Source organism: Pistacia vera, unplaced genomic scaffold (genome assembly GCF_008641045.1).
Source record: "Pistacia vera cultivar Batoury unplaced genomic scaffold, PisVer_v2 Contig213, whole genome shotgun sequence".
NCBI classification, from domain to species: domain Eukaryota; kingdom Viridiplantae; phylum Streptophyta; class Magnoliopsida; order Sapindales; family Anacardiaceae; genus Pistacia; species Pistacia vera.
The window spans coordinates 254,698-398,876 of record NW_022196017.1 but is presented as its reverse complement, the minus strand read 5'-3'; the positions used below and the strand labels follow the sequence as shown (position 1 = coordinate 398,876).

Below are 144,179 nucleotides of genomic sequence, written 5' to 3'. Positions count from 1 at the left end.
AGTACGGGTTGTTTGGTTGCCCTAATTTCCTGCCAAGTAGTTCACTTGCTCTGATGATGAAGATGAGGAAGCAAATGTGTTCCTCACTTGACACTCGCTGCTCACATGGTTTCCTGCACAAAAATCACAAGTTAGTTGAGGTGCTTGAATATAGTTTACCTGCATACTTCCTAACTGTTTCTGAAGTGCCGTGAGTTGGGCTGAGATGGCTGTGAAGGCATCAACTTCATGAAGACCCGTAGATTTCTTTGATATCACTCTCTCATTTGGTCTTTGATAGTTGTTGCTTGCCAAAACCTCAAGCAACTCATAAGCCTCCTCTGGTGTCTTATTCTGCAAGGCTCCTCCCGATGCTGTATCCACCATGGTTTGCAAGTTACCCATCAGTCCATTGTAGAATGTTTGGACTTGAAACCAAACTGGCAACCCATGGTGTGGACATTTCCTCATCAATTCCTTGTACTTCTCCCAAGCCTCATACAATGACTCGGATTCATCTTGTAGAAATGATGTGATATCATTTCTCAGTTTTGCTGATTTTGCTGGAGGGAAGAACTTGGTCGGGAACTTCTGTGCTAGATCATTCCATGTTGTGATAGTTCCCGATGGTAGTGCCATTAACCACCCCTTTGCTTTATCCCCTAATGAGAATGGGAATAACCTCAACCTAATGGCGTCATCTGACACTCCGTTCGACTTGAAGGTGTCACAAATTTCCAAGAAGTTAGCAATATGTTGATTCGAATCTTCCTTCAAATCACCATTAATCCTTACCGACTGCTAGATCATCTGGATGATTTTCGGCTTTATCTCAAATGTACGGCTTTATCTCAAATGTATTGGCTTGGACTGCTGGTCTCGTAATGCTTGAACCACTGCCATTAACCGTGGGAACTGAAAATTCCCTTAGTGTCCTGTTTTCTAGTTCTGCCATTTCAACAGCTATTTCTTCTGTTTCAACCACTATATCCTCTCTTTCTCTTCTCTCTCTGTTAAGTCGTCTGGCAGTTCTCTCAATCTCAAGATCAACAAGAACCACTGGGTGACGTCTTACTCTTCGCATAAACTGCACAAAATAAACGAAAGAAAGTGACATCACAAACCAACTGAAAATTGAAACCTAAAATTAAAACTTCAATCTAGCTAACTATAGAAAAACTCAATGTTAACTTAAAACTCAATTCCCGGCAAAGGTGCCAAAAACTTGATGCGTGTTTCCTACAACATGTAAATGTAGCAAGTATACTAGTCACACAAGTAATAGAGTGATGAGTGAGTATCGTTCCCACGAGGATTGTTGCTAAGCACTAAGTTTTCTACCGTTTTCAAGTTGAAGCAATCGAATTCTTTTGGATTAAAGGGAGCAATTTAAACTATAACTAAAATAAAATTAAACTATGAAAGCAAGATTTGAAAATATGGATAAAATCAATTCAAACAAACGGGGAGGGTTTTGACTTCATTTGGACTCTATGGGTTAAACCTAAAGAATTAAACTAAATTCATATTCACATGCATTGATTGTAAATCGAACTCTCTAAGGTGTCCAACATACCTTCTCAGGCTATGTTCTCCTATTCTTCCCTATTAACCTTCCGCACCCAACAAATTGAAAGTTAATAAATCTAAGCTCATTAAGCACAAGAATCCTAGATTGATTTATTTGGTTCTTGAATCTATCTCTAGCATCCAATAATACAATGGTGATTACCCAAGAAGCTTAACATGAATTATCTCTCAATCTCATCATGTTCATCATATAAAAACAATAAATACAGAATAATCACACAATCAAAGCAAAATCATATGAAATTAATAATCATCAACTCTCTAACCCATTAGAATCCGAACTACATCAAAACCCTAACCCTAAAAAGGTTAGTTCATGGCTAAATCAATGAAACAATTAAAAGAAACGAAAAATTCCAAGTTCAACATCATGGTCACAAGAGAAAAGGAAAAGAATCTCCCCATTTGACGAATCCACTGGTTTCACCTTGAATCTTCACACTTTGTTCAATCCAAAATCACTCAAAAATAAATCTAAGAAAATGTAAAAACTGCTGTCTATCTCTCCACGAACGCCCTCAACAAAAAGACTAAGTATTTCTTTTATACCTTGCCCAAAATCCTAAAACTTAGCCTAAAAACGAAACTGTGCGTTTTACAAAAACTGGAAAATGCAGACTTCGCCGCGGTGAAGAAGGAATCTCGCCGCAGCAACAAGGGAACTGAATCTGGTGCGTGACTGGCTTATTTCACCGTGGCGAAGAACAACCTTCGCCGCGGCGAAGCTTCCTGAAGAATTCTAAAATTACGTAATTGCCCTCCGCTTGCTTCTAAGTCCAGAAACTCCAAATCTGTCTTTATTCGCTCAAAATGTCCATTTTAACCTGAAACACGAAATGTAAGGAATTAAGTAGCAATTCAGGCAAAAATAAACTAAGAAGTATCTAAAATCTGACCTAAAAGCTTAAATAAACTAGTATAATCCTCGGATTATCACATGCTTGAGCATCCTGAAAACTGTGTTTAAAACGAGCAGTAAAGCCGCATAGTTCCTGTACCTATTTTTACTAAGTTTTTTTCAGCCCCTATTGTTTATCGATTATGGGTGAATTGAGGAGTCTTTCAGAATCTTTTTTTTTTTTTTGTCGTCTAATCAATACTGAGGTTTAGTGTACATCATACTCGAGCGTCCCGACAACTATGTTTAAAACGAGTAGAAAAGCTACATAGTCCCAGTACCTCTTTTCACTCAGTTTTTTCCTAGCATATAGTGGATCTTGATTACGGGTGAATCGAGGAGTCTTTTTGAATCTTTTTTTTGGCCGCCTAATCATTACTGAGGTTTGGTAAAAAGCATGCTTGAGCATTCTGAAAACTATGTTTAAGACAAGCAATAAATCCGCATAGTTCCAATATCTATTTTTACTCAGTTTTTTTCGGCTCCTATTGTTTATCGATTATGGGTGAATTCAAGAGTCTTTTTGAATCTTCTTTTTCATCATCTAATCAATACTGAGGTTTGGTAAACAACATGCTTGAGTGTCCTGAAAACTTTGTTTAAAACGAGCAGAAAAGCTTTATAGTCCAAGTACCTCTTTTCACTCAGTTTTTTCCTAGCATGTGATGGATCTTGATTATGGGTGACTCGAGGAGTCTTTTTGAATCTTTTTTTTCGCTGCCTAATCGATATTGAGGTTTGGTAAATAGCATGCTTGAGCATCCAGAAAATTGTGTTTAAAACGAGTAGCAAATCTGCATAGTTCCAGTACCTATTTTTACTTAGTTTTTTTCAACCCATATTGTTTATCGATTATGGGTGAATTGAGAGGTCTTTTTGAATCTATTTTTTGCCGTCTAATTAATATTGAGGTTTTGTAAATAGCATGCTCGAGCATCCTGAAAACAGTGTTTAAAACGAGCAGAAAAGCTACATAGTCCCAGTACCTTTTTTCACTCAGTTTTTTCCTTGCTTGTAGTGGATCTAAATAATGGGTGAATCGAGGAGTCTTTTTGAATCCTTTTTTTCCATCTAATCAATATCGTGGTTTGGTAAATAGCTTGCTCAAGTGTCTCGAAAACTGTATTTAAAATGAGAAGAAAAGCTACACAGTCCCAATACCTCTTTTCACTCAGTTTTTTCCTAGCATGTAGTGGATCTCGATTATGGGTGAATCGAGGAGGCTTATTAATCTTTTTTTTGCTGCCTAATCGATATTGAGGTTTGGTAAACAACATGCTTCAGAATCCCAAAAACTGTGTTTAAAATGAGTAGTAAATCCTCATAGTTCTAGTACCTTTCTTTACTCAATTTTTGCAACCCATATTGTTTATCGATTATGGGTGAATTGAGAAGTCTTTTTTTTTTTGGCCCTCTTATCAATATTGAGGTTTGGTAAACAACATGCTCGAGCATCCAAAAAAACTGTGTTTAAAACGAGCAGAAATGCAGCATAGTACTAGTACATTTTTTCACTCAATTTTTTTCTAGATAGTAGTGGATCTTGATTATGGGTGAATTGAGGAGTCTTTTTGAATCTTTATTTCACCATCTAATCAATACTGAGGTTTGGTAAAGAGCATACTCGAGTGTCCCGAAAACTGTGTTTAAAACGAGCAGAAAAGCTACATAGTCCTAGTACCTTTTTTCACATAGTTTTTTCCTAGCATGTAGTGGATCTCGATTATGGGTGAATCGAGGAGTCTTTTTGTATCTTTTTTTTCACCGTCTAATCGATACCGAGGTTTGGTAAACAGCATGCTTAAGCATCTTGAAAACTATGTTTAAAGCGACCAGCAAAGCTGCACAGTTCCACTACCTATTTTTACTCAGATTTTTTCAGCCCATATTGTTTATCGATTATGGGTGAATTGAAGAGTCTTTTTGAATCTTTTTTTTCACCATCTAATCAATGCTGAGGTTTGGTAAACAACATGCTCAAGTGTCCCAAAAATTGTGCTTAAAACAAGCAAAAAAGCTGCATAGTCCCAGTACCTCTTTTCACTCAGTTTTTTCCTAGCATCTAGTGGATCTCGATTATGGGTGAATCGAGGAGTCTTTTTAAATATTTTTTTTCACTGTCTAACCGATACTGAGGTTTGGTAAACAACATGTTTGAGCATCCTGAAAATTGTGTTTAAAACGAGCAGTAAAGCCTCATAGTTCCAGTACCTATTTTTACTTAGTTTTTTTCAGCCCATATTGTTCATCGTTTATGGGTGAATTGAGGAGTCTTCTTAAATATTTTTTTTTCGTCGTCTAACCAGGACCAAAGTTTGTCAACAGCATGCTCGAGCATCCCAATAACTGTGTTTAAAACAACCAGAATAGCTGCATAGTCCTAGTACCTTTTTTCACTCCATTTTTTTCTCGTTTGTAGTGGACCTCGATTATGGGTGAATCGAGGAGTCTTTTTGAATCTTTTTTTTCACCGTCTAATAAATATTGAGGTTTGGTAAAGAGCATACTCGAGTGTCCCAAAAATTGTGTTTAAAACGAGCAGAAAAGCTTTATAGTCCAAGTACCTCTTTTCACCCAGTTTTTTCCTAGCATGTAGTGGATCTTGATTATGAGTGAATCGAGGAGTCTTTTTGAATCTTTTTTTTCGCCGGCTAATCGATACTGAGGTTTGGTAAACAACATGCTTGAGCATCTTGAAAACTGTGTTTAAAACGAGTAGTAAATCTGCATAGTTCCAGTACCTATTTTTACTCAGTTTTTTTCAACCCATATTGTTTATCGATTATGGGTGAATTAAGGAGTCTTTTTTGAATCTTTTTTTTTTTTATCCGTCAAATCAATACTGAGGTTTTGTAAACAACATTCTCGAGCATCCTGAAAACTGTGTTTAAAACGAGCAGAAAAGCTACATAGTCCCAATACCTTTTTTCACTTAGTTTTTTCCTTGCTTGTAGTGGATCTCAATTATGGGTGAATCGAGGAGTTTTTTTGAATCCTTTTTCGCAGTCTAATAAATATTGTGGTTTGGTAAATAGCTTGCTCGAGTGTCCCGAAAACTGTGTTTAAAACGAGCAGAAAAGCTACATAGTCCCAGTACCTCTTTTCACTTAGTTTTTTCCTAGCATGCTGTGGATCTCGATTATGGGTGAATCGATGAGTCTTTTTGAATCTTTTTTTTCGCCGTCAAATAAATACTAAGGTTTGGTATAGAGCATACTCGATTGTCCCAAAAATTGTGTTTAAATGAGCAGAAAAGTTTCATAGTCCTAGTACCTCTTTTCACTCAGTTTTTTTCCTAGCATGTAGTGGATCTCGATTATTGGTGAATTGAGGAGTCTTTTTGAATCTTTTTTTTTGCCGCCTAATTGATATTGAGGTTTGGTAAACAGCATGCTTGAGTAACACGAAAACTGTAATTAAAACGAGTAGAAAATCCATATAGTTCCAATACCAAATTTTACTCAGTTTTTTTCAGCCCATATTGTTTATTGATTATGGGTGAATTGAGGAGTCTTTTTGAACCTTCTTTTTACCGTCTAATCAATACTGAGGTTTGGTAAACAGTATGCTCAAGTGTCCAGAAAACTATTCTTAAAACGAGCAGAAAAGCTGCATAGTCCCAGAACCTCTTTTCACTCAGTATTTTCCTAGCATGTAATGGATCTGGATTATGGGTGAATCGAGGACTATTTTTGAATCTTTTTTTTTGCTGCCTAATCGATACTGAGGTTTGGTAAAAAGCATGCTTAAGCATCATGAAAACTGTGTTTAAAACGAGCAGAAAATCTGCATAGTTCCAGTACCTATTTTGACCCAGTTTTTTTCAGCCCATATTGTTTATCGATTATAGGTAAATTGAGGAGTCTTTTTAAATCTTTTTTTTTTTTTTTTTTTTTTTACTAAGGTTTGGTAAACGGCATGCTCGAGCGTCCCAAAAACTGTGTTTAAAACGAGCAAAAAAGTTGCATAATCCCAGTACCTTTTTTCACACAATTGTTTCCTTGATTGTAGTGGATCTCGATTATGGGTAAATCGATGAGTGTTTTTGAATCTTTTTTTTTTGCCGTCTAATCAATACTAAGGTTTGGTAAATAGCATGCTTAAGCATCCCAAAAACCGTGTTTAAAACAAGCAGTAAAGCTGTATAGTTCCAGTACCTATTTTTACTCAGTTTTTTTCTAGCATGTAGTGGATCTCGATTTTGGGTGACTCGAGGAGTCTTTTTGAATCTTTTTTTTGCAGTCTAATCAATACAGAGGTTTGGTAAACAACAAGCTCGAGCATCCCGAAAAATATGTTTAAAACGAGCAAAAACGTTGCATAGTCCCAATACCTTTTTTCACTCAGTTTTTTCCTTAATTGTAGTGGATCTCGATTATGGGTTAATCGAGAAGTATTTTTGAATCTTTTTTTCACCGTCTAATCAATACTGAGGTTTGGTAAAGAGGATACTTGAGTGTCCTGAAAACCGTGTTTAAAACGAGCAGAAAAGCTGCATAGTCCCAATACCTTTTTTCGCTCAGTTTTTTTCTAGCATGTAGTGGATCTCGATTATGGGTGAATCGAGGAGTCTTTTTGAATCTTTTTTTTTCGCCATCTAATAAATACTGAGGTTTGGTAAAGAGCATACTCGAGTTTCCTGAAAACTGTGTTTAAAACGAGCAGAAAAGCTGCATAGTCCAAGTACCTCTTTTCACTCAGTTTTTCCTAGCATATAGTGGATCTTGATTATGGGTGAATCGAGGAGTCTTTTTGAATCTTTTCTTTCGTTGCCTAATCGATATTGAGGTTTGGTAAACATCATACTTGAGCATCCCGAAAACTATGTTTAAAACGAGCGGTAAATTCGCATAGTTCCAATACCTATTTTTACTCAGTTTTTTTCGGCCCCTATTGTTTATCGATTATGGGTGAATTGAGGAGTCTTTTTGAATCTTTTTTTTTGCCGTCTAATCAATACAGAGGTTTGGTAAACATCAGGCTTGAGTGTCCCAAAAACTGTGTTTAAAACGGGTAGAAAAGCTGCCTAGTCCTAGTACCTCTTTTCAATCAGTTTTTTCTTAGCATGTAGTGGATCTCGATTATGAGTGGATCTCGATTATGGGTGAATCGAGAAGCCTTTTTTAATCTTTTTTTTTGGTCGACTAATAAATACTGAGGTTTGGTAAGTAGCATGCTTGAGTGTCCTGAAAACTGTGTTTAAAACAAGCAGGAAAGCTACATAGTCCCAGTACCTCTTTTCACTCAGTTTTTTCCTAGCATGTAGTAGATCTCGATTATGGGTGAATCATGGAGTCTTTTTGAATCGTTATTTTTTCCGTGTAATCGATACCGAGGTTTGGTAAACAGAATGCTTGAGCAACCCGAAAACTGTGTTTAAAACGAGCAGTAAATCCGCATAGTTCCAATACCTATTTTTACTCAGTTTTTTTCAGCCCATGTTGTTTATCGATTATGAGTGAATTGAGGAGTCTTTTTGAATATTTTTTTGCCATCTAATTAATACTGCGGTCTAGTAAACAACATGTTCGAGCGTCCCAAAAACTGTGTTTAAAACAAGCAGAAAAGCTACAAAGTCCTAGTACCTTTTTCATTTAATTTTTTCCTAGCTTGTAGTGGATCTCGGTTATGGGTGAATCGATGAGTCTTTTTGAATCTTTTTTTTTTCGTCGTCTAGTCAATATTGAGGTTTGGTAAAAAACATGCTCGAGTGTCTAAAAAATTGTGTTTAAAATGAGCAAAAAGTTGCATAGTCTTAGTACCTTTTTTCATTTAGTTTATTCCTCGCATGTAGTGGATCTCAATCATCGATGAATCGAGGAGTCTTTTTGAATCTTTTTCTCATCATCTAATTGATACTAAGGTTTGGTAAACAACATGCTTGAGCATCCCGAAAACTATGTTTAAAACGAGCAGTAAATCCGCATAGTTCTAGTGCCTGTTTTTACTTAGTTTTTTTCAGCCCATATTGTTTATCGATTATGGGCGAATTGAGGAGTCTTTGTGAATCTTTTTTTTTGCCGTCTAATCAGTACTGAGGTTTTGTAAACTGTATGCTTGAGCGTCCCAAAAACTGTGTTTAAAACGAGCAGAAAAGCTACATAGTCCCTGTACCTTTTTTCACTCAATTTTTTCCTAGCTTGTAGTGGATCTCGATTATGGGTGAATCGAGGAGTCTTTTTGAATATTTTTTTCTCCGTCTAATCAATATTGAGGTTTTATAAGCAGAATGCTTGAGCATCCCGAAAACATGTTTAAAACGAGCAGAAAAGCTACATAGTCCCAGTTCCATTTTTCACTCAGTTTTTCCCTAGCTTGTAGTGTATCTCGATTATGGGTGAATCGAGGACTATTTTTGAATCTTTTTTTTTGCCGCCTAATCAATACTGAGGTTTGGTAAAAAGCATGCTTAAGCATCCTGAAAACTGTGTTTAAAACGAGCAGAAAATCTGCATAGTTGTAGTACCTATTTTTACTCAATTTTTTTCAGCCCATATTGTTTATCAATTATGGGTGAATTGAGGAGTCTTTTTAAATCTTTTCTTTTTGTCGTCTTAGCAATACTGAGGTTTGGTAAACGGTATGCTCGAGCGTCCCAAAAACTGTGTTTAAAACTAGCAAAAAAGTTGCATAGTTCTAGTACCTTTTTTCACACAATTGTTTCCTTGATTGTAGTGGATCTCGATTATGGGTGAATTGATGAGTGTTTTTGAATCTTTTTTTTTTGCCGTCTAATCAATACTAAGGTTTGGTAAACAGCATGCTTAAGCGTCCCAAAAACTATGTTTAAAACAAGGAGTAAAGCTGTATAGTTCCAGTACCTATTTTTACTCAGTTTTTTTCTAGCATGTAATGGATCTCAATTATGGGTGACTCGAGGATTCTTTTTGAATCTTTTTTTTGCCGTCTCATCAATACTGAGGTTTGATAAACAGCATGCTTGAGTGTCCTAAAAACTGTGTTTAAAACGAGCAGAAAAGCTGCATAGTCCCAATACCTTTTTTCACTTAGTTTTTTCCTAGCATGTAGTGGATCTCGATTATGGGTGACTCGAGGAGTCTTTTTGAATCTTTTTTGTCACCATCTAATCAATACTGAAGTTTGGTAAACAGCATGCTTGAGCATCCCGAAAACTGTGTTTAAAACGAGTAGTAAATCTGCATAGTTCTAGTACCTATTTTTACTCAAATTTTTCCTAGCATGTACTGGATCTTGATTATAGGTGAATCAAGGAGTCTTTTTGAATCTTTTTTTTCGTCGTCTAATCGATATTGAGGTTTGGTAAATAGCATGCTTGAGCATCCCGAAAACTGTGTTTAAAACGAGTAGTAAATCTGCATAGTTCTAGTACCTATTTTTACTCAAATTTTTCCTAGCATGTACTGGATCTTGATTATAGGTGAATCAAGGAGTCTTTTTGAATCTTTTTTTTCGTCGTCTAATCGATATTGAGGTTTGGTAAATAGCATGCTTGAGCATCCCGAAAACTGTGTTTAAAATGAGCAATAAATCCACATAGTTCTAGTACCTATTTTTACTCAGTTTTTTTTCAGCCCATATTTTTTATCGATTATGGGTGAATTGAGGAGTCTTTTTGAATCTTTTTTTTTTTTTGCCATCTAATCAATACTGAGGTTTGGTAACTAGCATGCTCGAGTGTCCTTAAAACTATTTTTAAAACGAGCAGAAAAACTACATAGTCTTAGTACCTCTTTTCACTTAGTTTTTTCCTAGCATGTAGTGGATCTCGATTATGGGTGAATCGAGGAGTCTTTTTTAATCTTTTTTTTTTTTTTCGTCTAATCAATATTGAGGTTTGGTAACTAGCATGCTCTAGTGTTTCGAAAACTATGTTTAAAACGAGCAGAAAAGCTGCATAGTCCCAATACCTCTTTTCACTCAATTTTTTCCTAGTATGTAGTAGATCTCGATTATGGGTGAATCGAGGAGTCTTTTTGAATATTTTTTTTCACCGTCTAATCGATACTGAGGTTTGGTAAATAGCATTCTTGAGCATCACAAAAACTTTGTTTAAAACGAGTAGTAATTCTGCATACTTGCTGTACCTATTTTTACTCAGTTTTTTCCTAGCATGTAGTGGATCTCGATTATGGGTGAATCAAGGAGTCTTTTTGAATCTTTTTTTTTGGCCGTCTAATCAATATTGAGGTTTGGTAACTAGCATGCTCGAGTGTCTCGAAAACTGTATTTAAAACGAGCAGAAAAACTGCATAGTCCTAGTACCTTTTTTCACTCAGTTTTTTCCTAGCGTGTAGTGGATCTCGATTATGGGTGAATCGAGGAGTCTTTTTGGATCTTTTATTCTCCGTCTAATCAATACTGAAGTTTTATAAATAGCATGCTCAAGCATCCTGAAAACTGTGTTTAAAACGAGCAGAAAAAACTACATAGTCCCAATTCCTTGTTTCACTTAATTTTTTCCTAGCTTGTAGTGGATCTCGATTATGGGTGAATCGAGGAGTCTTTTTTAATATATTTTTTGGCCATCTAATCAGTATTGAGGTTTGGTAAATAGCATGCTCGAGTGTCCCGAAAACTGTGTTTAAAACCAGTAGAAAAGTTGCATAATCCTAGTACCTTTTTTCACTCAGTTTTTTCCTAGTATGTAGTGGATCTTGATTATGGGTGAATCAAGGAGTCTTTTTGAAACTTTTTTTTTTTTTTTTTCCATCTAATCAGTACTGAGGTTTGGTAAACATCATGCTCGAGTGTCCTAAAAACTGTGTTTAAAACAAGCAGAAAAGCTGCATAGTCCCATTACTTTTTCACTCAGTTTTTTCCTAACTTGTAGTGGATCTTGATTATAGGTGAATCGAGGAGTCTTTTTGAATCAATTATTTTTTCTGTTTAGTCAATATTGAGGTTTGGTAAACAGCATGCTCAAGTGTCCCGAAAACTGTGTTTAAAACGAGCAAAAAGTTGCATAGTCCTAATACCTTTTTTCACTCAATTTTTTCCTTGCATGTAGTGAATCTCGATTATCGGTGAATTGAGGAGTCTTTTTGAATCTTTTTTTTTTTTTGTTGTCTAATCGATACTGAGGTTTAGTAAACAACATGCTTGAGCATCCCGAAAACTGTGTTTAAAACGAGTAGTAAATCTGCATAGTTCTAGTACCTAGCGCCACACAACCGTCCTTCGTCGAATTTCGGCTGAATCCGTCGCAATAATTCCTACCACCACCACTTGACTCACTTGAACCTCCTCTTCAAAATCCCTATACTCCCTTACCCTAATTGACCACCAATCCTCTCCAGCATGCATCTAGGGTTCTTTGTAGGTTTCTTTGATTTTGATTGAGATTTTTGGTTGATTGATGAAATTGAAGTTTGGGTTTTGATTGGTTGATATTGTGGAGTGTTTTTGTGTTTGATTTTGGCCAGAAATCCTTCACCGATTTTCCCCCCTTTGTGCCTGCCAACCAACTGTTTGGTTTTTCCCTAAACGAAACTCCCCTAGCTCAACCAAAACACTAATCTTGTAAAGGGCATTTTAGTAAAATAATATTGAAGTATTTTGTAATTACTGTCAACCAAACACATTAATTATTTATACAGTCCACATGAACCAAACATAATAATAATTTATACATATTAATAGTTAAGGTTATCTATCTCAATGGCAATCATATACTTTTTGTAATAAAACATTATCGACATATTCAAATCCTTTCCAATTCAATACAAAAGATTCAGTTTAGTTCAAGGCAATGTGCCAAACACACTCTAATTGAATGGTTAGTAACTTCTTTTCGTCCACTGCAAACTGTTAAAAGTTTGTACCCTAAGGGGCCGTTTAGATCGGGTTGATATTATATAACAGGGGTAATATATTTTAAATTGGGTAGATAACCATGTTTGGTTGTTTTGTAAAAAAACATTCCCCCCAAAAAAATGTCAAACATTGCCAAATTGGGGGTAAATCGCCGGGAATAATATTACTTGGGCAGAGGGTGTTATTAAAATATTACTCCGGTAATCCAAATTTTTTGTCCAATTTTGCCCCAAAATAGTGGACAATGTGGACAAAAATATCATTGGCTTTGTTAGTAATTACAAAACACTCAATTTGCACAAGAAGACAGATTTGTCCTCAGTTTTTTAATTTTTTCGGACAAAACTACCCTGCTTATTATTAATATTTTCATAAATGCCACGAAATATTGGTGTGCCATATTATCCTCACATATTTGCATATTCTGACCAATATGCCCTTTTATTTCCCTAAAACTACAATATAAAAAGAAAAAAATTCTCAGCCCTAAACCTCCATCGCCATCGTTGGTCTTCTTCTTCTCGATCTCTTTCGCGACTTCATCATTCCGATCGCCATTTCCCGGTAAGTCAAATGCCCTATTTCCATTGTATTTTTCATTTTGGGTTTGTTTTGCGTTCGTTAGTCTAAGATCTCGCTCTTGCCTCTACCATTGGTCGACCATCTTCGCCACAGTGCCTCGGGTCTTCGTCTCCATCTGTTTGATCCGGACAGCACCCCATTCACCATTTTCGATAAGTCCCTCGCCCTTTTTCCATTGTATTTTTCGTTTTCTGTTTTGTTTGCGTTCGTTGGTCTAACTTCTCCCTCTTCCCTCTGCCGTTGGTCGACCATCTCCGCCACAACAACCTCGGGTCTTCGTCTCCATCTTTTTGCTCCCGACAATGACTTAACAATAAAATACTTGGCTAAAATATAAGAAAAACAATTTTGTTAATTGATTATTTCTTTTATTAACCAAACACATTAATTATTTATACCCAATAATCATCTAAAGGGCATTTTAGTAAAATGTAATCAAGACATCTGCTCTTACAACAAACCAAACAGATTAATTAGTAATAAAAATAATCATCCCAAGGGAATTCTAGTAAAAGGGTATTTCAGGACATTTGTTATTACTATCAACCAAACGCATTAATTATTAATACATCCCAATTAAACCAAGCACAATAATAATTTAAACCCGATAATCTACAATGTAATCTTTCTTTCCGGTAATATTATTACTAAGATAAAAAAAATTATATGATCCCAACGCCCCCTAATTAATAATATCCCAGTTCACAATCATACATTAGGAGAGCAACATTAGGTGGAATGTTGATAATTTACCAACCAGGGGTAGGAAATCTTTCACAAAAGATAGGGTGCGAAAATGTAATTTGGATTTTTTGTTTTTTTATTTTTTTAAAAATTAAAATAAAAAAAAAAAAAGGAAATCAACGGTGATGCGTTAGCGAGCGTCCATCAGGCTGCCGTGGGTCCCCACTATATAAACTCTCCTCCATCATAACACCACTTCACAAAAAAACATCACCAGATCTCCCCAAATTTTCACAAAATCAGGGTTTTCCCGTAAACTAAAAATCGAAAAATGTCTTCGTTGAAGAGAGTGTTCAACGAGATTAAGGGGATGAAAGTGAAGGATTTGCCGGAGTACGTGAAGCCAATGCTATCACGGAACTACGTGAAGTCGGCCTTTCAACGAGGTTTGGACAACTACCATGCCAAGTACATTCAGACAAGCTCCATTGATCCTCTCTACCATGTCTGTTTCGGCGGAATGATCTTATCGTATCTCCTGGCTCTCCCCGAGGAGCGCCGCCATCTTGAGCACAAGCAACATGCCAAGGAGCACGGTCACTGATGAGGTCAAGTTTATTTTTTATATTATTTTGTTTTGTTTTGCTTGAATTTCTGGGTTTTTTTTTTTTTTTTTTTATGGGTCTATTGGTTTGAGGTTTGATTGAAATGGGTAGTTGTTGGTTTTTGATTTTAGTGGTGGGCTTTTGTTTTTGCTTGTTGATTGGTTGGAAATGTTTGTTGATTAGGGTTTAATTGAATTTGCAGATTTTGTTTGGGTGATTTGAATTGTAACCTAATTTAACTGCTAAGGTTTTAACTTTGGCTCCCGTTTGTTTGGCGAGAAAGAACGAAGGGGACGTTTGGTTCGTTATCTGAACAAAGATTATATAAAATTAGGAGCTGTAGGTGCAGTCAATTTCTCTTAGAACAACTAAAATTAACCTTGTATTAATTTTCTTTTGGAAGACATTTTAATAAAAATCACTCTATTTTGAAAGTTGAGCGTTGTTGAAGAAATTTTCCTACTTGCCTGTGAATGAATGGTAGCAAAATGCCACTTTTTATTGAGTTTATTACCTCATTTTCTCGATGACCAAACAATATGACTAGAGTAATATTTCAAGACTTTTACATCCTTATTATGTCATGTCAGGCCGAACTCTTTTCTTGTGCTGTTTGTCTACAATGTGGTTGCTTAAGAATGAATGACAAAAGCAGCATGTTGATGCTCATAACATTGTGTTCTTTGGTTATTGGAGCACCAATTCTATTAGAAAATACTTTACTCTTGTTTGGATTGTATAAGAGGGAGACTTGAGTCTGGAAAGATAGACTGATAAATATAAAAGAACTAAGGCTATTGTTTTAGTGGTTTTGGTAGTTGATGGACTATCTTTATAGCACTGGAACTAAGTGGAGTAAGAATGAACTTAATGTGGTGGGAGTGTATGAGGGAAGGTGAGGATCAAAGGTCGCCTCATCGCTAGTTTTAGGAGAGGCCATAATGGTTACCAGGGCTTCGTGTGACGAGGTTGACAGCAGTGTAACACAATTGGAGATATTCTTAAAAGGCTTAGTACATGCATAGCCAACATTTCCTTATTTTTCATATTTTGAGTAGCTTGTATCAGATTTTTAAGAGACCATCCTTACCTTTGTATATGGCATTTTGTACCTTTGCTTCTATGTTATTTCATTTTGGCTTGTCTAATCAAAGCTAGTTCTCAAAAATATGAATTACATTTCAGCTGAAGGAACTGGCAACTTCACTATTTAGCAATAATTAAGGATGTGTAGAGTGCATTTCTATTTTTTTTTTTTTTTTTTTTAATTTGAAGATGAACTCGACTTAATACTGCATCTCAGATTTGTTTGACCTATAGGCTTTATTTGTGTGTTGTGAATTTCATATCCATCACCCACCCCATTTCTCTTTTATTATTTAGTCTTTTAATTTACCACCACCCGTTTAATTTGATGTCAATACTCAAAGCTATTTTTTATTTTTGACATTCCTTTTTTGAGGAATAATGGTAAGTTCATCACCTCACCTGAATTTTGGCCTCATTCTTTTGGACATCGGGTCTGGAAAATAGGTGGAGAACCTTCTTAGAAGGAAAGTTTTTGATAAATTTTGTGTTTTGAAAAGGTCTCTAACGATTTTAGTGGAGGTTTATGACAATCTTTAAAATCACCAGGGAGGTTTATGGCGAATATGGATACTAATACAGTGTGCCCGGTTTTTAGTAATACCTTACAAGAGGTTACTTAGATAAATTTACCAAAAACTGGCTGTACTTGGGTGACTGTTACAAATATTACTGAGAAATGTATTTGATTGGACTTATGAGCACTATAACTAAAATATAATAGCTTGCTGCTTGTTCAAAATAATAATACTATACCTAGGCACTATTACAAATTTGATTGCACTTGAAGGACTATGACTATAGTGTACATTTGTACTCAGCTTGCTGCTTCCTTTCTTTGAATAATAATATCTTCTTATTTGGTTATTGTGATCAAATAATTAGCCTTACTTATGGTTTTTTTCACTGTGTAATTTGGTGCTATTACGAATTTTCTTTTTCCACAGTTGTTCCCTTACTAATTTACAATAATTTTGTATAATTGATCTTAAGAATAAACATTTATGTCTTCTTGCTTATTGCAGGTTGTAATGTGCCTCCTGTGGGTTGATTTGGAGATTGTTGATTGTTTTGCAGTTTTTTCTTTCTGGACATTTTATTTGTGGCCATGAAGATACTTTCCTCTTAAATGCATACTGCTTTAAATGATGAAATAAGATACAGTTTATAATGAGTATTGAACTCAATTTCTTCCATGATTGACTGCTGTATTAATGACCATATTTTTGTGATTTTGCTTGTTTTCAGTTATGTGCTGTCCCTATGTTTACTGTTTGCCTAAACCTAGTTTTGATACAATCCCTCATTCTTTAATGCAGTTCATAATCTAGCAAATTGGCATCCCGTGTGCATTTATAGCATCACAAATTTTAACTTGTATGTGTACTCTCTAGGTACTGAACTAGAAAATCCCTGGCATCCAATATTCTTCCACACTCGAAGATGGTACCCAATCATCTTTTGCATCCTTCTCATCATCTGAACAGAATTATATGTAGTTCCCTTATTTTTTTTAATCATCAATAAGTTACAAATGCCTACCGATTCTTTCAGGTCTCGCAACAACCATCAATCATTGTCGACCTACCACGGCCTCTGGGCGGTAACTCCATTTATTCAAACAAAAATCTTGTCTAGTTGACAAAGAGCATTAATAACCACATTATACGCGTAAGCATCATCAGGTTTACAATGATAAAAGGTAGTTAACCCTTCTTCACCTAGGACTCTACATCTCCTCTTCTGCACATTTGTTTTAGAAAATCCCAGAGACCCTTTGTATTATTTCCTCTAGCTAAAGCAATGGCCATCTCTCTACAAGTCGAGACTTTCAGAGTGGCAAAACCCAATTAACTTTTCAACCCAGTAATAGAATTCGAGGGCTTTATTGGGTCCCAGAGTGACTTTTTGTGGGTCTCTATATATAAATAAATCGTAAACTTATTTTGTTTAAATGTTCTCATTTTTTCACTCTCATATTCTCGCTTGAAACTGAAAGTCGTCATCATCATAATCTGGCAAGTGAGTTATGTATAATTTTATTTGGGATGTCACCATGAGAAAATTTGCATTGGAGTGGTTTTAGTGATCATGTTTATTATTATTATTTTGGTATAATAAATATTTCTATCATGTTTATTATTATTATTTTGGTATAATAAATATTTCTTCTTTCATTTTATTTTCTTTTAATAATTATCAATTACAGTCATGTGGGAAATCTCCATCAAATTAGCGTTCAAAGGCCACAACTACTATTCCCGCCACATACCTATTCACTAAACTCCGTTCCAAAAAGCCACAAGCCTATCCAGTCCCAAGAACATTTGTGATTTTAGGCAATAATTACTTTGAGACCCTTCTATAATATAAGCATATATTAAAAAATTATTTCAAATTTATTTTTCTTGTCTTTTGAGATGCAAAATCACTAATTAAATTTTTATATTCAAATTTAGAAACTAAATATTTTTTAATTGATAATATAGTCAAATTACCTAATCTTCCTTGTGACATGGTTGAATGCAAATAAAATTTTATTAACTTTAATTTGGAAAAATTCTTTCTGTTGAAGCTATAGTAACATGAATAGTTAACAGTATTCTATAAACTATCCATATATTTAAAAAAGAATTCACTTTTTTTTTTTTTTTTAATAAAATCTAGTATCTCAAGTGGTGTTTTAATTTCCACGTTTATAATTTCTTCTAAAACTTTTAATTCTGAATATAAATCTAAATCATCAATATCAGAGAACATGTCATGCTGTAAAAAGTTTTCAAGATTTAAACAATTTTTCTTCAAATTATCATCATCAAGCAATTTTAACTTTTCTATATTATAAAAGAAATCAAAATTATCAGTATATATTTCAAATTGTTCAAACATACTTGGAAGGGAGGAAATGACATGATCAACTAAATATATGAAATAATTTATTCTAAAAGATTCTTCAGTAGATAATTTCATCTCTTCGTTTTCTTTCTTATCAAATTGTTTTTTTTTTTTTCTCTTTATCGTACGTTTTTCATGAAATTTTGGTTCTATATTTATTTGCTCTACAATCTCTTTAGTAGAAATCATAGAAGATATAAACCCAATTTCTCTATATTTTTCAAAAATGAAATAAGACATTTCAATGGATTTGCTGTAACAACAATGTCCATATATTTAGATTGTAAATATTTACTAATCGTATTAACGACAAATAACATTTCACACCAAATAATCATGCATAATAGAAATTCAAAATTTTCAATTTCATATGTTACTAAAAAAATAGCTTCACTTTTTGTTTTAGGATTTTCACTAGTTTCTGCTAATTAATATAAAACATCTCTTATTTGTGGAGCTTGAAATTTTATTACTTTAACACTTTCAACAAGACTTTCCAAACGTGTTTGTGATAATGGCTTAAGTGTCAAATTAGAAACATGATATTGCAAAATTTTCCATCGTTTTGTAGAAGAAGAAAATAATGAGTATATGCATTGTGTCACTCCAAAAAATGTAATAGCATTAGCACAAGAATTAGCCATATCACAAATAACTAAATTAAGACCGTGACAACCACATGATGTATAAAATGCTCTAGAATTTATATCTAATAATCTTTTTTCCACACCTTGTTGTTTACCTTTCATATTGGACTCATTATCATATCCTTGTCCTCTCACATTATTTGCACCAAGTTCAAGATTTTTTTAGTATACTTGTGAGTACATTAAAAAGACCTTGACCAGAAGTATCATTCACTTTTATAAAATCTATAAAGTACTTTTCTATTTTTATTAGACTTATTGAAATATCTATACATCTTAATATAAGTGACATTTGTTCTTGATGACTTGTATATGGGGTACAATCAAGTTTAATTGAAAAATATTTTGATTCTTTGATTTTTTTTAATAATCGTATTTCTTATTTCTAATGCTAAAATATTTATCAACTCATTTTGTATATTATGACCAAGATAATAAGTATGAATTTCTCTATTTTGAATACGTCTAAGGTGTTCTTGCATTATTGGATCAAATTTAGCAGTCATTTCAATTAAATGCAAAAAATTTCCATTATTTTCTTGATAAATCTCCTCATTTGTACCACGAAATGCTAAATTATTTTTTGAAAGATTTTTTACAACCGCTATAATTTTTAATAGTACATTCTTCCAATGTTTTTTCTCTTGTAAAAATTTATCAATTGTTTTGTTTTTAAGCAATCTCATCTTAATATCAACCCAAATGTTCATATATATGGCATATTCATTGCTTGTTTCGTGACTTTTAAGCTTGACACTAAGATTTTTCCAATCTCCACACCCTTCATTTGCTAATCGAATTGCATTTGATTTTAAACTAAATAATTTACAAAAAAAATAAAATACTTTATCTAATTCTTTTGAATATACTAGCCATTTTCTATCATGTTTTTCTCCATTTGGTAATTTTCGAATGTAATGAATTATAGAAAAACGTCTAGAATTTTCATCTCTTGAAAAAACTAAAACTTGTCTAATTGGACATTTCTCAACTAATAAATCACATAAGCTTGTGTCTAAATTATTCCAGTGTGCTGGATTATAAATATTTTTAATAGTTGTTTCATCTTTATCATTAATATTTTCATTTTTGTCGAATGAAATTTCTTCTTCTAAATTTTCATGATATTCTTCACTAGTATTTGATGAATTTGAATTGTTATCTTTAAAAAATTCTCTACAATTTTCAATTGATTTTTCATTTAAATCTTCATTTGGTTTTTCTACCATTTGGTGTTTCGTATTAATAACAAATCTATCAAGTGCATCTTTTTGGGATTAAATTAGTTCTTCTATCCTTTTTTTTTTTTTTTCCCTACGTTTTTCAAATCCAAATTCATACTTCTTAATAGACATTTCTATTCAAAGAATAAATAATTTAGAGCCTTAATATTATTTTGCTAAAATAAAAATAATTATAAAAATTAAGAAGGAACTTTAGCACCTGATTTTGCTTTCTACTGTGCTGAAACTATAAAATCTTATATTATTACCCTGCATAAAAATAATAATGTAAATCACACATTCACTTGATCAAATATAAAGTAAAATGAGTTGAGAATGCTAAGAGTAAAATGATTTAGAGCCCTTAATATTACCTTGGATAAAAACAATAATGTAAACCACACATTCACTTGAGAAATTTTCGTCTATAGAGATGAGAAAACTGAGAGAAAAGAGATGAGAAAGCTGAGACTTGAGAGTAAAATAAGTTGAGAATGCTAAAAGTAAAAAATGAGAACACTATATTTTTGGAGTAAAATAAGAGATAACCGGATAAGGGAATTGATATAAGAGATTGTCATTTGGATTTGGGAGAGAGAGGAGATTGTGATTTGACATTTGAGACTTGAGAGATTGCAGCAAGCAAGGTGTCTCAATGGAAAAATTGAGCCGGCAATGTGTTTCAAGCTTATAGAGATAGGTGGTAGAAGGTAGGATTGATGGGAATTGGGAAATTATAAAGTAAACGACATATACCCACCCAAGGTTTATTGAAATCACAATTGGTACCCCTCGCTTCCTAATTGCAGATTCACACCCTTTATGGCTAAATTCTAAATCACCCCATTCCAATTTCCAAACCACCAGCTGACCTTTCTTCTTTCCCAACACCAGCCGGCCAAACCACCACCGGTCCACCACAGCCGAAACCCAAACACACCAAAAATAGTCAATCAACTCCAAAAATCATCCCAAACAAACAATTTCAATCAACCAATTACCAAAGAGATCACCATTACCATAAAACACAAAACCAAAAATCATCAACAAACCCAACATAAAAAAATTCGAGACTGGTTAGGAGAGGTGGACAGCGATCGGTGGGCTAATGTGGCCAGGTAAGTGAGGGGTTTTGGACAGAGGCCTGGGGTAAGGAAGATGGTGGTGTCAAGGAAGGTCAACGACAGTGGATACATGCCAAAAATGGTTGTCGCATGCGGTGGAAAATGGAGATGGGTTGCGAAAATTAGCAAAAATCGGCCAAATTAGGGGTTATCAAGGCTGGGAAAATGCTTCGAAAATGATAAAGTGATGGTTCCGATTGATTTTGGTGAGAAAATCGACTAAAATCATCACTTTAACACCGATGGCGGCACTATGGTTGTGTAGACGGGTGGAGATGCAATGTTTTCATCATTTTAGGGATTGAATGGGTGTTTTGAAATTTTAGACATATAAATTACTATTTTAGCCTTTGTTAATTTAGGGGTGTGAATGGAAAATATGAAACATGGGTTTTTTGTAAAGTTATGTAAAAAAATTATAATGAATTTGGGCTTTTTTAGCTTTTTTTGGGTCCTTTGGACCGGTTTGGATAAAAAATTATAAATTTTTTTGGTCCAATGATATTTTTGTAAATTTATTTTAAAAAAAAAACTTAAAATAATTTTGGACCTCTTTTTACCCCTTTTTTTTTTAGGAGCCCTAGGCAGATGCCTCACCTGCCTACTCCTTTGGTCAGCCCTCATGGGTAGAGGCAATGACTTAAACGATGAGAAATATTAGGCCGGTCACGTAGTGAACAGTGAAAATGAGCTACGTCCTAAAACCAATTTGACGAAGACAGCCAGGCAGTGAACAGTGAAAGTCACGAACAACTTCAAAGTTCCAACCAAGTACCGGACCAAAGTTTCAAGGTCCAAAAATAACTAGATTCAAGTGCGGGTCTAGGTACACGAACCTTCATAAACACCCAGGTAAAATGCAAATGGGTCGGACATGAGTAGGCTGATTGAACTACCAATGGGCAGCGTGGGGTGGAACGAAAGGAGAGGCATTGGAGCTCTGATGGAGGATGAAACTGGGAGCTAGCTGGTGATGATGATGATAATGAAACTGTTAGGCACAGGTCGGATTACATGACTTGTCACATTTAATAGCATCAACGACGACTACCTCAAAGAACTGAAAGAAACATCATATGAATAATAGATATATATCTTCAAATTGAGCAGAGTGATGACTCTTAAAGCAGGAACTTGGGAAAGAAACAGAGAGACCGGATACCCCACTGCAATAATGATACAAACCTCACACTATTTATTGTGTTTGATAGGATCATAGAGCCCCTTGCTTCAAGATGTCAGAAACATAGTTTTAATATTCGAAGGAATAATTTAAAACCCTTTAATTGTTTCCATATCCTTTTGGATAATCACTAATGTTGATGCGTGATTTTGACACCAACTAAACGCACGTGAGAAATGCTGAGCTGACTCAGAAGACACACGTGTATGGGGATATTGAACTGAATAAAAGATGGAGAACAATGATTAAAGTGGTTCAGATGCTTAAGTAAGCAAATCCTATGTCCACTGATATTGTATTAATATATGAGATTAGGTCGCGTTCAGCGAGCTGACTTACAAGTGATTACAAGAGAGAGAGAGAAAGAGAAAGAGAGAGAGAGAGAGTATATATATGCTATTCCAGAAAGAAATTAGCTAATCCCACAAACGGGAGAGGAATCCTCTATTTATAGTGGGATGAGTTAAGGTAATGATTACTAAATCTGTGAGTAGGTCAGATTGCCGTGCAAATCCTTCCTTGCGTCCCGTTGTTCACCTGCTCTATGATTTACTTGACGTGTGTAGGGATTGGACACGTGGATCGTCTCCAACCTTCCACCAGTCTGGTACATACCCACTGCACTAGCAGAAGCATGCCGCTCACGTCAACACGCGACGTGGCAGCGTCTTGATGGCTACAGGACTTACCTAAGCTCTGACCGCTTACGCTGACAGGGCTCTGCGTCAGCCCTACTTTTTCAGGTATAACAAAAGTCCCCTAGTTTTTAAGGTTTGAGAATCGAACCTTGGAAACTACATATTATGCCTTGATTTGATGTGTTTGAAGAGATACTGGTCGATCCGACCTGGTTGCAAAGAGGTCGAGGAAACATTTCCATGCAGCCGGCTTGAAATGACTTACTCTAAGGGTCAGCGACCTATTCTTAGACCATATCCAGTGCCATAACGATGACTCTAGTCTTTATCCAAGGTTCACGACCTTATTGCACTTAGCGGAATTTTTGTCGAAGGCAAAGGATCACGTCGCTTCGCAACTGATATACATCGAGGTTTGAAGGGTCACGTTGCCTTGCAACTGACATGAGACAAGATCAAAGAGTCACATCGCTTCGCGACTGACATAAGACGAAGAGTGTTTTATATAACAACCTCTTCAGATGTTATCCGTTGCACTTTTGTAGCTGATACATTTAATGAAATACCTTTTGCTCTGACAAGCGTGTCCTGTACGCAATAAGTGCCAGCCATGCACACTAAATGCAAGCCATGCTGAAATGACATTCCCTATCAGAGCATTAAATGCGGACGTGGGCGCATTTAATGTGGAGGAGGGAAACGTGCCGTCGCTTGAGTGTTTCAACGGAAAAGAACGACGATTTGGTTTCTCGAAGTGTGACAGTCACTCTTCTTCGCTGATCTGCGACATGTGGTCGCGATCAACGGTGAGATGCGTTTTTCGCCCAAACGTCATTTGACTTCGGGAAACCAAAGCGCCACTTCCTTCACTATAAAACCTCAGGTTCACTTCAGGTATGTCACAATACTCACTTCCTCAGAGAGAACGAGAAACTTTCGTGAGCCTTGGTTCTTTGTCTATTAGACTGGTGTGCGTTTGGAATTCGGAGCAAGAGGATTAATCTTTTCATTTCAAGAGGTAAAGATTGTCCCTCTGCCACTTTTATTATTATTTCTTGCTTTTGATAGTTGCCATACGATGATAATCTGCTGGTAGTTGATCGGAGATGAAATCTTCTCCTTGGGTTTGAGCCATTGATGGTGGCTCTAAAACATTTTTTTTGGGCTTTTCTAGGGTTTAAGGGAGGAAGCTTTTACTTTTTCCTCCACATCATCGTACGAAACAGTGTACGAGGACTGAGTGATTCCCTGCATGTCGCTTTTCTTTTCAGACCACAGAAGAATGGACTCCCCAATGACCAAAACAGATAAGGGAACCAGCTCGCTGGTGCATAATGCTCATGCGGGCCCCTCTCAGGAGATTCTATCGATGATTACTGCCGAGGAGATCCAGAAGGTGGTAGACTAATACGCTCTCAGCGTGGAGGCCTTCCATAATAGGTCATACACAGCTCGAAATCCGTCAAAAGGGATGGCTGCGATCTCCGAGAACATCTTTAAGAGTGGGGGGGCTGATCCCTTTCCACCCTTTTGTCAGGTCGGTCCTCGATCACTTCGGGATCGCACCGCTACAGCTCACGTCAAATGCGTATATGATAGCCGTGACTATGTATATCGCATCTGGCAAAAACAAATTGGGTGAGCTAACAGCGCTAGAGCTCGGTTGCTCGTACGTTCTGAAAAAGAGTAAAGGTGGTGGCAGCTTCTCAATCACATCCGTCTTTGCTCGATCCATTTCTATTCCGTTTTTAGAGATTCTATGACCAAGCACTATCCCTTCCTAAACCATGAAGTGGCACTTCTTCCAATTGAGCACCAAGTTCGTCTCCTGACATCGCTGCAAAACAAACGAAAGATTAGATAAACAATGATCAAAGGACGAACCAAAAACAGAGAAGTCATCCATGAAGACTTCTATAAACCTCTCTATCATATCACCAAAAATCGACATCATGCATCTCTAAAATGTGGTTGGTGCATTGCATAACCCAAAGGGCATGCAAAGGTGCCATATGGACAAGTGAAGGTCGTCTTCGCTTGATCCTCAGGAGCGATGGCAATCTGATTAGATAATGACTCCTTCTACCTCTCGAAGTAACCTACCATGAAAGCGAGAATACATAGTTACCCCAGCAATGTAAGGGTGTACGAGACAAAGTTTTTTTTCTTTCGATATGATGGCATTTGCCACTTTCAAGAGCCAAGTAGGTTCTTCTTTCTTTTGAGGTCGCGAATTTCCTTTTTGATCTTTGCTAATGGGCTCTTTGTTTCTTCGCAGTTAATAAGAGGACCAGGTTATCGCTCCTCGAGGATCCGAACAGGATCACTACCTTCAGCTTTTTGCCCGAAGAAAGTCGCGACGCAAGACAGCTTTACGAAAGTACGGTTTTTTCAACTCCGAAGCGACCCTAGAGAGCACACCGAGTAAGCTTCTTAACTTTAGCCTATCTTTTGATTCTTCATGCAGCGAACCATTTTGCTAACGATGTTCGCATGTAGTGACCATGCCTCCTAAGGTGCCCAGATCGCTGCGACCAAGGCAATTTTCCTTCCCCCAGTTGGGTGTCACTGGACCAGCTGGAGCGGTTCTTAACGGTCCCCCCGTCGGAAGGACACTGTCAGGCGCTCTGGCCCGACTTGAAGGCGCTCCCCAGCCTTCGACTGGTCACCCGAAGCAGAAGACAATGGCTTAGAAGTCCAAGAAGCGGAAGCAACTTTGGGCCGAAGAGTCGGAGTCCGAGACTGATGGTTTGGGTGTCCAGCCTGAGAGGTCGCAGCCTTACCAAGCGTTCCGCTCAAAAGGGGTCATCCAGGGGCACGACCGGCATCTCCATTGCCCCAGAGGGTCCGCGGACGAGGCAAATGAAGGTCGCAGGTCCCGGGAGGAGGTCAGGCAAGGAGCCCGAGGAGGAGACTCTGCCTGTTGCGGGCACAGGCACACCCGTGCTAAACTCGATGGGCCAACCTCTGGACCATCTGCAGCCAATGGTTTTCACTCTGCTGGAGTGCGGGCTTGCGGAGGTGTTCGAACAGTTCGTGGCCTCTAACCCCATGGACCTGATGTTCACGTCCTTCCAGCACCTGAGCTAGGTAAACGAGTTGTCCTCGGCGAGGACTTATATTTCCTTTTTTAGTAGAAAGGAAACTGACTCTTTATTCTCTTCGTTACGCAGGCATTGCTCTCTATGCACCTGTCCCTCCAGAAAATTCAGTTGGGGGCTACTGAGGGGCTGGTCAAGCTAAGGGAAGAGAATGTGTGGCTTACGCGAGAATTAGAGGCCGCACAAGCAGAGAGAGATTCATCCTCCGTTCAGGCGAACCAATACTTGTCCAAAAAGAATGTTGCTCTTCGCACAGTGGACTTTCAAAAGGCCGAGCTGGAGAAGCACGGAGAGGAGGTGAAGGAGCTCTAGAGGACAGTGGCCAGACTCACTAGGGAGGCTGGCGAGAAAGAGCAAGAGCTACAAATGAACTCTGAGCGGGCCTCACGAGCAGAGTGGGAAAGCTGAGCTGTGGGAGACCACCGAAAAGCAGCGGTGGGCACTTGAAGCCGAGCTCCCATTTACTCAAGGTCACGTCACCTCGCTAACTGCAAAGATGCAACATCAAGAGTTGGAGCTCGATAGGAGGGCTGCAGAATGGACGATTCGGTCTATCTTTGCCCTTCGGTCGAAGAACCCAATGATCAATCTGTCCAACCTCCTCGATGAGTATCGGGATGCCCTTGCCTCCATGGCGCGGGCCGAAGATGAGGAAGCGGCTCGGGAACCTGACCTGGAAGAGGAGCATCCGGAGTATGTCCCTGAGGAACCTGCACCCGAGCAGGTAATCGGCTACCAGCCTGAGGATGTTGAGGTCGCCCCTCCGGGACTTGGGGATGAGGACCAGTGATCCGCTTTTGTAGTATTTTTCCTGCTTGCTTATGTACTTTCCCTTTTTTATTAATAAATAAAGACATAGCTTTCTTAATCTGTTATGAATACTTACAATTTTCGTACCCTATACATGTGACACATGAGATCGCATTATAATTGTTTACAATAACATTGATACAAGTTTATGCGAACGAAATTATACACATGGAAAAATGGTTACAAAGGAACTTGTCATATTTACAAGGGTTAGGAAAAGTAAAATCTTTACAAGGAAAAATTGAGTTCGGAATTACTTAAAATATGGTCGGAGATGTTCAGCATTCCAAGCTTGCAGTACTTCGGAACCATTCAGCCTTTTGAGATGGTAAGTGATGCGTTGTAACTACAACATGCAAATATAGCAAGTGCACTAGTCGCACAAAGTAATAAAGTGATGAGTGAGTATCATTCCCACGAGGATTGGTTGCTAAGCATTGAATTTCCTATTTGTTTTCAAGTTGGAGAAACCGAAAATTGTTTGGATTTATGGGAGAATATAAAACTTAACTGAAAGCAAAATTTACTAAATGTAAAAACAACTATATTATAAAAGTAAGATTTAACACAAGAGTAATATCAATTAAAACAAAAGGTTAGGGTTTGACTTCATTTGGACTCTATGGATTAATTATGTGGATTATGCTACTTTTACAATCACATGCACGGATTGTAAATCGAATTCCCTAAGTTGTAAAACATACCTTCTCAGGCTATGAATTCCTACTTTTCCCTATTAATCTTTCGCACCCAATAAATTGAAGATTAACAAATCCAAGTTCATTAAGCTAATGGAATCCTAGATTGATTTCATTGTTTCTCAAATCTATCTCTAGCATTCAAAATAACAATGGTAATTATCCAAGAAGCTCAACATGATTCATTTCTCAATCTCATCATGTTCAACAAGTAAAATCAATAAAAATCGGAATAATCACACAATCTACGCAATAGAATATAAAAGCAACAATCATCAATTGATTAATCCATAGAAATCCGAATTACATCAAAACTCTAACCCAAAATGGGTTAGTTCATAACTAAATTAACACAAACAGCAAGAAAAATAGTAAACACAATATTCAACATATTGAAATACAGAGAAAAGAGTAGAGATCTCCCCTAGTTGAAGAATCCACAAGATTAAAGCTCAATCTTCTCTCCAAATGTAAAAGCTACTAAAAACCCAACGAAAATCAGACTAACCTCTCTTAAAATGGCAAGGTTTTTCTTATATAGCTTGCCCAAAGACCTAAAACTTTCCTAAAATAAAACTGTGCGTTTTGGAGAAAACAAAATTTCGCAGACTTTGCCGCGGCGACGAACTAAACTGGAATCCCGTGCTTAGCTTCTTTCGCTGCGGCGAAGAATAGACTGAAAAGTTCTGAATTTACAGAATTGCCCTCTGCTTGCTTTCTCCTTGAATTTTCGATCTTCGATGCTTTCTCATGGAAACAACCTTCATAGTGCTTCACTCCACTTCGGAACTTTCCCCAATTCTAAGATTCGCTTACTTCTGAGTCCAGAAACTCCAATTCACTCATTATTTGCTAAAAATGCATGTTTAGGCCTGAAACATAAAATATATAGAATTAAGTAGCAATTCAGGCATAAACGTACTAAGAAGTATCTAAAATCCGGCCAAAAAGCCTAAATAAGATAGTATAATCCTCGGATTATCAGTAAGTCCCCGGTCTTATCACTTTGGCGATACGGTATAGGCCCTCCCAGTTCAGTCTCAAAACTCCCACACTCGGTTCTCTAGTACCGAGGACTTCCTTCAAAACGAGGTCCCCGACCATCAAGTCTCTTCTTCTGACCTTAAAGTCGAAAAACCTTTTCGCGCGTTGCTGATAGGCTGCTATTCTTAGCTGAGCCTTGCTGCCACGTTCTTCAACTAAATCTAGACTAGCCTTGTTGTCTGTTTCGTTGTACAGGTCTCTCCGAAGTGAACCGATCCCTACCTCCACAGGGATCATCGCTTCGTAGCCATATGCTAGCGAAAAAGGAGTTTTTGAGGTAGAGATTCTCGGAGTTGTCCTCTATGCCTACATAACTTCAAGAAGGTCGTCGGCCCAATTTCCCTTGGCTGCGCCAAGTTTGGCCTTCAGAATGTGCTTGATGGTTTTGTTGACAGCTTCAACTTAACCATTTGCTTGCGGTCTTGCGACTGAGGCAAATTTCTTATGGATACCCAGCTCGTCGCAAACCTGCTTGAACTCCTCGTTATCGAACTGTTTCCCGTTATCAAATATAAGGGTATGAGGAATCCCATAGCGGCACACAATATTTTTGAAAATGAATTCCTTGAGCTTTTTGGTGGTGATCGCGGCCAATAGCTCTGTTTCGACCCACTTGGTGAAGTAGTCTACCGTGACCACCACATACTTGACTCCCCCTTTACTAACTGACATGGGTCCGATGAGATCGATTCCCCACATGGAGAATGGCCAGGGGCTGGACATGGTTATCAGTTGGTGGGAAGGAGCTCGTGGTATGTTCGTGAATCACTAGCACTTGTCACATGTTTTAACAAAGTTGTAGATGTCTTCTTGAATCAGGGGCCAATAATACCCTTGACGAACAATCTTGTTGGCGAGGGATCGTGCGACCGTGTGATTACCACATATTTTTTCATGTATCTCCCTCATGATATAGTCTGCTTCTTCATCGGTTACACATCGGAGAAGAGGGACGCTAAACCCTCGCTTGTACAGCTAATCTCCTATGAGTGTGTAACGAGCAGCCCTTGTTCGCAAGGTTCTTGCCTTGACCTTGTCGTTGGGCAAGATCCCATCTCGGAGATACTGAATGATAGGGGTCATCTAGGAGATTGACTCGGTCACATTCACGACCTGTTTGGGCAAACTGATACTGGGGGCCACTATGAATCGAACAGGAATGCTCTCTGGCACGTCCGAGTCCAACGATGAGGCTATGTTTGCCAAGACATCCACGACAAAATTGTTGTCCCTAGGGATCTGCGTGATCGTGAAGTGCTTAAACGGCTTGAGTGCGACCTTAGCTTTCTTCAAATAGCCGATCATGTTTTCTTCTTTGGCCTGATATTCCCCCAAAATCTGGTTGACAACCAACATGGAGTCGCTGTGGTTGCTGATCATGGTTGATCCCATTTCTCTTGCCGACCGCAATCTAGTGAGCAGAGCTTCATACTCGGCCTCATTGTTGGTCGCTTTGAACCCGAAACAGAGATTGCCATGAATGCGAGTCCCTTCGGGACTTAAGAGGAGAAGGCCTGCCCCGACCCTTTTCCTATTCGATGACCCATCGACATAAAGGCTCCAGTTCATAGGTTCTACAGTTTCCTGGGTGGCTTCACTGGCCTATTGCTCGGATTCCTTCATCAGATGATATGAGAATTCTGAGATGAAATCGGCAATAGCCTGCCCTTTGATGGTTGCTTTCAGTCTATACTGTAGATTGAACTGACTTAGTTCCATGGCCCACTTGAGTAATTTACTTGATGCCTTCGGCTTCTAGAGGACTTGCTTGAGTGGGTAACTGGTCATTACATGGATTGTGCGGGCGTGGAAGTAAGGTCGCAACGTTCTGGAGGCAATCAGCAGGGCATAAGCCAATCACTCTATTTCCAGATACCACACCTCGAAAAACCACCTCTTCTGTCCGAGCCTCTCCCGTAGGAAATTCTCCTCCTATATGTCTGTCTCTCAATACGCGGTTAGTGCAGCTTTAGTTCGGGAAGAGAACAGGGTTCAATGGCCAATACACGTGTGTCTTCTGAGTCAGCTCAACATTTCCCACGTGCGTTTAGTTTGTGTCAAAATCACGCATCAACAATTTGGCGCTAGAAGGAGGGCCTGATTTAGTACATATTCTTCATCAGGAGAATCTCTGACTAATCGGTCATATTACAGCAAATGGCTCGCCGATTTGAATTTGAGAGAACCAATCATGGTGAGGAAGAGATCCCCTAGGTACAGGAGGACACTTCTCCCGAAGTGCCCTTAATCCCGCAAAATCTCGTGGGAGATATCCCTTCGAGCTCACGGCTTGATCCAGCCATCATGAGCTACCTGGAGAGGTTTAACAATACTCTCCAAACGGTCAGCCAAAGGCTGAACCGCTTAGATCGGGTCGTGCCACGCGAATCAAAAGAGGCGGTGCCACCGCAAAAAACGCCTACAGGTCACATGAACGAGCGGAAAAGGGCAATAGCCTGTGCCGAGCGCACTGCAACGCGTCAAAGAAAGGGAAAGTAGGTGGCGAACAATGGGCCTAGAGACTCCAAGGGACTAGCGAACACCGACCGCACCCCCGGTAGAATACCCGTGGTGCAAAGACTCGGTGACATGTTACGGCCTGAGCTGTCCTGTGCCACGTCACGCAAGCACTCCCATAAAAGTGCAAGGCGGGAAGATTCCCATTATCATCAGAATGATGACTTCGATCGTCGTCGCGCGGGAAGTTCCCAACGTCCGCGGGTCGGTTCACACCACCGCGGAGGTCGGGAAGGTTCCCTGGACCATTCAGTGCCATCACACAACTCTAACCAGCGTGTGTTAAGAGCGGCCGGGACTATCAGCCGAGGAGAGGAGGAATCCAACCTACGGTCTTTCCTTAACCGCAACCACGAGGGTCGAACCCACGTTTGGGAAAGCAATCCCCAGATGGCCCCGCTGTCTCAAATTGAGGAACTATAGCGAGTCTTGGATTAGTTAAAGGCTCAGCGAAATGAGCAAGGGCAGGTCGCAGAGGCGTCTCCCTTTTCTCTGGTTGTGTTAGCTGCCCCACTTTGATCAAGATTCAGAATGCCCGATATACGAGCGTTCAATTGGAATTCTGATCCGCAAGATCATTTATACGAATTCAACGACCTGGTGGAACTTCACCAAGTTTTTGACTTGGAAAAATGTCGTTGCTTGGCAGTAACTCTAACTTCACATGCCAAGTGATGATTTAGGCTGCTCTCGACGGGATCGATCAGCTCGTGAAATCATATGAGCTCGACATTTCTGAGACACTTCCAAGCGAACAGGAAGTTCTTAATGCCTTTGAGCTACCTTAGCAACATAAGGCAAGAGAGGGATGAATTCTTCAAATCTTACATTGACAGATTCCACAGGGAGCTCCATAAAGTAGCTCACACTCCCGAAGAGTCTGTTCGAACTCTCATCATTACGGGAGTTCGTCCACAAATAGATTTGTGGAAAGAGCTGCAATCAGAGGATGATGTTTCCCTCACCCGCTTCTACAGCCTTACGGAGAAATACCTCCGTATTGAGAACTCCGTGGCGGCGCTCCACCGCCATAACCCCGGCACTTCAAGCAGTACACCTGGTCGGGGGGAAAATAGGAGGGCTGATTGCAAATGGACTAATGACGATCAGCAGAAAGGAAAGAAACCACGGTTTGAACCCAAGAAGTCTTATGCTCCAGTTCCTCATCGCGATCGCGACAGGAGTCAATATACCCCTTTGAATGCATCTGTCTCGGCCATTCTTGACAAGTCAAAAGAGGCCGGCCTGCTCGGAGAATCTGAGCCCATGAAAAATCCCCCTTCAGCCAAAAATGGTAAAAAGTACTGTAGTTATCATCAGGACAATGGGCATCACACCGATAAGTGCTGAGCTCTCAAGCAGGCAATTGAAGATCTCATCAAGCAAGGCATTTCAAAGAGTATATTGATGACTCTGCTCTCGTGCGGCAGAAAAATCAGGAGGAACCGGGTAAGAAACGTTGTGCTCGCAAGGGTATCTGCAGCGTGGGGATAATCTTTGGGGGTCCACACCTCGGAGGGAATTCGCGAGGTGCCCAAGAAAGATATGCTCGCGCAACCCGTTACGACCCTATCTGTGTGATAAACACGACACAGCGACCATCAAAGGTTCGCAGAGAGGAGGAAATCACCTTCTCCGAAAAAGACGCAGTCTGATTGCAACATCCCCATACACGTGTGTCTTCTGAGTCAGCTCAGCATTTCCCATGTGCGTTTAGTTAGTGTCAAAATCACGCATCAACAACTAATATCAATGCAGAAGTGTTTTTAAACCAAATAAAAGTGCATTTCATCAAAAAGAACCATAGGATCACAAAATAAATGACACAAAAAATAATGTGCAAACTATGTCTTACTTGCAAGTACGTAATACCCCGTCAAAGATCACCTTGTGAGATAGAACTTAAAGTTGATAGAGCCTGCAATAACGTATTTCATTTCATATAAGGATCAATCTGAAAAACTGAAACTGATACAAGAAAACACTGACAAGCTATAAGTGTTTTGATCCACACCTCTGCATCCAATTGAGTCCGTCCTTAAGATAAACAATATTAGGTTTGTCATAATCTCCTTGAAGCAAGGGGCTCTATGATCCTATCAAACACAAAACTGTGAGAAATGGTTAAAAAACACGATATTCTCCAGAATATTATGAAAAATACATGTATGTTGTTACTTTATATTAGATTAGAAAGTTGTATGAATACATATGCATGGCTGTTGTTTCCAAGAAAAATGATTTTGGTAATTAAGATGTATATAGGAAATGTTTATCTTGAAACACCTTTCACATTATTTTTCGTGGCATTTTCCATAAGATGACATTATGGTTCAGATATGGTGGTCTTTGATTGTTAGGTTTGTTACGTAAATTTCTTATTCTTACCATAACTGCTAATCAAAATATTAAATGTAGCCACATCAGGCTTAACCTTATTCTTCAACATCCTGTCATAAAACTCCAGAGCTCTATTATACTCCCCATATTTTACAAAACCATTTATTAAAGCATTATACGTACTCACACTGGATATGATATCCCATCAATCAACTTCCTCATAGTTTCAAAGGCCATAACCCCATCATCCAATCTCTTAGCTTTACAAAACGCATTGATAGCAACAAGAAATATAGATTCAATTTGAAGACAAGAGAAACTACCATCATCAGAACAGGGGCAAGGATTAGTGGAGATAAATGCGAGAAGGGATTGAACTTCAGAGAAGCTATAAGAAGAGGCAAGGGAGCAGACCATGAAAAAAAAGGTGGCATGATCATGGCGGAAGGAATCAAATGTTAAAGTCATGATGGGTGAAGCGAGGTTGGTGGTGCAGCTTGGAGTGAGGCAGGAGTTATGTGGTTGTTATGAGGGGTTAAAAAATGGCTTTTGATGAAGGAAGTGGAGTTAATTGTTGATTTGGCAGTGGATTGGAAGCAATAGTGTTGGCCTCAGAATTGGTGGCACTTTCTTCCACAAAACAATTTTGAAAGAGAAAGCCAATGGACCAGGGGATAAGTTTCAATCAGCGTCAAAGGATTGCATTAGTCATCAAAAACCATCCCCTGCAATTATTAAGTTGTTAAGAAAACACATTTCCAAATATCATATGTGGATGTATGATACACAATAGGGCATAGGAAAATCAATTAGACTAAGTAGAATAGAAGAAGAACAAGCTGAAGATTGTTGACCATAGTTAAAACCTTTAATTCAGACAGCCTTAATCTCAAGCTGATGTTATTGGAGAAAATAGAAATCTGATAGTGTTTGTTTTTCATTTGCTAGTGATCAAGGACAACATTTTCAATATTAGTAAAAGGGTCCTCAAAGCTAACAGGTATTAGATAACCCTAAACAGACAATACTCCAAACACATCAAACAAACTTTTTTTTTTTTGTTCAATCGTTCATTAACTATGAACTTAGAATTCCACATATCAAATTCATTCAACAATTTTGATATTCAATTCAACATTTAATTAACAATCTAAAACATACTATGTTTAGTTACTAATTAAGTATATATGAATTTGTCCAATTAATTAAGATATAAGCAATCAAACACATTATCCACAATGCACACGTAGGAAGAAACATCATAGAGAAATATATGGTGATACTATTTGAAATGTGTAAAATTATTCTTATTTAACAAATGTTGCATCACAAGGCTAAGATGGTGTGGCTTTAGAATGAGAATAGGCATAGGAAGATGTTTTTGTATGTAACAAAGGTTGGTTAATTAGGTTTTCAATTATGTATAGCTTTATTAGAATCTTATACCAAAGGAAAGTGTTTCTTACAATTATTGACTTTCAAAAGATGAGTAACCCTTGTCTCATTGCAATTATAAAGTTCTCTTTTGGTCTTAAGTTTAATGTTTTGAGTTTTCAATAAGCCTAGGTATTTATTTTACTTAAAACATTAATTAAACATAAACATAAATAATAATCATACATAATTTCTAAAAACAAAAATTGAAAATAATGATTTCTTTTGGTGCTACTTTTAATAATTTCTAAATTTATGTAAAACATTTAGATTAATGTATTATTAACAATATTCAACTTAATGATAACAAAAAAAGCTTATAATAATCTCAAAGGAAATAAGGTAAAATTAATAATCACATAATTTGAGTGCAAAATTGGGGAGCTCTAAGACTGTTAATCAAATTTTACAAGAAGAAGAAGAGAGCTGACCGTTGTGTGGCGCTTCGGAAAAAATACCCAATTCACTCTTCCTTCATTTTCAATTCCCATTTCCTTCAATTTTTTCAAATTCTCTTTGGAGCATTTAATCAAACACCTTCATCCTTTTCTATTTAATTTCAATTTCTATATATATGCACCTCTAATTCAAGCTGCTTTAACACCTCTTGGACTCCCAAGATCTTCTTCTTCTTCAATCCTTCTTTACTTCGTCTGGTGCGTTCTCAGCATTTCTCTGTTACTTCTTTTTTTTCTTTTTGGGGGGGCATATTTTCATGTTCTTTTTACATGTAAATTTATAGTCTTGTTTTCTTTTCTTGCTTTTTGGGCTTGTTTCTCATCTGGGTATGTTTCAAAATTTTATCTTTATGATTTATATTTATATATATAAAATTTGTGTTCTGCATATTGATCCTAATGATTTTATAAGATAGTAGTCGTGATTTGTAGATCATACTACTGTAGTTTCCGGAAATTTTTTCACTTTGCTTGATGTTAATTTGAAACTTTTTTTTTCAAATTTGTTTTCCGGAATCAATTTCTTTTGATGATGATATGTGCAGATTATGCTCCGTCATTCTGTGGTTTGTGCAAATTCGGGATATGCTGTGTTTACAGTTTTTGTAGAACAATGTACTTAAATTTAGTTTCAGCGTTTGGGTTTATGCAACTAGTGTATCTTCCTCAAATATAGATTTGTTTTTAGATTGAACTTGTTTGTACGTCTATTTGGTGAGTTGAGGTCCTGGCTTGATTGTTGTGTTTTGTGTAGTTCAGCGTCAGGGCTATTTCACCTTATGAACAGTATGCGAGATGAGAAAGAGGAAAATATGCGTCAAACTGGGAAGAAAGTTGCAATCCGTGCAGAATCTAGCAAATCCTGTTTTTCCAAGAGAGATACAGAATCTAGCAAATCCTGTTTTTCCAAGAGAGATACAGAATCAGAACTCATTGCATCATGGAAGCTAAAGAAAGGCAGCAAAATATCGAAGGTTGAAAAGCACAAATCTAAATCTCATGTAAAGACAACCAAGTCAACCCTGATAAAAAAGAAATTTCCTGAGTCTCCAAGCAAGGGAACAGGGAATGACTCTGGAAGCAAAAAATCCATTAGTAGAAAACTTCTGCATAAAAAGCTCGATAAAATCTCTTCCAAGAAGCTTGCATCTTTGAAGCTTCAAGGTAAAAGTTCCTCACTTGTTAATTCTAAGGGGCATGGAAAAGTAATTAATGGTGATGCTGAAACAAAGAATCAAACGAAGAAGAAGAAGAGGCAAAAGGAGAAGGTGGAGCAAGATGAAGCCTCACGCTTGCAGAGGAGAACAAGGTACCTATTGATTAAAATGAAGCTGGAGCAGAACCTCATTGATGCTTATTCTGGTGAAGGTTGGAAAGGTCAGAGGTATGCTTAGTTTTTCCCATACATTTGTGAAGAAAGAAGTTATAGATTGCTGTTGTTTTCATTATTATTTATTTTAAAGATGACTGGTTTAGGTGAGTTGAACTTGGTAGTAGTTTTTTGCTTAATAGATGATTCAGATGGGAAAAAGCTTAGTTTATTCTTCTTCATATTTGAATTTCATCCACAGCCGAGAAAAGATAAAGCCAGAGAAGGAACTGCTGCGTGCAAAGAAGCAGATACTCAAGTGTAAACTTGGAATTCGTGAAGCTATTCGGCAGCTTGATTCTCTTAGTTCAGTCGGATGTATTGAAGGTTCTGTCATTGCTCCAGATGGATCTGTTCACCATGAACATGTAAGATCACTTAACTGCATTTGTTATTCTAATATAAAGGGATATAAATATCTTAACATTAGATTGCTTAGAGACAGGCCATTGCAACCTTTTAGAACTCCCAAGTTTCTGGTTGCTGGATAGTGTGAATTTGTTTGTTCTCTAATTTCACTTTGGAGTAAATACTGGGCCTCAAAATTGATTGGAATTAGGGGATGATATAATAAAGAAACCAATTTTTCCGAGGCAAATAGTAACTCTTTATCTATTTTTGTTTCAAAGCATTATAGAACTTCTATTATTCTGGGTCAAATTCTAGTTTTTCAGAGTATCCTTAAATATCAAACCACTAATATAAGCTGACAACTTGTAATGCAGCTAGGAAGACCCTGAATTGATTGATCATTTTTATACTTTGAATTTCATATTTGTGCTTAGCTTAGTTGCTTTTCTACATCTAGATTATCTGCGCCAAGTGCAAGTTGCGAGAAGCCTTCCCAGATAATGACATTGTACTCTGTGATGGAACATGTAATTGTGCTTTCCACCAAAAATGCCTTGATCCTCCATTGGACACTGAGTGCAGTAAGTTCAATCATTTTTATTTGAATTGGTGTACCAAATTATGAATAAGGGGTGTCTTCATTTTTTAATTGATAATCTACAGTACCTCCAGGAGATCAGGGCTGGTTTTGCAGATTTTGTGAATGTAAGATGGAAATAATAGAGGCTATGAATGCTCATATCGGGACCTGCTTCTCTGTTAACAGCAATTGGCAGGTTATTAGAATTTTCTTGAGTTATATAATTTGAATTTCCTGCTGTAATAATGAATTCATTCCATTTTATAGGATATTTTCAAAGAAGAAGCTGCTTTTCCTGATGGTGGGAGTGCATTGTTAAATCAAGAAGAAGATTGGCCTTCAGATGATTCTGAAGATCATGATTATAATCCAGAAAGGAGGGAGAACAGCTGCAGCATCAGTGGGGCGGAAACTGATGATGATGCAAGCAGTTCTACCAGCTTGAGCTGGTCTTCAGATGGTGAAGCTTTTTCCAAATCTATGAGGTGGGAGATGGAGGGCAATGACAATAAGCAGTATTCAGGTGATAGTAGTATAGGTTCTGATGAAAACAGTGATGGGGAAATTATCTGTGGCCGTCGACAGCGAAGGACAGTCGATTATAAGAAGTTATATGCTGTGAGTATATGATACTTATTTAAAATTAAGGATTAAATCACTTCTTTTTTTTCTTTTTTTTATCATTTTATTTTCTTCCCCGGAGCATTAAGTAATTTCATGTGCTCATTAAAGACAGTTATCTAGAAACAAGTGGAATTGTGTTACATCTATGCTAGGAGTTCAAATATTGTTATTTTTTTATATCTCGAAAATGAATTCAAATAAAAGTTATATGGGGAGAAAAGGAAAATAAAATAAGAAATGACGAGGGAAACCAATAATAGTACAATTGAATATGAAAGGAAAAAGAAACAGAACGAAGATTCTGTTGGCACCTCCTCTCTTTTGATTTTAAAACTTAAGTTTCTTGATGTTATTAGGATCAGAGAGCTCTAATTTAGAGTCATTTTTCCTTAAAGATGCTTGGAAACACACCCTTTTGTCATTCATGATTAAATGGCTATAGAACTAATGCCAAAAGACAAGGATGTAGCAAATAAGTATGCCATATTAATCTAAATCTTAAATAGTATCTCATTTGAAATTAGTAGTTGGCTTACTATTTCTCGTGCAGCTCTTTTATTTCAATGGATGCCTAATATTTTGCTGTATAGTAAAATATGAGTTTTTCTTGTTTCTTTGTGATAGGAAATGTTTGGAAAGGATGCTTTGGCATATGAGCAGGTTAGTGAAGATGAAGATTGGGGTCCTGCAAAGAGAAGACGGAGAGAAAAGGAGTCAGATGCGGTGAACACCCTTATGACTTTGTATGGAAGTGAGGAAAAATGCCCAAATGTTAAAGCCATAGAAGTGAAGGAGAAACTTTCTTCTGATGCAAAAATTAGGAGGCCATTCTTCAGAATTCCTCCCAATGCAGTTGAGGTAATATACAATTTGATTCTTCACACAAACTGAGCACTTTTCAGTCCTAATTATTTTGAGGTAATGTTTTCAGCACTATGCTTAATCATCCTTTCCCTTGTCTGCTTCTCCAGAAGCTTCGCCAAGTGTTTGCTGAGAATGAACTTCCCTCTAGAACTGTCAAGGACAACCTTTCCAAAGAGTTGGGTCTTGAACGTGAGAAGGTAATAACCTAAGCTATCAGGAAGAAAGTACTAAAAAGTAGTTCTGTAACAGTCGTTCTTAGATCAAATACTTCTTAAGCAAGTTTTTTTGAATATTTGACATGGTAAATTGACTTATTTTGTATTCCTTAAAAGCAGGCAATACTGTTTCTTTTTCATGCATGTGTTGCATTGGTTGCATGAGTTCAATATTGGTAGTTTTTCTGTTCTAACAAAACCATTTTCATCCAACATCTTGGAGTACATGGAGCTTAGTTGCCTGATCCAATTATATTCAGTGCAATTAAACTATTATATTTAGTATGGACTGTCATGAATTGGGTGAGCATCACATGATTGGAGAGAATTATTAATTAAGATGGCAAGTGGTTGTAGGAAGTGGCAAAATTGCAAAGGAAAATCGATCAATGGTGGATAGCATCATATTCTGGATTAGCTCACCAGAAACTGTCTTGTATTCTGATAGCCCTTTATTTGTTGCAATATTTATTTATTTTTAATCTTAGTTGCAATTTGCAGGTTAACAAATGGTTTAAAAATGCAAGATACATTGCGCTAAAAACAAGAAAGGTGAGATGATATTTCATGTTCTTCAATTGCTAATGTTTCTCTTGTTCTTTGTAGCATCAGCTCATCTCCTTATTCATAGTAATTAACTTTTCATATAATACCATCCCTTTTGCAAAAAGAATGAAATATGATGCACTTTATTTTGCAAATAATCTTCAGAACTGATGAAAAAGATGATACTTTCCACTTTCTTCTTGATATTTATTAATTACTTTTGTTCTTTTTTGTGTAATTTGCACCGTAGGCAGGACTTTTTTATTTTTGATTCGATAAATCATAGGGAGATTGAACTGGTAGCTTTAGGATTTTTCCTATGGGTAGAATTTTAGGTTTGGGAGTTTTTCTTTTTTTCTTTTTTTAACTATGAGTTCTCTTGCACAATAGGTAGAGGAAGGAAACCAACTTCATAATGCTCCTAAAATCTCCAATGAACCGAGATTGAAAGATGCCTTAAAAGAAAATGTGTTATGCACACCAAAGAATGTGAAGAGGATCAAACAGAGAAAGGATTCAAAATCGCTGAGCAGTGGCTTGAAGAAAAATCAACACAAAAGACCTTTAGAATCACCTGCAAATAGCAATCAGGTATGCTTCAGCTAAATTCCTGGTTCTTTCTCTATTTCCTGCTCTTTCTTTCTTTCATTTTACCTCTTTCTGCAAATTGGAAGTAGCTTTAGGTGGTTGGTATTATGTAGGATCACTCGAGTTAGGGTTGACTAAGTAGACTGAGTAAAAGTTTGCATCATAAACTGATTGAAATTATTCGGTGGTGTCCAAAGTAAAAGTTCAAAAGATACTCCTGGTACTGGGTGAAGTATGTCTCTCAAATTAGACATTCACCCATGGTGCAGATCTTTTTTTCCCCACCTCAATATTTGATATTATATTGTGAAGCTGTCAGATATCATTTTCTACACGCAACACCTGATCTTAAGATGAAAAAAAAAAAATTCTTTAAATGCCATGCAACTGAAATGGGGATGCAATTGATACTGTGCAACATTTTCCATATAGAAGATTTAAAACATAAGAACGGGTTGTTCGTGATTAATCAAGATTCTAGTAATGATGCTGATTTGGTTGGTTTTATATGTAACTTGGGCTTGTATTGGTTTAGGGTTTCTAGTCATACAGAACCATTGAAGTGCAGTTATGAAACTTTATTGCTTCTGTTTTTTAATAAATTCGGTTCATATCAGGTAAGTGTTGAGTTGAGCGACGATGTGAGCTTAAAGAAGCTTCTTAAAGCAAAAACAAAGAAGGACAAGAGAAAGGTCAATTTTATGACTGGCATCGGATTACAAGCAGCTGAAGCAGAGATGGAAAGACTTTGTAAGGTTAAGGATAGACTAGAATTTTTGAAAGAGACATTATCCAGAGTTCAAAATAGAAATGGTAGGAAGTCAAGTAAAAGCCATGTACATGATGAGTCTGTGATTTATGTTCCACTAGCAGAACTAAGGGAAAAAATTTGACATTGTTGAAGTTATCTATTAATTGCAAGCATTTTTTCTACAGTTTTGCAGGTGGTAATTTCAATGTAGCTTCTTTTCTTTTGGTTCTCTTTGTTATTTTCTTATTTTAGTTGGTTCAATCTGCACTTGTTTTTCTATAGCTTGATAGCAGTAGAGCTTCTGTTAGGCCTAGAGAGTCCCTCAACTGTTATCCCTGTCGTTTCACTGATTTTCCAAAATCAGCATTTTCTTCCAAGATTTTAATACTGTTTTTAACTGGAACCCCCTGCAGGTTTAATAAAATGACAAAATTTCTCTTGAGATTTCAGAAGTTATATATACCTCCCTGTTGCTAGAGAATCGTTAGTGTACTGTTTAGAATTTATAATATGATGGGTTAATGAATATTTACTTAATTGCTCATTTGCCATTTATTTTAACATAAAAAGTTGATGGTGAGAGGTTTTCTGTCATTATTATAACTATGAGGGGATTTTGGTTATTATGTTATTAACCCATTTTATGATGTACGTAAATGGTATTCTTTTTCCTTATCAACTGGGATTAAAGCGGAATAAAAATATCTTATTTTATAATCTTAGATATTTTTTAAAAATATTTTAGGTTAATTATTTGTAATTTGCTTTCAAAAAGTGAGATTTTAAATTAACTTGTGTCGATGAGATTTTACATTCAACTTAGATGGCATCCAAACTCTTAATTCTTTTCTTTTTTCCTGTCCCCCCTCATTCTTTCCTTCCCTCTTTTCTCCCCACCTTTTCCTTTTTTCCCCCACCAAACTCCAATTCCAAATTTCTTCAAATGCTCTCATGGCTGCCTCATAACCTAACAAAACCCTCTTTCTTTCCTTTTTGCTTCCTCACTAACCATTGGATGGACTCTTCAAAGAAGATGGTTAAAGTCAATGTTGATGCGAAGTTGGTTGCTTTGCGGGTGGCAACCAGCTCGTGGTGGTCTTTGATTGTTAGGTTTGTGGGTGGCAGCCGGTTTGTGGTGGTGTGGGTTGTTGGGTCCACAGGGTGGTTACGTGAGAATGGAGTTGTTGGGTTCGCCAATTTGGTGGCCAACGGTGGTGTGGGGTTGAATGAGTTTGATGGCTTTTGCGTCGGTTAGTGAAGAAAGGAAGGGGAGAATGAAAACAAAAAGAAAGAAGGGGAGGAATAGGATAAAGCAAAAAAGGTAAGAAGGGGGGAGAAGAAACAATGTTTGATTTAATAAAATAAACTAAAGGGAAGAATTAAAAATTAGGAGTATGAGAGGAAGAGTATTTACATGAATCACAATGGTGGATTGGGAAGAAGAAGAATTAACATGTAAGTATGTAACTATATTTGAAATCTAATCTTTGGCAGCACATCACAAAAAGAAAAAAAAATTGAACAGTGTTATTTAAGCTTCTCAATTTTCTTGTAAGCCTATGTAAACTGTTATTATAAAATCAATTGTCTTATTTAATAATTTTATATAATCATTAATAATTTTAATTCCCAAAATAACAATAACAAAAATATAAAGAATACACTAGACTACTAAATCTAGCATGGTTAAATTAGATTGTAAAATTATATTATTTTACGACTAAATTTGTTCTCTTAAATAAAACTTTTACATTTAAAACTTGGGAGAAAATGAGTGATACTACACATGGCAAATTCATATTCCTATCTTAAGGCAAAGATCTCCGTTTTGCAACAAACCATGGCAAAGTTCAAGGTTGATGTCAACAAGAAGGTAACAACAATAATGAAAGATGTTACTACCTTGACAGAAACGTTTTAAGGCCAAGTTCTGGAGCGAAAGCCTTTTGACGGCCGAAAGAGTTCCCACAGCAAGTTCTTCAAGCCAAGGCTGCTCAGCTGCCATGACCGGCGTGATTAGAAGCCTGCATCTCTACTTGCTCTATAATAGAGAGTAATAGTTAGTTGCCAATAGTNGGCAAATTCATATTCCTATCTTAAGGCAAAGATCTCCGTTTTGCAACAAACCATGGCAAAGTTCAAGGTTGATGTCAACAAGAAGGTAACAACAATAATGAAAGATGTTACTACCTTGACAGAAACGTTTTACGGCCAATTTCGGGAGTTGACATACCAACAGCCTCTGAAACGTTTGCCTCCAAGATCAAAGTTCTGGTTCTGGCGCCAAAGCCTTTTGACGGCCGAAAGAGTTCCAACAGCAAGTTCTTCAAGCCAAGGCTGCTCAGGTGCCATGACCGGCGTGATTAGAAGCCTGCATCTCTACTTGCTCTATAATAGAGAGTAATAGTTAGTTGCCAATAGTCATCCTGCTTAGATTTGAATTAATCAATTTTCCATTTTCCCACTTTCCAAATTTAATTTGCCATCACTTTTACTTGGCAAACAGTTGGATTACTTGTATATCTTCAACAGATGAAAATCCTAACAGCTATTAACTTTTTCTTTTTCTTTTACACAACTGTTACCAGGAGCTTGAATAATACTATTAAGTAGAAAAGAAAATGGAAGAAAAGGTGAGGACATGACGCCTACCGCAGAAAAGCCAGCAGCCTCATTTATATGTGATACTTTAATACCTTCCATTCCATCTAATAACAATTAGAATACAACTCTGAAATTCATACTCTTGGATTTTTCCGACAGATAATGAACAAAATACATCCAAGGCAAGTTGTGTGGATACTTCCGGCAAAATTATCGAGCATTTTGAGTGTCTCCATTTGTTACTTTCTCTGTAAGGTCTTGAGAGCCACCACTCTTTGTGCGCTCCAGTTTTCGTCGTTTGGCAGCTAGCCGAGGCCTCAGCTACAGACAGTATGAAATGTTAATGGCCAAAGATAACAAGAAACTAACAGATGTACAAAAAGCCGTCAACATCCCCAATTAAAAAGCACCATTAGACTGACATAAATAAATTAGTAAGATTTTTTCATTGCAAAGAAAAGACAAACCATCTAATATTAGCTCTATTGCAAATAACGACATTAAATTAAACTTGTTCTTTATCCTAGTACACTATCGACATTCTGGTATAGTAATCCTTCTTAAATGTTCCAATCAATGAAAAAAGAGGAATGGGAAAACTCTAAACAGGCAATGGACTAAGGCAGTTTCCAATTGGATATTTCTCTAATAGATTGAATTGGTTGCTTAGGACACTTTTACAAGTGTGACCAATGAAGAATAAACAGGACAGAATAAGGGGAGAAGAAAGAGGAGAGCATCAAACAGAAAGAAATATGGGTATATAGAGGAATATAAAATGGAGGAAATAACAAAGAAATCAACGTTCAATTTTCCATGTCATCATCATGTCTCCAATTAAAAAACATAAAGATCCTATCTAGAATAGTGGCCAAGAGTAACACAAAAAAGTCTTAAATACCATTTGACATATCAAACCCTAACCAGGTGCTAAACTGTGACCATGACACTTCATAATACAATTGTAAAGGAATTCACTTGCATGCTTCTTTACATATAATAAACTACATCATTGGGTCTAGATTTTTAGGAGTGTCAGGTTCAACATCTCATGTCCAGTTCCATGTTTTTTAAAGACTGTAATTATGTAAATAAGTCCAAAATACGATATTCCTTATTTTCTTATGCCTCTTCTAGCAGTCTCAAGATAATGAAGGACTAACCTTGAAGAAAAAAAATATCATTCTGTAAAGAGGAAATGAAGAGTATAGGCAATCTTTGCAACACAGAAGGTTAAATGATATGTAATCCAAGTTCTAACTTCTAATATTTATAATGCTTCCCTTCAGTTCAGCAAAAAGATATGGGAAGTGCTTTTGTACGCTGTTCTATTAATAGGCATTCTCATTAACAAGGATACTGTTTCTTTTCAATTGCTCTAGTCAAACATCATTAGTCATTGTTTGAAAAATTAGTTTGTTTCAAGCTATCTGGTATATCTTACAATACTTAACATCCATTCACATATAGGCCTGAGAGTAAGACGGACAGCAGTGAATATGGCTAAAGGAGAGGCAGAGGAATCAACAAACTCAATGACTACAAGTATTCTACTTGTAGATACATTCGTCCAACAAAAAATATTTATGAAAAAAATTCATCCCACATACATTAAACACATGAATAGAAGGCCCAACAGCACCTATGGCACCTTTTACCTAATATTTACTAGATATCATAAATGAGAAAGGTGAAACATACCATCTCAACATATTTTAGTTGCTTTAAGACTTCTTCTGTTTCTAGCTCCTGTGGAGAAAAACATAAAACAAAGTCATTTAATTAGAAACACAATATGAAACATATAAATGATAAATTAAGAAAAAATAATAAGATACAACAGACACCCCAAAAGAAATGACAGAATGACAGTAAAGGAAGCCACTCCACACTAATACCACACAAGAAGAAAAATTGTGGAACAGTAATTTAATGAAAGTTCTCAGGCTCAGAACTGATTTTATAATATTTTGCAACTTTATGTAGGAAAGTAGTATTTTGTTCAGAGTAAAAATTTCAATTTTCTCCAGGAAAATGATGAGAAATCCTTAATAAAATATAAAAGCAGACAAAAATAATTCTATAATCAGATTATAGGCCCATTTAAAAATCCATACAAGTCAGCAGGATGCACCGGGTCAATAAAACACAAATGGGTCTATTATGTTGACCCAAAATTGTCAGTTAATAAATGGACTGGTTCCCAGGTATTTATCACCAATGAACTGGTTCAACAAGCCCCTCTAGTTTGAATCTGATAAATGTGTTAAAACTTTTGACAAATGATTTCTCAATCTTGCAAGGTCAAAAGACATGTCAGGTTGTAAATAATCACTTGAGATATATTCAGTGTTATGCACAGCTCCCAACATAACATGATTAAGATTATGTGTCGATGCATACAACTTTACTTTCATTTCCATATGTTAAGGAATTCAAGACTTTCTCGGTCTTAGATATCCAATAAAATTCAGCTAGCACTACTCTTAATGTAAGTCGTTAGGCCAAAGGCAATTCAAAACTGTAAAGATACCTGAGGTGCAGCACAATCAGCAAGAGCTGGATTCCAAAGGACAGAGCAAAAGCACTCCCAGTCATCTGTTTGGACTTCAAAAAGTGGAGCCCTATGGTATCACAAAAGTACTAGATATTAAGCAACTTAAGCATAAATGGAAATTTTACATCTGACACATCAATTTCAGCAAATAAATGAACCAATGTGAAGAGCGACAACAAAAGTAAAAGAAAAAGAACAATACTCTGGCAAGCTTATAATATTCATTGCATACCGCTCCACAAATAAATAAAAGAAAATATGCTGGAAGAAAAACCTGAAGATGAGTTTCTTTAATGGTTTATCATTAATTAAACCAGTAGATGAACATTTATGAAAGGGTCCAAGGTCGCAACTGATCAAAGACTCCTGGAAAGGAAAACGAGCTCAGTTTCTTACCATAGGAAACCCAGAATGTTCATCTACTGGTTAATTGTAATTATTATTCCTACCACTGGGCAGTCAAACATTAATATCTTTAAAAATTCAGGATCTCTGGAAAAATAGTAATTTACACTCTTACTAATAAAATGGAAGTTGCATTGCTTTTGACTTTAGGTTGGCCGTCAGATGCACAAAAGCGTGTACTTTGCATATACATCTGAATCCAGTTTGAACCAAATATAGCTTAATCATGCAAGTGTTTTGTATTATCCGTATAGAAGAAAAGTATAATGGTACACCTGTGACAAGTATAGTATGTATGCAGAAGACAATTCCATTCACATTGCCATATTAGTGCAAGAACAGTAGGTTATGGGGGTCAAGCAGGGAACTTGTAGCGAACCAGAAAGTATATAACTCCCCTCTCTTCTGGGACCCACTTCTAGGTTATATAAATAAATATCTCATACCAATATGAATATCATGTTCTCCAGAGCAGGTCCTTTAAAACACATAAAAGTATCCATTTCAAATAGTATTGATAACAGCTTCTTATCCATAAAATTTAAACCAAGAATAAATCAGATTTAATCAATTATAAGATTATTCAACTATTATCCAGATAACCTCATAACCAAATCAAAACCCTTCAAAAAATTTCCATTCAAATATGTCCATCAAGCAATATAAACCCAAAAGCAAAAGCATAATCACCTATGTAACTGTTTGGTTTACCTGCGCCACTTTCCACAGACAGTTGAGTCGACACTTTCCCCTATACCGTCTATAACCTGTCTACATTGAAGCCAATTCCCTATAGGACTGAGTTCTGAAGGCTTGGCGGAATTTAACATCTATAAAGAGACAGAAAAAGGAAGGAAAAAAATAGAAGTCAAGAGATGTTACCACTGCAACAGGTAGCAAAAGGAAATACTAGTAAGACAAATTGAGACATTACTTGCAAATTAAGACACACTGATTGATTAAACACCAATGGTTCACCAACAGCATCAACATCACTGCATCCAACCAAACGGCAAGAACATGTTATAAGCAACAAGGACAAGAAACATAGATCAAAGAATGCATATACTAGACATTACGCTTCTTACATTAAGTTTTCCAATATATAGATATTTACTTGAAGGAAATTATGTATAAAGGAAAGTAATACCAAGAAAGAAAGAAAACATCATACTGCCAAGCAAACAAACAATGTAAGGGGCAAAAGAAGAAGAGAAAAACATTAAGTATACTATCATCGGCGATATCTTTATCCCCCTCAATATTGATAAAGTGATAGCTTCAAAGAACATATTCAAGTCTTTAAGTATCAACAGCAATAGTCCAGACTTCTGATAAGGAAACCGCAAAAGAGAGAATGGTCTGAAAATATAACATCTCATAGTGCTTGAAATACCAGTACCGGGGGGAAGGGGGGAGAGTGGTGTTATGATGAAAATCAATATGAAGATATGAATAAAATAACTAAAAAGAAAGATTATGGGGCCACACAATTTATGGCCGATTTTCGGGTCATATGGATAGAAAAAAAAAAAAGCGAAAAGAATTTTATAACTAAAAAGAAAAGGATGAGACCTATCACTTATGGGATAAAGCCAAGCTGTGGGCTTCTGTGTCATCTAAATTTCAAGACATGCCCTTTTTTCTTTATTCTTCACAACAGGTAGGCACAGTGAATTGACTAAGGATGTTTAGTCTTAGCTGTTTCTTTTTGGCTGATTTAAGGACAATTACAATGTCCTGAGCTGTATATTCTGAATTTTGATTAGTTTAGTTTTCCTAATCCATGCATGTACTGTTTACTACAGACAGCTTGTTCATTGTTTTGAAAATCATTTTGCAATTAATAAAGCTTTCGATTTTTATTTTTTTTTAACAAAAAAAGGGTCCTATAATAATAGTACCTATTGCTGAAAATGAAAATTGACAATAAAAGGCATTTTGAAAGTCTCATCAGANGACCTATCACTTATGGGATAAAGCCAAGCTGTGGGCTTCTGTGTCATCTAAATTTCAAGACATGCCTTTTTTTCTTTATTCTTCACAACAGGTAGGCACAGTGAATTGACTAAGGATGTTTAGTCTTAGCTGTTTCTTTTTGGCTGATTTAAGGACAATTACAATGTCCTGAGCTGTATATTCTGAATTTTGATTAGTTTAGTTTTCCTAATCCATGTATGTAGTGTTTACTACAGACAACTTGTTCATTGTTTTGAAAATCATTTTGCAATTAATAAAGCTTTCGATTTTTATTTTTTTTTAACAAAAAAAGGGTCCTATAATAATAGTACCTATTGCTGAAAATGAAAATTGACAATAAAAGGCATTTTGAAAGTCTCATCAGAATTAGCACAGATGCTATGACCTATTTCTTCCGCCACTCTCTAACACATGGGTCAAAGATTTTTCAAGCAAAGTCCAATTGGCCTCCAACCCTGCACTGTTGAATCATGTTAAGTAAACCTTTGCACAAACTCTTACCACAGCATTTTCTACATTGAAACAATTTAACTTACCTCCCAATAAAATATAACTCTCCTGGAGAAGGATATACTTATTAAATATTTTTTGAGGAAAAAAAAAAAAAAGGAATACTGTTGCCTTGTCTTACAAATTGATTTTACTTTCCAAAACAAGTTTTATAAGGGAAAGGGACAAATCATTAAAAACCAACTGCATTTCTTCACTCTATGAGTAGCTGCCCACAAAAAGTTTCATGTGTGACATTATGCATGATGATGAAATTGTATATCACATGATGTATCTACTTGCAAAATTCAAGAACATAACGATTAAAGAAGATGCATACTCATTAATTGGGCCCGACCAATCTGGGACTTCTGCTTGAAAACCTTTCCCGACTCGAACACTTGAGGAATACGGCTCAGAATCCCTCAACAGTGATTCTATAAGATTGAAGTCACTTTTGAATGATGCTTTTCGGCATCTTCCCAACTCGCTGATAATATTCGGTAATTTTCTGATGTTCATCTCCTTTAGAATTTTATCTTTCTTTTTCAAGCATGAATTGCAGAACCATTCATCAATTGGAATGTCCTTCATACGAGGATTACAGCAAGATACATGATATGCCTCTTCACAGTTATCACATATTAGCAATTTTAGAGTACTTTCTGAAAGACCACAAACTTTGCATGACCGGGAACAGCTACCACTACCACTCTTCTCCTCCATGCCTTTTGCAGATGTACATGTCTGGCTAGGCCGAAATCTTTCAAGCAGTCCCTTGCTTTTCAGTATGGAGATGCAAAGATCCTTTGCTGATAAATCTTTGCCCATGACCTCTAAAACTGCTACACTAGAGGAGGAACACTCACCAGTGTCATCAACTTCAGTCTTCATGGAAGCAGAAACAAGATCCATATTTGACTTTGATGACGAGCAACTGTCATTTATACTGTGAACCTCCACCATTTTCTGCTTGCTACTTTTGGGTGCTCCATCAGAAACATGCTCTCCCTGAACAGAACCAGATCTTAAAAGATATGGCTCGCTATTGGGAGGCATGACAAGAGATTTAATGGCTTCAGTTTCAACCACAGCCTGAGGATCTATATGTTGTTCTTGCGTTGCCACTGAAAGAGCATTAGAGCTCAGAACTGAAAGACAATCATCAGTTCTCTTTTTGTTTAAGGAGTCACGTGTAGAAAAAATGGCAACAGAATTCCCACGTAGCTTCCTTCGCCGGTATACAAAGTTTGGTGCAGTACTTTCAGACATTGTGCAGACAGTTGAGTGCTGGGAATTTCTAGTAAAACTTAAGGGGCATGACATATCAGCATTTTGTTTTTCCTCTGTGACTGAAAGAGCTTTTCTGCAGCAACTGCAACAATGTTCATCGCATTTGGGACACATCTGCCATGTTTCAGTCGTAGGCAACCAATCACATACAGAATGTTGTTTTCCATGGTCAGATACATGAAAAAGGCAGCTTCAATTGAACAAGGAAAAGAACTCTGTAACAGCATTTTCACCTGAAACAACTCTATGTCTCTGAGGATGAAGCTTATGATCTCCCAAATGATGCAACTGAAATTCCCTTCACATTCAAATATATATTTCAAATTCAACACAAAGGATATGCCACGCATACACGGACTTTAATCCTGATCATTGTACAAAACAAAAGAAGCCAAGGGGTCAGTATGATTGGGAAAATCTAGAGATCCAATAACTCTCCCACTTTTCTATATAGTTCTGCTCCCATAAACTAGTTCAGGAATCTAGAAAAAACTCAAGCCAAATGTGGTCATGCATCCCACAAAGATATGCAACCATTACAAAAGTACTCCAATCAGCTAATCATATTACCAAAGCTGACTAGGAAATCTTTCACAAGTAGCATGACAAAACCAAACTAATATGAACAACTTTTTTCAACAACATAATGGCGCGTCTTGCAGTCAAGCTCCCTTCTGCCTACACCAAGAGTACCTAGTATTTTATTTTATTTTACTTTCTATGATTATAACAATGATATTCTATGATAGCCTGTCTCCTTATCATGTTTATACAGCCAACAAAATTAAAACCCATGAAACCTAGATATCAGGCATCCTTAGAACTAGATCAAAATCCATGTCAAGAAATAAGGAGAAAAACTGATGTAAATATGAATTACAAGCAAGTAATTACATCTGGAAGAAAAATGAAGAGAATCACATAACCAAGAACCCTACTTACTCTTCTTGGTATTTCAAAAGATTGGCAAGCACCAGAAACATGGAATTACAATCTAAAGTTTCATCATTCTGTGACATGGGCAAAACAAAAGGCTGAATTTTAAGGTTACCAGTAATATTGGTTTACTGATGGCAATTTATGGGCTGTGGGTTTCAGGTTTACGTACCCCAACCCACATTCATACTAATTCATTGTAATGTCTACTGTAATTATGTATTTGAAGTTTTGTCATCATAATATATTTTTAAAGAATGGTTTTTGGCATAATGGCAATAAAGTTTATTACAAATAATTAAATAGATAAATTTTTATTATTTATCTAATTTATTTAAAATACATAATGTGAAAGAATCACTTTATTTAGAGTACTTTCTAATCTTCCATAGCTGTCAACTTTTATAATCAATTATGAGCCTCCCAATTTTTAGGTGTTGCATGCCTTAAAGATAAAATTCTCAGATATAGTTAGAAAAAAGGGTATCATTTACAAAATTGCATTACAAGGCAACAATGGTGCATATAACAACCAATTTGTAAAATCTAATGGAGATCTTGGATGAAGAAATGAATTTTAATTTCACAGGAGAGCATCACGAAACAAAAAGCATTACATGCTGACAGCAGTTCATATAACACAATCAATTCTGTAATAGAAAGGGAAATCTTAGATGAAAAAAAAATATGACTTGAACTAACTTATCGCATCCTCAGAGTATATAGAAAACCTTCAACTATGCCTTCATATTCACTAAGAACCAATACACTGTTAAACTAAACCAAACCAAACCAATCTTCATAATTTAATTCCATTCAATTAGTTGAAGTATAGGTTCTGTTTCAATTTTATCCTGATATCAAAATTTAAACAACAAACAACAGCAATCAAATCCTATTATAATAATCCTGTCAATGGATAGTCACATTTCCTAATCAATTAGTCAGAATAGTGGTATTTATGCACCATTCTAGCTCTAATTCTAGCCTCCATACATAAACACAATTTATTTCAAATATTTTCTCTCATAACAAACAAATTAGCATTGGACACCCATATTATATTTCTTCTTATATTTTCTATAGTTGATACCCCAAAAGTCCCTTAATATCACTTCAAGTTTGAACAATGGATTACTGACAAACCAACAAACTATAATAGTTAAGAAACTAATTTAATATATTATTGCATATAGTTGGGCGAAAGTGTATGAACCTCCAACATCTTGCTGAGAAACGAAGTACCAATTGTTCAACCCCGGCCCCTTTCACCCTTGTGCTCTCTCTTTCATAGTGAATCTTAGCTTTTGCCAATCAACCTCATCACACCACAACCACCTCCATGCCACCATACCACACCACCCATACCACACCACCACCAATAGGACACTATTGCTACACATTCTCTCCCATACCTCTGTATCTCTCTACTTTGCCTAAACAGTTTTTTAGCATAAACTAAGAAATCAGCAATCATATGTCTGTATCTCACTTCCTTTTTTTTCAGAGTTTGGCATTATAAGATTCCTAGATTTAAGTGGTGAAAAAAAAATCACAAAATTTATTGGAACTTCCACAATTATTTTAATTTCTTTGTCCAGATCAAAGTCTTTCGAATCATGAACTAAAAACCTGACTAACCCTATTAAACTTAAGTGGTCTCAAGGCTTTGGTTTCAATCAAGAAGTCAGGATTCTTGTAAAACAGAATGTGATTGATAACGTTACTGGGTAATGAGACAAGTAACACACAACTTCCTGTGTTATATTTCGCGTTCTTTGCTGCAACTCATATTTTGTCTCAAGTTCACATTCAATATTTCAATTGTAACTTTCCGCCCTATATATCTCACATTTCAGTTATACATGCCCAAGTCTAGTAACGTTACCAAGCCAGTACCATAGTCAAATCCCAAATTCTTTCCTCCATCTTTTTCAAGATGAAAGTAGAACCCTAACTCTCCATCTTCAGCTTGAAAAGTAAGAACAAAAACGAAGGGTTAATTTTGCTAACAAAAATCTGGGAAATCTTTATTAATCCCAATAAACACTCATCAAATCTATTTCTTCCTATTAATGTGAACTTATTCATATCTTTCTATCTTAATTCCGGTCAAATTATTCATCCAAAACGCTATTTAATCAATGCCTGAACTTGAACAAAATCAGAAACAAACGAATTCGATATCAATGCAGAAATAAATTAAAGAGAGCAAAAAGGCAATATAATAATAAGAAGTAAAATAGATTAAAAAAAAAAAATTACCCAGATAAATTAAGCAAAGGGCTTCATTCTTTGAATGAGATCTCTGTCTTTAATGCCCACAAGAAAGCAGCGCCGTTTCAAAAGGTTGTGTTTGTTGAGCTAATGAATCCCCGCAAATGCACTACTTTCTCTTTATGTCTTTTAGTTTTTTGTTGTTTTGTTTTCCTGCACTGTCCTTCAAAAAGGAAAGGGAATTTACTTGTTTCAAAGTCTATTTCATTTTTCTCTCATTTTATTTGTAATCAGTCAATAGTCATTCATGATGGATGGCCTCATTTCCAAGAGTTAGATTATTTTTATTAAATGAGATAAAAAAGAATTGCTAATTTGGGATTTGTAAAAATATCCCAACGCCAAACTTGAACCAAAACCAAATTAAATTATCAATTTCAGTTAAGGTATATAGAATGATGCTATAGGTACAAACTAAGTTTTATAAATTCTTCTATATAAACTAAGTAAGATTATGAGCATCTCAATTAATCATCAAGATTTATTGAAAACACTACAAACTAAAAAGATTATGATAGATAACCACAATGTTTGAACCCATAAACTCAAGAAAAGGAATATACTTCCTTAACCATCAAGGCGACCCCTTGAGGTTGTGGCACATCTATCTTGTTGCCGCATCATTCATTATATTTATTAAGTATTTAAGGAGTTGATTTTTTTATACAAATTCATCGGTTAACATTGTATCACATCTGTTTGTATAAAAAAGTTTATACATATAATATTACTCGTAGTGTTATACGGGAAATCCGAAGCAGATAAATCCCCAATTAACATCCAAATATGTTGTGATACAAGCTCCATATCCATAACCAAGGCCGATGATCGCACAACTTTCCTTCCTATTTTATTGAATTTGAGTTTATCTCAAACTCAACCTTGTAACTAACATTATATAAATCCCATTATAATTTGTTTTGGGGAGAGCGAATTAGATAACTTATCATATAACTTTTTGTAAATCAAATCGCTGAAATTATATAATCAACAACATAACAATGAACGTAGATATTACATGATAAACAGTCGAACAACTTTAAAAAGTATATTTTGTTCTTAGTTATGTTCATCATTGCACATTCATCGTCATATTAGTCCATCTCTGATCCATCAAGATTACGCAAACATCTTACATGGTTCTAGCATTTTCAATCACGTAACTCTGATTGTTGTAGATTTCTAGGTCAACACATAATAGAGACATATATGAGCTGAAACGGAAAAGATAGTGCAGTAGGATGGGTATTGAGTCCTTTTTTTTTTTATTTTTTTTTTTATTCTGACTGAATAGCTTAAGCATTGATAACTTTGAAGTTTGATAAATGTGATTGAATTGAATTCTTTCTATACATGTATAACAATATGAACTAATTAAAAAAAAAAAAATGCAATTATCACTCTTCATATTCATTCTTAATTCAACAAAAGCCCATGGATGCTTTGTTACGTAAAGACTGAATTATGGTAGATCACTTTTTTGATACCAAGGTCAGTGTTCAAAATTATTTTTATTTATTTTTAATATTATATATATTTAAAAAAAAATTATATTAGATAACCCCCTTTTGGGTTTGAATTGAAAACTAGTATATTCCAAGAAGTGTCACAAGAAATAGCTGTCTCAATTCAAAGACATTTGTACGGTTACATATAAAAAGCCAATTTCTAACTCCCATCTCTCCTCTTTTCTTCCTATGTTTTCTCTAGGGGTGAGCACAGGTAGCAGGTAGAACCGGAACCTACGGGTAGGACTAAAACTAGAACCGAAACCTACCCAGAATCAGCACTGTGCAGGGTTTCGGATTCATTTTATTGGAACCGACACTGTTCGGTTCCGGTTCTTATGTGTAGAGGAACCGGAACCGAAACCTAGAAAAAGAACCTGAAACGGGTACCCAGTTTGGAACCTGCTTGGAACCTGTAGCGGGTACCCGGTTTAGAAGCTGTTTGGAACCGATTTTTGAACCTGTTTTGGAACCTATTTTGGAACCTGGGTTGCAATGAAATATTTGTGAATAATGGGGGGTTTCTATTATTTTACATATAAAAAATTTAAAATAGAAAAAGTTAAATTTTTAGAACAACCTAATTAAATAAATATACAATTATACTTATTACATATAAACTACACTATATTAAAAACTTTAATATATTAATATTAAAGTTTTGATTAATTAAGTATATAATTGGAATTAGGGTCTAATAAAAAATATTTTAATGTTATTAAAAGAATTATTTTTGAATAAAATAGTATATTTGATTGAATAATAATATATTTAGTTATTTACTTCAATTATCAAGGTCTAAGTATATCTATAGTAAATTAACAATTAATTAATTATATATGATAAATTGATAAACATTAATAAATGTATTTACTAGTTAAATATCATATTTAATCAATTATAACATTACATTATAGTTAAATGATTACTTAATTAATTATAATTTTATAACATTACTTAATTGATTTATAGTATAATTAATTATAGCATTACATTAATTGATTACTACTTAATTAATTGACTTATAACATTTAGTATATTACTTAATTAAATAATTAGAAATTTAATTAATTATAGCATTACATTATAGATTTATAGTATAATTACTTAATCAATTATAACAATTCATTATAAATATTAGTACAATACTTAATTAAATGATTAAAAATGTAATTAATTATAATATTACATTAAGGATTTATAATATGATTACTTAATTCACTATAACATTACATTATATCACATAATTAATTATAACATTACATAATTAAATGATTACTTAATTGATTATGACATTATATTATAAACATTAGTAATTTACTACATAAACATTAGCACAATACTTAATTAAATTATTAGAAATTTAATTAATTATAACATATTAACATTACTATTACATTATAAATTTGTAGTAATGTTACTTAATTAATTGTAACATTATATTATAAACAAATGATTACTTAATTAAATTATTACGTAATTAATTATAATATTATTACATTACATTATATTATCATCACTTAATTAATTATAGTATTACATAGTTAAATGATTACTTAATTAGTTATAAATTTATAACATTACATTATAAACATTAGCAATTTACTACATTATTACATTACTTAATTAAATGATTAAAAATTTAATTGATTATAACATTACATTTTAGATTTATAGTATGATTACTTAATCAATTATATCATTCTATTATAAACATTAGTATATTAATTAAATGATTAAAAATTTAATTAATTATAATATTACATTATAGTTAAATAGTATATTACTTAATTAATTATAACATTACAATTTACATTGTAGTATGATCAGTTAATTAATTATAACATTACATAATTAAATGATTACTTAATTAATTATGACATTATATTATAAACATTAAACATTAGTAATTAATTAAATGATTAGAAATTTAATTGATTATAACATTACATTATTGGTAAATAATTACTTAATTAATTATAACATTACATTATAGTATGATCACTTAATTATGTATAACATTACATAGTTAAATGATTACTTAATTAATTATAAATTTATAACATTACATTATAAACATTATTAATTTACTACATTAGTCATTACTACATTACTTAATTAAATGGTTAAAAAATCTAATTAATAGTAACATTACATTATAAATTTATAATATGATTACTTAATTAATTATAATATTACATTATAAACATTAGTAAAATATTTAATTAAATAATTAGAAATTTAATTAATTATAACATTACATTATAATTAAATAATTAATTAATTAATTACAACTAGAGATGGAACAAATTCAACCCTAACCCAGCCCGCATTAAAGAGGGCTCAACCCGAACCACCAATAAGGCGGGCCGGGTTGATATATGGCAACCCAGCGACCCGCGGGTTGCTATTTTGTCCTTTTTTAAGAAAGGACCGCCAACCCGTCGGGCTGGCCGAAAAAAAATAAAAATAAAAAAACAAAATTAATTTGTTTTTTCGAATTCCCTTTTTACTCTTGAAATATAGTCATTTTATAGCAGTTGGAGGGGTCTTTTTCGTCATTTTCTTTTCCCATTTTTTTTTCTATAAATTGGCCCTAAACTCTCATATTTTCTCACAACTCAAATTCTCTCATTCTCTCATTTTCTCTTATCTCTAATCTCTATTGAAATCTCTCAATTATTCTCTTAATCTCTTTGTTATCAATTTGCACTTATTTTAATCTTTATTAGTTTTTGCAATTTTCAATTCATATTTCCAATTTTCCATATTCCAACTCTCCTTCTTTAATTTTTTATTTCTTCCACATCAATTTTTTTTTCAACTACAATGGATAGATATTTCTCTCCCATCAATTTCAATGATGAAGGAAACTACTATCATAGTCCTAGTCCCGCTGAATTTACTAACATGAATGTAGGAGGAGATTTAAATAATCCTGTTTTCCCAGTCTCAGAATCTGATACACCTCAAAATATGCCCCTGATTCCTCCCTATGCTGCTACACCTATAGCTCCCGGTGGTTTTAAAAGTCGTCCTCATAATCGTCATCCTCGTCCAACTTCATCTCAAGCTGAAGCGGGTTCATCAACTGCTGTTGAAAGCGACGACAGACACACATCAGATGTTTGGGCGTATTTCGATAAATTTTACGAGGCAGAAAATGGAGTTCAAGTGAAGAAAGCAAGATGCAAGTATTGTGGAAATGTTTATAAAGCTGATTTAGATAATGGTACTAGTACTTTAAAAAGGCATGCTAATAAACATATTACTCAACATAGAAATAAAGAAACCAATTAAACTCAAATAACTAATATGGGTACTACTTGGCGTTATAATTCTTATGCATATAAGGAATAATTAACTTTATATATTGCTGCAACTGATCAACCTATTAATATGGTTGAAGATAAATATTTTGAAAGATTTATTAAAAATTCATTTTTTCCAGGATTTAAAAGTTATTCTAAAACTGCAACTAGAAATGATTTAATAAAATTATTTAGGAAAATAAAATTAAAATTAAAAAATAAAATACAAACTTGTCATGTTAGTGTGACTCTAACTGCCGATATTTGGAGTGGTAGAGCTAAACAAGATTATATTTGTGTGACTAGTCATTATTTTGATAACGAATGTAAATTAAATAAATCTTTATTAGGATTTAGATTAATGGATGTGGATCATAATGGTTAACAAATTTATAATAAAATTGACGAAGTTTTAGAAGATTATGATATTGTTACTAAAGTGATTAGTTTAGCTTTAGATAATGCAAGTGCTAATACTACAGCTATAGATTTTTTTCAAAGTAATTATCCTTTTTATAACAATTTGAAATTTTTTCACCAACGTTGTGCATGTCACATTATTAATTTAATTGTGAAAAGTTGTATGAAAACGATTAAAGAAAATATTGATAGAATTAGGGATTGTTTAGCTTGGATTACAGGTAGTAATAAAAGAAATGCTAAATTTCAAAATGCTTGTATAAAATCAAATATGTCTCCTAGAACTTTTGCATTAGACATGCCTGTTAGATGGAATTGTATTTATTTAATGCTTGATTAATGTTTACCTTATCAAATTTAATTAGTTATTTTGTAACAAATAATATAGGTCTTCATTATTTGGTAAAAAGTGATTGGCATATAGCTAAAATATTTTATTCTTTTCTTAAAATTTTTTACCGATCCACTTTACAACTTTCTGGTGTGTATTATCCTACTAGTCTATTGGTAATACATACAATTATAAAAATTTCAGAGTTATTTACAAAAAACAAAAACAATGAAATTTTAAAGGAACCAATAAAGGCAATGGAATTTTTTTTTTTTTTTAAATATTGGGAATCCATTCCTTTTCTTTATTGTTTAGGTACTATATTTGATTCTAGAATTAAATTAGCAGGTTTAGAAAATTGTTTAGACAATTTAAGTGAAAATTTACAAACTGAAGCATATGCCAATCAAATAGGAGAGGTAAAAAATTGTCTTGCAGAAGTATATTTCTAATATGAAAATAGGTATAGGAACTCGTAAAGAGGCGAAATATCCAAGGAAGTTGCATCAGAAGAAACAAATGAAGACTTCTACTCTTGGAGTGCACTGAATAGGCCGAAGAAGACCCGAATCCGAAGCACAACCTCCTCTTTAGAAGCACCAGCACCAACAACAACAACTAATTTATTGTCCTCCATACAGTCACAGAGTAATGAGCTTCAACAATATTTGGCAACCCCCGAAATGTTAACAGCAGATCCACAACAGAGAGCCAACTTTGATGTCTTAGAATATTGGAAAGCCAAAAAATGTATTTTTCTGGTATTATCAAGACTTGCTGTTAGAGTCATGCAAGTGACTCTATTTCGTTGATAAAAAGACCCTATGTGTAATTAAATTGAAGTTATATTGAGACAATTAAGAGAAATTATGAATTTATGTTTAAAAATCATATTTTGAGTTTTTCTTACTAATTTGGCATGTTTGGATTGAAATTTGAGATTGTGTAAGTTGATATTAGGATGTGATTTATTTTCTAAGGTTGATGTTGTCTCATTTATGCCATTTAGGGGTCAAATTGTCATAATCTTGGGGTTGATTTTGTCACTTTCAAACATGCAGGGACCAAAGTGATATTCTACATTTTGTTCTATAAAAAGAAGATGAAAAGTCGCATACAGTGGAGGCTGTTCACCCAGTTTTCTGGCGAGCTTCGACGACCGTTCATCTCCCTCCGGCGACGATTCATCTCCCCATACACCGATCTTCATCAGCCACTGCAAGCCACCACCGCGAATCACGGAAACGTCGCGACGTTTCATCTTCCCGCCGCCGCGACGTTTCATCTTCCAAGTGAGATTTCGCCATTTTCTGGCGACCATTCGGCTCCCCAGGACTTGATCTCACTTCCCCATGGTCAGATCTACACTTCCCTAGCTTCAGCCGCCGCGAAAACCGCCGGAATCCGCGATTTTGTCATCGCGCCTCTTCATCTTCCAGCCCAAATCCTGCTCATTTATGGTGACTTCTCACCTCCCCAGACCTGATCTGAATTCCCTATCACCAGAGCTTTCCATCGGTACCTTCGGATCATATTTCCGCCACCGTTTTCCTGTGAGTGCGACTGTTCGTGTTCCAGGCTGTCCGTGGGTCATTTTCGCCCCTTCTTTGCATCATATTGCTGTCAGTTACCTCCTCTCCACCATGATCAGCTCCGTTTCCACTGTTTCAGCCTCCGTCATCACCACCATGAGCGGCTGAGTTCCCGGTTGTCTGTTACGGTGTAGGCGAGATCGAGATTGACTCCATTGATCTCCTCATCAGCTCTCGACTAGTTGGATGAGCCCGAATGTTGGATATTTGGTTAAGTTTCTTGTATTCAGATTGTATTTGTTTTCGTTTCAGTTTGTTTGCGATGCTTTAATATTATTCTGATGCTCGACGTGTTGAATTGATAATGTTCATTGAGAACGTTTATTGATACATAACTTTTCGCATAGTTGAATGTCGGTTTGAGATTATTGAATGTTGATTATGACTTTAAATTGCTTCGGTATTGATTGCAATCAAGTTGTAGTAGCGTTTAATATCATTTCTACTAGGAATGCATTTATTGTGTAATTAGTTGATTGGATGATACAGGTTGATAGGTTGTACTTGTTAACGTTGTACCAACTAGTGGTGTTTAAGGGTTTAGCATTTTTCGGTTAGTCAATGATAGTCTTTAACCAATCGATCTGTAACTAAGACGACGGGGAGACAGGATAGATTATGCCTAGATTGCCGGGAGATATTTCTATGGATTTGCCTAGCCTTGTAGGATTAGGAAATTGAAGAGCGAGGAGAGGAATTGTGAGAGTTGGTCTTGAGTCAAACCGAACCCGTAGCGACAACGCTTTTAATATTGTGTTTTAGTTAGCAATTTATTTAATGCTTTTAATTTCCTGCAAGTAATTAGTTTCCTTAGTTTTAATCAATCATTTTGCCAATTTCTCTTTCGTTAACTCAAATATACATTAGGTCGTTAGTCTTGCTCTCTATGGATTCGACCCTGCTTACAACTAACTACGGTATTTAGGTTTAATTTTGTGACCATGACGACCGGTCTAACACTTGCCTTGGATGTTTTCGCTGTTCCTGTCTCAACCGTCTTATCCGAACAAACATTTAGTGCAAGTGGAAGAATTTTAAATGAAAGGAGGACTAAACATTCTCCAAAATGATTTAAGTCCTCACATGTCTTCGAGATTGGGAACGATCGCGCCATCAAGATCAATACAAGGTTGTCGACGATACTTTAATAGAATCATTTCAATTTTGTAATCTAGATGATACGGATGAGGGAGGTCCTAGTCAACCATCCCCAAATTAGTTGTTTTGTAAATTAATTGTCAATTATTGCACTCTTTTTTCTTTACCAAGTTTTTGTCCCATTGGGTTTTTCTTGGTGAGGTTTTTAACGAGGCAATAATTGTTGCAATTTCTTATTTTATTTTTTGATAAATGAATAAATCTATTTTTTCTTATATTATAATTTTATTGTATTAAAATTGAATTAATATTTGAAATGTTAACCAAAAAAAAAATTTAATTTAATTGAATTATTGATATTTGAAAAGTTAACTAAAAATAATTACATTTATTCATTTATAAATTGTTAATTATTCATTTGGAAAGTTAACTAAACAAAACAAAATAAAATAAAAAAATTAAAAAAGGGGGTTAACTTGGCCCGGCCCGCAGCCTAACCTTGCGGTTAGAGTTGGCGGGCCCGGCTGGGCCAGCCAATCCCCAAAAAATGGCAGGCCTAACCCAGCCTGCCTTTGTTGGCGGGCGGGTTAGGACTGACCGACCAAAATCAGTAACCCGCGGCGGGCCGAGCGGGTTACTTTTCCAACATTAATTACAACATTACTATATTACATTATAAACATTAATAATTTATAACATTAAATTTACTACATTAGTATTTAGTAGTGGGAGAATCAAAGAAGTTGGTGACAGTTTCTAACTTTCTATATTGTTGTTTGTTTGAATGATTTTGGTAAAGTTATTTGATGTGAATTGTGATGAATAATTATTTGTGTTTTGGTTTTGATTGAGGAATTTTGTTTGAATTGTGATGAATTGATTGAATTCAAGTATTGCCTACAGATTAGAGAATTTATGAGTTACAATGGACACAAATGAATGAGTAATCAAAATTTGTTAGGGGTGTATTTGTAAACTTTTAAGGTATTTTTTCATTTTTTTTAAACTAATATAGGGGTAATTTACTTTTTACAGGGTACCCGGAAAAGGAACCAGAACCTGCATTTTAGGTTCCGGTTCCTTTTTTTGGGAACCTACACTGTGCAGTTCCGGTTCCTCTGAAAAATGCAAGGTACCCAGAACCGCTCACCCCTAATTTTTTCTATCACTCTAGTCTATTATTTTTTTACCCTTAGGGTGTATTTGGTTGGAGATAATAGGGGATTACTTAGGTAATGTCATCTTATATTACTTGATTATCACGTTTGGTTGTTAAGTAATATAAGATTCTGATAATCTTTCAAAACCAATAACAGTTATTGTTGGTAATATAAGAGGTAATCTGATTACCTCTATTTTCTTAGGTATTTTAAGATTACTTGGTAATCTTATTTTTGTTACAATTTTACCCCTTATTAATAAATATTAGGACAATAATGCCCTTGTTTTAAAAACAATTTACAAAAATACTAATAAACTATTTCATCCTTATATACAAAATTTTTAGAACATAAATACCCCTAGAATTTAAAAAAATTACTCAAGGTGGTGGCAAGATCTGGCCACCACTGTTGGTGGTGACGGAATGGCGCACGACAAATCGGATTTGGCTAGTCGTGCGCCGCTAAGGCTGTTTTCAGCCATGTGATCCATGGCTGGAAACAGCCAGATTTGGCCATTTCACAGCCAAAGATGTAGATGTGAAACGGCTATAGATATGACCGTGAAACAGCTGTCGTTTTACAACCAAATACCTGGCCTTTTCAAGACCAGATCTCCACTGTCGCCACCGTTGGTGGTGGTGGCAGGCCGCCGACAGGGGGTTGGGGTGGGTGGGGGTGTTTTTGTTAAGTTTTAAACTTTTTTTTTGTTGCTAAGGTGTTTTAGCTAAATATGAAATATATGGGGTTAAAAGAAATTATTAAAAAAATAATAATAATAAAATATTATATTAATATTTAAAAAGGAGGGCAATTTAGTAATTTATATAACATACCCACCAATTTATTCCAGTTAACTAAACACATTTCTCTAAACATTTACAATAATCTTTAAGATAATCTGTCTTTTCATTGATATAACATTCTCAATAATACAATATTCTATGAACCAAACACACCCTTAAAAACAATTTTTGTTGATAGACTCCTTGATAGTTGAGAGATTCCATGTTATGAGCAAAAATCAAGACCTCCATAAAAAGTTTGACATCTAAGCATATATAGAGGACTCCTCATTATTTGTAACAAGTTTTTACAATTAACGGATTGAAACAGGTAAGAGAGTTCCAAAGTTTCACTTATACGTAGATTCCTAAGACTCCTTGTTGTTTGTAACTAAGTTTTTATAATTAATTACTAGAATCCAATAAGAGGCTATAAATTGGTATTGAACAATTGATGATATTAATCGATTAACCCTTATCGTTCCTTTAGTCATATATGGACCGATAACCCATTTGCCTATCGGGCAATGCCCAATATGACCAACAAGTGCCAATATCAATTCATCATTTTGGGCCTTTTTTTATACTCTACCACCATTGCCAAACAAACCAACAAAACGGAAGGTTTTCATCTAATGACAACTTACAAAACCAAACCCTCTATCAAATTAAACTAAATCGTCAAAGTTTCAACCCTAAATTATCTTCATACCCAAATCTCCATATCATAACTAATTAAAAGTAATCTTCAAATAGCACAACCGTGTTAGCATTTACATGCACCGATTATCCGAAGTTCAGTCACATTCCCAACATTAACTTAAATTTAAAAAGGTTTGTGTTTTGCTTTCAATCTTAATCTAAATTGGTTTAGGTTTTTGGTTTCTCTTACATTGTGGAGTTTGTGAAAGGAACACGGAGAGATTTCTTTGAAAGAAAGAGTTAAGAAAATGTATATGAGAAGTTGGTTTACATTCAAAGGGTATTTGTGACTTGGAATTGTTATAAGGACTGTTTTTTGTAATTAATTTTTAGAAAAGGCTGATTCTCAATTTATACCTAAAAAAAAGGTTATTTAATATAATTTCCTCGAAAAAATTATTGTGTTTCTCTTACTTGGCATAATACGTTTTTGTCAGTCCATATTAGTAAATGCCTATATAGGCATCTACATGCTAATACTATTGAACTTAAGCTGGTTTCAATCCAAATTATCTAATTTTTTAAGATTGCGCTTAGGTCCAACTTTATTTATCCTAATTGAACTAACCCAATTTAAGTTGGTATAAAGTTTTCATTAGATCATATGCATACTAACATGAATTCAACACCCATGGAAGAAGTCATTTGTGATTCTAGTAACAATTCGACCCAAGCAAACTTAAAAGAAGAAGTTAATGCCAAGCCTATCCTCAAGTCGACCCAAGAAGGAGATAAGAACAGTTTATCCAAGGTAGCCCAATACACACAAGTATGTCATGCTTTGATCCAATATGCCGAATTAATGTATTTGGGTGCAATCTAATAACTCGGAGTCATTCCCTTCAAAATTGACCAAGAAATTCATAAACTAGTCAATGTGAGCCATTAATGCAAGGAGATAAAGAAACACATGGGTGGCTACAAACCTTTCCCGTTTTGGCAAAGACAAGAATAAGAGCATTGGGCGACTCCATGTCTCTTTCCACTTTGGTAAAGTCCTAGGTTAGTTGTGAAAGTGAATTTGAATAATTTTAGGAGACAATTTTACTTCTTGTTTGCAAAGTCCCATTAGGTTATTGCTACCTTGTATTTTCATCTTTTCTCTTTCTATTTTGGCACTCAAGTGTAGATCATATATAAATGAAAGAGGGTTGTCAAATATTCATGAATTGAAACTCTTTAAGAGTGTTTATCCATCTTCCTTTATCCAATCTTTTGCCTAGGATTGTTGGTGGTTTCCATTGGCTGGTGGCATAGCGTTTAAGTCATGGATTGTTATGCTTACAGCCTTTACTTTGTCTTGTGTATTTTGTGTGTTTGTTTGTGTTATTTGAAGTGTTGTTGGTCTGCCGATTGGAGCTAGTTGTGTTATCATTTGTTATTGTCGTTTGGAAGCAATTATGGACTGTTGTGTTGTGTAAAGTTATGGTAATTGTTGTTTACCGATCTGAATCATTTGGGGGAGTAGTTGGTGTCGAGTTGAATATTGTTATTGTTCAAAACTAATTTAACTCACTCTAAATTATTGAATATGGATCAAGTGGTATCAGAGTTTAGGTTTATAGAGTGAGTCTCTTTCGTCTTAGTTTCACCTTTTTCCTTGCCAATTTTTGCACTATTGGCCGAAAATTCATCAATTTGCCAGTTTTGCATTTCTAAGCCTATTTCAAGCCTTTTACACCTTCCTGGACACATATTCACTCAACTCCAACCCATATACACTGAAACCAGACAATAAAATCGACCTCTTTCACCTAATTACACCGTCATGTAATCAATGGAGTATCCTAGAAATCTTCCTAGTGGTGTCACCATCTTGAGAATGGGTAACTTGTGCCTCAATTCTTACTCACTTGCCCCACACTCTAACTCTAATGTCACTCTTGTGTGTTGTGACTTAGTCATTAATTGGGGCTAAAAATTACATTTATATAATCGTTAGGATGTTTCCATCTTGCTCTTGATGTTAGGCCTTGAAAAAACCTTAACAGTGACCTTTTGTTGTCACTTTACAAAGTTTTGTTTACTACAGTGAACTGGATTCGGTACAACAATTTTGCTTATGGAATTTGGTAGCGAAAACCTTCGCTCAACAAGGGGAATAGAATAGCGAGAATTGAATTTTTTCGCTATAGCGACCACTTTCCAAAATCTACAGCCAACTAATTCCTCCAAATTCCCAATTGCTATCAAGTGGCATGTGAGAGAGAGCATTTCTCTGAGGGATCGAGTGTGCGAGCTAATTAAGAGTGGGGGCTTGGGTTATTCGGTTTAAACTTATGTCATCTATTTTTTCTTTGGTGAACCACATAAAATTAGTGTGTGATCGTGTTATAGTTTTCTCTCTTATATTAACTCCGAGTAAGTGGTGAGATAGACTAATTTTACAACAGGTATTTTATTAAAAAAAATAAAATTCACACGTTATTAGGAGAATGATGCAAGACAAAACAACACATGTACAAATGTTTCACATTTTACAAATATGAACACTAAAGCAAGCATTCTAAATTCTAATAAAGAAGTGAAACTCATAAATTCGTTTAAAAAAAAAAAAAAAAGAATTTTCAATGGATATGAAACATTTGAGTTAAGATTTATGCGAACATCTAATTAATAGAAGAAAAAGAACAAAAGATAAAGGAGGTTTGTTCTGCACTTAAAACCTATATCATCCTTTATAGTAAATTTAATTAAGGTTAAACTTGAAAAAAAAATTAGAAAATAGAGGATACTCAGATTATGCATCACTTCGCTACTAAGTAGCTAACTGTTAAATGTTACCCATATCAAAACTACTAAACTTAGAGAACAAATTGGTATATGTACGGTTCGAAAAATATAACATTTATATGGTATTATAGCATCCACTGAAAGTGAAACCGAAAACAGTAACAGTAACAAAATCAACTGCATAGTAGATTTGGTTAACTATTTATATGCACTAAAAACTCCAAGAATTAAATCCAACTTGCAAACGTACCTCTTTTCTTTGAATCAGCTTTTCAATTACGAGTTTATTATTTAGTAGGAACCATGGCATCTCTACCATCTTCATCAACTCTACTCCAAATCTTTGCTACTTGCGCTTTATTTGCATGCTTGCATGCACAGGTTGTTCAAGGTTTGTTGCATCTTTAAACCTAAATCATGAGCTGTGTCACTTATTTCTTCTATTTTCCATATTGTAACTTTAATCTTCCATTATTTGTCGAAAGAGGTGGGATTAGTATCGAATTTGGATGGAATAAGTGGCTTCGATCCCAATGCAACCAATCTTAAGAGATCTGACTTTGCGACTGATTTCGCATTTGGTGTTGCAACTGCTGCTGCCCAGGTAGGACGATGTTTGTATCTACAAAATTCACCAATTTGAATATGCTTATATGAATATATTTTGAAAAATATTAATCTTTTGAATTTCGTCGCCCCTCACTTGAAATCTTGGCTCCGTCATTGCTTATATGAATATATTCTGTTTACATTGGTGCAGATAGAAGGATCAGCAAAAATTGGAGGCAGAGGACCAAGCGTTTGGGATCACCTCGTTGAGAAACACCCAGGTTTACGCATACCACTTTTCTCCAGTATTATTAATTTCTCATACTCATATAATGCTTTCGTTCTTCTTTAATTATTACTTTGTTTGCAGAAAAAATTCCAGATGGTAGTACCTTAGATGCCATTGATTCATATAGACGCTACAAGGTATATATTCGAGGAAACACATTAATTTCTTTCTCTTCAAGCTGCCTTGTTAATAATGGTTTTAATTTGATTGCAGGAAGATGTGAAGATGATAGAGGAGCTTGGAGTAAATAATTATAGATTTTCCATTTCTTGGACCAGGATTCTACCTAGTAAATATTTTTTCATCAAACTTCAATTTTGGTAATATGCGTAAACGTAACGCACTAGAATAATACAAAAATTATCTAACATTTTTTCTCTACGTAGATGGATCGTTGAGTGGTGGAGTAAATCAAGAGGGGATCAATCACTACAACAGTCTCATTGACGAATTAATTAAAAATGGTAAGAGAGCTAATAAAGCATCAATTTATTTCTAATATTTCTTCTTTTGTTTATTGACAGAAAATAACTCATATATATATATATATTTCCTATTTTAAATAAAAACAATTCTAGGCATCACACCTTTTGTGACTATGTTCCACTTTGATTCACCGCAAAGCTTACAAGAAAAATATGGTGGCCCCTTAAGTCGCACCTTTGTGTAAGCATCTTTAACATTGATTAAAATTAATTGTTCAAAGGTATATATAAAAGCTTAATATAATTTAGATTTTTCTTTCAGTGATGATTTCAGGGACTATTCTGAAATATGCTTTAAGACATTTGGAGATAGAGTTAAAAATTGGATTACAATCAATGAGCCACTGGTTATAGCAAAATTTGGTCATGACTTGGGGATAACTCCACCATGTAGATGCTCAGATAGAAAATTATGTTCAGAAGGTAATTCAGCCACAGAACCTTATATTGTAACCCACAACCTTCTACTCGCCCATGCAACGGCTGTCAAACTGTACAGAAACAAGTACCAAACAAAACAATTAGGAAAAATTGGACTCTCCCTTGTGGGACAATATTATGAACCTTATTCAGACTCGGAGGATGATAAATTGGCAGCAAAAAGAGCAATGGACTTTGATTTAGGATGGTTAGTAAATTTAATTTCTTACCATGCACTAATCTGCAGATTAATTTTTTTTTTTTTTTTTTTGTCTTAATATATCAAATACCCATCTAGGTATATGGAGCCACTCGTATTTGGAGAATATCCTCAAATCATGAAGCAAATAGTGAAGCAAAGGCTACCCAGTTTCAGCATTGAAGAGAAAAAGTTGGTGAAGGGATCTTTTGACTTCATTGGTGTCAATTATTATACCACAAGGTATGCCAAGAACATCCCCATTGATTTCCAAGCTCCACCAATCAGCGCTATTGCCGACCGATTCACAACTGAATCAACGTCAAAAAATGGATCTTTTATTGGCCCAAAGGTATGTTATATGACCACTAAAAATCCTTCTTTTCACTTTATATATATAGAACTCTTTAATCTTCTTGTTTATGAGCTAATTACTAGTTAACATTTTCAGGCTGAAGGAAGCATTTTCATTTACATTTATCCAGTTGGGCTAGAGAAAATTTTAGTATTTATGCATGAAAATTACCAAAAGCCAATAATTTACATTACTGAGAATGGTAATTGGAGCTATTATTGTTTTCATTTCGTTAATTTCTAAAGTCATTTTATGGTATTAAATTTATTTTAACAGATTTAAAAACCTTGGTTACTTTTTCTGTGCAGGGGTTGCTGAGAAACGGAATGATAGCCTCCCACTTACTGTTTCACTAAACGATCCATTTCGGATTAGCTTCATTCGTCAACATTTATATCGAATCAATAAAGCAATTCAGTGAGTTATTAGAGCTTTGAAGATGGTTTTTAGAGATGCTTTGATCTAATACTTAAACATGTTTTAATGATGCAGGAGAGGAGTAAACGTGAAAGGGTATTTTCACTGGACTGCAGCTGATGATATTGAGTGGTTAGAGGGGTCGATTCCAAGGTTCGGACTTTATTTTGTTGATTACAAGAGTAATCTCACCCGTATCCCCAAACTCTCTGCTAAATGGTTCCAAGGTTTTCTCCAAGGAAATTAAAGCATACAGGTTGTTCATATATTGCGGTATCACTTGGACTCCCCCAAGCAACTCTCACCTCTTTTGTTAAAATTTTCTAAGTTTATATATACAATATGTATTCAATCGTTCGTACCACTAAAGTATCAAATATATAATAGCATTGTTATGTCATGCTCATAGTCTTCCATTTAAGTTTATATTGAATTTGGATCATCTTATTCACAAAGGATTTATATGATTTTTTCCATGAGAGTTCGTAAAGTAATGAGTTTCTTTGTCTTCTCTGAATCGAAAGCACTTTTTATTTTATTTATTTTTTCTTGGGGATTGGATACCAATTCAATGCATGAGATCTTCTCAACTCCTTTCGTTTAAATCCCTACTATCTATTGACAATTAATGCATTTTTTCTTTTAAATAATGTTAGAACTAGCATTCTTAAGGGGGGAGATTGCTTTTACAAGTTTGTACTTGACTTATCTCATAAAATAAAACATGTTAAGTGATCTACAAAAAACATCTTTAGTTTATTTAGGTCACTTGTTGAGATATTATGACTTATTTTCCTATTTATTTCCATGTAATATTGCATTTCTTTAGGAAAACTATTTAAAGAAAAATACGATTGTAAATATGAATAGAATTATGAGAGTCTTATCAGGAATATAATAAGATTCTTATTAGGAGCAGAATATCACATGTATCACTTATAAATATAGAGGTAAGAATCAATTCAATATTACGAGAGAATATGAGAACACAATGTATTTAATATATAGGGTTATTAGACACCATGGGTAGAATATCATTAGAAACTAAGATATTTTCTACTCTTAAGTATTTGGTTGAGAATTATTAGAAACTAGGTTTGTTTTCACTAATTAATCATGTACCGAGTTTATAGTGTTGTATATCGTGTTAATGAATTTATAGTTGATTTCTCTCTCATTCATATATGTAGACGAGTTATGCTGAATCACGTAAATATCGTCTTTTTATGATGTGTTTTATTCGTATATTATTAATCTCAATGTATGTTTTTCCGTTACGTGATCTCTTAATATCACTAATTAATGTGTTTAGCTATATCCAATAAAGTACGTCGTTCTAAATTGATTTAGACTTTTCTAACTTAAAATTTATGTTAGATGCGTATACACATGGTTTTATAACTTTACATAATCTTAGGGTTGGTTATAATACCCATATTTTGGCTAAGTATTGAGGTTCAAAAATTATTTTTTTGGTTGTAGCCAAAATAACCCATATTTCAAAACAGAAGCAAATTCACCGTAACGATTAAAGTTTCATTGCTTAATCGGTTGTCCAACACGGCTCTGCCGCCGTTCATGGATTAGTCTCGGAATGCTTCACATGGATCCTGCCATATGTAATGCTTAGATTAACATGAAAATGGTGTGCTGTAGTAATTTGCTTGATATTGAACAGTAGTTGTGATTTTTGCTGTAGTGATCTGCTTGATATTTAAATAAGAGTTCTTTTTTTTTTTTCTTTTTTTTTTGATACATATCAATAACGTTATAATGTTTGGTTTGATGTATAACCAAAGTATTGTAGTTACAATTGATATATAATGGTTTCTGTGCCAATTTGATCCCGAGTTTTTGGCCCGCTGTTATGATTAAGCGCATCCCCCCTATAGGGTTGACGATCGATACAGTAATTATTAGAGCATCTTCAATTGTGCTCTTTATTTTAAATAACATCTTTCATATAAATAAAAAACATATTTATTAAATTTAAAACCAATGAATTCTTTAAATTTAATGAAAATATTTTTAATTTTCAAGAAAATGACTTAATATGAGAGATAATTAATAAATAAAATACATAGAAACTTGTAATTTATTAATTAAAATTAAAATAAAAAATAAAATTTGACTTTTTAGATGTAAAGAATCAAACTCACTCTTTAATTTATATTTAAAAGATAAAAAATCTATTGAACTCTTATTTTTATAGATAAACTCTTTATAGTAAAGAGTTTCAATTATATAAAAAATCATTTAGAAATACTCATATGCTTTAGTCTTCACTACTTCTCTCCGATTATGCCTCTTACTCTTCACTACTTGTTTACTGATGCGTATCAAGCCTCACTAAAACTCCCCTGTTTATGTATGGCTTACTCACTACTTCTCACCATGCTTATATTAAATTAAATATTGCTTCTCACTGTTTATGTATTGCTTCTTACTACTCCACACCATGATCAATATGATCCCTGTCATTATTCCTCTCTGTTGTATAACTTTTATGGGACAGATGATGACAATTCTTAGCTTTACTTCCCCTGATTGTTATCTTACTTGAGAGTTTTTTACATGCAACTTCAAACAAAAGTTAACTTCCTTCATGCAGTTTGAAATTGTTTTCTATCCTATCTTTTTTTTTTTCAAAGAAGCTTTTAGTTGTGTATATATATATATATATATATAATGTCTTAATAATACAGCCAAAAACTTCTGTAATAAACCAGTAAACAAGACATTACAATACCCATAGCTGGGACTTATCTTTATACTTATTTCTACTAATCAGCCATCAACAAGTGCCAAGGTTTCTCCAATCATATTTATCCCAAATTAAGTTTCAATAATACTCGAAGGAATTGCTATTGGATCTTTCTAAAACTTCAAATGAAATGAGGAATTCTGAACCACCTATTTCAAATTCTTTTCCTAGTCCCTCACTTCAACTAGACTAATTTTTTTCTTGTAGATATCTCTCTATTCCCTCAACTCCATCACATGCCTGAGTTCAAATGGTAATAAACGGAATTCAGAAAATAAAATAAAAATAGCAAATACTTTACAAAAACAAACTGAAAATAAAATATTAAGTTTTTTGCTACTTTCCTGAAATTTCCCAAACAATGGTCAGTTAATTACTGTATATAGTCAAAATCTAGTGCTTTTCCAAGCCTTTATCTACATTCCTTTTGTAAATTATCCCAGTTATTTTAATATATTATCTCAAATCATGGACTTCATGATAACAAGCAAACGAACTAGAAACTACAAAACCATACTAAAACAAATTATTAGTGGAAATAACTAACCTCACCAATATATTCATTGCATTGCCTGGTGAACAAGAGGTCTGTGTGGCTTTGGAGCTAAATTACACCAAACATCAAAAATAAGCCAGAGTCATATAAAGAAAGGATTAAATGAAAGCAATATTAGTTTTTTCCTTTTAAGTCAGAATAGATTTCATTGTTTTTGTTTTAAAAGTATTTCTAAGTGAACTTCTTCTATTAATGTTCTCTGAATCTCTCTCTCTCTCTCTCTCTCTTCCATATGCGAAGAGGGAGAAAAATAGCATCTCTCTTGATGCTGTCATACAAAGAGCTTGGATTAGGAAGATAAAACTACCTACCGTTTGGATTCCCTTGTTCATAGAAATTTCTGAAAAGGGAGACTGCTTCTGATGCCATTATACCTCCAGTACATTTGAAACCTTTCCGTCGCGGGACTTCACCACTACCAAAGTAATTATATTAATGAAAAAAAAAAAGTCATCTCATTATGTGTTGCATGTTGAATTGAAGATGCATCTAATTAAAAATAATAAAAGGAACCAGGAAAAAGGACAGACTATAAATTTAATATGCACAAGCAATTCTTGATTTCCATCTTATAACACTCTAAAATACACGAGTATACAACTTCGTGGCTGCAAACATAACTAGTAATTTTACAAAAAAATAGCTTGTCTAAGCAAAGAACAAACCGTAATTTTTGAGTTAGAATACTCCACCAACCACAAGAAAAATGAAATAACTCAACTGTGACAAATTTGTACCAACAAATTTAAGGCGGCAATTCAGCAAAGTTCTAACAATATGTACTACCACAACCAAAATTTGGAGGAGATGGAGACTTGGCAATTGGAGAGGAAAAACGGAAAAACATAATTTATCATTCAAAGTATCATTTTTCAGTACTGACATTTCTAGTTCATATAATCTCTTGTTATGTTTTCCACTGGAAACAGATGATGTCAGCTAACAACGATTGTTTTTCAATTATCCAAATCAAATTAAAACCTACGTTAGAGCCCCACCAAACTTGTCTTTATGATATTAACATGGACAAGAATGTGTTGAGAAAATATAGACAAAAAGAAAGCAGAGAATTGGATTAGCTTGGATTCCTTGGCTGCTTCCACTTGGCAGCTCTTCTCAGTTCTCACTTGAGTATAACTAATATTTAATTGGCTATTACAACAGACAACCTTAAAACAACGTTGCCAAAAAGTAAGCTATACGACATAGGGAAATCAGAAATCCTAACTGTGTATTTTCCAGTGACCTTTTTCAGCGAAGCTCAAACTACCCTCTTTCTAGTGACAGATCAAAAATCCAACAACACTAGCCTAAACTTCTCTTTCTCGTCGGCAAAACCTCAAAAGTGCATAACCGTTCACCGCCACATGCACCTCCATGTGCCACTCGATTTTCTGGCAACTTCCTTCACCGATCTCCATCTCCAACGAGCGCAACACCTCACTATTGACACAAGTGAACTCAAACGATGCCCGCGAACAAAACCCTAGAGTTCCGTTGCCGTCCGATGCTAGACACCCCGTCACTGTCACCGATTTTTCCTTCCAGTTCAGACCTGTTTAATTTATCTTGTGATGGTATCTTCTGAAGGATCCAACTCTAAATCAGGTTCTTTTTCTTTTTTATCTCTCCCTCCAATCACAACTGATAAATTAATAGAGAGTGCTAATTATTCCTCATGAACGGCCTCTGTCGAATTGTGGTGTACGAGACAAGGTCTGGAGGATCACTTGACCACTAAGGTTGAAGATGTAAAAACTGATGATCCTAGCTCGTTAAAACTGATAATTTGTTATGTAGTCTATTATGGCAAACAATTGACTCTCAACTTCATCCTATTAATAAAACTTACAAAACCTGTGTTAAGGTATACAGTCAGGCCAAATTGCTTTATAATAATGATATCCAACGACTGTATTCTGTTGTATCAAACATAGTTAATCTAAAACAGCAAGATATGAGCATGTCAGAATTCCTTGGCAAGATGGCCTCTCTTAAAACATAATTTAACTTATTACTGCCCACGAGTAAGTCTGCAGCAAAAGATCTGGCACAACTAGACAAGTTTTTCATGGTTCTAACTCTAGCAGCTATTAGCCCTAATCTTACTCCAGTACGAGATCAGACTCTGGCTAGTGCTACTGTGCCTTCTCTCGATGAAGTGCTCGCTCGATTACTTCATATTTCCTCTCCTAGTGTTGTGACAGGATCTCTCTTTGTTGACTCTGCCGTTTTGGCTTCTCAGTCTCAAAATACTACTAAAGGAGAACAGGGAGATCATGGTGGCAAGGGAGGTCGACCAAAGTGTAGTTACTGTAATCAGTGAGGACATACCAAGGAGAAATGCTACAAATTGCACGGACAACCTACTCGGGCCACCAATGTTGTTCATGCTAATCACTCTGATCTTGTGTATTGCTGATCAAATTGCATGTTCAATCAAGGGAACTAGAGAGGATTCTTGTGTATTGCTTATCATATATTGGTGAACAAAATACATCTATATATACTATTACAATAAACTATAATTGGGAACACAATAAACTAATTTCCTATTTTACAGATTCTCATCCTAATATATCTTTGTACAACTCAACACATAATAACAAAATAAAATCAAAGCTAAATGAATCTACAAAATTGGTAACACATGTTTAACAAGCTGAGCTCAATGAATTAAAAAAAATGTTACTTTCGACTTTGAAAAGACATGTAAAATGTTACTCAAACTTCAAAAGACAAGGCAATTTAACATGTTGACATGGTACGATTGTTTTCCCTTTTTTATTTTTATCTAAAAAGCAAGAATGTGGAAATTTATATGATCATAACACATTTCTGTCATCATTTAATTTTCCAAAAAGCATTAGTGACCTAGTTGGCTAATTTTCTTCGTTGCCCAAGAACAAGACAAGACAATTGATTTCAAATTCACAGTAGCTTAGCGGCTGTACTAGTAATTATTGATTGATCCAAAGCTTAAGATTATAGCTAAGGACTCGTCAATATTATATAAACTCTAACATGCTCCTTCACGTGCAAGGCACATGGACTGAATACAACCACAACACCAACCCAATTTATTATAACTTAAATAATCAATGGAGAGATTCAGACACAAGATCATTTAGTCAACTTGCTCTGGTAAGATGCTAAATTATTGCTTGACCTAAAGCTTAATCTTATAGTTCAAGACCTAGAAATAAAATTTAAGCTTTGAAAAAAACAGTTGAGTAGCTATTACCCCATATTTAAGATGATACTAGTTTTGTAATTTTAAATATTAAGAGCTCCTCAGTAAACATTGTAAAAAACACTTTAGATTGTTTTGTATTGCTAACCAAAAAACAAATAAAAGAAAGAAAGACAACTTTCAAATGTATTTTATAAGGCCATAATAGGGAAAAAAAGAAAAAACAGCAAAGGAGAAAAGTAATTCTAAGGAGCATCCATGGCCATCCTTTTTTAAATCGCAGATATCCAACTTGCCTATTTATAGGTGCAAATGAAAACTTTGCATCCTCCCGTTCATAAGCAGCAGACATCAACCAAACCTGAATCTAAGACTGTATCATAAACTTACAAGATTTTCAAACTACAAGAGTAAAGATCCTAGTAACCCGCACCCAAAACCAAACTTTTATTAACATTAACATTATTTATTGAATCTAAAATGAAAGAGTTCTTGCAATGTTATTTTCCTGTGAAAAGTATAAAAAAATAAATTCCACTCCCAAAATGCACTCCTAATAAAATTGTCCACTGCTTGAGTATGATGAAATGATTCCCAGTAGAAGATAAGAAATAAATTGCATGAGAACCCACAGAAAAAATTTCAAAAGCAGTTGCACATATCTATCTGTAACAAATTATGTCATGAGCAGATGTTTGAAGGAAACAAAATTAGTAAGAAAAATTTTTAAAGTCTTTGGTTGAGAAATAAACCTAATATTCGGCTGAGAGCAACTCAAATGCAGTGATAGTATTGACCCACACCCTCCAAATTTCTCATTTGCGCAACCATAATATACTTCCTTTATACCTGAAAAGATGGGGTGTATAACATCTAGTCATCATATAAAAAAAAAAAAAAAAAAGGAAATTAGCTTTCAACAGACTATTATGATGAAAAGAGCATAAATATACCAAGAATTGATAGAGCTGAAGCACACATAATGCAAGGTTCACATGTTACATAAAGACAGCATTTTGAGAATTTTTTGGCAACCTCCAACTGTGAAAGTCCCTGTTTCTGCCACTGGTCAAGAAGAATATCAATAGCTTCCATCTCTGCATGTCTACTAGCCTGCAACAAAATATAGTGGCAACTCATAAGAAGTAAAAAGGCTTGCAAATCAAAAGCAATATTCAGATGAAATCCTCATTTGTTCTTTCAAAGTAACTATTTAAAACATGTCTTTCTTGACCATGGCACAATGAGAAAGAGAAAGTTTATAAGTGCACAAGTTTATTTCTTTTTTCCTATAAACAAGAAATAAACCAAGAAAGCTACATCAGTCATTAACTGCCCAACCACGTAGCAAATAGGCCAGAAAGTCTAGTTACAGCAAACAACTTTAAGTAAAAACCCATTTAGTTAGCTCACAAACATTGTGTAACGTGGAGACCTCTCCAGTGGTACAAATGGCCTGTGGAAACGCTTAAACTAGGATTAAAATAAAGGCTCACTAAAACCAAAATTTACACATAAAGAAAAATCTGCAACTTTTTTCATCAATATACAATTTGAAATGCTGAGCATGTGCAAGTCCAACATGCTAGAAAGAAAACGAAGAGCTGCCAACTAGAAAAACCAATCAAAGAATACAGATACAAGAAAATAGGAAAGTTTAATGAAACAACATATTGATGAACTCACATTTCTTTTCTCAGTAGTTCGATTTCGACCTGTAGCAATGACGTTTCCATCATCCAGAATCACACATCTAGTCAATGAAAATAGTCTGAATGAGGAAAAACAGCACCCAATGATCATAATCTGACATTAAGCAAAACAATCTTTTTTATTTTCCTTTTCCTCTACATTTATAAGGAAAAAGAGAAAGGTTAGGCTTTGTGTCAACACCCACTTGGGTTGATACAATAGTGATAATTGCTTGAAATAATCTTTATAAACATGTTTTTATTCAAGCATGTCCTAGAATTCAATCATCGCATCAAAAGCCGGACACTGAACTTCAAAATAGAATTCATGCAACGCTCACCACAAGCCCCAGGGTAAAAGCCAACTGAAAATCGGATCAATACAAACACTGTTAAAGCTGTATAAAAGACATCACAAGCACTAACAGGTTGAAGTAACTCCACTCAGGCTTGCAGTTTGGCTTTAGGGTTGGACAGTTAACTCAACACAAGCAGTGAACTGCAAAGACAGTTCCAACCTCTGCAAAGTTAAAATTAGTTTTATCTGGACTAGGCTTGGTCAGCTCCATTTAATCTTTTCTGGTGGAAAAAATACAGTAATAACATAGAATGAACATTTTCAAGGCCTATTAACCAAATAATTCAAATAAGAAATAGTAATTCTTGTACTATTGCAGTATTGAGGAACAAAAATATATATATAGCTTGCATGAAAAACTCAGTACATGGTATATCCCAGTTCAATCTACAAGACTAAGATTTTAGGATCCTATAGAATAAAACTTCATCTGTCAGTTAAACTTCAATCACATCATGCACTGTATTGACATAGAAATCTAGAAAAGATTAAAATCTACCTTAACTATAGGCATATAATTTGTGGAATATATTTTCGGCAAACATATCCTTGAAGCAGTGCAAGTTTACAAAAATATGAACTTGCAATAGTCAAGCTTCTTGTAGAATGTTGATGCATATTTTCATACCAACGAGACGTACATAAGCCTTCAAAGAAGTTTACGCAAAAGGTCTATGGAAGACCAAGAAATGACAAATATGATGCTGAACCCATAGGTTAAAAAGAAGTATTAAAAAAAATGAAATGAGAAACAATAATTAACGAAATAAGCAAGACCAGTTTTTAAAGTGGTTCGGATGCAATAAGCAATTCCTACGTTTACTGTTATCTTATTGATGTGTTTACAACAAAAAGGTATGGAAAATAATATAGTTACCGAAAGATGTGCACCGAATGACGTGACGAAATCCTGACTATTGATTAATTATGAATTAATATTAATCAACGGTCAGGATTGCGCCACGTCAGTCGGTGCGCATCCTTGGGTAATTGTAGCATTACTCAAAAGGTATTTGACTCTAAAGAGAGAAAGTGTTTTGTAGCTCTTGAGAAAATGAAAGTTTGGATCCTTGATATGGGGTGGGAACCCCCCATTTATAGTGTTCCGAGGGTCAGGGGCATTCAAAAAAATGCAAAAAGCGAACAAACTAGTAACCGAACCGATTTTCCGGAACCGGTTCGGTTTCGATTCAAGAAAATACATAAACCGAATTTTTGCTTTGATTATCGGTTTAAATAATTCATAAAACCGGTTAACTGGAACCGGTTTTCACTTTAAAATTAAAAAACCTTAAATCCCCAAATCTATTTCTCTTTGCTCTTCACCCTTTACGCATTTCTCCACTTTTTTTTTGTTTACACACAAACACAGATTTTAAAATTTAGTGTGAGATTCAGACCAAGTAAGGTGGGGAACATATTCATATGGAAGTTGAAAACAAAATTAAACAAAATCAAAAATAAGTTAAAGGGAAAATCAGTTCAAAACCGATCAACTGGTTTTCCTCTTAACCGGTTCGATTTCGGTTCAAGAAAATTCCTTAACTGAAAAACCAGCTCGGTTTAAAAATGCGGTTAACCAAGGTTATGAACACCCCTACCGTGGATAATCTTTGGTGTGAAGTAATCCACATGCAATTGGACATGTGACGCTATGCTGATTGGTTTATCGGTGAAGTAATCCACATGTGAGTTGACATGTGGCTTGGAGGACAACTCGTACTTTTAAAGGTGAAGTACTTCACATGCAGATTGACATGTGGTCTTGGAGAGGTGACTGGTTTTCTTTCCTTTGAAGCTTCACATGACTTCTAAAAGAAGTGTCTTCCCAAGGAGCTGACACGCGTCCTGATGACAAGACACTTTGGGGGACACGTGGTGATGATTCAGTTTGCATGCTTTTACCACCCAACAATTACCCCCAATTTTTGGAGTTCGTATTCGAGCTTCAAAAACTCAAGGCCTTATGGGATTGCGAACCCAAATACACGTGCAAAAAAAGGGGATAATATATTTTTGCAGCTCGCAAAGACAATTTGCAACAACCAACAACACCAGCTCGCAAAGACAGTTCGCGACAACCAACAACACCAGCTCACGAAGACAAGTCACGACTACCAACAACACCAACTCGAGAAGACAGTTTGCAATCCCAAAAAGTGTTGAGATTTTGAAGCTCGAATTCGAACTCCAAAAACTGAGGGGTAATTATTAGGTGGTAAAAGCATGCAAGTTGAATCCTCACCACGTGTCATCAAAGATGCCTTGTCACCAGAACACGTGTCAGCTCCCTGGGAAGACACTTCTTTTAGAAGTCATGTGAAGCTTCAAAGGAAAGAAAACCAGTTACCTCTCCAAGACCACATGTCAATCTGCATGTGAAGTACTTCACCTTTAAGACTGCAAGTTGTCCTCCAAGCCACATGTCAACTCACATGTGGATTACTTCATCTATAAACCAATCAGCACAACGTCACATGTCCAATTGCATGTGGATTACTTCACACCAAAGATTACCCTCGGAACACTATAAATAGGGGGTTCCCACCCCATATCAAGGATCCAGACTTTTGTTTTCTCAAGAGCTACAAAGCACTTTCTCCCTTTAGAATCAAACGTCTTTTATTGTAAACACATCAATAAGATAACAGTGGACGTAAAAATTGCTTATTGCATCCGAACCACTTTAAAAACTGCTCTTATTTATTTCGTTAATTACTTTTTCGCATTTTATTTTCTTTAATACTTTTTTTTAACCTATGTTTCTCAGTCTTCCATAGATCATTTGCGTAAACTTCCTTAAAGGCTTACGTACATCTCGTTGGTGTGAAAATATGCATTAACACAGCAAAATGAGTCCTAGGTAAAAGATGCAATGAAATAGGGGAAAAGGATAATTTCAAATCCTAGGAATACACATGCCAGTTATAAACTATCATGATTCCGAAAAGCTATATATAAGTCAAGTTATTCAATAGAAGCAGTAGATGTGGGAACTTGCACTTCAACAATAATATAAAGATCCTCAAAGTAGAGCATGATAGGAGAATAATTGAAAAGAAATTTATCATTTTACCCAACTGGCACTTCAAGGCAGTCCAAGGCAAGCTTTGCCTGCCATATGAGAAAGCGGCCATCAGTTAAATAGAAACAAGTTAAATACCAAGCGAAAAAAGAAATTTCAAGGAAAGACCAAAATAACAACTAAGCTAAATATGCAAAGTAATATGAACATGATATTTAAGTTACTTTCAGCAGAAAAAGAATTCATTTAACTAAACTTCAGCAGCATACAGCAACCATTGAATGGACACTAATTAGTAACAGCCACAAATAATGCATCCACACACAGTTTGGCACTATACATGGATTTCTAGTCAACTGCAACTATTATAGTTTTCCAATTGGCAGTGCACACACATCTAAATATAAACCTAGCTTCGACCTTCCCAAGCTGTAATAAGTTATCCTCATCACTGTTTACAAACTTTCAAGTTACTATTCCACCCAAAATTAAGTTGAAAGGAAAAAGCCAACAAGCTTTGACATGCTCCCTCATGTGAACGGCAAGTAAATTGAAGACAACCAAAGGCACAAGTATAACCACACAAAAAGCACAAATAACGACTAATTACAATTTAATTGTGCAATGGGCTAGAAAATTTAAACAAAAGACACTTGACCATTTGACCAATTTTCTCAAAAAGAATCAGTAAAACCCACCCAAAGGAATTTGCAAAAGATCTCATAGCACCCTAGAACTTCTATAGGTATACCAAACATCTATACACTATGCAAATTACATGACAAGTTCTATATCTATTTTCTAGTTCAATCCAATCAAATAACTGCAATGTCTCCAGCTAAATCATCAAAGGTCCATAGAAGCATAATGTTCAACATACAATATATAGCATATGTAACAACACGAAAGAAAAATCAGTAGAAAGATGTTGAGCTCCAAATTTCCTTGGTCTAACTTTATATTCTTGGAAGCTCTAGGCATTACCTGTTGTATCGCAAGCTCCATAAATGCAAAATTATTTTGAGACAATTCTTCCCCGGCTGAGACCATCTATAGAGAACCAAACAGGGAGAAAATCACAAAACAGAATTGTCTATACCAATTTCTTCACTCCAGCAGCAATGCGTAAAATAGGATAAGGCCTTTTTACTTATTAAGGCCTGGTAGTGGATCTTGAAGAATTTCTTCACTGGAAATTTTAAAAATTGTTTACATATATTGATAAAACAAAGGGTTTGCTATTCTATCCAGATGTAAAATCCCAATTACAATACTGGAATAACAGTTTTTACAAGATGGAACATCACATCTGAATCGTGAAAAACTAAGAAATAAAAGTAGTTATACACAAGGAAATATATTATTAACTGGAAATGGAAGAACATAAGGAGGCTAATCAAGGTTGTAGCCAGGCCCGCCAGGGTTAGCCTCCTTGAAAAAACAAATTAAGCTTAGTTTTGTTTAGGTAAAAAAAAAAATGATATTACATGTAAAATGCAGAATTCCCTCGACATTTTCAGGAAAAAGAAAAAGAGCAAAATAATTTTCAAACAAATTTATTTTATCTCTTAAATTTGTTTCTTTAAATCGAGAGAACTTTAATTTGTCAGATATATATACGTATATTTTCAAGTTTTAAATCAAATCATAGCTCATGCTAAACTTCAGACATTTGTATAGATGAACCTTCAAATTGGCTTTAAGTTCTATTTCTTAAATATATTTATTAATGACATAAAATTGTTGAGTTTATATTTTATATGTGTCTAAGTTTTTCTTCACATATGCAAGCGTTTTAAAAATAAAAATAATTTTAAAAAAAAAAGGCCCAAAAATTTATGTATAGAATGACTCCTAAAATGTGAGGAACAAAATTGGGGACAATCAAAACCACACAACTGAATCACACTTCTATAAAAGAAACAGCAAGTGTTTCATTTCGTCATTTAATCGAACAATTAGAATACACTACCCAAACTACAAAAAGAGCATTTATGAAAACATGGTTGAGTTGAACTCCAGAGAATTAAAAATTATAAAATTTATATATTTTTTTTAAAAGGCATTGTATCAAACACTTGGGACCAAACTCAAACTCTTTAAGAAAAAATAGATATGTGTCTGTCACTTACAATTTGAAAAAAAGGATAAAAGAATTAGAAAACCGAAATTAAATTCATACCAGAAATTCAGATAATGCCGACTAAGAAATAATTGAGCAGCGTGTTTTCGGTCAATGACACCAGCTGTAAAGAAGAAGGCGCGGGGATGGGGTATGCGGCTGTCGCGCGGGGTGAGGGAGGGGGATGCGGCGGTGGTCTCGCAGGACAAGGTGGGCTGCCCTGCGCAGCGCGACAGAGTGGAATGGGTAGGGGGCGTTGGGAGGCGGGTGATGGGCGTCTGCCTGCGTGCGTTGGAGAGGGTTTTATGGTCTTTTAATTTTTTTCTTTTTTAGTTTTTGTTAATTTTAAGGATTATTAATTTATTATTGCACACCTCCCGTGACGTGTCAGTTTTAAATTTAATTACTCACACCAAGCTCACACTTCCGTTTATATTTGAACTTAACTAATAGATTGTTTTTATTTGATCTATTTCATTTACCCATGTAAGATCGATTAATATTACATTTACTCATTTCGTTTTAAGAGTATTAAAAACACATTTGTGGTAAATGATATGTTATGACTTCAATTTTAAAATTAAAAGGTTATTTTACTTTCATTATTTACTATCTTAACAAATTTCTTAAATCCTTCACGCAATAAATATTTAAATCTATAAAATCAACATTGAACTTATAATTATATTCCTCTAGGAAGAATTACACACCTATATAACACATTTAAGCAGACATTTAAGTAAACACAAAAAAAACAATTAAATTAAAAATGAATTTTGGTAAATTTAAGTCTTTTCCTTTAAAAATAATTAAAATAAAATTCATAAATAAATAATAAATTAGGTGGAAACTATTCTCCTATTTTAATGTTTTATACAAAAATAAAGGTATAATTTTTTAACTTGGTAAGTGATGGGAACGGATAAAATAGACTTTCAATTTTAAAAGTGAATGAAACTCTAATAAAATTGATACTTTTGGAATAAAATGGTGGTTTAATATTTAATCAATCTAAACTTGGCAAAACAGGCGGACTTGATGAGTATGAGACAAGCGCAACGTGTACAACTCAAAACAGATCTGTTTTAAACAGGTCTAAGATTTTGGACCTATATCCTACCTTATGCGGGTACAGGTGGACCCGCAGATACCTGTATCCGCAAATATCCATATTGTTCACTCTAGTTTTCAATTTTTACAATTACAACCCATGATTTGTAGTTTTCATTTTTTACAGTTACACCCCCACAATTTAACTCAATCTGTTGCTTACAGAAATTAATAGATGCTTCACTCTTACTTAAAGTTATCTCATTACTCATTAGTTTATCAAATAACCAAGGTAATAACAAGATCTTTATCAAAAATTTATATTACAATAAAAATTAACTCAAAACACAATCTTACAAACTTTCTCTAATAACCTCGACATGACAACTCGCAATTAGACAGATAGGACCCATAGCAAGCTGACCAATTGGAAATCATCTCGGGGTTGTAAGAGACAGTTTGTAAGATTGGATTATAAGTCTCAATCAAATATGACAAAGTCCATTCAAGGAATGGTGAATGGGGAATACCTTTAGACGAGGCAACTGTTTGTTTTATAATTTCTCTTTTCTCTGGAGCACAAGCTGCCCATATGCATCTCAGTCCAATCTCCATCATCAATTTAACTGGTTTTTTAAACATAAACAGAAGGGTTGATATTCATAACAGCAGCAGTTTCACTCAACTTTCATAAAATAGACTATTACACTAGCCTGATAGAAAAGTAAAGATAATAAAGAATCGAGGATTGCATGTTACTTGTTCCTGCATTTTTATACATATATCTGACTTCTTGGATTTAAGCAAAACTTAGACATATGTGCTGAAAGGCATTTGCACATGATACTAAATGATAATTATCTTCTCATGACCATCAATTAACTGGGGCTTTTTTTTTTTTTTTTTTTTTTTTTTTTTAATGATGATTGACATGAATTGATATTATTTCATTCCAGTTCCTCTCCAATACCTCGCAAGGAAAATCTCAAATTGGATCCCAAATTGACCCCCCTTTTTTTTTTTTTTTTAATAACAGAGGTTTTTGGACTAGTTTACGTGCACTTCAACTAATCATTGAGGCTCATTAAACACCCTACAAGTACAATATTCCAAATAAACCACAAATATGGTAAGTGCTTAAGGTGGTTTGAACCCAAGAGAACAAACCTTCTTGACCACCAAGCTAACCCCTTAGAGTTAAAACCATAATTTTTCAGGCCAACAATCAATGTAAAAACCAAAACTATTACTCCAGCATCAAATAAAAACAAATTACCTCAAACAAACCATTAGGTAACGTTTCTTCTAAGATTGAATAAGGTCCAATTGATCTGGATATTCGCTCTAACTTTAAAGCTACAGTGCATTAGTTTTTTCAAATTATATAAGTTATGCAAAAAATCCCAATTAAAAACCATCCAAATCGAATCACCCATCAATGCAACATCCAAATCCAATTAACAAATTATCATACACATACAAACCACAATTAGACAATTGCAAGTTTCTTCACAAAGATAACCAAATCTAAGATCAAAACAATAAACAAATTAGATCTAACAATCCAATAAAAATCCGATCCAATTAAATGAGATCGCATCTGAAAACAATTCATAGAAGATTCAAAATTGAAATTTTAAAACCAACCATTAACACTTTTAGCAATGAAAATTAAAATAAAAAAATCCAAATCATGAATACTTGTTACGTACTGAGGCCAAATTTTGGATCCAAGTGTATAAATTTTTAAATGGTATTAGCGATAGCTTGAATTCACAATGTTGATGCTTGATTTTGACACCAACAACCTCGCACGTGCAAAATTCTAAGCAGATTATAGAAGTTACGCGTGATTAATTTAAGAGTTAGGATAAGGTTACAGTAGTATGCAAATACGTAATAATAAATGAGACAATGAGAATTTTATAGTGGTTCGGATGCTTAAAGCGATTCCTACATCCACTGTTTTCTTTTTATATAAGCGTTGTTGGTTACAAGCCAAGTTACAAGAGGTCGCGAACAGCGAACAGAACTACAAATGCTTGGTATTCAGAGAGAGTATTAAGCCAGTCTCTTTCTCGTGGGTTGTCTTTGTAATTTGTTTTTATGAAAATCAGAGATCCCGATTTTATGAAGGGGAGTCCTCTATTTATAGCCGTTGAGTTCAAAGTAATGATTACAAATCTGCAAGTGGATAGGTGTCGTGCAAGTCCTTCCTTGCGTCGCATTGGCTGATAACTTAGGAAATATCCTTAAATTATATGGGGCTTGGACAGGTGTGGGGACCTCTTTCATTCATAGACAAAACTTGAGCATGCTGAGTTGGTGATAGCCATATTCTCCCTATCTTAGGGCAACGCGGTAGATCCTAGGCAGCGCAAAGTCTTCCTGAACTCTGATTGGTGCTTGCTGATATAAGCTTACATCAGCCCTAATTTTTTAGGCATAACAAAAGGTTCCCAGTTCTTCATATTCAAGGAATTGGATTTCGAGAACTTCATGATTATGTCGGGACTTGACTTGTCTCCAAAAATGCTTGCTCGAGTTGAGAGCTGAGTGTAATCATATCGTTGTAGACGACTTGAAGTTGTCTGTTCAATTTGACCTCTGAAGTATTGTCTTGATTGGACTAGTGAATTGAATGTAGGTCATGAGCTATGTCTTGGGAGTAACACAAGGGACCTGAAGTGATCGTTTGCTGAGATCTACCAACCTAAGCTTGATCTTGTCTCGAGTCATCGGGATGTGTTTTGAACTCTAACTGTCTTTCACAACCTGAAAACACTTAGAATATTTTGCTGTTGAAAAATCTGAATCATCTTGTTTGGTGTTCGAGTTCGACGTGTTGAATAAATGCCTTTTTTGAACGACCTCTTTAGATGTTATTTGTTGCGCTTGACAGCTGGCTCAATCAATAAAGTAAACTTTATCTGACAGACGTGTCTCTACGCACAATAAGTGTCAACCATGAGCATTAAATGCAAGCTCTCTTTTAGTGCATTAAATGCAAGCTCTCTTTTAGTGCATTAAATGCAGATGAAGGCGCATTTAATGTGGAGGAGATAATTAAGCCAAAAATTGGCATTTTCAATAAAGAAAAGCGCCAGTTGGTTTTCACGAAGCGTGGGAGTTACTCTTTGTGTGGATTGATGACACGTGGTCGCAATCTACGGTTGAGAACGCATTCCCGTCCAAACGTCACTTATAAAATGAGCTGTAGCGTCATCTTCCACCCTATAAAACTCTAACTTTGCCCTAAGTTTTTAGAAAACTCGAATTCTTTAGAGAGAAAACATCGTTTTCCTACTCTAAAAAAAAATTGTTCTTCCTCCACTAGTTCTTGCGAACCCCATGGTATGATAGAGCGCCCATTCCAAGCAACAGGAGGTAAAGAAATTTCTTCCTTTTTCTCTTTTTTCCACTCTTACAAAAACTTCTTTTGTACAGTCATGGTGGTCAAGGGTATTTGGTAGGCTTAGACAAGGAGCATTTCTGGGTAGTGTTCGAAAGAGACACTTGAAGGTTCAAAACTTAGGGTATAGAGTCCTAGAGGATTGCTTTAAGAGTTTTTAGGATTTTCAAAAACTCTTAAAGCAATCCTTTACAGACTTTAAGGGGAACAAAGATTCTCGAGATTAAAACAGCTAGCGAGGGGAGCTTACATCCACTGGGCACGTCGACAGGTCCCGAAAATGTGATACGATCCACCATCACTATGAACAAAATCCAAAGTGCACTGGAGCAGTATGCGATCGACGTGGACGTGTACCAAAAGAGGCCGTACACTGCCCAATAGCCTCTCGAGGGAATGGCTACGATCTCGAAAGCCATCTTCAAATGCGGAGTGAGATTACCTCTCCACCCTTACATCAGGTCGATCCTTAACCACTTCTAAGTCATACCATTCCAACTGACACCGAACGCATATGTGATAGCTATTGCTATGTATATATCGTTCGGTGACCATGAACTCGGGGAGCTAACGGTGTTGGAGCTCGCTTGCACTTACATCTTAAAGAAGAGTAAAGATAAGGACTCGTACTACCTCTTCAAACGATCAACAATCGAGGGAGAAATATTTGGTTACCCCAGAAATGTGGGGGCTTACGAGACTAAATATTTTTTCTTTAAGTATGACGATGTCTATAAATTTCGGGAACCAAGTAGGTTTTCCTTTCAATTTTTAGGTCGTTCGTCCTTTAAACTTAGTTCTTTTTCAAATAATAAGCTAACAAACTCTTTTCTTTGCAGAAAACAAAATGACTAAGTTGCAGGTGTGGACTGATCGTAGCCACATCCAAGCATTTGGTCGACAACCAAAACGTCATCACGACGCAAAGTTGCTCGTGATGACCGAGAATCTTCAGAAGTATGAATTCTTCCCCCCCCCCCCCCCCCCCCCAAAAGCATACTTAGACGATTCAGCTCGTAAGTTTTTCTTAAATAGAAAAAACTCAAGTCTTTTACAAAGTTAGACTCTTTTTGCTAATGTGTTCATATGCCATGCAGCAGCCATGCAATCGAAGACATTGAAGAAGTCCGGGGGAATCACTTTCCCAAGGTTGAATCTAGATGCACCAGTTGGACTGACCTCCAACAATGTCCTTATAATGAGGACTCAAGCTAATGCCAAAAGGCAACCAATTGTAAAGTGACATAAAGAAGCTCCCCAACCTACCGCTGCTCACCCAATGAAGAAGAAGATCGTGGCGTCGAGGAAGAGGAAGATACTAACAGCCAAAGCATCTGATTCTAAGTCAAATGACTTCAGAATTTGCAGCCCACCCAACTTCCTATCTCGAAGGTCGCCTCAAAGGGTGCCTCGAGGACTTCACAATCAAAGAAAGGTACGACCACTCAAGAAGAAGCTAGCCAAGAACAAACCGAAGAGGTCCCCGCTATAAAAGGTTAGGATCAATCCGCGTTGGACCTTCTGGGGCAAATGCCAAACCATCGAAGGCTGGTGGTCTTCACCCTTCTAGAATGCCAACTGGCATCAACCTTCGAGAGGTATGTAGCCTCCCGACTTTACGACTTGGTGGCCACTACGCTTTAAATGCAAAGCCAGGTAAAACAAACCTTTCTCTTTATGAACTCTTTTTCAATGGTCGGGTTCCCTAATTTTAAAAAAAAAAAAAAAAAAAAAAAAAAAAAAAAAAAAAAAAAACTAACTCTTTATCCCTTTCTTTTGCAGTCTTTGCTCGCCCTGAACATTGCTCACAACAAGATGAAGATAAAATCTTTTGGAAAACTTCACGAATCGAAGAAGGAGATTACCAAATTAAAGCAAGCCCTCGCGACTTCAAACGAACTTGCAAGCAATGCATAGGTTCAGGCGAGCACATTTATGGCAGAAAGGGATTCTACTCGATGAACAGTAGAATTCCAGAAGCACGAGCTTCAAAAGAAGGACGACCATACCAAAGAGCTCTAGATAACAATAGCGAAGCTCACTAGAGATCTGAATCAAAGAGAAAATGAGCTGCAAGAGAGCGTAGATAGCGACAAGGAAATAGAAAAGACTCGAACTGATTTGTGGGAAAACATAGAAAAGGAAATAAAGGCAAAAGACACAGAGCTCGAGATGGCTCATGAGCGGATCACTTCGCTGACAGAGCATATGAAGCAGCTGAATAGTGAGGTGGAAAGGAAAGCTAGTCATTGGGCGTTGCAAGTCATTCATAGCTTGCGACCGAACAATCCAAACTTAGATATTTCCAACCTCCCTAAAGAGAATCAAATAATGCTTGCATAAATGCAATCTGCTGCCGAATAGGAATATCGAGAATCCACCTAAGAGGAAGATCAACAAGAAATAGAGAACCTTGAAGATCAAGTGATCGACCCCAAGGTCATAGCAACCGAAGTCAAAGATCCTGAAGTTCAAGATAAATGATCAACCTCTCTTCTGCCTGTTCTCAAAGAGCCTTTTTTGTTTCTTCTTGGTTTTGTTTGTAACTCGATGGTCGTCCATGTACATATTTTGATAATATATAAATAAACTTTTTGACCATTTGTGATAGCACTTTATAGCTTAAGTACTTCACAAAACAAATATAACTTTTCTGATCATAAAACTTGTAAAACATTGTAAATAATAAGATTATTAAAACTTGAGATTACGACACAAGTAATTCTTGAAGAAGAAATGGGATAATCTTATTCACAATATTTATAGGAAAAATTTTCAAGTAAAACAGATCGCGTAAGCTATATGAGAGTTTGGAATTATTGATAATAAAGACACAAGTGTTCAGCATTCCAAGCTCACGGCACTTCAGAACCATTAAACCTTTTGAGATGATACGTCCTCGGTCGTATCACCTTAGCGACATGATATGGACCTTCCCAGTTAGGCCCCAATACTCCTGCGCTTAGTTCTTTTGTACCGAGAATGACTTCTTTGAGAACCAAGTCTCCAACCTGGAAGTCTCTTTTCCTAACTTTGGAGTCGAAGAATATTTTTGCCTGCTGCTAGTAGGAAGCTATCCTTAACCGAGCTTTATTGCGGTGTTCTTCAATTAAGTGTAAACTTGCACGCATAAGTGTTTCATTGTCTGATTCATTGTAGAATTTTCTCCAAAGTAAACCAATTCCTACTTCAATTGGGACCATTGGCTCGGAACCATATGCTAACGAGAAATGTGTTTCTGAAGTAGAGGCCCTTAGAGTTGTTCTATATGCCCATAAAACTTCTAGGAGATCGTCGGTCCAATTGCCTTTTACTGCGCCAAGCTTAGCCTTCAAAGTGTGTTTAATGGTTTTGTTGACAGCTTCAACTTGACCATTAGCTTGTGGTCTTGCTACTGAGGCAAATTTCTTATGAATCCCCAACTCTTCGCAAAACTGCTTGAATTCTTCATTGTTAAACTGCTTTACATTATCTGAGATGATTGTATGAGGAATTCCATAACGACACACTATATTTTTAAAGACGAAGTCTTTGAGCTTTTTAGTAGTGATTCATCTTTGAGCTTTTTAATAGTGATTGTGGCCAAAAGTTCTACTTCAACCCACTTAGTGAAATAGTCCACTACGACCATAACATATTTGACGCCACCATTATTGGTTGGCATGAGACTGATAAGATCAATTCCCCACATAGCGAATGGCCCAGGATTAGTCATCATTGTCAATTGGTGGGAAGGAGCTCGCAGGATGTTCACGAATTTCTGGCACTTGTTATACTTCTTCACAAAATTGTATGTGTCTTCATGAAGTAAGGCCAATAATATCCCTAACAGATAATTTTATTGGCAACAAATAGTGCAACAGTGTGATTACCACAGATCCCTTCATGTATCTCTCTCATGATGTAGTCTACTTCTTCATCTATCACACATTAGAGGAAGGGAGTGCTAAATCCTCGTTTTTATAACTGATCTCTGATAAGAGTGTAACGAGCACCTCTAGTTTGTAGGAGTCTTGCCTTAGTCTTGTTGTTAGGAAAAACCTCTTCTTTAAGATACTGAATTATTAGAGTCATCCAAGACACAAATTCAGTTGTAGCCACTGTCTGGTCAGGTGAGTTGATGCTGGGAACTTCAATGTACTTGACCGAGTTATTATTTGATGCATCAGAGTCCAGCGATGAAGCTATCTTTGCCAAAGCATCCGTGATAGAATTAATATCTCTCGGGATTCGCTTGATCGTATAATACTTGAAGGGCTCGAGTACGGCCTTGGCTTTCTTCAAGTAACTGATCATATTCTCTTCTTTGGCTTGATATTCTCCCAAAATCTGATTGACTGCCAATTGAGAGTCGCTATTGATGTCAATCATATTTGACCTTATCTCTCTTGCTAGTCACAAACCAGCAAATAGCGCTTCATACTCGGCCTCACTATTGGTGGCTTTGAATCCGAACTTAAAGGGTCCATAAATGCGAGTTTAATCAGGACTAATGAGCAGAAGAACAGCTCCAACTCTTTTTCTATTAGAAGACCCATCAACATAGAAAATCTAAGTTGACAAGTTTCAAACAGTTTCTTGGATGACTTCATTAGCTGGCTGTTCGAGTTCCTAATCTGGCCAATAAGAAAACTCTGATATAAAGTCAGCAACAACTTGCCATTTGATAGTTGCTTTTGGTCTATAATGCATATCGAACTAACTCAATTCTATGGCCCATTTGAGCAATTTACCCGAGGCCTTTGGCTTTTGGAGGACTTGTCTAAGTGGATAGTTTGTCAATGCCTAAATAGTGTGGGCATGGAAGTAAGGTCATAACTTCCTGGAAGAGATCACCAAGACATAAGCTAATCGTTCCATCTCTGGATACCTTGACTTGGAATCCAGTAATCATTTGCTTGTGTAATATACTGGCCACTAAAGTCTACACTCTTCCTAACTGAGAGCTACATTGACCGCATGACCAGCGGTGGGTAGGTAGAGAAACACAATTTCCTTGGGAAGAGGCTTGGACAGAAGAGGTGGTTTTTCAAGACGTTTTTTTATGCTTTAGAAGGCTTGCTCACACTCTAAAGTCCATTCAAATCTCTTGTTAGCTCTAAGTATATTAAAGAACAACGAATAACAATATGTTGCCTTTGATATGAAGCGATTGAGAGCCGTTATTCTCCCATTCAAGCTCTGAACTTATTTGTGATTAACATGACTTTTCATATCTAGAAGGGCTCAGATCTTCTCGGGGTTGACCTCAATTCCCTGATGGTTAACCATATACCCTAGGAATTTTCCTGAGGATACTCCAAATGAACACTTAAGGGGGTTAAGTTTCATTCTATCTCTCCGAAGTATATCGAACATTTCTGCGAGGTTGGGTATGTGATTTGAAGCGACATGTGACTTGACCAGCATGTCATCGATATAGACCTCTATTGTTTTCCCGATCTGCTCGAAAAATATTTAGTTAACTAGACGTTGATAGGTCGCCCTAGCATTTTTCAGACTAAAGGGCATAACTCTATTGCAGTATAATCCTCAATCAATGATAAACGAGTTATGTCATTCATCTGGCGTGAGCATTGGAATCTGATTGTATCTCGACTAGGCATCCATGAAGCTCAACAACTCGTGCTCGGAAGTGACATCAATGAGTTGATCCATTCTTGGCAAAGAGGAACTGTCCTTTGGGCAGGCTTTATTGAGATATGTGAAATCAACGTAGGTTCGTCACTTACCGTTACGCTTTTTCACCAAAACAAGATTGGCGACCCAACTTGGGTAATGAGCTTCCCGAATGAACCTGATTGAGAGGAGCTTATCCACCTCAACCTTAAGAGTCGCATAGCGCTCTAGGTCCATAGCTCTTCTCTTTTAGCAAACTGGCTTGACTTCATTGTCAATGTTGAGTGCATGTCATATAACATCCAGGCTGATCTCGACCCTGTCAGCATGAGTCCATGCAAAAAAATCTATGTTTTGTTTAAGAAAGCTCGTCAAATCAGTTGCGAGCTAAGGGCTGAGATTGTTTCTAATTCTCAGCACACGAGTTGACTCATTCTCATTGATAGAAACCTTAGCCAAAGTTTTAACCGGCCCACTGTGGGAATACTCCTCTTAAACACGAGAATCAATGTTGTCTTCCACTGGACCAAGCTATGGATTGATCCTGCTAATCGTCATCGTCTGTTCAGGAATGCCTAGAGGCTTCTATTTCCCTTTGCATGCCATATACACTCCTCTAACATAGCAGTCGCGAGATTCTCGCTGAGATCCCTTGACATCCCCATACCCTATGGGAGTGGGAAACTTCATCTTTAGATGATAAATTGAGGTGATAGCCTTGAAATTTTGTAGTAGAGGTCTTCCAATGATGCCATTAAAAGCTGATAGACAATAACTACAAGAAATTATGTCATCTTGGTCACTTCATGGGTCTCTCCCAAGGTGACCGGAAATGAATTCATTCCTCTGAGAATTAGATGATCCCCAATAAACCCATACAAAGGAATGAAGACAGGCTTCAGATCTGTCTTTTCTAACTTCATTTCCTCAAAAGCTCACTGAAACAAGATATTCACGTTGCTCCTATTGTCCACCAACATCTTGTGGACTTCACACTTCCTATTTTAGCCGCGACAACCAATGCATCATCATGAGGGTGATGCACTCGTACTGCATCTTTTTCATATAAGGAAATCTCCACTTTTCTACACACTTTCTAGGTCGCAATACCAGATTCAGGACATTTAAGGGCTCATGTCGAGCCTTTCAAGCATATTTTTCTTGTGCATTCTAAGAGTTTCTGGCTATATGAGGTTCCCCAATGATAATCCCTACCAGATAGAGACCCCTGCGACCTTAGTGCCTATTTCCATCGCCCTCTTCCTAATCCTTCTCACTTACGGGAGTTGGACCATCAACATACTCCTTGAAGTGTCTCCTTTGAATGAGGTCTTTAATTGCCTGTTTAAGAGCTCGACACTCATCGGTGTGATGCCCATTTTCCCGGTGGTAACGGTAATATTTCTTGCCATTCCTTTTAGATGCGGGTTTCTTCATGGGCTCAGGCTCTCTGAGCAGACTAGCTTCTTCTGATTTATTCAAAATAGCTCAAATCAATGCATTAAGTGGAGTGAAGTTATCACGATCACGATCACGACAAGGAACTTGGACATAGGATTTCTTGGGCTTAAACCGTTGTTTCTTTCCCTTTCTCAGATAGTCATTAGCGCATTTGCAATCAAATCTTCTACTACTCTCTCCTTAGTTTTTCGCCCTCCAACTGGGAGAGTTGGTCGAAGGCCCAAGGTTGTGACAATTTAAAGTTGCCATTGAGTTCTCTATCGGCAAATATTTCTCTATTAGATTGTAGAGGCGGGTAAGGGAAATACCATCCTCAGATTGCAGTTTCTTTCACATGTCAGTTTGTGGGCGAACTCCAACAATTATTAGAGTCCGAACTGAATCCTCAAGTGTATTAGCCACCTTATTTAGTTCCTTGTGAAATCTGTTAATATAGGATTGGAGAGACTCATTCTTCTCATACCGTATGTTGCTGAGAAAGCTTAAGGACATTGAGAACTTCTCATTAGCCTAGAAGTGTTTAAAAAATAACAAACTCAGCTACTGCCACGAGTTGATTGACCCCAGTGGAAGCGATCTGAACCAACGTTTGGCCTGGGCAGTCAGAGTCACAGCTAGGTAACGACATTTTGCCAAGTTAGAAACTTGATGAAGCTCCATGAGGTCGTTAAACTCATAGAGGTGATCTTGTGGATCAGAATTCTCATCGAATGCTCTCATGTCGGGCATTCTAAATCTTGACAGGAGAGGAGCAGTCAAAATTGCCAGAGAAAATGGAAACGCCTCAGCGACCTACCCTTGCCTGCTCTATTAAGCTCTAAGTTAATCTAGAGCTCGCTGTAACTCCTCTATTTGAGGAAGCAGAGTTCTTTGGGGATCAAATTCCGCAATGTAGGTACACTCCCTACGATTGCGATTAAGGAAAGACCGCAGGTTAGAACCTTCCCTGCCTTGGTCAGAGCCTTCGACATGCCTTGACACATGCTGGCTAGAGCCTTGTGAAGGCACTAAATGGCTTGGGGAGTTCTGCCTACCTCCATGGTGTTCAAAATCGACCCACGGATGGTGGGTACTTCCCTCATGGTAATGGTCGAGACCATCACTCTGGCGATGGTAGGAATCTCCCTGTCGAGCACTCTTGTGGGGGTGCCCTTGCGATTTAGTGCAGGATGGCTCTAGATGTGACATACTACCAAGTCTCAAAGCTACAGGTATTCTCTATGGCTCGAGACTATTATTCGTTGGTCCCTTAAAGCCTTTCAGCTAGATTTGGGCAGAGACTGGTCCCAATCGGGCCCAGGTCTCGACCCGATTGGGACCGATCCCAGGTCCATGAGAAATTTCAGGACCCGGACCGATCCTATGGGTCTGGAAAATCATTTTTCACCCCCCAATTTTTTTTTATATTTAAGGGGCCAAAAAAATTATGTAGGGGGGTTTATGTAATTTTTAAGGCCTTAGAAAATTTATTTCCACCCTGAGAGATTAGTAAATTTCTAATTAATTTTAAAAAATAATTAATTAACGGTTAGTTATAATTAATAAAAATTTATAAATATGAGGATTTAAATTTAAACTTTAAAGAGATAATTTAATTAATTAATTTTAATATAAATGTAATATTCACACAATCATACATTCACACTTCACAAATAAACAATTAAATAAATTTATTTTTATTAAATTATTCATCATCAACAGTATTTACATCGTTCAAATCTGTGTTCTTGAAGAATTCGAGTAGTTCAGGATCTTCAAGGTGCTACTGTAGTCTTCTCTCTGCATGAGTCCAATCCCATAAACATGTTATCACTTCAATCATCTCATTGGTTAAAGAGTATCTTCTGTCTTCAACAATCCGACCACTCATTGAGAATGCTGACTCGGATGCAATCGTAGAAACCAGCACAATTAAAATGTCACGTGCCATTTTGGCTACAATGGGGAATCGACTTTGATGTTGTTTCCACCATTGAAGCACATCCATTTCACGTTTCTCCTTCTTTGTCATGTAGAACATGTTCATTTGTAGGTAGCGATTCAGCTCATTTGGTCCATGTATGTACGCACTAGAGCTGCTACTTCCGTCGCCATGTTCCATATACGTCCACATGCTCGATTCTTGATAGTTGTCTTCATCAGGGTCCTATTGGTCATCTCTGCTGTACGTTCCAGTTCCATTGTACTTGCTCTGATATAAAGAAAAAAGGCTTTCCAATTTTTGCTTAAATTTAATCAAATAATACGTATAATCATGTCCTAAATGATGGCCTATCTCAGTAGCTATACAATTAACTACATGTAATTTAAATCTAGGATCTACAACAAGGCCTAATCCATATAAGAATGGAATATCTAACCAATATTTCTCATATTTTTTTTTTCCATCTTTGAAACAATTTCCATTAAGACGTCATTATATCTATATTTAGCAAAAGTTTTAGAAATATGAAGTAAAATATCTAACGCTAAATTAGTATTTGGATAATAAATACCACTTAATGTATTGGTGGATTCATAAAAAATTTTAAGAAATGAATAAAAAAGTTCACAAACTGTCCAATCATCATAGCTGACAACTTCCAGCGAATTCTTCCAGTTGACGAAATCTGTAATTTGTGTTGCGTTTGGCAAAGATTTTTCCAACATCAAGTGGGTGGAGTTCCAACGGATAGGCATGTCCATACATAACTCCAAAGGTTGAATCGGTGGATCCTCTTGCTTACAATATTTGACGTACTCTTGCCATCTTTTGCTGCTACTACCGACGATGAATCCGATAGCTGTGCACACCCTTTCAATCTTCGAATTTATAGCTTCTAAACCTGCTTTAACAATCAAATTGATGATGTGACAAGCACATCTCTGGTGAAAAAATTTGCCTTCACCAAGCGGATCCAATCTCTTTTCAAATAAAGAGATAATCGCAGTGTTAACAGCTGCATTATCTAGCGTTAGCGCTACAACTCTATCAGTTAATACATATTCTTGCAAAACTTCAAGTATTGTAAAATAAATAGTGTCAGCATTATGTGCAGTATATAATGGTCTAAAACCTATCAATTTTTGTTGTAAACCCCAACCATGATCTAAGTAATGTATTGTGATAGTTAAAAAATCTGTTTTTGATCTACAAGCCCATATATCTGAAGTAAGTGCAATAGATATATTCCTAAAATTTTGAATTTCATTTTTAAGTTGAATATTTATTTGGTTATAAAGTTTTAGTATATCTCTTCTACTTGTACTTCTACTAACAGGGGTATATGTTGGACAAATTGTAGTTTTAATCAAGTGAATAAAAAAAGGATTTTCAAATAAAGAAATGGGAGAGTCCATTGCAACTATGTATTTTGCTATTTCCTCTCGTGCTTGGAGTGCATTGTATTATCAAGTTGACAAAGTTGAGGATTGTGGATTAAAATTAAGTTGAGTTTGAATTTGCCTACTTGGTCCGGTTGAAGATGAACCAGATAGCTGCATTATTTGGGGGTACTTCTTCTCCAAATGTCGTCGTATTGTCAAAGTCCCCTTCTCAGCGCCGATAACGGTTCCACAGAAATTACATACCTCACATGATTCTTCCCCCTCCCCATTTGCCTTTGCCATTTTGATTTGGTGAAGTGTCGTCATACATCGGACATGACTCTCTTTGACTGTCGGGGGGGTTAGGCCGTGGAGTCGCAGCTTGCTTGAGTTTGGCTGCACCTCACCCCGGCTGAATGTCGTTGTTGTTGTTGAATTGCAGCTGCTGTTTCTAGAAATGGTGAAAATGGATCGAACCCTTCAATTTCTTCGGTTGATGGAACGTGGAACTCATTTGGCCATTCCATTATGAATTTATGATAAAATAATAAATAATTAAAATTAAAAAAATTAAATAATAATACGAATAAGAGATGATATTGAAAAATAGAAAAAATTGAATAATATAAAATATAAATAAATAATAAGAATTAATTATAATTATAAATATAAATTGAATTGAAGAAAATATGAATAAGAATTGGATTGGAGTAGAGAGATTTAGAGAATGAGAGATTGAGAGCTGGTGTGAAAAAAATTGGAAGTGTGAGGGATTATTTATAGTGTAGGATTGGGGGGAAAATAAAAAATAAAAAAAATTCCCCCACAAGCACATGACCGTTGGCAACGGTCATGTGTTGTTTATTTGTATTTTTTATTTTTTTTGTAAAATATAATTTAACCCTTAATATTTTTGTCAATTTCAAAATTATCAGGGGGTTTTTAGATATTTTACAAATGATTGTTTCAAAATTTTTTAAATAGGTTTGGGCCCAGGCCTGGGCCTTGGAGGAGGGCCCGATCAAGGGATTAGTCCCTCCTCCCATAGGCCTGGTCCGGTTTGGGACTAGGTCTTCCTAGGACCAGTCCTTTCGGTCGGGTTTTTGGGACCAGTCCCAAATGCCCAAGCTACTTTCGCCCATGCTTAGCCACTTGCTTTCCTTTATCTTTATGCACTGTAGTGCGTGTGGTATTAGCTTTTGCTCGTTTCCACGTTTTAGCACAACCTACAAGCATTTTTTGAGGTGGTACCGCCTTGTCAGAGTTTGGCAGCACGACCTAATCCAAACGATCTAGCCTTTGGCTCATCGTTTGGAAGGTGTTGTTGAACCTTTCCAGGTAATCCATTACAGTCGAATTTAGCTAATAAGTCGGGGGGTTGCCTATCGTAGTACTTTCGGGAGGCGAAGTTACTTCGGGAGGAGTAATCTCCTGAACGCGATGGGTCTCCTCGTTGTTGATGCTAGCACGCTTGGTTTCAAGACCTCGAGCCATGAGTTTGCTAGTAGAACTAATAGATCAATTGAAGTTACCAGATGAAGAGCTGATGTGAAATCTCGCCTTTCTTCTGGCGCCAAACTGTTGATGCTTGATTTTGATACCAACGACCTCACACGTGCAAAATGCTAAGCGGATCTTAAAAGTTACGTGTGATTAATTTGAGAGTTAGGAAAAGGTTATAGTAGTATGCAAAGACTTAATAATAAATGAGACAATGAGAATTTTATAATGGTTCGGATGCTTAAAGCGATTCCAACATCCACTGTTTTCTTTTTATATAAGTGTTCTTGGTTACAACCAAGTTACAAGAGATCGCGAACAGTGAACAGAATTGTAAGTAATTGATCTACCATACGCAACGGAAACCAAAAATTCAATCGGTAAATCAATTACCTTTCTTTGCCAAGATCCGAGTATAGATTATACCGTTTACATGTTTATAAACAAAATCTATATAAAGTAAATCCATTCAAGGATTAGAATACTTACGTACATTTAGAGGCTCCCTCGAATATCTCTGATTTCAGACATGAACACTGTTCACAGTTACTGTTCACGTGATTTTTCTCCAATCGATCCAAAGTAGGATCGCACTCATGGAAGTCCACACGAAGATAATCCACAGAATCCTTGATTATTTTGCTAGAACAATCAAGGGCTTCAAGAATCAAGAAAGAAGAACAAGAGAGGTTTTCTTCTTGAGAGGGAGAGAGAGAGATAGGGTGGCTAGGGTTTTAATTAAATGAATAATTCTAATGTTTTAATTTTAAGTTACACTTATATAGTGCAACAATTAAAACCCTATTCCACTTAGGAATAGCCATGGGCTTCAACCCTAGTTCACCCTTACAACCAAACACACCCTTTATGGTATTTTAATTAATTAATTATTATTATAATTAAAATCAATTAATAAATAATAATATATTAACATTTAATTAATAATAATAATTCATTTAAATATATACAGAGATATATATTTAAATATAATTTCACTAATTTAATTTTAATATTAAAATTAAATACAGGCAGTAACCTCAGCAAATTTAATTACACTGTGAGATTACCAAAATACCATTTCGTCATAAAAGACGAAAATACATTTTTCATAAATTGATTCTTAAATTATCTTCTAAGTGTGTAACCCGTAAGCTCCTTATCATATCAGTAGTGAGTAGTATCGCGATTAACACCAATTAATCGTCTTATTACACATAGACTAAGATTGGCCCCTAGCAAGGCATCATGGCCACCTGATAGATTCAGATTCAGCGAACCCGCAACCTGTCAACGATATGGTTACCGTGCAATCGAATCCTTTCATCAACTATTATCTCATCGAGACTAAGGTACAGAAATAGTGTCAACCTTAGATAACCTCGACATGTTTGTATTCAGTTACTGGACCAATGATAGGAATATTAAATTGGATTGAACATCAACTCAATCCCACTATGGCCACATATTTAGTGTCATTTCCATTTACTAAATTACCCAGTGAGATAACTTCTCCCGTACCCAGGAGTGATGAATCCTTTGTCGATCCACCATAATCTCGATACACTTCTCAATGTAGCCAATCACTATCGTATTGATAGCTCTAAATAGAACTACATTGGGCTAGTGTCAAACTACACCAATTGGTACATAAGGTGCTCCGGTAATCTCAAGTCTAAGGATCACATGCACCACCATTTGTTAGAGGATTTATTCCATAGACACTAGGGTTACCATCCATATGGAATCCTCTGGTGGGTCTGTCCAGTGAACTTGCCTCTAGCAAACACACATGCGTTGCACCAAGTTGTCGGTAAACAACCTTGACAAGTGAGATCAGTCACTGTCTTTTGTCAGGGTCGTTCAATACTATGATAGTCTTACCGTATTATTGTGTCCTTGGTCAGAATAATACTGGGCTACGGACGTTTCTAGAATGGCCACCATATGTGATCATAGGGTTCTCACTATCAAGATTTGAAATACTTGATACCCTCGTCACGGTTCTACCATCCTAAGGACATGTATCAATACATATAATATGATTTACGTGATATAATAGAATATGCCTTTTATTGATAAATAAACATTTATTACAGAGTCAATTTTACAATAATTGATTGGCTCTAGGGCACCTACTCTAACAAGAATTACAAATGCTTAGTATTCAGAGAGAATATTAAGCCAATATCTTTACCCTAGGTTGTCTTTGTTATTTGTTTTTATGAAAATCAGAGATCCCGATTTTATGAGGAGGAGTCCTCTATTTATAGTCATTGAGTTCAAGGTAATGATTACAAGTCTGCAGGTGGGTAGGTGTCGTGCAAGTCCTTCCTTGCGTCCCATTGGCTGATAACTTATGAAATATCATTAAATTATATGGGGCTTGGACAGGTGTGCGGATCTCATTCATTCACAGACAAAACTTGAGCCCACTGAGTTGGTGAAAGCCGTATTCTCCCTATCTTTGGGCGACGTGACAGATCCTGGAAGGCGCAAAGTCTTCCTGAACTCTAATTGATGCTTACTGATATAAGCTTACGTCAGTCCTGATTTTTTAGGCATAACACACAACAATATAAAAAGAGATACGTACTATTGACAGAATGAAGCTTAAAAGTTAAGTGTAGAGTTGAAGAGGCTGCTGGAGTTGATAGAGTGACAGCAGCTTTTGTGATGTGAGAAGAAGATGAGACTGTAGATTGCGGTAGATTTGTAAAAATTGTGAATTCTAATCTTTTGGAATTAGGTTATATAATATATATATATATTTTTTTTTTTTTTTTTTTTTGGGTATACCCAAGACATTTGAAAAAAAAAAAAAAAGAGCCCGACGGTTACGGGTAAATGAAAACAGCCCTAAATGTGTGGTCTTACCCATTTTTATACGGGTATCCGCAACTATATACCCATTTTGCCAAGACTAAATCAATCTCTTAAGATTAAATAAAATAAATAAAATAGAAGAAATTTATTAGTTAAGATCAATGAGGAGAGGTATTAGATAATTCTCTAAATGTGGAGGAAGGTCTGGTTAATTTTTCACCTTGGGTGTGAGTGTCTAAAACTGAAATTAAGGGAGGTGTGGGATAATAGCCCTAATTTTAATGATGTTATTATGTACAGTATTTCGAAAATTTTTAATTTAATTTAAATCTCATATTAAGGATAATATTACCATAAAAATTATGTGCCATTGAAAAAAATAAATGAACTCTCAAAGCATTCGGTTCACGGTGGGGTGGAGGGCCGAAGGCGATTGAGTTAGCTGGGCCATTAGATCTAAATTTGGTATCAACACTTGATTCTCAAATGACATAGAAAACTGATATCTAAAACATTCTACAATCATTGAAAGATTGACTTCATTAATTTAATAATGATTCTAAAATAATACTATAATATAAAGTATTTTTAATTAATTCCAACACAGTTCCCATGACGTAAAATCAACATGTTAGTTAAGTAATTGAACCGGGTTTAATTAATATGAAAGCATATGGAAAAAGTCTAGAAAACCCATAGCAATATATATATATATATATATATATATATAAACTAAAATTTGAAGGCCTATTTCTCATCACTCTTTTTAGCGACTCTCCGTCTCTTTAGCTTTCTAGTGTTGGAAAAAGAAAAAAAAAATGTTCACAAATCAGAAAGTAAGACTTTCTTTTTCCCCTTTTCATCTTGAGCATTTGCGGTAGAATTTGGCCGCCTCACAAAACGCCCCTGTCACATTTAAAATTTTTAACAGATTAGTATTCATTCTAATAATTGAATTCACATTTTTTATTGAATCATCAATATGCTTTGTGAAACTATATATTATAATGGAATTGATTGATATACATTTTATAATAATAAACGTGCTTGTCCAATTATCCTACTTTATCAACTTGTAAGCAAAATTTTAGAATATTACCATTTTATTGCTAAATAATTAAAATTTTTGTACTAACAAGATGCAAATTATGTTTAGATTTTTTACTAATAAATAAAGTTTTTAAAACATTTATAATATTAAAAATGAGCAAACTAGGTTATCAAAGTTTTAAGGGTTAATTTGACTATAAATTTTGATTAAAGAACAAAAATCTTTTTAAAGTTTCTAAAATAATAAAAATATTTTATTATTAGTGAACAGAGAACAGTTAAGAATTACACTATTAAGAATTGATGAATATTTACGTAATTATCCTCTGATCATTTATTTTAACACCTATAGTCGAGAGATTTTTGTTTATTTCATCAACTCTAAGGAGAATCTTTATTATTTTATCAAACTATACTTTAAATATATAATTTATAAAATTTCATGTTAATTAGTAATAAGGGGATTGTTATGTTGCTACTGTAACGTAGTCAATAATACGGGTGAAAAATGTGATTTACCAATATCCAGATGCGATGATCTAATCTTCCCATTATCCTGTGAATTTTGTATGTCACCAAACTACCAAAAGAAAAAAGCCATGTAGTATAATTCCCACCAACAACTGATCACAACTCGCCACGTGTCTCTTCAAAATTTTACTACTCGTATTAGATGTATCACAAACAATCAACGTGCAACAAAGCAAGCAGCTTGATGATGCATGCAATTATTATTATACCTTCATTCTGGGCCGTCGATCAGCGTTGACTTTTCTGACTTGGTACCTGATCTTCTTAGAGAAAAGACGTGTACGCCGCTTTTCCTTGTAGCGCAACACGCTAGCCTCCCTCACACCGCTATCAGAGAATAAATCAATCTGTGCCAGCCTGGCCTGCCCCAAAATGGCAAAATTAGAAGAATGGAAATGATTCAGTAGCCTGCACCACATTGTAATTAAAGTACTATCATCTCATAAAATCAAAGTAATTCTGTCATTTTCCTACATTATGATAAATCTTTATCACGACATATGTGATTAAAAAAAAAACACATATTTTATAATACTACGACAGCGTTTGGCTGCAAAAGACAAAGAAGAAAAACAAGTTTCGGGTCATAAAAGAATATTTTAAGTAAAATGAACCGTTTAATTAGAGAATAATACTTTGGGTACTAACAGATGGGTACTAATCTGTGTACTAACTAAAGCATAGTACGGGTACTATACGCATAGTACGGGTACTATACTTTAGTTAGTACACAGATTAGTATCCATCCGTTAGTACCCATAGCAACACTCTTAATTAGAGGGGTATGTAGACTTGGGAAAACAAAGCAAAGCAAAAGTTGTAGAATAAAGTAATAGCTCAAAGGGTCCCCCATAAACAACAAAATAAAAGCTGAAAAGGTCAGCTCATACAGACATTTTCAAACTTTAAGAAAATAAAAAATATATATTCAGATTATTAAAAAAAAAGAAAAAAGTCAAAATTTATTTCACTTTTTCTCGTGACTATTGTGCATAAAGTGCACTTACTTTCATTGTGCCGTAATGAAGAAGAATAAATAGATAGGCTGGTAAAGTTGGATTTATAATCCAAAAATTAAAATAAAAAAGATATATAAATAAAAGGACTTAAAACTAATTATTTGTAAATGTTAAAAGTTTTAACAATGTTTAAAATTGCCGGCGGGAGATGAGAAACATACAGAGACATCATTTCCTTGAACATCGGAGCCCAAAGTTTCATCTAAAAACGGTGAACCACGGTCAGCCCAAGCGGTCACTACGTCGTCGTACTTCAATTTCAATAGTAATTCAGCTGAATTGGATTTCGGAATTGAATTCTCTTGAGGTGAATTCGATTTCAATTCCAAACTCTTGTACTCAACTGTAACTTTTTCACTCTCCTTTTCAGCCCTCTTCTTTTTCTTTTTCTCATTTGAAACCTTTTTGTTACTGTTACTGTTCTGGTGGTGGTTGTTGAATTTTGGAGAGATTTGAACAACATCAACTGTTGGAAAACTCCACCAATTTCCTTCATCAACATGTCTCAATGCGTTTACTCCTCTTCTCATTCCCATTCCGATTCCGAATTGCAGTTTCCCGCCAAATCCAAGCCCCATTGGATTAGCATACCAAGAATTGTTGATTTGATAATTATGCGAAGCAACATTAACATTAGAATCATCGTTGTTGACTCTCAAATTCCCCATAATGCTATCGATTCCCTCCTCGATTTCTTCATCAAGAATCGACTCGGCATCGAAATCTTCATGGAATTCACTGGATAACTCCATGGAATTGGAATTGGAATTCCCTTGGAAATCAACTTCACCATTACCATTACTCTGGCAAGGCTTGTCACAAGAACTTGAGACTTTTCGCTCAAATGGGAATCTGGGTTTATCTTGAATTGGTTGATGGAGCATAAAACCCGAGTGGTCAAAAACGCGAAAAGGCAACAACAATTCTGAGGATTCATTTAAGAAAGATTCGTGAAGGTTGGTGAATTTACTTGGATTCGTCAAGTGTTTTCTAGAGAAAATGTTGGGATAGGCCGTGGAGAGGAGGGCGGCGGCTTCGTTGTAAGTTTGTTTGGGGCGTTTTCGAGCGGTTCTTGGCTTTCTAGTGGAGATTGCTAGAGGGGAGTTGCTTGATTCTGAGAGGGTTGAAGATGGTGAAGAAGTGTGTGAAGTTCTTGTTGAAGAAGATGGAGATTTTATGATGTCTAAGTCTAATGCATAAGTTCTTCCGCCTCCACTTAAACATGAAGTCATTTTTGTAGATAGTACTAAAGGAATTTTATGTCAATTTAAGGTCTATTTCTAGATTTTTAAGACCTAAAAAGAGAGATTTTGAAGATATTCCATAAGAGAAACTTCAAGAGAATTGGGTAGTGGGCACTCCAAGAAAAGCTCAAAAAACACTTTTTTTTTTTTTTTATGAAGAATTGGCAGAGGAATTCTCTAGAGAGAAAAGAAAATTCAGAGGAAATTAAGGTTTAAGAACCTGAAATTCTGCTTAAATTCAAGGTATGATTATAATCAAAGAGAGAAAAACAGCAACCAAAGCATGAGAAAATTTCAAAAAAAATCCTGTTGAAGAATAAAATAGTAGAAGCAGAGCTTAAAGAAATGATAAGAAATAGCACATACCCAACTCCAAGAAAGCTCAAAATTCAGTTTTTGCTTTGAATTGGCAAGAAAAGAAAGAGTCTCATGGAAAGAGTTACAAAACCCTGAACCCTAAAAAGAGAACACCAACAAAAATATAAAAAAGAAGAAAAAGCCAAAAAAAAAACCTCAACTTAATAAATAGAAACAAGAACACTCTAGTAACCTATATTAAAAAACCCTGTAGAAGCAAAAGAAAACACCAAAATTTCAAGAGAATTGCAAAATCCAAGAACAAGCAAGTTAATGTTTAAAGGTAAAGGAATGAGAAATATCCAAGAAAGGAAAGTTATCCAGTAAGAAAATCAAAGAGAGTTGAGCATATTTATTTGTGTAAACACAGAACAGAACAGAGCAGAGCAGAAGAAGTAGGTCACGAGAGTGAGGGAGATAAAAGGGAAAGACCCGTTAAGAGTTTAGTGTAGACATAGGGGTGAAGAGAAGTGAGTGGTAGTTGCAGTTGCAGAGAAGAGATGAGAACAGAGGAAGAGACAAGGCTAATTTTCTGCAGTTTGGGTTGTGGACCACTGTCATATATTTGCCTTCTTCCTCTTTCTCTTGTGTCTTCTCTTTGCAACTACTAGTAACTAGATCAATTATTTTATCTTACCCATTTACTATATTGCCCCTCTTATTAACAAGATTTTAAAATCAAATACAACAAATTAAAGAATGAAATATATAAATAATATGTATATATATGAAAATTCTCTGATACAAAAGTTATAAAGTTCTTAATGTGTGGAACAAAAAAGAGTGCCCAATCATTTACTTTCGATTATAAGGTTTGTGAAGTGAGCGATTAGACGCTCACCTTTGATCTATGCATTTAAAATTTTAGAATTGTTGTTTCTATTTGTTTTCTTAAATCTTAAAGAGATAAATAAATAATATAAAAAAAAATTCAAAAACATTAACATAATCTTTTTAATGAACAATAAAACATACCTTAACTTTTATATATATACAATCATTCTCCAATATTTATCTTTCTAAGATTTAAGAAAACAAATAGAAATAGCAAAATTGAATAATTTTAGATGGATTGAATAATGGGTACTATTAGTATTAAAGTATAATTGGATATATTTTGAATAAAAATCATAAAACATAACTTATCCATTGATTATGAAAGAAAGTGAAACAAAAACGTAGCAAAATTTTATGTCTATATAATTAACCATATTGATAAAGTGCTGAGATTTGTCATTTTTAGTATACATGCATGAATGTTGCAGTTTCAAAAATGAAATCTTTAAGAATTGAAAAAATATCCTATAATGAGAAAAGAAATTAAATTGAGATCTAAATTTAATTATAAAGCATAAAACATAATTTACATATGTTTAACTGAAGCCTTGCAAATGGCATGATGATATACAAATAACATACAAAGAGAATTTAAATTATAACTTTAATTTATTATTTTAAAACTGTAAAATTATTTAACAATTACCGTTTAAAGGTAAAAATTACAAAATATTATGTTAATACAAAGGCAACGACTCTCTTAACTATTATATACATTTTTATTATATCTTATAAATACTAATATTTAAATGTCAAATTTGTAATTTCAAGTAGGTATAAACGAGGGCATTTTGGTAACACAAAAAAGAGCTGATGGTAATGATGGGTGTCATGGTTGGATAATTCTAAGTATGCTACCCATACCACCTGCAAAAATGAAAGAGATTTTATTAATGGGAAAGGGTTTCTTATCTGATGACATGGCAGAAGGTAATTGGGTGGAATAGATTTTTTAGGGCAGATGTGGCATGTTCTTTATTGGTTGGCGGATTTTCACGAGGAAGAGGAAGGGAGGATTTGGAGGTGGGGTTTTGGATGTGATTAGCTGCAACGGAAATGGTAATGATTTAAACCTTTTTTGGTGTCTTTTGCCCCTTCATTTGTGGCATTTGGCACTCATACGTTGGGCTCATTATGTTCATTGGCTTCTCATTACACTCTCAAAATTTTATCATTTCATCAACCTAAATTTATTCAAAAATATTTGTTAAATCCCACAAAAGATCTTCTTTCTCTATCCATTTTGAATATAATTATGTAAAATAATACAAACTCTTTCCTATGAACTAATTTATTAGAGAATTATGATTATTTATTGAGTTTTTAAACATCTTATTATGCCGGTATTTTAATGATAACGTATAGTTATAGTCTATTTCGTTTTAATATACTTTTTTATCAACCACTAACCATATACTTATATTTTTGTAAGGTAAAAATTATATCAATAGAAGATCTTGATCCTTTATTTATCATAAAGTAAATAGATGAATACATATAAAAAATAGATTAATGAATAGTAATGGTAGGGCGAATTTTATCGTCCTTTGAGATAATACTAAGTTGTAAATGCCCAAAGAAACATATTAACTATTCACTGAATTTACCAAAACTCCTTAAAATTATTACAAAACTCTTTACATATACCATAAACCTTCCTACAAAAATTGGAAACCCTTATACATACATAGGAATTTTGATACTTTTAAAAAATCATCGGAACATATGAGATTTACCCTTAAAAATATCTTCGTTAAAATATTTGATTATATAAATATATATTCTATCGGTTCAAATATTTTATATTATAAATTAGCCTCTCGATGAAATGATTTTATTTATTTTAATATAGGAGAATACAGGGTCTTTAGTGCAAATATTGAAAACATCACTGCCTTTCTTATCTGGAAGTGACGATGTTAGACTTGAAAAAAGAAAATATTTTTATATATAAACTAGAAAAGGGCAAAAAACAAAGAGAGAAAATGTAAGTGTCAGTATTGCGCTTTCTTCGGTTTTGAGAGTTTTAGGACATTTTTCATAATATTTACGGAAATACCAGAAAAAAATCCCCAGATATTTAAAACATATAGATATCAACATCTTTGTTGTCTTCATGATTCTCCCAATTCTTCTTTATTTCTAGTATTAAAGATATTTCCATAATTATGATACATTTAATATTATTTTCTTAAATAATGACAAACGATCCATTGTGAAATAAATAAATACTATATTTAATAAATTGGGTTATAATACTCAAGTGACATAAATATTAAGTGTGAAATGATAAATTTGAAAAAGTTAAAAGAGGTTAAATGTAAGAGTTTGAAATCTAAAACTGGAGATGGACGGATCGAATTGTTTTTGGCCACAGAAAGGTATATCATCTAAATCTAATCATATTGACAACACTGACAACACCTTATCTTTTACAAGAGTTGAGTTGGACATCTCATAGCCTTTAAAACTAGAACTTTCATGATACATGTGTCTCATTCTTTGTTCAACAATTTAGTCTTACTTATCATGATATTACGTCTTAGATCATTCACATCGTACATGATAAATCATCATTAAGTGATTTGATGGTAAAAGTGTAAAATTTTTTTTATAAATTTTTGAGTTTAAGCTCCCCCTCCACGATATTAATAAAGATGGTCACTAAGATTCTTACCTGATTAACAATTTTAAGATCCTAAAACCCGAAAGATCAGTTGAGATGCACGCAAATTATCCAGACACTCCAATGATAAAATAATAATAATAATAATACATGATAAGATCCTCTTAACCTTAGTTATGAAAAAAACAAAAACAAATTCTCTTTAAAAAAAAAAAAATAACTTAAACATTAAACTGATAAAGTTTGATTTAATACCATTTTTTTTTTTTTTTTATATTTTTGAAATAACAAAAATCTCATTGTCATTAATAAACTTTTAGGTAGCGGGTAGAACTTACACTAGTATGAATTAATCGTATTATTAAGCTTCTCATAAGTCTAAGATAGTTAAACTAAAATTATTTTGCCCATGACAACTGGAATCTATCTAATGAGTGTTGGATTCAACAGTAGAAGAGGTAATAGAAATAGAAAATTACATTATACTTTAAGATTTTAGATTATACTATAATGTGATAGAATTCATGAATATGAGGATATTATAGGGTGCGTTTGGTTTATTATTTTGGATATAATTTTAGGAATAATATTGGATAGTTGAGTAGCGTTATGATTTCGAGAATATGATTTGAAGAATATGTGTTTGGTTGAATATTTTGACCTTAATATTTGTGTTGAATATTTGATTGATATATTTTTTTATAAATGATTTATTAATATAATATTTTGGTGAATTTTGTTAAAATAATGTATTATTATATATATAACTTATCAATTTACATTTTAATAATATTAAACATTTTATTGGTAATTTTGTCACCAGTAAATATTAAAAAACAAAAACCTATATTAATTTCAAGTACTAATCCAACTGTTTAAAAACATCACATTAATACATATATGACAAGAGTACTAATTATCAACCCTTACAATCATTCTTACACGTATACTCTATTAACAACTACGACATGGTCCACTGTGCTGCCCACAGTGCATTCGTTATATTATCCCGTACAGTCGTCATGTTGTCTATAATACCTTGTTGCGGTTGACTCGGTCCTTCTCCATTTCGGTCATATTCTGCCCCGTTTTGACGATCACAATATACTTGCTCATTACCCGTACTATTATTGGTTTGTTCGAAGATACGGTCGTCCATATTGTACATTCTGGTAAAATTATGAAGTACACAACATGCCATAACAATCTTCCCTTGTTTGTCCAACGGGTAATTGTTCATTCCATTTAGAATATGGAACCGTCTTTTCAAAACACCAAAGGTTCTCTCGACAACATTGCAGAGTGAAGCATGTCTATAGTTAAACAACTCTTATGGCCCCCTTCGGTTACGGCGGTGATCAGAAATATGGTAAGCCACTTGCCTATGAGGGGCGAGGAACCCATCTCTATTTGGATAACCCGCATCAACCAAATAGTATTTCCTTGTAATAATATCAGACACTTTATTTGAATTACAGGGCCTCAACAGTGGAGCAAATACGCTATAATACGTCAAGAAAATACTTATACCTGGTGGAGGATGTGGGAATCTAGAATTAGGATCATCAAGAATTGAATTTAAAACTCTTGAATCATGCGCAGATCCTTCTCATCCAGTAACGACATAAGTGAACATCATCCTAAAGTCGCATACAACCATTACATTCTGTGACAACGTTCCTTTGCGATTCCAGTACCTATTGGCAAATTCATGTGGAACCGAAGCGTATACATGTGTGCCATCCATGGCTCCAATACAGTCCTATCATGAAAATTGAATTTTACTCATATTAACCGACTATCAAAATTAATAACACAATGAACTTAACTATCCACTAATAGAAAACATAATGAACCAGTACCTTAAAGAAAAGGTAATATTTTATGTTCGCTAATATTTCCCATAGAACATCATTGAAGTCAGGTGGTCTGATAAACTCTGTCTTTAACTCACATATAGGGTCGCAAACTGCGCCAACATGTCTAGAGATCGTCTCACCCGAATGTTGAAAATCCTCCATCATCATTCTGATTGTCTCGTTTTTTCCAACGATTTTTAGAAATATCATAACTTGTTCTTCCAAACTCGTCTTCTTGGTTGGTCGCAATTTGCCTTGATCGGACAAAATTTCACATAAGTATGTAAAACAGTCTTTGTCCATGCGGCACTTGTCATAGATCCTGTCAGGATGACCATTGAGTACTTCCAACATGTACTCATGACCAGTTAATATGGATGTATGTTGTAGTTCACGCCTACTTGCTTCTAACGCAGCAACACCGCAGAGTGCAATAGCTATATCTGTCAGTATTTCTTCTTCATCATCTGTAGCATGCCATCTTCTTCTTGTACAGCTAGACGACGCCATTTAAACCTACACATTTGCAAAACATTGATCAACAATTAACGGTTGTTGTACTACTTAGCAAAATATAATAGTCAATATTTAATTCTAATGACAATCCAAAACAGGGTTGAAACATGTAATATCACATAAAACAGTACCACAATAATTTTAAAAAGTTCATACAGTAGCGTTTATAAATTCTAATTGTAATGACAAGTTCCCACTAACTCATACAAAATTGTTGCCAAACACTTAAGAAATGTAGTGTCATCTACAAATTAGGAAAGTCGTTATAAATCCGGTTAGCCTTTTCCTCGGGGCGAGAGTTTCACGAATATCTCCTGCCACCCTGGATTTTGATATAAGTACTTGACAACTGGCAAGTAAAACTGTGTGGGTACTTGCATGGCTGTCATGATGTTAATACAATTGCTCATGGAAAAAGGATAAGATGAAGCACTGGTGTTCTCTTCGTCCCTCTCATCTGCACTACGATTGCTAGCCCTCGATCCCATAGTCTGCTTCTCCACAAGCTCGTCCGTCAATCTACCAATGACATCCGCAAGTGATTGTCTCGGGCCGCTTCTGTTCCTCCTATTTCTCGGTCTTCCATGGCCGATGTTTTTGGTCGTTTTTCCCTTGTCGTCCGATCTGGATCAGGTTCAAAGTCGTTATCATCCATGGGAACCGCGCCCTGATTGGAATAAGTGGAGGTCTCCACCGGTTGAGATGTAGATGTGTACACATATCTCCCAGTGGCAGTTTGCTTCTCAAATATGATTTCATAAAGCTTCTTGTGAGGAAGTACCTTGTGGTAAAATTGTTGCGCCAGTGGGTTTTGCTAGTAAGTTAAAAGAATAATATATTAATATTTGGCAGTCTGAAAAAAAAAAATGCGTACAATTATGGTGTCGTTGATTAATATTAGTTAAAAAAGAAGAAAATTTACCTTGACATATTCTTGCCAAACCTCTACAGGACACGTTGGACTTTATGACTCATGATCCCACCCGAACCCCGTGTGTTGCAGCAATTTCCGCCATGCTTGATATACTCTTCGCAGGCGAAAGAACTTAAAGGTTAATTATGTGACGTTGAGTCTTCTGCCAGCCACTGATGATATGTCGTCCAACATTTCCTGGTAATCTGCTGTTTTTATTGCAGTACCATGTGAAGTTTTGGCCCGCTCAAATAATAGGACCAGAAATTTGTGGGTCATCTCGACAGACCAGGCCACATAATTACTCATCTAAGGACAGTACGGTGAGGGACAACCAACATTGGGACACCATACAAATCACCGATCACATTACAAAATATAATACTCACATGTTAACGTAATCAAGTAAACACATATAAACTTATACCTTGTTCGATCCGACACTGCTTGAAGATGTCAATGTAGGGGAAGATACAGACAATGTCAACCAACAGGGTGTATGACGAACTCCAAGTCTGGAAAAACGTCAAAACTTTCGCCTCTGCTGCAAGTAGTAATCAATTTTGCGACATCGGGACAAATTATATTAACATCTGTGCATATGAGCATAATTTGTTGTTATGATTAAAGAATGATGTCGAATCTACAGAACAAATATATCAGTTAGTGAAATCCGCAAAAAATATTTCTAATAATCCAAAAAAAATTTACTCCCAAAATTTATCCATTACATACAGCATGTTCCATTCAGAACATATGAAGCTGCGCAATATTTTGTCCAAATTAAAAGGAATAATAAAAGGAAAAAAAAGTACTAACAATGGCAAAACAAAAATAAAAATCAGGACAACTGCGTTGGGTGTCTTGAAAATAAACACTAACTGGATTTGCAAAAGCCAACAGGTCTCTCTTTCTCTTATCTGAATAAATTACAGATTTACAAACCTGCAAAACAAAAAAAAAATCAACGGATTTATTACAAACTCATTCGCAAACTCCATTCCCAAACAAATTCATGTGCACATCATACAGACAACACATTTACAAACCTATAAAAATATATTCAAAAACACCTTTTCCTTTCCCGTTCACGTTGTTCCCTTCACGGAGGTGAGATATTTCCGGTGACGGATTGGAATAAGTGGCTTAATGGTGACAGATCATTGTCGTCCGTGGGTGGTTGCGGTGAGGTTGTGACAATTGGAGGGTTTGCGGCTTAACGTTGACAGATCGTCGTCGTCTGTGGGTGGTTGCCATGGGGTTGTGACGATCGGAGGCTCTGTGGCTTAACGGTGACAGATCGTCGTCGTCCGTGGGTGGTTGCGACGGGGTTGTGACGATCGGAGTCTTTTTTCGCTTAACGGTGACAAATCTGAGTCGGTGGGTATTCGTGATGGGTTTACAATGATGGTGGAAGATGGTGATGGGTGGTGGCCATGCGGTTCTGTTGTGATGATGTTGGCAGATTGATTGGGTGGTGTTGTGTGATAATGTGCTTTGTTTTGAATTTGCAGGAGGAAGATTATGTTGGAGAAGAAAGATGGTTTGTGACGGTGGTGAAGCAGTGAAGCTAGTAATGCAAACTGAGAATGTGAAATGGTGAAGCACGCTGGTAATGGTGAACTGAGAAAGTGAAATGGTGAAGTGAGAAAGTGGGAAATGTCAGTGAAGAAGCAGTGAAGAAAACTGAGAAAAATAAAAGCAGACTGCAAACCTTCAACGGTAAAAAAAAAGTCAGAAAAGTTGTCAGGAAAATATTTTTAAGATTGCATTGTGAAAATAAGCCACCAAACGTTATTTGTTAAATCCGATCCAGAATATGAATAAAAATACTGAACCAAACGCAGCCATAGATTCCCTTTTTCTTTTATGGAAAAAGGAAGAGAAAATCCTAAATGAACTTCACAAAGAAGTTCATAATTCAAAGTATAAGCCTTAAAAAAAAAAAAAATAGATTAACGAGGGTGGATTAAAGATGATTGAAACATCAATGTCTTTCAAAGTCATAGAAAAATCCAAAACAAATGGCCCATTCATTCAAAACATGGAGAAGATCATAATCTCTGAAATGCTAATCCTGGCTACCACTTGGCCTATCCCTCATAACAAAAATAAACCCATTCTTTTTGGACCATCATCAACTATGTTATGTATTCCCAACACAAGTGAACATTTTTTGGGACCATAATCTGTGTTCTATCTTTTCTTGAGTATGGATACTTCTGAAAAAGTCTACTTTTTCATGTCCATTTCCATGCTCCAAACATATCAAACGTTCTAAAGTCGCTCTTTTTAGTCTTGAGATAAGATTTTTTGCGCCTTTTCTAACTTAATACTAGAATGGGCTTTGGGCTAGTGACAACGTTAAGATTTCAACTTAATATATTAAAAAACTATAAAGAAAATTTTATTCATAATATTAATATATTTGCATTAAAAAGATTTCAACTTAGTGGGGCAACTTAAGATATTATAAATTAAAATATTAAAAAAAATATATTTATTCACTGTATATTTGTTTTCAAAAGATTTCACCAGTTGGGACAACTTAAGATATTATAAATTAAAATATTTAAAAACTATATAGATAAAATTTTATTCGTAGTATATCTCCATTCAAAATATTTCAACCTAGTGGGGGCAACTTATGAAATTCTGACTTAAAATATTAAAAAAGTTATAAAAAAAAAAAATGTATTCATAGTATATTTCCATTTAATTCATTTTTCAATTTTGCATGTAAAATTTTCACATAAATAGAATATTGAAATTCTCTTTAAAGAAATAGTTGAAGCATTTTAGGCCATGTTTAATTCTAAGAATTGACAAGTGAATGAAATTATGATTCCTAAATCCCTTGTTTTCTTATTGATATTGAGTAAAGAATTGGAATCCTATGCATATTCAATTCCATAAAAAACATGGTTAAAGGATTCCTCAAAATTTTGTAAGGAATCCTAATTCTTGAGGCAGAGAATCCAATAAATTTACTTTTTTGACCCTATTTTGAATTTTTCTTTTAAATAATTTTCTTTCAATTTTTATTATTTTATAATTTTGTGAATATCAAAATAAGTTTTTGCACATGTTGGCATTAGTTTAACAGTTGACTAGAATTGACTATTGTTGACTAGCTATTGACCAGCATTGATCGATTGTTCACTAACGTTGGTTGATGTTTGACCAGCTGTTCATTGACTGGTCTTTAAATTTTTATTTTTTGTCAGAATAACTATTAAAGTGAAAAACAAAAAAACTTAACTATAGTATTAAAGTTTTTATTATTATTTAAATAATTATTTTGTTATTATTATTATTTACATAATTACTTTTTATTTAAAAATACAATAATAATTTTTAACTTATACGAAATATTTTAATAGTGAGGGTTTTTTCGTCCACATACCACACACTTGATTCCATTCCTTCAATTTTCATCTTATAAGTAGGGGTGTGTAGAAATTTAGGGTAGATTCGAAACCGGTGGATACCCGGAGTTCCGGTTCCAGTTCCTACTCGAAATCGACCCTCATAGGGTCAGTTTTTGTTCTAAAAAATTGGAATCAATATTGTGTGGTTTCGATTCCACCACTGCAAGAATTGGAATTGGAACTAGGAACTCGAATCGGAACCAAGGTCCAGGCACCCAAGTAGGAACCGAGTGTATTTGTAATTTCTGTAAATAGTTGGGGTTATATTTTTAATTTTCACAGGATATATTTGTTATTTTTGTGAATAGTAGGGGTATTCGAATTTTCCAGGCCGATTCTAGCTCCGGTTCCATGGGTTTGGGTAGGTAACCAAACTCGTCCACCCCTAATGTAAGGTGAGCTCGAGTTGCTGGTGAGTAGCTTAGGCTTAGTTTGCTTTTAGCTCAGGCGCCCGAGTACAGTGTTGAGCCAAGTTCGAGCTCCCTAATACTCGACTCAAGTGGCTCCCTAGCTTACCTGAGCTCGATAAGGGATGTATGCAAGTTTTGCAAGTACTGGGGGATATATGTAATTTTTTGTTCTGCCTAAAATATGAAAATATCGAAATATCAAATCCAATTTTGATTTCATAATTCAAAAAGCCTAAATTTCAAATTTCCTTATTCATATCAGATTCATCCGCAACCGCAGTGAATCGGTTGATTGAGGGACTTTGCCGACTTCGCTGACTCTGACTCAAGTACTCCGCCGACTCTGACTCAAGTACTCCGCCGACGGTTTAAGAGATTCTTGGCTCGTTTCATCTATTCTCCTCTCGTCTGAATCTGTGCGAAAAGCCTTTCTACTTTCATTTCATTCTTCTCACTGGTGCCATCCATTTGATCGACCCATTCCCCACTGAATAGATTTTAGATTTCTTTGACTGAAGTGATAAAAGATCTTGTCTTTGGAGGAAGATAAGGCAGCATCTAATTAGCCTTTTGTTTCCATGATATATGACTTATTTTTCAGGATTTGTGACGAACAGTTGTTATGGATGTGAAATCTTGGTTCATTTTGCTGGTTTAGGTGGATTTTGCTAGTTTGGGTGAATCGTTATATTGTGGGTTTATTGTAAAGCAGATTACTTGCCCATGTAAGTTAAGATTGAAGACAGTGATGACGATTTTTCTTGGATGATGATGATTTTTCTTGGGTTAAAAAGTTGTGGTTGAGTTGGTCTCAAGATTGGGAGGAAATTTAATTGGCTAGACCTCCCAAGTTTATATTTTAAAAAATAACCCTGAAAATATTTTGCAATTTTTTTAAGTTACAAAAACTGACGTGGCCCACTTAGGATTCATTAAACATGTAAAACGAGTTAAACTGAAAAGATTTAAACATATGTGGGTAATATTTAATTAAAAGAAGTTTGTTTAAATTTTGAAAATTAAAAACGACCCCCACCCTTCAAAATCGCTTAATCAAGCCATATACCCAAAAAACGACTGACAAACACTTTTGATTTCTCTTCGATTTTCGGCGATGAAAGTGCCTTATTTCCAGCAAATATTTGATCCTAAAGCTTCCTTACACAAAATCATGGCTAATATTCACAAAGAGGAGGAAAACCCAACCCCATTCCAAATCCTAGACTTTGGTGGCGGCGGCGGTTGTTTAGAGCCTGTCGAAGAAGACGCTCAAGTGGATCATCCAATGAGTCAAGGTGGTCCAGAGGCAGAGGAGACAACGGCGGCACAAGAACAGAGAGAAGAATCGAAAAATGGTTTTGAAGAGGAGGACGTCGGTGAAGAAAGGGTACATTTTTTACTTGTTGTTTTGAATTTGATGAGAAATTTGATTGATTTCTGCGAATTTGGGGGATATGTAGTTGGTTTTATTGTTATGGTGGTTGTGGCGTTTTGTTAAACACTTGGCGGGCATCGGGGGAGTGACTTTGTTTGGGTTCCAGAGGATGGGGGAAGTCAAGGGAGGTTGCTTGTGAGGTTGAAGGCTAGGGCAGCCCTCCAGCCCCCCTATTCTGCCACCTCCTACCATCCCCAGCCCTCCAACCTCATGGAACCTGCCACAACAGCCTCTGTAGGGCTTACATTGGCTTCCCAATTCCTCTTGAGGCCAAAAGCACCCACTCCCCGATGCCCTCAAAGCCCATATCCTTCAAATTGGCTGCCTATTGGTTGTTTTGATTTCTTTTTTTTGTTGATATTTAGTTTATATCGATTGTGCAGATTTTTCGAAGTGTAAATTATAAAGACTATGGGTTGGAGGTTGTAAATGATAAGGTAGCATGCTTCCTCATATGGGTGACAGTTAGGTCGAGTTGGCAAGTTTTTATGAGAATAATAGAGATTTTAGAGGAACAAAAGAAGGGTATGGACTGATTCAAAGAGAGTTATTTCGATTTTTTTGTGAACATCAGAGAAAATTGGAAAAAGATGTTCTGGGATAGGGAATGCATTATATGTTGCTGCACTCAGTTAAAAGCAAAAAAAAAAAAAAAAAAAAAAAAAAATGTGGTTTATGGTGGATGGGAAGCCACTACGTTTTGGGATAATGGAATATGCCCTGATGAGGAGAATGTGAGTATACCTTTTTAGAGTGGTTCAAGATGTGCCTAGTGTGGTTCGTGCATTCGATCCTAATGGCTTCTGACTCAACAAAAGTTGTTAATATGTATTGGGTGAAGTTTGCAAACAACATGGACTTCTTTAATGCTTATCGGTGGGGACGAGTATCATTTCAGCTAACCATGGACTCCCTACAAGGAAAAGTCATGGCGTTAAAGCATCGCCAATCTGTCGAGAAGAATAGACCGAGCACGTAAAATTTGTTTGGCTTCTCATGGGCAATGCTGGTAAATATTAATATTTTTTGTTATGTTTTTTTTATTATATGAGCTTTAATTATGATATGGACTATTTTTTTACAATATAAGCTTGGATGTATGAGGCCGTCCTTGTCTTGGCTAAGGCGCGAGGGTAAGGGGGAGAGGGGGGAGGATGAAGACTTTGGATGAGCGATCGCAATTTCCTAGGATGTTGTGGTGGCACATTGAGAAACATACCCATTAGGATTATGACAAAATAGACATGGAAATTCAAGTGGCTCGGGTAAGATTAAATGATTAATCTTTTGAATGTGCATTGGCTTTTAAATTTGATTAATTTTTTCTTATTGTAGGGAGTCGTCCGTCCCTTCCTCACCACTACTAGGGGTGAAGCGAGAGAGGAGTATGTTACATCGTTCAAAGCACTACACGATGCATCAGATGAAGGGATAGATCGCCTAATGCGGGACCTAGAAAGGGTCACGCATGTGAGTACAGTTGCAGGGCCACTGCTTGAGAATGTTGTTAACGCCGAGGATGATGAAGCTCTAATTAGCGGGAGGGAGGATGAGGAGGAGGATGAAGATGTTCGTACGCCTCCACCTAATTGGCAAACCGGTACAAAATGTACTGCTTTGCCGAGGCATCGGGGTCGGGAGAATGAGGTGGTTGACCTCACAAACAGTTTGTTTGAGAGTTTTACAACAACCGTTTATGAGAGGTTTGAGAAGATGAAAGGACGGATGAAAATGGTGGAGGAGAAATTTGATAGGGTGGAGGAGGAAGTTGGTGCGGTATTGAAAGAGGTTGAAGTGCAATCTGAGCATAAAAAAGAGAGCTGAAAGAGTAAGCACATAATTTCTCCTTACACGGTTATGGAAAGAAGAGGAAAACAAAGAAAAAAAATGAGGAAGTCCGTGAAAATGGAGAAGCAAAAATGGAGAGGGGTAAGGAGGAAGGCGAAGGAAGTGGGGAAGTGAAAATGGAGGAGAAAGGCAGAGGAAGTGGGCAAGTGAAAACGGAGGAGTTAAAGGTCGATTTGTATAGGCCAATAGATGAGGAAAAGAAAAAACTCTTCTATGCCTATTACAATGATTTTGGAAGTGACGGGCATGTGAAGTGCAAGATCGGGATTATCCCCAGGAGTGGTTTGAAAAGATGTTGACAATAGGCAGGTGGCTAGACGACTCGGTGAGTTATTTTCACTTATTTTCCCTTATTTTTGTTTATGTTTTCCATAAGGTATTGTATACTTATCATGTTGTTTTTATTTGATGCAGCACATCGATGAAGTATTGGCACTTATGAGGCAAAGACAAAACAGAAATGGTGATATAATGTATAAAAAATGTGCCATCACCGATGTGGCCTTTGGCCAAACGCTAGTAACTACATATGACACTTTAATGAAAAAGACTAATGGTAGAGGTGCAACAAGGGAAGGCAAGCGAAAAAGATTGGCCACAGATGACTTCGATGGTGTCTTTGATGATTTTCAGTTTGATGACAAGATGATGCAGTATGTACAGGGGGAAAGGCCCAAACATGACAATAGTTGGGCAAACGTTAAAAGAGTATACTGCATCATAAACATTAAGGATATGCATTAGATAACTGTCATTGTGCTACTAGAGGAGGGCTTGCTGTAGATCCTTGATTGCAACCCAAGTATTTGTTAAGAGAGGCAGTTGGAGACGGAGTTGCAGTATATTATTCCTGCGGCTGTTGCACAACAACAGGATGTTTCAGTACTTGGGTGATGAACTACTAACGGGAAAGTGGCCATTCAAGCGCCTTCCCGTCTTGACAAATGACTCAAGATAAATTTTGTATAAAACCTACATAATACAATTGTTCTATAAGCTGATTCTAATGCTAATGTCTTCCTCTTATTGTAGTGTTGATTGCAGGGTATATGCACTAAAATTTATTGAGTTCGACATGACCAACACCCCGATGGACGGCTTGAATGACGAAACAATGAGCAACTGTCGGGAGTGTTGGGCTGTTGAGTGCTTCCATGGGCATATGGATCCCTTTTGACTGACTAGAACTCAATCCAAGTCATTGTTGATGCTGTCATCAAAAGGTATGGAAGTTGGACTTAGAATTTTGTAGTTTGTGTGATGCTGTCTTATTGGGTTGTCTTGAATAATTGGATTGTCTTAAATTGGATCAGCTGGTGTTGTTAGGCATCAGGCTGTTGATACTTGGGTTGTGGTGTTATGTATGCTTTGTGGTCAAGGCCAAGGCCAGGGCTGGATAATGTTGGAATAGGTGCTATAGAAGAAGACGAAGAGGCTGTTGCTACTGCTGAAGGTGTGCTGGATAATTTTGGAGGACAGGGAAGTGGTTAAAGAGAATGATGAAGAGAGGGGATGGAGTCTGCCGACCTTGCTTTTGTTTTGGGTGTACATAGGACATTTATTTGTTGTATATAATGTTGTAATTTAATGTAATTGACACATTTCAGATTTGTACAAAAGCAATTCAGTATTTCTTTCCCTCTTTTGAGTTTGAGTTTATTTAGTATTCTTGTTACATGGCATTGATGTGTTGATGCAATTAGGTTGTCAAATTCAGGAGAAAATGTGGAATTAATGTGTTGGTGATTTTAGCTTGTCAAAATTCAAGAGAAAAGCTGGAAAAAATATGTATTGCCCATGATCGCTTAAGTGATATATAAGCGACAACATATATTGCTTAAGCGACCAACAGTTTTCTATATAGGATCGCTTAAGCGAGACAATAAATTGTTTAAGCGATCAAGCATCTGGACAGATCTTTATTCTGACATGGACTTGATCGCTTAAGCGACCAAGGGTAAAAGTGAAGAATTGCTTAAGCGAGACCATAAATCGCTTAATGTTAGAGTAGATGCCCCAGAGCCAATCAATTATTATAGAATTGACTCTTTGTAATAATGTTCATTAATCAATAAAAGACATTTTATTCTATATTGCGTAAATCATTATTATTGCAATATGTATTGATATATGTCCTTAGAATGGTAGAACCATGACGAGAGTATCAAGTGAGATCACTAGAGCACCTTGTGCACCGATTGGTGCAGTTTGACACTAGCCTAACGCAGTTCTATTCAGAGCTGTCAATGCGGTGGTGATTGGCTGCATCAAGAAGTGTATCAAGACTATGGTGGATTGACAGAGGATTCATCACTTTCGGGTACGGGAGAAGTTATCTCACGGCGCAATTCAGTATATGACAATGACACTAAAAATGTGGTCACAGTGGTATTGAGTTGTTGCTTTATCCAGATTATAATACAGGTCATTGGTCTAGAAACTGAATACATAATATCGAGAGTAACCGAAGGTTGACACTATTTCTATGCCTTCGTGTCGTCGAGATAACATATGATGAAAAGATCGAATTGTACGGTAACCATATCGTTGACAGGTAGCTAATTTGCTGAATCCGAATCTATCGGGTGGCCATGATGCCTTGCTAGGGGCCAATCTTGGTCTATGTATTAGTGAGACGATTAATTGGTGTTAATCACGATACTATACACTACCGGTATGATGAGGAGCCTATGGGTCACACACATAGAAGATAATTTAAGAGCCAAGAAGAAAGAAGGGCGTTTTCGTCTTTTTAGGCGAAAGGGTATTTTGGTAATTTCACAGTGCAATTAAATTTGCTGAGGTCGTAGCCTTTATTTAATTTATTAGAAAAATTAAATATGTGAAATTACGTTTAAATATGTGTTCGCATATATTTAATTAAATCATCATTATTGTTAAATGTTAATATATATAGATTAAATATATATTAATTGATTTTTAATTGAGATAATGATGAAATAAAAATAAATATCTAATTGGGAGTGTTTGGTAACATGGGGTGTTTGGGTTGGAGCCAAGCCTATTCCATAAGGGAATAGGGCAACTAAGTTTTCAATATAAAAGAAAAAGGTTATTTGTAAAATCATTCAATTAATTCACTGTTCACTTTTTTCTTTGAAAAAACCCAAAACACAGCAGCCTGAATTCCTCTCCCACGGCAGTATTACATTTTGCCCAAAATCAATTCATTTGATTTTCTTCTTTGATCTTAAAGCTAAGGAGGATCTAGCAAATCCCTCTTTAGTTCTTTGTGATTGTCTTCATGTGGACTACGTCGGTTCGATCCTACACTTGGGTTGGTAGCAAACATACGTTCAAAGACAAATTTGGAGGAGCCTCCAAACGTGCGTGTGTTTTTCTAAAGTCATGATTAATTTCTGCAGATTTCTATTTTAACATAAACTGTAAAATTGTACCTTTAATCTTGGCTCAATGGGAACGATCCTTGTTATTATGATTTTGTTTTCCGTTGCGTATATGGACCGTTTCCTAACACTTAAGTGATCGTGCATCTGAGCAGATTTTGATTCTGCCTCTAACTTAATCGCTTAAGCGACCAAGGGTAAAAGCGATGAATCGCTTATACGATCGTGCATCTGGACAGATATTGATTCTGCCTTGGACTTGATCGCTTAAGTGATCTCAAATCGCTTAAACGACCAAGGGTAAAAGCGAAGAATCGCTAAAGCGAGATAGTAAATCGCTTAAGCGATCATGCATTTGGGCAGATCTTGATTCTGCTTTGTACGTGATTGCTTAAGCGATCATAGATCACTTAAGCGACCGAGGGTAAAAGTGAAATATCGCCTAAGTGATCTTGATTCTGCCTTGGACATAATCGCTTAAGCGACCAAGGGTAAAAGTGAAGCATCGCTTAAGTGGTCTTGATTCTTGCTTGCACGTGATCGCTTAAGCGACTGTACTAGATCGTTTAAGCGACTAAGGCTAAATATACAGGATCGTTTAAGCGAGAAATGAAATCTCTTAAGCGATCCAGTGTATTCGAATTATTTTTATTATGCATTTCACAAGATCGCTTAAGCGATTAACATTATTGCTTAAGAGATGAAAACTTATAAACACTGGATCGCTTGAGAGATGATAAGATCGCTTAAGAGATTCCTTTTTTTTTTTTTTTTTTTTTTGAGTAGGTTGTCAACCCCATATTAAGTGACGTTAATGTGAACTTCGGACGTTCACAACATCACATGATTATTAACGTTAATGTTAAGCGACATCGGTTAGTAACACTTATCAAGGCCAATTAAGAAGGATTATTTGCAACCTAATTCCATCAACACATATTATGGTTACAACCGTATGATATATGGATGAATGTCATAGTGCACTAGCGTGACATGTTAATAGAAAAGTATCTCATTTCATAAATATGGATTATGTATTTGAAAATGATTAGATTAAAATAAGCTTCAATTTTGATTGTACAATTAGTTCTGTAGACCATGATCTGTCTTGTATCAATTGATTTGATTATTTATATCACTTAATTGATTTTTTTTTCAAAATTATATTTTAATTAAATTAATTTTTTACGTCTGTACATAAACATGGAAAAGAAATATTAAAGTATAGAATTATTCTATATAATACAAATTTTAATATTTTTAAAGTTCCAAAGTAAATTACCCTTAATCGCTTAAGCGATATATGGTTTCGCTTAAGTGATCCTGTCTATTTAGCCTTGGTCGCTTAAGTGATAATAAATAGCTTACACGATCTTGTCAAATGCCGAATAAAGGTCATCCAACTGTACTGGATTGCTTAAGCGATTTTAGGTCTCTCTGAAAGCGATCTAGTATATTTAGCCTTAGTCGTTTAAGAGATCACTTTCAGTCGCTTAAGCGATCACGTACAAGCCAAGATCAAGATCACTTAAGCGATGCTTCACTTTTACCTTTGGTTGCTTAAGCGATCATGTCCAAGGCATAATCAAGTCACCCCAGGTGCACGATCGCTTAAGCGATTTAAGGTCTCGCTTAAGTGATTCTTTGCTTTTACCCTTGGTCGCTTAAGTGGTCTATGATCGCTTAAGCGGTCATGTCCAAGGCAGAATCAAGTCACCTGATGTGCAAGATCGCTTAAGAGATTTAATGTCTCGCTTAAGCGATTCTTCACTTTTACCCTTGGTCGTTTAAACGATCCATGATTTCTTAAGCGATCACGTCCAAGGTAGAACCAAGATCACTTAAGCGATTCTTCAATTTTGGCCTTGGTCGCTTAAGCGATTTATGATCGCTTAAGTGGCCAAGGCCATTTTGCTTCTTATCTTGCCGATCGTTTGATATTGTGCACGTTTGAGTGAGAAATTATATTCCGTATTGTGGGTGAGCTCTATATTCAATCATAACTATCCATATTTGTGAAATGAGGTATGTTTCTACTAATGTGCCACACTCATGACTAATTCAGTAAATTGATTGATCGATTGACTTGATACGACAATTATGTTGATAATATTTATTTTGCCTGTCTTACATCTTTGGGCAACAATCAGTGTCGTACAGAGGTAATATGCGAAATTCTACTTATTTAAACCTTTTTTAAAATTGATGAAAACGAAAAAATAATTAATTTGATTTAATACGTTATAAAGGATGATTTATTCAAGGTAACAATTAAATTTAAAACATAAAAAATTGAAAACAACAACTCTTCAACGGTTGGCCTTGGCAACTCTCTCGATTTATCCTTTTTCTTGATGACATAGCTAGAAATACAAGGACATAAAATTAGTTTAATGCACCACAAAACAGAAACATAATAACTTCATCAGATCGCTTAAGCGATCTACTTGTCAGATCTGCATATAAGAAAAGATCGAGGGGTTACCGAATCTAATATGAGCAGCAGAGCGCTTAAGCGATCTAGTGTTCAGATCTGATCTAAGCATCAGATCGTTTAAGCGATCTTAGGTCTCTTAAGCGATCTGATGTTCAAATCTACAGATAAGAGCAGATCGCTTAAGCAACCAAGGACCGTTTAAGCGATCATCTATTATCTGTAGATCTGAACATCAGATCGCATAAGCAACCTAAGATCACTTAAACGATATGTTGTTTAGATCTACAGATAACAACCGATCACTTAAGCGATCCGATCTTATCTGTAGATTGCTTGCTTTCTTGCTACTAATCAATTTTAACCTAATTTTCTGGATCTGCATGTGATCGATTTTGGCAACTGCTTCTCTTATAGCCAGGTTGCTTGCAAATTGAGCACTTATTCATCCTTTGGGGAATCTCACAGGTTGATGGAATACACTTAACTCTTTTTCTCCCATTTTCTGTCTTCTTGAATGGCAGATGGATGATAATATCAACCAACTCTGTTGACACTACCCACTGCTCTTCTAGAGGAACTGGATATATTATTTCCGAATAAGACATCATGTAGTTATTTGCCATATAGAGAGGGGAGCAAAGTTCCATGTGAATTCTTGAACCAAAATCCGGCTTCTGTTGGTGTTTCAGTGCTGCTAGTGCATGAGGACAAGATAAACGTTGAATGTCAAGCACTTTACAGTTGCAAGTTTTACTAAGAAAATTAACTAGGGCATCCGGACCATAGCCGCACACGGTGAACACTTAAGCATTAAGAGGATAGGCAAACAGTGCATTTGACAGTTCCATACGTTCTCGCAATAAATTTTCAGCTAACGAAACAAGAGTTGTGGTAAAATTATCTGACTCTGTACGACACTCATGGAACCACCATGACAATGTCCTCTGGATTTCATCAAAAAGGGCAACTATTGGAAACTCTCTTTCTATTAACAACTTTGAATTTATGGATTCAGCTATGTTCGTGGTCATGACATCAAACATTCTTCCAAGAAAGTAAGCTCTACTCCATCGCTCGAAACCAACATCATGCTCAAGATACTTAGCGACTCTATCATCCTTGATTCAGATTTGCTGGAAGTGCTCCTCGAACTCATCAACTCGATAAGTTTTTGCTGCCATGTGGTATGTCTGAAGAAGGCCAACACACTTAAACTTTTATTTTATGTTCTCACCAAGGTGCCTCATAATGAATCCGTGATGTGCTTCAGGGTAAATAGTGGCAATCCTTTTCTTTATAGAGTTACGTCTATCAGATATTATGCACAACTTATCATGTCAGGCACTTTTGTAGTAATTGCTGAAAAAACCAAATCCACGACTTGTCGTTCTCAGAGTCAACCACACACCATGCAACGAGATATATGTGATTCTCACTGTCCTGTGTAGTGGCCACCAACAATGTACTTCCATACTTTCCCGTCAAAAAGCGACCATCAACAGCCAACACCTTTCTCATGTTTACAAAACCCCTTATAGCAACACCGTAAGCAACAAAAAAATAATTAAACCTCATATTCTTTTCCCACTTCAAAGCCATCTTGCTACGTTGGTTTGTCAACTCAAGCAAATAACGGTACGCTTCTAATACTACGTACTCGTGCTCCAGCGTGAACCTCACAAAATCTTGTGCATGTTGTCTCCCTTTCCAGCATTTCCAATAACTAACAGCGCATCCCAACTCTATACGCACAAGTCTCTAAATGTCCATAGAAGATGGACATTTCCCTTCAATAAACTGACTTTTGACAAATTGTCCAATAACATCAGTGGAGGCTTGTCGATGCTCATCTGAAATATGTCCCACCACATGTGTGCTCACAGGTATATGTGCTAACAATAAATTTTTTGAACTCCGCCAACCTTCTACAATAAACTCGCCACTTGTACTTTCGGTCACGACATGCAACCGTTACTACCGATGAATTAGACCTTTTGGTGATGAACTCAAAATTACCTCTCATGGCAACAAGTTTTAGCTTCCTCACCACTTCCTCTTTGTTGTCAAATAAATACCCTACGCGCAAGTTCGATCCATGAGTTGATTCACTACTACCTGCAATTGCCACCTCCAAACCTGCATAAAGGACCATAGTGTTCTCCTCCTCACAAGCTACATCTTCTACATAATCTGTATTTGAAGGAATCTCTACATCTGCGGGAACATGTACGGGGTCCTTCTCGTCAACATTTTCATTCTGTCGCACATGAGCAACCTCTTCTACAGTGTCCTCCTCACCACCCAAATCACCGCCTACTCTTGATTTTTCAACTAAGAAATCAATGCAATCATAGTTCAAATTAAAACCAACATTCTCTCCACCAACTTCCTCGTTATCCCCTTCCTTTGAACCATCTTCCAATGATTTATCTACAAAAGAAACCCTTCAAATCGGCCTCGAACTATTATTGGCCACATCAATTATATATAACTTCACACCTTAATCCGACTTTAATATACCATGAGGTACCTTATATTGTTCAGGAACTCTGCTTAAAACATACTTCACAACTATATCACTACGTGAGCAATTTAAATCACCTCTTCTAATTATTTCATCAATCAACTCATCAAAACTAACCTCTGTGCTCACAACAATTGGTATAACTTCTTAGCTCTTCCCAATCCACTTCCAACAACTTTCTTCCTCCACCCACTCACCAAAATATTCAACACCCAAAACAACTTGTCCCATGTCTAATAATAGCCAAGTACCTATAATGCAAGAAAAAAAATTATTAATTGATGTATTAAGGGCTGATAGATTTTAAAAAGCATCTGTAGAGTTGCTTGAGCGATCTGGTGTATCACTTAATCGATCTGGTATATTGCTTACTAGATCTCTTAAGCGATCTAGTATAAATAAGCCTGACTGCTTAAGCAGTCTTCTACCATTTACCTAATCGCTTAAGTAATCTACTACCATATACCAGACTTATAGCAGATCGCTTAAGCGATTTCTGCCATATACCAGATCGCTTAAGCGATACGCTAGATCGCTTAAGCAATCCATCATATCCAAAACACATATTCAGTCATCTCTACCTACAATCGGTGCTACCACCCCTAGCTACCCACAATGCAAGAAAATATTCAACAAATTTCACTCCTTTCAACTTGCATTATATCAAACACAAACCAACAACCTAAACAACCAAATCAAAACCCAAACCCAATCCATCATTAAATCTTTGTAAATCAAAATATAAAATGGAAAGGGAGTACACATACTTGGACGAAATGTCAAGAGGAGGAGGAGGAGGAGGATCTGTGGCGGAGGAAGAAGATAGTGTTAATGGCGGGAAGAAGAAGATCTAGAGGAAGAAGAAGATGTAGACGAAGCTTAAAATAAACAGCAACCAGGGGAGGGATGCGTTAATTGCGGGAGGAAGAAGAAGAAGATGTTATGTTTGGGTTTGTTTGCAAGAATTTCAGGTTTTTGGGGACATATATAATTTTTAAAAGATTACACAATACTTCATTAATTCTAATTAAGCCGTGATTACTGTTTAATTGTTATTAGTTTGTCTTAATAAAAAATAAGGTCATTTAGTCAAGACTAAAAAACTACATCGCCTTTTAGTTTAATTCAAGGCCAATATGACCTTTTAGTTAAGTCCAAGGCCAATATGACCTTATAGTTAAATTCAAGGCCAATATGGCCTTTTAATCATTTGCCCCCGGTATTGGATTAAACAACACCGGCTTTACCTCGGCTCTATAGCATTCAAGTCGAACTCGAGTCGCCCAATACTTGACTCAACTCAGTTCAATTACACCCCTACTTCTAAGTAAACAATAGAATCATAAATTCATAATGCAATTTATTTGAATATGTATCAATCTCCATTTCATTTTCTGTTCCAATAGAATTCCAACAAGTAAACATCGTCTTTTAGAAAAACTTTCGAACTTTCGATATATGCGTCTTAGAAAGAGCTGTCTACGTATTTTGTACAAAAAAAAAAAAAAACTCTTTTATGAGAAAATGTGTTACACAAAAATATAGGAGCCTTAATACCAAAAGAAATTTGTGTTACTGTAAGTTATGTTTTGTTGGTGTAGTTTATACAATGTCAAAGAAAAAGAGTGAAGTTAGAATTTTGTTTGGAATAGGAGAAAAAAATAAAATAAAATAAGACAATTTTAAGTTAATGTAAGGGGTTAAAAGGGATAAACAAAATAATTTTAGGTGACATTAATACATATATAAAAAGCACCAATTATGGAAGGGTGTTTATCTTAAAATACAAAACATAGGTGAATTTTATAGTTTTTTGAATTCAAAGGCCCCTACTGAATTTAATGTAGCTGTGTCCTTGCTTTGGGCAAGGGCTGAGGACTTCTTCGAAGTTATTTTTCAACTCACCTAATGACGTGTTTGTTATTTGTGTTTGAAGACTGAATATAAGTGAGTATTTATTGCTCAGGCATTTGTTAACTGTTTAATTGTACGAATAAAGATTTGGAATTAGATATATGTACATTATTTTTTTTTTTTTTTTTTTTTTTGAATAAAGGGTCCTTACAAGTTTCTTTAAATGTGTTCTCCAAAAGAACCATCTTTTAATTTTTAAATTCCACTCATAACACTTAACCTACTTTTTGGTAACAGATTTTCTTCACCTTTTTCTTACTTCACGTTCATCATTTCTCAAATTTATATCAACCTAATAATTTCAAAAAATTTATGTTTGCAATAATTATTTATATATACACACACTAGTGGAGTAAAGAAACTTCATTTCTTAAAACAAACATCCCATTTTAAAGTTCTAAAATTTTTTTTTTCTTATGGCACCCCATAAATTTCACAAATGCCCTTCATTTCAATTTTTTATTTTTATTTTTTTTTTGTATATTTTAAAAGATTTAACATTTCATTCGCTTTATTTATATTATATACACCCCACCATCGTTATTCCTAAAATAAAATTTTAGATGATTTTTGTTGAAATTTTAGAAAAAATAAGGTTAGAAAAAATCCAAAGAACATAAAGCAATTAAACAACACAATATATATAAATGGGAAGTAATTAAAAACTTAAAATTTTGTTTTACTTGTAAAATGATATAACCTATTGCAAATCTTCTTCCCACATTTAAATATTTTTTTTGTTCTAAAAAAGATTTGAATAGCATTAAAAAAAAGTTTATGAGATAATAGTGTGACGTCAAAAGTATTCCTAAATAATAGGAAATTAAAATTAATTTTAATGATTTAACATAGGGATAAATTTGCCATTTACAAAATTTATTAAAAAGTGGGGCTTTTTTAGTCCATTAGTGGGGTGCCAACGGATCCATTCCTTTTTTATATCTCAAGCTAAAATGTTTGATTCTTGGGCTCCTTAATAAAAAAACTTAAAATAGACGGTTCTTGGGTTGTTCAATATATACCCAAACAGTTGATTCTTGGGTTGTTCTATCGAAGGCCCAAATAATTGCTTTTGGGGTCCTACATACAAAGTCCAACATTTTTTTAAAGGCAAAGGCTTTAGCTACAAGTCAGTCATTGTTAAAGGCAAATGGTATACAAGTAGTCTACCCTAATCAAAGACTATGGCACACTAAGTCCATCCTAACTGGAGGCTCTGACGCCCTTCACTCTAAGTCCACCATTCTTAATCTTAAGGCTCTAGCATATTTCAATATCAAAGTGCAACATTTCTCAAGGTAAATGGCATTCCACAAGTCTACCCTAACCAAAGGCTTTAGCTACAAGTCCACCATTGTTAAAGGTAAATGGTATACCATAAGCGCATCCTAACCAAAGGTTGTGGCGCAATTCACTCCAAGTCCACCATTCTCAAGGCTTTGATATATTTTAGAGTAATACTATCTGTACTAATCAAATCATACTAACCCAAGTACTAACTGAGACAATTAAAATTTTGAATTTTTTTTTTTTAAAAGTTTTTGGAGGGAACTGACGTGACAATAAGAGAGAACTGCCATATCAATTAGTACTTGACTTAGTATGGTTTTGGTTATTGCAGATAACATTATTCTATACTTTAACACCAATTTCTTAAGGAAAATGACATGCTACAAGACCACCCTAACCAAAGGCTCTAACATTCGTTATTCTTAAAAACCTTTCTTAAGGCTCTTACACTCACAATCACAATTCCAACCCTAACCAAAGGCTCTAGCACATTTTGATACAAGTCTACCCTAACCAAATACTTTGGCACACTTTGATACAAGTCCACTCTAACCATAAGCTCTGACATACTCTCCTACAAACCTTGATCCAACTCGAGGCTCTGCTTATTGCAGGAAAAAGGCTGTCCTTTCTTAACGATTCAACACATTCTACGAGCAATGACATACGACAATGCAACTAAGGTATATAAAGAGAAGTCTGAAGGCCGGTGGACCCTAGCCACTTCAATGGGCAACACTTGTGGGTTATCGGGTGAAGATATTAGAGCATGTAATGAGGAAAAATCGTCAAGGCGATCATCAACCTGCTCAAACCTTCGCTCGACTCTTTCGAAACCTTGCTCAAGTCGGGTGAAAATAGAGCAAAGCTGTTCTAAGATTAGCTGCATTTGACTCGAGGATCCTTCTACAGGCCGTGATGGTCTAGCCATTGATCTACCTCTTTTTCCTCTCCCAATAGAGGGTTCAGGCTCATTTTCCCTTATGGATTCTGCTTTTTGACTGGTGCTTCTTGTTCTTCCTCCATCTGACTTAATAATATAATGAAAAACAATATACTCCATCTGACTTATCACAACTTTTTACAGTAACATTCATGCATGCACAATACAAAATACATCATTGTAACAATAAAACCTTTATAATAATATTTCATTTTTTGGTCACTACATAATCTGTAGACCCGATTCTACCATAAACAGTTTTTCATGAAAATTACATGACAAATTAACATTATACATCCAAGACAACCCATTTCTGCCAAAGAAACAATAATATAAACTCAACGAAACTCACTAAAAGAACCAACATGCGAACAACTAAAAACCTAGGCCTTTGCTTTTCATGTCAAATACTAACTTACAAATAACAATAAATCACCAATACAACCCATTTATGCCTGTGAATATTAATGGAATGACGAAAACCTACTAAGAAAAAACTATTTTAAGACCACAAATTTCCAAGGGTTGAAGATTGTTTTAGGTAAAATGATGAAGGTGAAAACATCAACAATAATCAACTACAACAACAAATTATGATGAAATATGATGATAGAAAGAAGAAAAATCCAAACTTTTAGAGTTCTCTTACTTTAGTAGAGATATCATCACCTCACTGAACAACATACTTGTTGATGCTTGATTTTGACGCCAATTACTCGCACATGTAAAATGCTAAAATGACTTAGAAGTCACACTTGATGTGAAGGGATTGAATCAAATAAAAGGCGAAGAACAATATTTAAAGTGGTTGGGATGCTCTAAAGCGAATCTTACGTCTATTGCTATTGTATTAATAAGAGACAGTGATCAGGTCGCGATCAGCGAGTTGAGTTATAGTTTAGAGAGAGAGAGAGAGAGAGCTATTTCAGCGTAAAATCAGCTAATCTTTTCAAATGAGAGGGAAGTCCTCTATTTATAGTGGGGAAGTTCAAGGTAATGATTATGAAGGTTGCAAGTGGGTAGGTGCCGTGCAAATCCTTTCTTTGCGTCCCATTGATCACCTGCCCGAGGGATTTCCTCGATTAAAGTAAGGCTTTGACACGTGGGCGATCTCCAGCTGCTTGCTGGCCTGGCATTCACCTACTGCACTGATAGGAGTCATGCCATTTGTGCTAGGTGCGACATGGCCGCACCTGGACGGTGTAGAACCCTTCTGAACTCTGACCATCCTTTACTGACGAGGCTCCACGTTAGCCCTACTTCTGCTAGCATAACAGAAGTCCCCCAGTTTTTAAGGTTTAAGGATCGAACCTTGAGAACTTCATAATTATGCCATGATTTGACCTATCCAAATGACGCTTGGTTGAGCCGACCTGGCTACAAGGAGGTCACAGAACATTTTTTTACGAGCGACCTGAGATGGTTTTCTTCTGCGAAGTCGACGACCTGGATTAGACCCTACTTAGTGCCGTATCGATGCACCTCTTATCTTAACCGATGTTCGCGACCTAATTACACTTGACATATTTTTGCTAGAGGCAAGGAATCACATCGTTTTGCAACTGACATGCGACGAAGAGTGTTCTTTTCCAACGACCTTTTTAGCTGTTATCCGTTGCGCTTGACAACTAATCCATTAATGAAGTATCCTTTATTCTGGCAAACATGTACTGTGTGCAATAAGTGTCAAGCATGCGCACTAAATGCAAGACATGTTGAAACGACATTCCTTATTAGGGCATTAAATGTGGATGAGAGCACATTTAATGTGGAGGAGAGAATCGAGCCGTTGCTTGATTATTTCAACGGAGAGACGTGACAATTGAATTTCCCGAAGCGTGGCAGTTACTCCTTCTCGCCGATTGATGACACGTGGTCGCGATCAACTGTGAGAAACGCATTCCGCCCAAACATCGCTTGGCTTCGGGAAGACCAATCGCCGTTTCCTCCACTATAAAACCCCAGGCCCGCCTTAGGCAATGTCACAACACTCATACTTTCAGAAAAAGAAAAAAGCTCTAGCGAGACTAGATTTTCAATCCTTTCAAGTTGGTGCGCACTTTCCGTTAACAGTAAGAAGTTCGACCCCCACAGCCAAAAAGGTAAGGAAGATCCTTCCATTGCTTTCCTTTTTTTGTTTCGTGGACAACTTAACCAGGCGATAATGGTGGGTGTTTATGGCTAGACTTCTGTAAGGAATATGTTTTCAAGGTACGAACCATTGGGGGTGGTCCCCAAGGGTTTTTTAGGATTTCTAGAAGATACATTAGGGTTTTGTTCTTCCACGTCGGCATACAAAATTCTATAAGGAGACTGAGTAATCTGTACGTGTCCCCCTTTTTTAGATCGTAGAAGAGATGAACCCTATATCGACCAGAACAAATAAGGGGACGAGCTCGCAGGCGTAGGATGCCCCAATGTTAGTGGCTACCCGAGAGGAAATACAGAAGATAGTAGATCAATATGCACTTAGCGTAGACGTCTACCGGTACAGGTCGCATACAGCTCGAAATCCGCCGAAGGGAATGGCTACGATCTCTGAAGCTATATTCAAATGCGAGCCCTAATTCCCTTCTGTCCCTTTATTAGCGATCCTCGATCACTTCGGGGTCGCACCTTTACAACTGACGCGTAATGCATATATGATAGTCATGGCTATTTATATCACGTGCGCCGAGTACGGCCTCAGCTAGCTAACTATGTTGGAGCTTGCTTGCTCGTACTATTTAAAAAAGAGCAAGGACAAAGATTCTTACTACCTCTCGAAGCGATCCATGATCGAGGGAGGCATATTCAATTACCCTAGTAATGTTGGGGCATATGAGACCAAATTTTTCTTTTTCCATTACGATGGCATTTGCCACTTTAGAGAGCCGAGTAGGTCTTCCTTTTTTGTACTTAGTGAATTTTTTCTTTTCTTTTTGGGATTTACTTTCTAACGATCTTTCTTGTCTCTTCGTAGGAAACAGGTCGACCAGGTTGACAGACCTCTCTGACTTCAACCGAATAGTTTCATTCGGTAACTTGCTAAATCACTGTCGCGACGTGAAACTGGTCGTGACAATCGCTAATTTGAGGAAGTACTACTTCTTCAATTCTGAGGCAACTTTGGAACCCTTACTTCGTAAGTGTCCGATGTCTTTTCAATTTTTCACTTTTGCATGTAGCAAAATCTTTTACTAACAGTATCTGCATGCAGCGAATATGCCGCCCAAAGTGCCAACGTCGTTGAAAGAGAGAGGGTTTGTTTTCCCCCGGGTCAACGCCATGGAACCAGCCGAGGTGAGCCCTAGTGACACCCTTGTTGAAGGAGAGCAAATAGGGGCGCAACTACCCATCAAACAACTAACAGAACCTTCTCAGCCTGCAGCTGCACGCCCAAAGCAGAAGACCATGGGCCAAAAGTCCAAGAAAAGAAGGGTGTTGCAGCCCGAGAAATCAGAGTCCAAGCCGGAGGGCTTGGGGGTGTAGCCTGGGAGGTCGCAGCCTCATTAGGCTTTTCGCTCGGGAGGGAGCTCGAGGCTCGTAACTAGAGTTACATTGGTCAATCCGCACAAGGGACAAAGGGAGGTCGTGACTTCCGAGAGGAGAGAAGGCAAAGGGCCAGCTGGCGAGGTGCCCTCTGCTTTAAGAGCTGACACAACAGTGTTGGACTCTATGGGTAAACTTCCGAAGCACCTGCAGCCGGTGGTGTTCACCTTTTTGGAGTGCCAACTTGCCAAAGTCTTTAAAGAGCTCGTGGCCTCCAACCCTACGGACCTGATGATTAGGGCAGTTCAAATGCAAAGCCAAGTAAGACGGTTTGTCCTCGTCGAGGGCTTTCCAATACTTTACTCTTTTCAAGTAGACAGTCTAATGCTTGCTTATTTCACTATGCAATCTTTGCTTGCCATGCACCTGGCCTAACAAAAGATCCAATTAGAAGCCGCTGGGGGACTCTTTGAGCTGAAGGAAGAGAACACGCAGCTGAGGCATGACTTAGCAGCTGCGAAAGAAGAGTTGGGCCTGAACATCGTTTAGATGAACCAGTACATGTCGGAAAGGAACTCTGCTCTTCACACGATGGACTTCCAGAAGGCTGTGTTGGATAAGAGCTTAAAAAACTTCAAAGGACATTGGCCAGGCTCACCAAAGAGGTTGGCAAGAAAGAGCTGGAGCTGCAAGTGAACTCCTAGCGGGCCTTGTGGGCGAAGGAAGAGAGAGCTCGGTTATGGGAAACTTCTGAGAAGCAGAGGAGGGCACTCGAGGCAGATCTCGAATTATCTCAAGGGCGGGTCGTTTCATTAACCGAAGAAATGAAGCAACAAGAATTGGGAATTGAGAGGAAAGCTGCTGACTGGTCGATTCAGTCCATTTATGCCTTTCGGCCAAAGAACCTGACCATGGACCTCACCGACCTTTCGGATGATTACCAGAGGATCCTTGCCTCCATGGCGAGAGCCGATGATGAGGAGGAAGGTCTAGGGGCTCACCTGGAAGAGGATCAACCGGAGGAGTACTCTCGGAGAACCCGGTAGCTGACCAGGTGGTCGACGACCAACCTGGAGATACCAAGGTCGCACTTTTAGGGCCTAGGGATGAAGACCAATGATCGCTTTTGCCTTTATTTTTCCCATAACCTTGCTTTTGACTGCCCTTGCATATTCTCTTGTACTTAGAAATTTATGAATAAAATGATCATTTTTTAAATTATTTGTGAGCAGTTATAATCTTTCGTACTTCACAACATTACATATGCGAATAGGGGGACGTCCTCTATCTATTTGCGATATTAAATTATTTGTGAGCACTTATAATTTTTCGTACTTCACAAACATTACATATGCGAACAGAAAGATAAAAACAATGCGAGGAACAAAATCATACATTTATACAAGATGAATTTGGCTTAAAAGCGATCTTAATTACAAGGCTTTCAAGGGAATTTTTACAAGGAAATTAAAAGAGTGAGTTTGGAATTATTGATAATAGGGGCGAAGATGCTCAGCATTCCAAGCTCATGGTACTTTGGAACCGTTGAGCCTTTTGAGGTGATAAGTCCCCGGTCGTATCATCTTAGAGATGCGGTATGGGCTCTCCTAGTTCGATCCCAATACTCTTGCGCTTGGTTCCCTTATACTGAGAATGACTTCTTTCAAAACCAGGTCACCGACCTGAAAGTCTCTTCTCCTGACTTTAGAGTTGAAGAATCTTTTCGCACGCTGCTAGTAGGCTGTTATCCTTAACCAAGTTTTGCTGCGGTGTTCTTCAACTAAGTCCAGACTTACATGCTAAAGTGCTTCATTGTCTATTTCATTGAACAGGTCCCTCCGAAGTGAACCAGCCCCCACTTCCACTAAGATCATAGCCTCGCAGCCATATGCTAGCGAGAAATGCGTCTCTAAAGTGGAGGTTCTCGAAGTTGTCTTGTATGCCCATAGGACTTCTAGGAGGTTGTCGACCCAATTTCCCTTGGCAGTGCTAACTTAGCTTTCAGAGTATGCTTGATGGTCTTGTTGACAGCTTCAACCTGGCCATTGGCTTGCGGTCTTGCAACTAAGGTGAACTTTTTATGGATCCCCAGCTTATCGCAAAACTGCTTGAATTCCTTGTTGTCAAACTGGTTCCCATTATCAGAGATGAGTGTATGAGGAATTCCGTAGTGGCACACTATATTTTTGAAGACAAAGTCCTTGAGCTTCTTGGTAGTGATCGTGGCCAAGGGTTCAAGTTCAGCCCACTTGGTGAAATAATCCACCGCAACCATAGCATACTTGACCCCTCCCTTTCCGACTGGCATGGGTCCAATAAGATCAATTCCCCACATGGAGAATAGCCAGGGGCTGGTCATAATTATCAACTGGTGGGAAGGAGCTCGCTGTACGTTTGCGAACCGTTGGCACTTGCCACACTTTTTTACAAAGTTTAAGGTATCCTCTTGAAGTAAAGGCCAATAGTACCCTTAACGAACAACTTTGTTAGCAAGGGATCGCGCGGCAGTGTAATTACCACAGATCCCTTTATGTATCTTCCTCATGATATAGTCTGCTTCCTCGTCGGTTACACATCGGAGAAGAGGGGCGCTAAATCCTCGCCTGTACAACTTATCTCCTATGAGTGTGTAATGAGCAGCTCTAGTTCGCAGGGTTCTTGCCTCAACCTTGTCATTGGGCAAGGTCCCATCTCGGAGATACTGAATAACTGGGGTCATCCAGGAAACTGATTCTGTTGTAACCACAACCTATTTGGGCGAACTAATACTAGGGATCTCTATGTACCGAGCATGAATACTTTTTGGGGCATTTGAGTCCAACGATGAGGCTATTCTTGCCAGGGCATCCACGATAAAATTATTGTCTCTAGAAATTTGTGCGATTGCGAAGTGCTTAAAAGACTCGAGTGCGGCCTTAGCTTTCTTCAGATAACTGATCATGTTTTCTTCCTTGGCTTAATACTTTCTCAAAATCTGATTAACAACTAGCATGGAGTCACTGTGAATATTGATCGCAGTTGACCCTATTTCTTTTGCCAACCACAAACCAGCGAGCAATGTTTCATACTTGGCCTCGTTGTTAGTAGCTTTGAACCCAAACCGAAGAATACCGTGGATGCGAGTCCCCTCGGGACTAAGGAGGAGAAGACCCACCCCAGCCCTTTTCCTGTTCAAGGATCCATCGACATAGAGGCTCCAGGTCGATAGATTCTGAATAATTTCCTGAGTGACTTTACTGGACTGTTGCTCGGATTCCTGAATTGGTTGGTGTGAAAACTCCAAAATGAAATCGGCAACAGCCTGCCCTTTAATGGTTGCTTTTGGTCTGTACTGCAGATCGAACTAACTTAGTTTCATCGCCCACTTGAGCAACTTGTTAGTAAACGGTCCCGTATACGCAGCGGAAACGAAAAATAAAATAACAGGATCGTTTACAAGAGCCAAGATCAAGGGTATGATTTTAACAATTTATATTAAATAAAATCTGCATAAATATACAACATGAGTTAAGAGAAACAAACGCACGTTGAAGGCTCCTCCAAATTCGTCGTCGAACGTTTTGCTACCGATCCAAGTGTAGGATCGAACCTGCGTAGTCCACACGAAGACAATCTCAAAAGAACCAAAGAGGGATTTGCTAGAATTCCTCTTTGGCTTCAAGATTAAGAAGAAAAACAAAAATCAATGAGATTTTTAGGCTTAAGATGTTACTGCCGTGGGAGTGTGTTATCAAAGAGGGCGTGCTGTGTGTATTTTGTTTTACAAAGAAAAACTCTTGATTAAATCACACACACCTTTTATACTTAAAAAAACAATTTGCCCTAATCCCATACGGAATAGGCTTGGGCCCAACCCAAACGCCCCATGTTGCCAAACACTCCCAATTGATTTATTTAATTTTCATCATTCTCAATTAAAATCAATTAATATATATATTTAAATATATTTAACATTTAACAATAATGATAAAATTTAAATATGTGCGAACACACATTTAAACGTAATTTCACTTATTTAATTTTCTAACAAATTAATAAAGGCTACGACCTTAGCAAATTTAATGCACTGTGAAATTACCAAAATACCCTTTCGCCTTAAAAGACGAAAACGCCCTTCTTTCTTCTTGCATCTTAAATTGTCTTCTATGTGTGTGACCTTAGGCTCCTCATCATATCGGCAGTGTATAGTATTTCGATTAACACCAATAATCGTCTCACTAATACACAGACCAAGATTGGCCCCTAGCAAGGCAACATGGCCACCCGATAGATTCGGATTCAGCAAAGTAGCTACCTGTCAACGATATGGTTACCGTGCAATTCGATCCTTTCATCATACGTTATCTCGACGAGACGAAGGCATAGAAATAGTGCAACTTCGGTTACTCTCGATATTATTTATTCAGTTTCTGACCAATGACCCGTATTAAACTGGATAGAGCAACAACTCAATCACATGTGGCCCAGTTTTAGTGTCATTGCCATATACTGAATTGCGCCGTGAGATAACTTTCTCCCGTACCCGGAGTGATGAATCCTCTGTCAATCCACCATAGTCTGATACACTCCTTGATGCAGCCAATCACCACCGTATTGACAGCTTGAAAAGAACTGCGTTAGGCTAGTGTCAAACTCACCAATCGGTGCACAAGGCGCTCCGGTGATCTCAAGTCTAAGGATCACATGCACCACCATTCGTTAGAGGATTTGTTCCATAGACACTGGGGTTACCATCCATATGGAATCCTCTGGGGGTCAGTCCAGTGAACTTGTGTGGTGTAATCGCATACAACAAACACCCATGGGTTGCACAGGTTGTCACCAAACAACCTTGACAAGTGAGATCAGTACTGCCTTTCGACAGGGTCGTTCAACACTATGATAGCCTTACTGTATTATCTGTGCCCTTAGTTCAGAATAATATTGGGGCTACGGACGTTTCTGAATGGCCACCATATGTGCTCATAGGGTTCTCACATCAAGATTTGAACACTTGATACCCTCCTCACGGCTCTACCATTCTAAGGACATATATCAATACATATTGCAATAATAATGGTTTACGCGATATAGAATAAAAAGCCTTTTATTGATTAATGAACATTATTACAAGAGTCAATTCTACAATAATTGATTGGCTCTAGGGCATCTACTCAACAATCTCCCACTTGCACTATAGCCAATCATTCATGCCCTCAACACTGAATGATCCAAGTGCTTGCACTATAGCCAGTCATTCATGCACTCAACATTGAATGACCTAAGTGCCCATCATGCTTCTGCTACAACAGAAACTTTAAGTGGGTTGGTAGGTATTCTGCAAATCTGCACATTCCCTTTCATATGATCCTTCAGATCAGATTGATCAACTAAGTAAGTGTTTGGATTACTGGTGAGACCGTGATTCCTCAGCCACAACAATGGCTCCATTGTTATCGCAGTACAACACTATACTGGATTAGCAAGCTTGAAATCATCAAGTTCAGTAATGAACTTCTTGATCCAAACGCCTACACGGCTGCATTAAAAATGCGGTACACTTAGCATCAATTGTAGAATCCACTGCAGTACACCAATTTGAGCTCTTGCAGCTCACTGCAGTTATTGAGACAAAATGTGTAATCCCAAATTGCGAAAAAATCATCCTTTCCTGTTTGGAAATAGCGTCACTGTATTCTCTTACAGTGAGCTCATCTTTCTTCCATAATCCAAGAATATATATCTTTAAGCCTTTTCAAGCACTTAGAAATGTCCATTGACATCACCCAGTGTCATTCACTTGGATTTAGTTGATATCTTCTACTAGTGCGAATGCACATAAGACATCATATAAGTACATAACATATTGCTCACTTGAGCCTGTGACATACATCAAATGCTGAATGCACATTAGATATCAATCGAACATAAAGATGGATCCACTGCTAAAGCATGTGGGATCCTCTTCATTCTATCTCTCTCATTGTGTGGTTAAAGACACCTATCTCTACAGAGATAGACACCATATGCCATCAGAAGAAATCCCTTCTTGGATTTTTCTATACTGAATGTGTTCAGTACCTTGTCTATGTACTTTGACTTAGTTTGAGCAACCTACACGATCTATCACGATAGATCTTATTCCAAGGATGTAGGCGTGTTCCCCTAAGTCCTTCATGGAGAAACTTGGTAACCAAGTCTTTACCAACTGCAAGTTCGGTATATCATTCCCGATCTATTGTATGTCATTGACATACAACACTAGGAATGCTACTGCGCTCCCACTCACTTTCTTGTAAACACAGGGTTCATCTTCGTTCTTGATAAAACCAAATCTTTTATGGCTTCATCAAAACGAATGTTTCAGCTCCTTGAAGCTTGTTGAGTCCATAAATGGATCTCTGTAACTTGCATACCTTATTGGTTTGACTATCAGAACGAAACCATCAGGTTGTGTCATGTACACATCCTCCTCAAGGTTTCCGTTCAGGAAAGCAGTTTTGACATCCATTTGTCAAATTCATAGTCTGATAGCAGCAATTGCAAGCATAATCCGGATGGATTTAATCATGGCAACCGGCGAAAAGGTTTCTTCATAGTCAATGCCATGAATTGTTTTTGAAACCTTGGCAACCAGCCGTGTTTATAAGTATGCACGTTGCCATCCATGTCAGTCTTCTTCTTGAAGACCCATTTACACCCTATGGGTTTTACCCCTTCAGGTGGTCCACCAGAGACCACACTTGGTTCTGGTACATGGATTCCATCTAGATTTCATGGCATCAAGCCATTTAACGGAATCTGGATCCGATATAGCGTCTTCGTAGGTTCTGGGTTCATCGTCTTGGTAGACCAGTACGTCACCATGTTGAGTCACGAGATAACCGATCTCTCGGGTCATGGCGTACTCTCCCAGATCTACGTAGCTCCTGTGCTACTTGAGGTAGTTCACTTGATCCACAAGTTGTGGAGTAACCTCCTCATGATGCTCAACCACTTCGTGGCACATCATCCCGTCCTTCGTCTAGTATGCCTTGTGGTTCTAGAACTTCATCGAGTTCTACTTTTCTCCCACTAGTACTTCTTAGAAAATATCCTTTTCTAGGAGACACCAGATCGAGTAACAAAAATTTTGCGCTCTTCTGGGTGGTAGAAATAGTATCCTTTGGTCTCCTTTGGATAC

General features: G+C 35.9%; 6 protein-coding genes and 1 non-coding gene across 14 annotated transcripts; 4 read left to right on the top strand and 3 right to left on the bottom strand.

Moving 5' to 3' along the window:
* Positions 1-424: 424 nt before the first annotated feature.
* LOC116129773 lies at positions 425-531 on the top strand. The gene has a single exon (XR_004127949.1). It is a non-coding gene; the product is annotated as a small nucleolar RNA R71 (small nucleolar RNA).
* A 13,249-nt stretch (positions 532-13,780) lies between these two features.
* On the top strand, positions 13,781-16,378 carry LOC116129749. The gene is made up of 2 exons (XM_031415467.1): positions 13,781-14,136; positions 16,245-16,378. Exon 1 carries the CDS (start codon positions 13,860-13,862, stop codon positions 14,130-14,132), a length of 273 nt encoding a protein of 90 aa, XP_031271327.1. The 5' UTR covers positions 13,781-13,859; the 3' UTR covers positions 14,133-14,136; positions 16,245-16,378.
* Positions 16,379-35,279: 18,901 nt separating this feature from the next.
* Positions 35,280-41,437, top strand: LOC116129740 (pathogenesis-related homeodomain protein-like). 2 transcript variants are annotated; one of them, XM_031415456.1, is made up of 11 exons: positions 35,280-35,529; positions 36,091-36,715; positions 36,903-37,068; positions 37,509-37,632; positions 37,715-37,827; positions 37,899-38,249; positions 38,880-39,113; positions 39,227-39,316; positions 39,836-39,886; positions 40,271-40,471; positions 41,086-41,437. In XM_031415456.1, exons 2-11 carry the CDS (start codon positions 36,111-36,113, stop codon positions 41,359-41,361), a joined length of 2,211 nt encoding a protein of 736 aa, XP_031271316.1. In that variant the 5' UTR covers positions 35,280-35,529; positions 36,091-36,110; the 3' UTR covers positions 41,362-41,437. The 2 variants fall into 2 exon arrangements, with proteins under 2 accessions (XP_031271316.1, XP_031271317.1); XM_031415457.1 differs by having other exon boundaries at positions 36,086-36,715.
* A 2,363-nt stretch (positions 41,438-43,800) lies between these two features.
* Positions 43,801-53,948, bottom strand: LOC116129762. Of its 4 annotated transcripts, none has more exons than XM_031415493.1 (8): positions 53,749-53,948; positions 50,781-50,912; positions 49,595-50,661; positions 47,720-47,780; positions 47,497-47,615; positions 46,357-46,447; positions 45,525-45,572; positions 43,801-44,144 (listed from the first exon to the last, which is right to left on the bottom strand). In XM_031415493.1, exons 2-8 carry the CDS (start codon positions 50,895-50,897, stop codon positions 44,034-44,036), a joined length of 1,614 nt encoding a protein of 537 aa, XP_031271353.1. In that variant the 5' UTR covers positions 50,898-50,912; positions 53,749-53,948; the 3' UTR covers positions 43,801-44,033. The 4 variants fall into 4 exon arrangements, with proteins under 4 accessions (XP_031271353.1, XP_031271354.1, XP_031271355.1 ...); XM_031415494.1 differs by having other exon boundaries at positions 50,781-50,845; XM_031415495.1 differs by having other exon boundaries at positions 50,781-50,835.
* Positions 53,949-67,703: 13,755 nt separating this feature from the next.
* Positions 67,704-70,361, top strand: LOC116129692 (beta-glucosidase 24-like). The gene is made up of 12 exons (XM_031415419.1): positions 67,704-67,791; positions 67,886-68,004; positions 68,161-68,230; positions 68,320-68,375; positions 68,452-68,527; positions 68,625-68,702; positions 68,817-68,904; positions 68,986-69,351; positions 69,442-69,694; positions 69,794-69,899; positions 70,006-70,114; positions 70,190-70,361. The coding sequence occupies exons 1-12, from the start codon at positions 67,704-67,706 to the stop codon at positions 70,359-70,361; spliced, it is 1,581 nt and encodes a 526-aa protein (XP_031271279.1).
* Positions 70,362-72,786: 2,425 nt separating this feature from the next.
* Positions 72,787-84,137, bottom strand: LOC116129667 (tRNA-specific adenosine deaminase TAD2). Of its 2 annotated transcripts, none has more exons than XM_031415387.1 (8): positions 83,884-84,137; positions 82,686-82,751; positions 81,753-81,790; positions 78,314-78,433; positions 77,581-77,740; positions 77,380-77,476; positions 73,426-73,849; positions 72,787-73,118 (listed from the first exon to the last, which is right to left on the bottom strand). In XM_031415387.1, the coding sequence occupies exons 4-7, from the start codon at positions 78,428-78,430 to the stop codon at positions 73,738-73,740; spliced, it is 486 nt and encodes a 161-aa protein (XP_031271247.1). In that variant the 5' UTR covers positions 78,431-78,433; positions 81,753-81,790; positions 82,686-82,751; positions 83,884-84,137; the 3' UTR covers positions 72,787-73,118; positions 73,426-73,737. The 2 variants fall into 2 exon arrangements, with proteins under 2 accessions (XP_031271247.1, XP_031271246.1); XM_031415386.1 differs by having other exon boundaries at positions 72,788-73,118; positions 78,314-78,380.
* Positions 84,138-103,741: 19,604 nt separating this feature from the next.
* LOC116129737 (protein CHLOROPLAST IMPORT APPARATUS 2-like) lies at positions 103,742-106,923 on the bottom strand. Of its 3 annotated transcripts, XM_031415452.1 has the most exons (3): positions 105,756-106,923; positions 104,785-104,937; positions 103,742-103,900 (listed from the first exon to the last, which is right to left on the bottom strand). In XM_031415452.1, the coding sequence occupies exons 1-3, from the start codon at positions 106,824-106,826 to the stop codon at positions 103,817-103,819; spliced, it is 1,308 nt and encodes a 435-aa protein (XP_031271312.1). In that variant the 5' UTR covers positions 106,827-106,923; the 3' UTR covers positions 103,742-103,816. The 3 variants fall into 3 exon arrangements, with proteins under 3 accessions (XP_031271312.1, XP_031271314.1, XP_031271313.1); XM_031415454.1 differs by lacking the exon at positions 103,742-103,900 and having other exon boundaries at positions 104,787-104,932; XM_031415453.1 differs by lacking the exon at positions 103,742-103,900 and having other exon boundaries at positions 104,860-104,983.
* Positions 106,924-144,179: the final 37,256 nt, after the last annotated feature.

Bases quoted from the DNA above. Each gene is read 5' to 3' on its own strand.
- LOC116129762 (XM_031415493.1), bottom strand. From the start codon at position 50,897: ATGCGTGGCATATCCTTTGTGTTGAATTTGAAATATATATTTGAATGT. The intron at 50,662-50,780 runs GTGAAAATGCTG...GAAACATGGCAG, and splicing joins GAGACATAGAGTTGTTTCAG to ATGTGTCCCAAATGCGATGA. The intron at 47,616-47,719 runs GTAATGTCTCAA...GTCTCTTTATAG, and splicing joins CAGTGTGTCTTAATTTGCAA to ATGTTAAATTCCGCCAAGCC.
- LOC116129667 (XM_031415386.1), bottom strand. From the start codon at position 82,751: ATGGTCTCAGCCGGGGAAGAATTGTCTCAAAATAATTTTGCATTTATG. The intron at 77,741-78,313 runs GTGAGTTCATCA...ATTTTGTTGCAG, and splicing joins GAACTACTGAGAAAAGAAAT to GCTAGTAGACATGCAGAGAT. The intron at 77,477-77,580 runs GTATATTTATGC...CCATCTTTTCAG, and splicing joins TTCAGCTCTATCAATTCTTG to GTATAAAGGAAGTATATTAT.
- LOC116129740 (XM_031415456.1), top strand. From the start codon at position 36,111: ATGAACAGTATGCGAGATGAGAAAGAGGAAAATATGCGTCAAACTGGG. The intron at 39,317-39,835 runs GTAATAACCTAA...TGCAATTTGCAG, and splicing joins TGGGTCTTGAACGTGAGAAG to GTTAACAAATGGTTTAAAAA. The intron at 40,472-41,085 runs GTATGCTTCAGC...GGTTCATATCAG, and splicing joins CACCTGCAAATAGCAATCAG to GTAAGTGTTGAGTTGAGCGA.
- LOC116129692 (XM_031415419.1), top strand. From the start codon at position 67,704: ATGGCATCTCTACCATCTTCATCAACTCTACTCCAAATCTTTGCTACT. The intron at 68,528-68,624 runs GTAAATATTTTT...TTCTCTACGTAG, and splicing joins TTGGACCAGGATTCTACCTA to ATGGATCGTTGAGTGGTGGA. The intron at 69,695-69,793 runs GTATGTTATATG...TAACATTTTCAG, and splicing joins GATCTTTTATTGGCCCAAAG to GCTGAAGGAAGCATTTTCAT.
- LOC116129737 (XM_031415452.1), bottom strand. From the start codon at position 106,826: ATGACTTCATGTTTAAGTGGAGGCGGAAGAACTTATGCATTAGACTTA. The intron at 104,938-105,755 runs GTATGTTTCTCA...ATTTTGGGGCAG, and splicing joins TTCAAGGAAATGATGTCTCT to GCCAGGCTGGCACAGATTGA. The intron at 103,901-104,784 runs GTATAATAATAA...TAAATGTGACAG, and splicing joins ATCGACGGCCCAGAATGAAG to GGGCGTTTTGTGAGGCGGCC.
- LOC116129749 (XM_031415467.1), top strand. From the start codon at position 13,860: ATGTCTTCGTTGAAGAGAGTGTTCAACGAGATTAAGGGGATGAAAGTG.